Below are 141917 nucleotides of genomic sequence, written 5' to 3' on the forward strand. Positions count from 1 at the left end.
TCTGTGTGTATATGGTGGGGGGGCACTCATATGCAAGCCACAGGTCAGCCTCAGGTGTTCTTCTACCTTCTTGGTTTATTTTTTTATATTTTTACTGTGTCTGTGTACGTGATGGGGCAGGACACTCACATGGAGGTCAGAGTACACCTTTGTGGAGTCAGTTCTCTCCTTCCAGCTTTATTTGAGTTTTGAGAATGGGCCTCAGGTCACCAGACTTGTACAGCCAGAACCCTTAGCCCCTGAGACATCTCACTGGACCCTTCTAACTTGTTTTGTTTTGTTTTTAAACAAAACAGAGTCTCTCCCTAGGATCTGGGATGTACTCATTTGGTTCATCTAGACTGACTGGCCAGTGGGGCCCAGGAGTCCTACTGTGCCTCCCTAGTCCTGAGATTACAAGTGTGCTTAGCCTTTTATTCGGGTGCTGTAGATCAGACTCTAGTTCTGGTGATTACGTGGCAAGAACCTCACAGTCTGAGCCACCTCTCAGCCACAAAAGATACTAAATTGTTAGAAGGAGTCCGATTTGGCATCATACACTAGTACTACCAGCACTGGGAAGCTGAGGCAGGAGAATTGAGGATTTAAAGCTAGTCTTGGCTACAAATCAAGTTCAAGGTCAGCCTGGGCTACATAAGACACTGATAAATCTCAGAAGGGACCTGATTCAAAACTCCTGCTTTTCTTTCTTTCTTAGTCTGTAAACTGACAGCTGCGCAAGAGTGAGAGCCAGAGTGTGGATGCCCAGCGGCCACGTGAGAAAGCTGGGCACTGCGGATGACGACGATCCCAGCCCTGAGGAAGTAGAGACAGAAGTAAGGTGGAAATTGATTGAGACAGATGCCTGACGTGGACCTCTGGCCTTGTACAAACGTGCACACAAGTGTATGTGCGCAGGCACACACACACACACACACACACACACACACACAGACACACACACGAGACATGGAGGCCTGTTTTGTGTCCCTGCCCTCTTCAGTTCAGAACCCCCAGATAATGGAGACAATCTCTTTTCCCTTCATCCACTCTTCCTCAGCCAGACTATGTGCTGCTTTGCCTCACAGCAGTGACCAGGACATTCCCTGGTGTGTGACCGGTGATGCTAGAGAGGCTTACAGCAAAGGCCTATGGCCCTCCTCTCTGGGCCACAAGTGCCTCTGTGACACCAAATCCTCTGTCCCCCACCCCTCACCCACTGGGACACCTGACTCCCTTCTGGAGCTCACTCGGGGCAAAAGCTGCTTCCTGTCTGGGTCTTGGTAACCCCCTTGAAATCCAGGCCTCTGCCTCCCCATCCCTTCCAAATGCTTATTAAGCTGTTTGCAAATCCAGGGCTGAACCTTGGCTGAGTTTAATAAAGCAGGAGACAGATGTCATCCATCATGGGCAGGTGGGCCGGGGCTGGCGGGTGCACACTCTCCTGGCACTCGGTCGACCGGCAGCATACCCACACAGGCACTTGAGCTTTCCCACATTTCTTGTCCAGGGTGCACCCACTGAATGGTCTCTCCTCAGCTGATGTCCCCGTTAGCTCAAGTCTGCACAGGAAGAACAGCTGGGAGTCGTGGACATCGGGTAACAGGCAGGGCCTTGACCCCAGCAAGACACTTCACGGGAGTGGAGGACCATAACTTTAGTCACCAAGATAAATCACATTTTAAACAATAGTTGGTTGTGATGGTGTTTTCCTGGGGTGAGGGAAGATCTCATGGATCCTGGGCTAGCCTCAAAACTCACTATGTAGCTGAGGATGGCCTTTGGCTCCTCCGCTTACGTGCTGAGGTGACAGGCATCCGCTGTCCATGGTTTATGTCACGCCGCATCAAATCCTGGGATCTGGGCACAGTAAGTGAGCACCCTACACACTGAACCACTTCTCGGGTCTTTACAGTCAAAATCACAATCAGTGCCAGCTCCCCCGGCTCACCATTTTCCATATACACAGGTTCCACCTCACCGATTGCCCCAGTGGCCAGAGTCCCTCACTGGAGCTGGTAACCAACCACCTCCCGCTTCCAGTCTGTCCTCCGGCCTGTTCCTTCTACGTCTTTCACTTCACTCTGGAAGTCCAGCCTTCCTGTTACTCAGGCTAAAATGCTAGAACCGTGCTTGACCTCTCTCCTCCCACAACCATACCTGACCCTCAGGAAACCATAGCAACGTTTTTAACGATCAGTCCCCCTCCGCTGGGCCCCAACTTCATGTCCTGTCCCCTGGAGCGAGAATCTCCCTGCATCATTTTATTTATTGTTGGGTAGTCATGCACACCTTTAATCCCAGAAGACAGGGCAGAGGCAGGAGGATATCTGTAAGTTCCAGGCCAACCTGCCCTATGTAGTGACTTCTAGACCAGTCAGAGTTACATAGTGAGACCCTGTCTCAAAAAAAAATTTTTTTTCATTATTGATATGAGGTGGGTGGCCATGCTTGCTGGGGTGCACTGTGGAGAACAGAGGACAACTTTGTGGAATCAGTTCTGTCTTTCCACTTTATGTAGGTCAGTTCATCAGACTTCTGCCACGGCAGCCTGACCTCCTCCCACTGAACCCCTCTCTCTGTCCCCTTCCCCCTTTAAGATAGCCTCATGATGTTCATGATGACCTGGAGCTTGCTAGGTAGGCCAGGCTGGCCTCCAAATTGTGGGGTTCCCTGCCTCTGCTCCCCGGGATCTCTCTCCTATCTTTTAGCTTCTTATTGTTGTTGCTTGAGTTTCTTGGTTTGAGTTTGGAGATTAGGGTCTCATGTAGTCCAGGCTGGCCTTGAACTCCTAATTCTCCTGCCCCTGTCTCCCAAGAGCTAGAACTGTAAGATGTGAGTCACCGTGCTGGCCTCCACATCTCCGCTTCTTAGCTTGCGCTGGTGTCCATGCCGCTGGGGAGAACCTGCTGTTCAGCGCCAGCCTGGGCACTACGATCCCCTCATTTCTCCTGGATGAGGCCGGAAGCTCCAAGGTAAAAAGGGATTTATAGACAGACCCCACTAAGGGGGCCCGTTTGTGTGGTGTGGCCTTGCTGGGCACATAGCAGACATCGTTTTCTAACGCCCAGACTCGCAAATACCACATTGGTCGCTCAGAGTTTCCAGTGGCGGGAATACGGACAGCGTGGAGATGGGCAAATGAGGATTTCCTCCTAGAGAGCCAGCTTTTGGTCATGGACCAGCCCACCGCTGCCCCACCTACCCCCACCAGCCATATACACAGCCTCTCCCCCAAAAGGCTGAGCGTCCCTTCTCAGCTGGGAAGCCGGCACTGCAGAGCTTACAGACAAGGACAGGTCAGTGCAAGAGGCGCTGGTGAGCGAGCCCCAACTGTCTGTTCCAGCCGGAGCTCTAGCGCATGTTGGATAGTCTATGAATAGAAGGGTGCTCTGAAATAAAAGTATACGTGAAAAACACTTTAGAACAGGGCCTCAGACTATAAATAGGTCTCCAGTTCCATGCTCCCAAGCTCCTTACCCTAATGTGAGTTTTGAAACTGTTCTCAAGGGAGATGCTGTGGCTAGTTCCACTTTACAGATGGAAAAGCACGGTGAGATGTATTAGGTCCCCTATCTGAAGTCACGTGGTAGTGAAGTTGGGATTTTCTCCTAACAGGCCAGCTCTCTCGTTATATGGTGTCACTGACATATTTGGGCATAAGGACAAGGGTGGGGACCTTACTTGTGGAAATGGGTGTTATTTTTTTCCACATCCAGCCATAAACAGTAATGAGTCTTTCGCTGTTGTTACTTGTTGCATTTTTAAAATTACTTATTTTTATTTTATGTGCATTGATGTTTTGCCTGTGTGTATGTCTGTGTGAGGGTGTCAGGTGCCCTAGAGCTGGAGTTACAGACAGTCGTGAGCTGCCATGTGGCTCCTGGGAATTGAACCTGGGTCCTCTGGAAGAGCAGTCAGTGCTCTTAACCACTGAGCCACCTCTCCAGTCCCCATTGCTTGTTGGTTTTGAGATGAGTCTCATATACCCCAACCTGGCCGCAAACACTGCATGTAGCTGAGGATGACCTTGAACTTACGATCCTTTGTATTAATTACTTTTCTGTTTCTGTGACTCAGGTAACTTACAGAGGAAGAGTTTGTTTGTCCTGTGGTTAAGAGTCCAACCTGGTGAGGAAGTTGGGCCGAGGCAGCCGGCGTGGTGGCTGGGGCAGGATGCTGAGCGCTCATATTTTGAACAGCAAGCTCGAAGCAGCGGGAACTGACTAGAAAGGGCACAGGCCTTTTGACTCTCAAAGTCCACCCTGAGTGATGCCTTTCTTCCAGCGAGGCCACACCTCCCGAACCTCCACAGACAGTGCCACCATCTGGGAACTAAGTGTTCAGACACCTGAGCCCGTGGGGGCCTTCTCACTCAAATCCCGCCTCCACCTCACAAGGGCGGGGCTTATGAACCACGCCCGGTTTTACGCTGGGAATTGAGCGTCAGGTTTTCCGAATGCTGGGCAATCGCTCTGCCAACTGAGCCACTCCCACACGACCAGATCTTTGTGTGTAACTCCACAGGGCCTTTCGGAGAGCCGGGGCCCCGCATGTCACCACCACCCACCTGCTTGTGTCCAGTGGGCCGTCTCCCCCGAGGAGGCCACTTCGCCAAGTAACGCACAACAAACTCCCCAAGGCCTGTTCTCTTCTGACTTAACTCCAGGGCAGTGCGCCAGTCTGGCCTTGGCTCCCCCTCCCCTCCCCCACCATGGCCTAGGCCCCCCTTACACTCCACTCCCCAAAGCCACACTGTCACCCTTTTCAGACCCCGGGAGGCCAGGGCAGGCCCCGGAGCTTCTGGGTGACATTCCTCCGATCTTTCTTCTGCCTCCGGCTACCTGTCCTGTTGCCTCAGCTGCCTTCTGCCCCTTGGTCCCTTTACTCTGCCTGTGTGTGGATCCCTTCTGTCCCCTCATTGCTGACGGCGGCGTCTGCTTTTGTCTCTTTGGGTCCATCTGTTCAGTGGCAGGGATGAACATTCGTTTTGTTTTCTTTTTTTTTCTTTTCCTCTTTGCTTTGTGATTGTCTGTGTCTCCCTGTATGTTTCTTCTTTCACTTCCCAACATCCTGGTGTGTGCCTGTGTGTGTGTGTGTGTGTGTGTGTGTGTGTGTGCACATATATATGTGTACATATATGTGTGCATGTGGTAATGCATGGGTGTGTGTGTGTGTGTACACATATATATGTGTACATATATGTGTGCATGTGGTAATGCATGGGTGTGTGTGTGTGTGTGTGTGTGTGTGTGTGTGTGTGCGCATGTGGGTATGCATGGGTGTGTGTGTGTGTCTCAGTCTTAGGATCCACCTTGAAGCTCGTTCTGCCTCTGCCTCTGTCTGTCTGTCTGTCTGTCTACCCCGGCCTCGTGTGTCTGTCTGTCTTTAGGGTTCTCTCGGGGTCTCTTCATGGCAGCATTCACTCAGTTCATCATGGCTGCTCTCTGGAGACCCCCACTTACCCCTCCCAAAGTTCACTGCCTTGTCAAACGGAGCTAATCTCCTGCGGGAGGAAAAAGCTTCATTCACACTGGGGGAGGGGGGAGGGCAGAGGAGAAGGGGAGGGCTCAGAGGCTGCAGCCTGAAAACACCCCGGCCTATAATACCGCTTTTGTTCTAGGCTGGTGGGAGGGGGCGTGGGGGAATGAAAGAAGGGGTATAAAGGAGCAGGTGAAAGACTTGTCTTCGGCAGCCATGATAAGCGCTTACCCCTTCTAATCTGACTAAGGCCTATTATCTTCCCGCCAGAGTCATTACTATTAATATTAAACACCCCCAACCCCAGCTTAAAAACAACATGAAAGCATCGACTCCCCCTTCCCAGACACCTCCTGCAGTACCTGACCTCCAAACCAGGCTCTCAGACCCCACGGCCCTTGAACTTCCCCACGACCTTCCTTCCGTCCCCAGAGCCTCCTCCCCTCCCCCAGCCACACTCGTGTGCTTTGAGAATCAACTCTTTCTCCCTCTAGTGGGCCCCCACCTTGGCTTTGTTTCTGGGGGCTTCTCTGTGCCCCAGGCCTCTGCTCTTCCCCAGGAGGAAATGGAAAGTGGGAGGTTTGCTCCCCTGACCGACCATGGGTAAGTGTTCTAATCCTGTGAGCCTCGGTTTCCCATCTCTAAAATGGGAAGAAGATGCAGCCCCACAGCTAAGGGCTGCTTTAAGGATTATGTGAATGAACGGGTAGGTGAATGAGTTCTTATCCCGTCCATGATGCAGTTTTCTTTTAATTTACTTTTATTTTATTGGTGTTTTGCCTGTGTGTATGTCTGTGTGAGGGTGCCGGATTCTGGAGTTACAGACAGTTGTGAGCTGCCATGTGGGTGCTGGGAATTGAACCCGGGTCCCATGAAAGAGCAGTCAGTGCTCTTAACCGCTGAGCCATCTCTCCTGCTCCCCCCATGCGGTTTTATTAATTAATTCATTATATTGATTTTAGTTTAAATTTTTATTTATATGTGTATGAGAGGCAGAGAAAGCACACACTCATGTGCCCTGCTACATGTGTGAAAGTGAGAGAACAACTTTATGCAGTCATCCATCTTTATGTGGGTCCCAGGGAGTAAGCACCTCTACCCACTGAGCCATCCTGCTAACCCTTATTTAGGTTTTGGGGTTTTTTTGTTTTGTTTTGTTTTGTTTTGTTTTTTTTGACAGGATCTCACTCTTTAGCTCTGGTTGTCCTGGAACTCAAAATTTAGACCAGGCTAGCCTTGAACAAACAGAGAACCACCTGCTTCTGCCTCCTGAGGACTGAGATTAAAGGTGTGCACCATTGACTTTGTTTTAGATTTTTAGATTTTGGGGTTTTTTTTAATATAATTTACTTAGTTTTACTTTATTTGCATTGGTGTTTTGCTGCATGTATATAGACTGTGTGAGGGTGTCAGATCTTGGAGTTACAGACAGTTGTGAGCTGCCATGTGGGTGCTGGGACTTGAACCCAGGTCCTCTGGGAGAGCAGTCAGTACCCTTAACCACTGAGCCATCTCTCCAGCTCCTTTGTTTTAGTTTTGAAACAGGATCTTACTAGTTAGTCTAGCCTGGCTTCAAAGTTATAATCCCCCTGCCTGAGATGTCTTAGTATTGGCATTACAGCCACAGGCTGTCATACCCAGCTAATCCTCAGTATTTCACACAGTGTGTGTGTGTGTGTGTGTGTGTGTGTGTGTGTGTGTGTGTGTGTGTGTGTGTGTAAATGTCTGTGTAGTGCCGAGGACCAGACCTAAACTTCACTCGGTCCCAGTGAGCACTGAGCTATTCCCAGCCTTTGCAGCTTACACCCTCTCTAAACTACGGGTATGTGCTTGTGTGAGTTTCTGTGAGCCATGTGCGTGCAGGATCATTTAGCGAAGAACAGGCTGTTTGATCCCCTGAGACCAGAACTGGCTGTGAGCCACGGTGTGGGTGCTGGGACTCCAACCCAGGTCCCCTACAAGTGCAACAAAAACTTTTAACCACTGAGCCATCTCTTCAGCTCCTGTATCTTATATTTTATCTTAGGAGCCTATGAACCTTGAATTTTCAAATAAAATTGTCAGATGTTTTATAAATTGAAAATGTATTATCAGGAAGTGGTAGTTCACATCTTTAATCACACACCTGGTCTACAGAGTGAGTTCCAGGACATCCAAGGCTGCATAAAGAAACCCTGTCTTAGCCGGGCGGTGTCACAAGCCCTTAGTCCCAGCACTTGAGAGGCAGAAGCAGGCAGATCTCGGTGAGTTTGAGGCCAGCCTGGTCCACAAAGAGTTCCAGGACAGCCAGGGCTACACAGAGAAATCTTGTCTCGAAAAACAAACAAACAAACAAAACAAAAAACAAAAACCCTGTCTTGAAAATCAAAACACAAAAGGTAAAAACAAAACAAAAGCCAAAAACACCCTAACCATTTAACTTAAAGAGGAAGTTTATTTTATCTATCATCTATCTATTTATTTTTGAGACAGGGTTTCTCTGTGTAACTTCCCTGGCTGTCCTGGAACTCACTCTGTAGACCAGGCTGGCCTCAAACTCAGAGATCCGCCTGCCTCTGCCTCCCAAATACTGGGATTAAAGGCGTGCGCCACCACCTGGCATAAAAAGGGAAAAGTAAATGTTTAATTTAAAATTTAATTTGTATTTAAAACTTTTAATAAGTAAAAATTTAAATCTCAAAATAAATATAAAATAAAATGTCATTAAGAAATAATCCCTTCCCAAATCTCAGACAAACTTGAAGGGTGGAGCTGGGCACAGTGATATACCTTTTTTATTCGGTTTTCGAGACAGAGTTTCTCTATATAGCCCTGGCTGTCTTGGAACTCACTCTGTAGACCAGGCTGGCCTTGAACCTGCCAATGTGGTGGTATACTCCTAAAAGCCCAGTTCTCAGAAGACAGAGACCAGGAGTTTAAGGTCATTCTCAGCCACACAGCAAGTTTGAAGTCTGAAATGTCTCAGCTGGTAAAGATGTTTGCTGCCAAACCTAAAGCCCTGGGTTCTATTCCCAGAACCTACTTAGTGGAAGAAGAGAACTGACTCCCACGAGTTGTCTTCTGATCACCATATTCATGCCATGGCATGCATGCACATAGACACACACACACACACACACACACACACACACAGCCTATCCTTCCTGATTATTTGACTTCCGGCACCATTACTGCTCATGTTCACCTTCCTTCTCCTTTGAGGTGGGTTTCCATGACTACCCTATGAACATGGTCCCCGGCACACTCACTCCATCGCCGAGTCCCTGGTACACTGGAGACAAGAGAGGGATCAGAAGACCAACAGAATTTGAGGTGTAGGAGATTGAAGTTATCTTGGGTAGATGTCGCCTTCTGCCGTGACCTCTTGAGGACCTCTAGGACACGCTTTGGACTAGAAAGGATCTCAGGCAGACAGGGAGACTGAAGACCTGTCCTAACCGGCTCTCTACCATCTGTAAGAGAAGACGGTCTCAGCTTCTTGCCTTGGAGAGAGAGAGACAGACAGACAGACAGACAGACAGACAAACAGAGAGATAGCGAAACAGAGACAGAGACCGAGAGAATGTGTTTTGAAGGAAGTCTTACACCAGGCTAGCCTGGAATCTACTACATAGCCCAAGCTGGCCTCCAAGCCTCAGCGATCTTCCTGCCACAGTCTGCAAGTACTAGGATAGAAGTCGGGCCTTGCTACATTACCAGCCCTCTTTCTACTTTTTACTCTGAGACAGGGTCTCACTAAATTGCTCAGGCAGGCCTGAATAACTGTGATGACAGGCTCCCCGCCCCCACCGCCCCCATTTCTAAGAGACTGAAAACTGTCCAGCTTTGAGCAGTTTCACTGTGTCCTGTCCTGGGGAAACCGGGGAAGTAGCCCATCCTGTATTTCGCCGCTCACTCAGACACTCAACCGACCGTCTCTCTTCCCTGACCTTCTGCCCCAGTTAGCACAGGCTCAAGCATGCTGTACACTGTGCCCCGAGAGCCCAGGCTGCAGTGAGCAATGCCAGTCCTGACACTGTCACTGGCTCTGAGACTTTGGGCAACGTATTTACCTTCTCTGAACTTCAGTTTCTTCCTCTAGGAAACGGAAACGGTCACAAGAATGAATGAACATGAAGTGCTTGAAACTGGGGTTAGAGAGCCAGCCCCGTGGTTAAGAGCGCACACTCGGAGAAGAGCTGAAGTTGGCTCCCAGCACCCACATCGGGCAGCTCCTGACTGCCTGTAACTCCAGCCCTGAGGATCTCACATATCCTGCCTCTGCATGCCTGCACCCAAACACATGCACATGAAGTGTTTGAAATTATTCCCAACTCATAGTAAGTATTGAATAAAGATGAACTTTTATGATATACTGATGCTGGAGTGTGTGTGTGTGCGCGCGCGCGTGTGTGTGTGTGTGTGTGTGTGTGCGTGCGTGTGTGTGTGTGTTCAAACCCTCCCCCACACTAGGAGGCCTCTACAGGCAGAAACACATCTTGCTCATTTAAAATAAAAAGCACATGTGTGAGTGACTGCATGTATGTATGTATGTGCACCGTGTGTGAGCAGTATCTGCAGAGGCCAGAAGTGGGCATCAGATTCCCCGGCACTGGAGTGACAGGTGGCTGTACATTGCTGTCCAGATGCCCAGAAGTGAACCCGAGTCCTCTGCAGGAGCAGCTAGTGCCCTTAACTGCAGACCCATTTATTCTCTAGTGCCCACATCTTGCTCAGCTTTGAAGGCTGGAGTCTCAAAGTCCTAAGAGATAAAAATGACAAAATACACCAGGCAGTGGTGGCGCACAAGTTAGTCCCAGCACCCAGGAGGCAGAGGCAGGAGGATCTCTCTGAGTTCGAGGCCAGCCAGGCCTACAGAGAGAGTTTTGAGACAGCCAGGGCTACACAGAGAAGCCTTATCTCAAAAAGAAAAAAGAAAGAAAAAGGTCAAAAAAGAACTGAACAAATAAACAGATAAAAGGCGTCCTGACCTGGGTCTCTCCCTCATCCCTCACAAGCAGGCATCAATTTTGTTCACCTCTTACCAGGGTGAAAGACCTGTTGGGTAAAGAGGTCTCAGGACTAAGTGACACAGACGCGAAGTCAGCTGGCTCTGCTGTCCCTGCCCTGCAGGCACCGGGAGCTGGAAAGGGAAGGGTCACCCTGCGCTCTCGTCCCATTGCGCAGAGGTGGACACTGCGGGCAGGGCAGGCAGAGCTGGCTGGTGGCTGGACTGAGGCCGGGACCTTGTCACCTGTTTGGTAAGACACACACACACCAAATGCACCCTCTTTTGCCCCCTCCTGGCTGAACCATTTAGCACCCAGCCCAGCGCCTCAGTCGGTCGTGCTCGGTTTCGGAGCAGAAGGGTCCAGGTCCAGGTGGCTGTCACCTTCCACACAGCCTCTGTGTGCGCGGCGACGACGACGGCACCTTCCATGTGCCTTGCTGTTTGTACAGCCCAGCTGGAGGTGAGGGAGAGCGGAGGAACCCAGCATGCAGGCCTGAAGGTGACTCCGGAGTACAATGGCCTATTGTGGCCCCGGGTCCCCTCCCGCCTCGCCACACCCAGCACACAGCATCCTGTTTACCTGCCCCCAGGAGCTGGCCTCCGCTCAGGTGCCGCCACTCCAACCAGGCCCACGCACGGGCATTGCCAAACTCTGCCCAGGAGGCCCAGGCTGGGAATCTGCAGTTCCTGGAGGACACTCCCACTTGTTTTAGCCCCAGACTCCTCCAACAAGATGCCCAGTAGATTCTCTAGACATGGCTGACAGGGACGCTGGACACACTGGTAATGGTAACAACCTCCAGGCATCGGGGCCTCCAGAAGAGGTTCTGGAAGTTTCTGAAGTGCAGGCAGCATTGTGAAGGAGGTGGTGGCCGAGCATCCGCTGGCTCAGAGAGGGGGCTCCCTTTCTTGTCCCCTTGTCTGAGCCTGGGATGGGGAGCGTGAGAAGATAGAGCCCACTGCTCTCTTGGGACTGAAAACCCATATAAGGCACTCTCTTGGTCCAGCTGGGATGCCATTCTCTCACTGTTCCAGAGGTCAGAGGTCAAAGGTCAGGGCGTCAGGAAGGCCTTTGGAGACAGACCCTCCTCTAAGAAGGCAGATGGAGAGGGCCAGCTCCTCAGGCCCGGGCTGTGCTGGTGGACATGCTGCCGTGTGGTAGAGCAGGGTGCTGTCTGTCCATACAGTCTCCCTCACAAGGAACTGTGGCAGACGAGGACAGGGGTCCTGGCAGAGAAAAGCCAGGGACAGAAGCCAGGGACAGAGGAATCAGGGAAGAACAGAAAACCCTAAAGAGAGATGAGGGGTTCCAGCAGGGATGAGGTGCAGAGGGGGGGTGGGGAGAGGCAGATGTACAGCCCAATGCACAGATGCAGAGCAGGATGTCCAGCCTGCTCATTTTACCTATCGGAGTTCAAGCCCCAGAGGAGGAGCACATCTTGGCCAAAGACACACAGGAGGTTTGGGGTCACAGAATGGTGGCCTTGGGCCAGAAGACATTTCTTAGCTTTGTGTTGAGCTGTAAAAAGGGGGCTTCAGGGGTCCGACCTTGTTTGTCTTGCAGAGATGTAGGAATTAATTAGGACATCCGTCATGCCTGCTCAAGACAGGTATCAGGGGAAGGCCTACCAGCCACATTCACAGCTCCTGGTATCACTTTGACGGACTTTCTATTTTACCCAGTCCCCCATCTCTATCTCTTTTGATTTATGTTTAATTATGTGAACATACATGTGGGTATGTGCATATGAGTGCAGGTGCCCCCAGAGGCCAGAAGAGGGCATCAGACCCCTTGGAGTTACAGGTGGTTGTGATCCACCCAAAATGAGTGCTGGGAGCTGAACTGGGATCCTTTGGAAAGCCAAGAGCAGCTCACATGCACAATGCACAGTGCACAGCAACCCCCCCATAATTAAAAATAAAAATCAATCTTAGAGGCACAGAGCGCCATGCTCCGAAGGGACTGGAGTTCCAAGGTGTGTGGGAGAGTCCCTTTAGGAGTGCGGGCTCTGCTTCGGTGCTCTGCCAGGACAGGCAGGGGCTGGGGTGGGCAGCTGGAGTTGGCACACATCCGTTGACTCCTCTCTCAGCAGGTGCCAGCCGCTCTCCCAGCTCTACGCCCCAGCTGCTGAGGAAGGGCACACCAAAAGGCTTTGTCTTGAGCTCCAAAGTTGAGTCTCTGTACAGGCTGAGGTGGGCTGGGAGAGAGCAGGAAGGACCCGGGAGGCCTCAGGGGAGAGAGGTTACTGAGGAAGGACGGACGGAGGTCCGCCCTGCCCCTGGCACCAGCCCCACTGGGCCAGGGTCCCAGGGAGTCATTGACTAATTCTCAATGATACATACACTCCACTGGTTTATTCTCTCTCCGGCTGGCGCTCTCACAAGTTCCCTTTGTCTCTCTACACCCGGCCCAGGGCAGCCACCTCCAGACCTCCTGCCTCTCATTCACTTCCAGGGAACAGAGGCCCCCACCTCCAGTCACACGACCCTCCCCTGGCCTCTCCCAGCTGGCCCAAGGGTCCAGCTGCCCGGCCAGCAGGCACTGCCAGGTAGGCGGCGGGCAACGCCTGGCTGACCAGGCTGGCTTTAGACAGGAGGCTTCGCCATCGCTCCACCGAGCCTGCGCAGGAGAGGCAGGGGTGTGGCCCGCAAGGAAGTGGGTGTCGGGGTGCTGAGGGATAGGACGGAACAAGGGCAGAGGCCAGGCTTTCACTGACCCGCGTGGGCGGGAGTGCAGAGGATTCCCGAAACGTTGCTCTGTACAGCTCTCTTCCCCCCGCCCCTGCGAAGGCCTGCCGCGGGCGGGAGCTGACACGGTCGGTCGGGGGCAGGGCAGGGCTGGGCGAGCCACAAGTGACACGGAATTCCCAGTCTGGACTGGGCGGGCGCTTGAAAGCAGCTAAATTAGCAAAACAGAAGTCAACCGTCGGTTGCTTCTATGGAGGATTAAGTGTGATAAATGGAGGGTTTGTTCGCTCTCCGGTCCAGATGTTGTGTCTAAGTGAGGGGTTTTTATGTTTTTTTTTTTTTTTTCATTCTTGGCCCAGATCCCATATATATTTTGGATACTGCTGGGAGTATATAATATCACTGGAAAATGATGTGGTCTGGTAACCTTTTAAATAACATTTCCGCCCTCCTCTGTTTTCTAATAGTTTGTTTTTCTTTCCATGTTTGCCTTTTATTGGGGGAAATTTTTTTTGGAAATTAATGAGGCTCAAGTTTGGAGACCAAAATGAGAGAGAGAGAGAGAGAGAGAGAGAGAGAGAGAGAGAGAGAGAGAGAGAGAGAGAGAGAGAGAGAGAGATGGGATGAGTCTGGGATGGAGTAAAGTTGGTGTGTGTGTGTGTGTGTGTGTGTGTGTTTAAGCGAGTCTTCGTCCCCGTCCCCCCCCACCCCTTTAAGTGTTCCCTGCCCTCCCTCGGTTGGGGCTGCGTGGTGGCACGCGCGGGCAGGGCGCCCGGGACTCGTCTTGCCCGGGCCGCGGGCTGCCTGCCTCCTTCCTCCGGGAAGAACCTGCCATTCCCCCCGGCTCAGCCCCGGCCCGGAGTGAGGGGGATGGGGGCGCCTCCTTCCTGAGTGAAACCTACGGAATCCGGCAGGAATTCGGGCCTCCCAGATTTAAGAAAACAAACAAAGGAAAGATTGTCAGAGAGGGGCCTCCGAGAGCCGCCCCGGCCGCCGCACTGCCCTCGCCGCTCGCCCCCGGGGCTGCCAGGGCCTTCGGCGGGGGCGGAACGCCTGGCTGCCGCTCCCACGGGTGGTCCCCAGTGGGCTTCCCTGCCCTGGGCCTCTATGAGCAGGTCGTCCCGGGATGTCGGAACCGGTGGAATACCCCCTCCCCAGCACATAAGAAAGGAGCCGCCAGTGTGGCTGCCTGGGGGGTTGGGGGGACGGTGAGCAGGAGTCATTGGGGACATCCCTCTGCCTCAGAGAAAGAGTCTCATCAGCACAACGTCCAAGGTGAATTGGTGTCTCAAGCTCGTGTTTGGGGGTGAAATCTCCACACATCCGGTTCATGTGGGGACAAGGGTCTTCCCTCACCCATCTAGGGTAGGCCTAGGTCACTGCGCTGGTGGACACACTCCGTCCCAGGCTTTGTCAAGCCCTGAAAAATTTAGAAAGTGAGAATGTGGGAACAGAAGGGAAGGACACGTATGGAGGTCCGCCGCGGACCACCGCCACGCTGCTGCCCATCGGTGGTCTTGGTGTCTCTGTCTCCCCAGCTCCGGGTCTCCCTGTCTTCTGCCTCCGCCTAGGTTTCTGGTCCTCCCTGTCTTTGTAGCTACATCTTTTTTAGAATGTCTCTGAACCTGCCTGTGTCTGCCTCTGTATTCCTGATCTCTAGTCTCCGAGCTCAGAGTGTGTGTGTGTGTGTGAGTGTGTGTGTGTGTGTGTGTGTGTGTCTGTCTGTCTGTCTGCCTGCCTAAGTCTCTCTCCCTCTGTACTACCGTGTGTGTGTGTGTGTCTGTCTGTCTGTCTGTCTGTCTTCTGTCTGCCTGCCTGCCTAAGTCTCCCTCTTTATTTCCCGTGTGTGTGTGTGTGTGTGTGTGTGTCTGTCTGTCTGTCTGTCTGTCTGCCTCTCTCCCTCTGTACTACCGTGTGTGTGTGTGTGTGTGTGTCTGTCTGTCTGTCTGTCTTCTGTCTGCCTGCCTGCCTAAGTCTCTCTCCCTCTATACCCTCCCCCCATTTTACTCAGTCTCCCCACCCCGCCTAGGTAGCCCAGCGGGCCGGCGACGTGCCAAGGCTGCCCCGGGCAGGGCCTTGCTGGCGCTGACAGAGCCTCGCGCCCGCGGCCCAATTAGCGCGCGGCGCGGGCGACGCGGCATCTGGAATTGCGCTGCGCTCACGGCCAAGGCCGATTGTTTAGTCTGCGCGGCGGGGCGGGCGGCCCGCGCGGTGGCCCCACATCTGGAGCCGCGGCCAGACGGGCCTGCTGGCGGCTGGCCGGGGTGCGTGTGCATTTTTAACTCTGGGATTTGCTGACAAGTTAAGAAGTCAGAAAGTCAGTGGCGGCGGCGGCGGGAACTGGCGGGGCATGCAGGGAAGGGAGCGGCTGGAGCAGCTGCCCAGCCGGGGTGACTTTTCCTTCCGGGATTGCGTCCCTCCCTGCCTTTATCTTCTCCTTCCTCTTCATTAATTAAGTGGTTGAATTATCCCCAAATCCCCACACTCCCCAGCTGGCAGGAGCTCTCTGGAGGCCAGCATCTACCGGGGAAAGCCCCGTGCGCTCTGCTCTCCCACGCTCTGGAGAAGCACACAGAAAGACAGAGCGGATCTGCAGTTGGGCGGCAAAGAGGACCAGAGGCCAACTCTCTAACTCCTAACAGGGCTCTTGGCACAGCTCCGTGTCCCCCTTGGGGATGATCCAAACTGGGAAGCCTTTCTCACGTTGTCAGTGAGCCTTCCAATGCTTGCAGACAGGCTTTTGAGTTTCCATTCATTCTCGGAGCAAATATTAGTTACATATTGAGTCGGCCTGGGGGCACAGCTGTAAGCATGATGGGCATATGCTTGTCCAGCACAGTTGACATTTTAGTAAAGATAAAAGATGCGCTGAGGCAGACCGGAAGTCAATAAACTAAAGTTTACAAACTGTTGGCCTGGGAGTGTAGCACGGTTGGTTGAGTGTTTGGCTAGCGTGCTGGAAGCTCTGGGTTCTATTCTTGCACTTAGGGGGAGGCAAGAGGGATCTGGAGCTCCAGGTCACTGTTCTTTAGTAAGTTTCAGGCCAGTCTGGAATACTGAGACCGGGTCTTAAACACAAAACAAAGATACAAAGTATCGAAAAACAAAGAAGCTCATTTCTTATTTGGTAAGTGTTCTGTAATCAGAATGACAGGTCCTTCTGTTTGTATCCACTGGCCAGACTCTCCTAATGTCCTAGTGAGTTATTCTCACATTCACTGAATTCAGCTTTGACTACAAAACCAGAGATCTTTTTTTATGTGTGTCTGGCATGCGTATATGGAGGTCAGAGGGGGCAAAGCCAGTGTTTTCCTCGATGGCTTTTTATTTCGTGAAGATTTACTGATTTATTTTATGGATAAGAGTGTTTTGCCCGCACCTATGTCTGTGTACCACGTTCATTCCTGGTGCCAATGGAGGCTAGAAGAGGGTGTCAGATTCCCTGGAACTAGAGTTACAGATGGTTGTGAGTCACTATGTGGGTGCTGGGAACTGAGCCTGAATCCTTTGCGAAAACAGCCAGTGCTCTTCGCCAGTGACTGACCCATCTCTCCAGCCCTCACCTTACGTGTTTTATATGGAACCTGCCACTCACTGTTTTGGCAACACTGGCTGACCAGCAAGTCCCAGGATCTGCTTGTCTCCACCCTCCCTCAAACCCCAGTTCTAGGATTCCAGGTGTGTCCAGCTGCTGTGTAGGGATCTAAACTTCATACTTGTGCAGCAAGGTTACCCACTGAGCCCTCTCTCTAGTTCCCAATCCCAGTATCAACTGCAAGAGCTTGAAGAATGTCACAGCTGTCTAAAATTGGGTAATTGGCATCCAGCGAGCACACAGTTTCCTCCCAGCAACTAGGCACCAGGCCTCAGGTGCAGTGACTGCTACTGGCATTTCTGTAGGGCTTTTCTTATTTAAACTTTCATTTATTACTATTATTATTGGTGTGTGTGTGTGCGCGCACACACGTGCGTGCGTGCGTGCGTGCGTGCGTGCGTGTGTGTGTGTGTGTGTGTGTATACCATATCAGGTATGTGGAGGTCAGAGAACAACTTTGGGGAGTAGGTTCTTTCCTTCCACCTAATGTGGGTTTCTGGGATTGAACTCAGGTTATCTGGTTTTCCTGGTGAGTCTTTACCCCCTGACCCATCTCACCTGACCATTTTTTTCATATATATGTACGTGTATATACATATATACATATACACACATATACATATATATATGCCTATTTTCACTCTCTTAGTCTTCTCTTTAATCTTCGCCATACCACAACATGATTTTTTTCAACGGCTGAGTCTCATGTAGCCCAGGCTGGCCTTAAACTCTCTATGCAGTTTGCCCGATCTTCCTGCCTCTACTTCCCAAGTGTTGGGATGACAGGCACACACCACTGTGTAGGTTTTATTCAGCACTGGAGGTTAACCCATGGTTTTCTGCATGCTAGGAAGTCACTACCAGCTGAGCTACATCCTCAACCCTATAAAGGTGACTTCTATTTTTATCACATCAGAAAACCAAGTTGCTTCAGGATGCACAAGCTTAATTTGGTTTTGTTGTTTTAAGACAATGTTCTTCTCTGTAGCCCAGGCTGGTCTCGAGCTCGTAGTCCTGAGTCAGCCCCTCAAGTGCTGGAATAGTGGGTGCTGAGACCCCGTTCTTAGCTCAGGTATTAAGGTTCCTGCCTTCTTCCTTGCCAGGTTCCATCTGGCTCCTTCTTTCCTTCTTGTCTGTGTTTGTACTCTATGGAGGTAGACTTCAGGTTCCCGCTCCCTCCCAGGAAACAGTGGCTGTACCTTGCCTTTGGAAAGAAGGAGACTCCATGCCATGCTAAGTCTCCTGGTAAGCCAGCCTGCTTTTATGGTTGTGTAGCTGGGCTGTGGGTTGAGGTAGCAGCTGAGCAGCTGCTACCTCCCTTCTGGACTTCAAAATTCTCTCTTTCTCTCCCCACGCCCCTCTTTGAGACAGGGTCTCACTATGTAGCCCTGGCTGTCCTGGATCTCATTATGTAGACCAGGCTGGCCTCAAACTCACAGAGATCCACCCACATCTGCCTCCTGAATGCTGGGATTAAAGGTGTGAACCACCATACCTGCTCCTCTCATTTTTGGTTGGAGATTAGATATTTGGCAGATCTACATACATTTCTTAGGTTTATAGAGTCCTTCGGATTTTTCTAGAAGCTCTGGGAACAAGTTTGTGTGTGTGCACATATACCTGCTCCATTCGACATGCATTTCCAAAAAATTTAGAAACTTTTAGTATGTGTGTGCTGTATACATGTATGCGCGCACATGGATGCTCCAGATCATGCCTGTGTAAGCAGAGGCCAGAGGAGGAAGTCCTGTGGCCTGCTCTACCACCCTTCGCTTGCTCCATCCTCTCACTAAACCTTGGGCTAGACTGGCAGAACAAGCCCCAGTGGCCCACCTGCCCCTCCTCCCAATAACCTGCCCCCCACCTGCCCCCCTCCCCACCACCTGCCCTCCCCACCACCTGGGGTTACAGGAACATATAGCTACTCTCAGCTCTTTGTAGATGTGCTGAGGATTTGAACTCAGGTCTTCATGCTTACAGGCAAATATTCTTACCCAATTAATCACATCCCTAAGCCCCTAGGATTCCAGGAACTCTGTTGTTGGGTTTTGTTTTGTTGTTTGTTATTGTTTTTCAAGACAGGGTTTCTCTGTGTAGCCCTGGCTGCCCTGGAACTCACTCTGTAGAGCAGGCTGGCCTCGAACTCAGAGACCCACCTGCCTCTGCCTCCCGAGTGCTGGGATTAAAGGCATGCGCCACCACAGAATTTCTGTACCTAAGGCCAGGAGTAATGGAAAGACCTGTAATCCCACCTACATGAGACAGTGAGGCAAGAGGAGCTCAAGGCCAGCCTGGGCTACAAAGCAAGTTGAAGGCTATCCTGAGTTACAAGAGACTCAGTTTAAAACAAAAACAAAAACAAACATAAAATGTAGTCATAGGTGGTATTGCATGCCTTTAATCACAATACTCAGGAGACAGAGGCTAGAGGATCTCTGTGAACTCAAGGCCAGCCTGGTCTACACGGTGAGATCCTGCCTCCAAAACAAAAACAAAATGTTGAGGGTTCCTGAGTTTTAAAATCTCTAGTCCTTCCCAGCTGCCCCTGTGTACACTTGGAAAGACAGCCACTAGGAAACCACTGACACCAAGTGGCAGGAAGGCTACTTGGGATGAAGTGTTCTGGGGCTCACGATGACTCCCTCCTAAACCAGCTGGGAGTGAACTGAGGAGCAGGCCTGTGGCGTGGCAGAACTGGAGGGCCTACTGACGGCCCCGCTGAGCACCCGGCTCAGTGCTGCTCATAAATCAGACACTGTATGGTTTGTGGGCTGAAGAAGGTTTGGATGAAGAACTGAGAAACCGTGGACTCTCCCCACAACTCAGGTTTGGGTTCTTTCTTTTCTTTCTTTCTTTCTTTCTTTCTTTCTTTCTTTCTTTCTTTCTTCCTTCCTTCCTTCCTTCCTTCCTTCCTTTCTTCCTTTCTTTCTTTCTTTCTTCTTTTCTTTCTTTCTTTCTTTCTTTCTTTCTTTCTTTCTTTCTTTTTTTTTTTTTAGATAGAGTCTCAGCCGAGCAATGGTGGCACACACCTTTAATCCCAGCACTCGAGAGGCAGAGCCAGGAGGATCATTGTGAGTTCGAGGCCAGCCTGGTCTACAGAGCAAGATCCAGGAAAGGCACAAAGCTATACAGAGAAACCCTGTCTTGAAAAAAAAAAAGAAGAAGAAGAGATAGAGTCTCACCACATAGCCTAGGCTGGCCTAGAACTTGCTATGTAGCCCAGGTTAGCCTTGAACTCATAGTCCTCTGCCCTAGCCACCTGGGTACTAAGATTACAAGCAGCGGTTACCATGTCCAGATCCTGGTGTTGGACTTTATTTAAACTTGATCCCAGGCAGCACACACTCTTGGCCTCATCTGTTAAGTCAGGACTTTCCATCATCTCTGCTTACGTCATAGTCTTACCGTGAGGGTCACTCACCACAGCTGGCCGTGGCAGGAAGCAGGTTCTCCCAGGGTCGTAGGGTTTCTCTTGCTGTGGTAAGATACCAGCTTGGCAAAGAAAGGGTTTAGGTAGCTTCCATTTCCACAGTTCATCACTGAAGGAAATCCGGGCAGGACTACAGGCACCCAGAGCAGGAGCTGGTGCAGAGGCCGTGAAGAAATGCTGCTCACAGGTTGTTCACCCTATTTTTTTCTAACACAGCCCAGGACCACCTGCCTAGGGGTGGCACCGCCCACAGTGGGCTGGTCCCTCCCACTTCAGTGTTAGTCAAGGCTTGACTACAGGCTGGTTTTACTGAGGCGTTTCCTCAGCTGGTTCCCTCTTTCCAAACTCCAGCTGTGTCTAACTGACAAAAACAGCTGGCACAAACCTGTTCAGACTGACCAGAATAAGAAAAGCCAGTGTCCAGTACGCAGTGGTGATACACGTGTACAACCCAGCCAGCCCTCAGTCTGGAAAGTGCCAAGCTCGAGGCTACCCAGACCATAGGATGAGATTCTATTTAAAGACTAAGAAAGCCGGGTTGTCTCGTCCAACCTTGATATGAGGGTTTGTGCCTACTCTTATTGTAGCTTGTTATGCCGCATTCAGTTAACATCCCTGGGAGGCCTGCTCTTTTCTGAAGGGAAACGGAGGAGGTGTGGATCTCAGGGAGAGGGAAGGCGGGGAGAGACAGGAGGTGGGAGCAGGACTGGGAGAAGTGGAGGGAGGGGAACCTTCAGTCAGGGTGTAACACATGAGAGAAGAGCAAACAAATACATAAACTCTGGGTGTGGTGACACACATGGACACAGCATTGGGATGGCTGAGGCAGGGGGATCTCTGAGTTTGAGACCATCCTGGTCTACACAATGAGTTCCAAACCAGCCAAGGCTATGAAGTGAGACCCTGTCAAAAAACAAAACAATCAAAAAAAAATCTCCACCAAATATGACTGCAGAAAGTGGGTCAGAGGTGAAACGTGGAGGCAGGAGGACCAAAAGGTGTGGCCCCGCCATGGTGGGGTGCCTCGTATCCATTCATATCCCACAGCAACCTCAGAAATAAAGGGTCAAGGCTAGGCTTGGCGGCACACACATTTTTTTTTTTTTTTTTTTTTTTTTTTTTTTTTTTTAAGTTTTTCGAGACAGGGTTTCTCTGTGTAGCTTTGCGCCTTTCCCCTTTGGGGACCAGGCTGACCTCGAACTCACAGAGATTCGCCTGCCTCTGCCTCCCAAGTGCTGGGATTAAAGGTGTGCGCCACCACTGCCCGGCGGCACACACTTTTAATCTTAGCACTTAGAAGGAAGAGGCAGAAGGACCTCTGTGAGTTCAAGGCCAGCCCTGGCTACAACAGTAAAACCCTGCCTCAAAAATCTAAATGAATAAATAGACTTTCTTTCTTTCTTTCCAGCATCCTTCCCTTCCTCCCCCTTTCTTTCTTACGTTTGTTTAATTTTTAACCTCTGTGTGTGTGCACACACACTCACACATCTCTGGAACAGAGAGGGACCTACAGGCGAACACCCTCGAGCAGACCTGGCACACTGGAGCTTGTAGGCTGTGCTCCGTCAACGACATCTTTGCGAGTTTAACATCATCCTTAGCTCCTTGCTAGGCCAGAGGTAGCAGTTTTCTCTTTTTAAAAAAACTGCGTAGAGCTAAAGAGATGGCTCAGTAGTTAAGAGCACTTGCTGCACAATTAATAAATGGGACCTCTCGAAATTGAGAAGCTTTTGCAGGGCAAAAGACACAGTCAATAAGACAAAAAGACAGCCAACAGAATGGGAAAAGATCTTCACCAACCCCACATCTGACAGAGGATTGGTCTTCACAGTATATAAAGAACTCAAGAAACTAGACATCAAAATACTGAACAGTCCAATTAAAAAATGGACTAAAGAGCTAAACAGAGAATTCACAAAACAAGAAACACAAATGACTGAAAGACATTTAAAGAAATGCTCAACATCCTTAATCATCTGAGAAATGCAAATCAAAACGACTCTGCGATACCACCTTACACCTGTCAGAATGGCTACGATCAAAAACACCAATGACAGCCAATGCTGGAGAGGATGTGGAGCAAAGGGAACACTTCTCCACTGTTGGTGGGAATGTAAACTTGTACAACCACTGTGGAAATCAGTATGGCGGTTTCTCAGAAAATTAGGAATCGAACTACCTCAAGACCCAGCCATCCCACTCTTGGGCATATACCCAAGGAATGCTGATTCATACCATAAAGATACATGCTCAGCTATGTTCATAGCAGCACTATTTGTAATAGCCAGAAGCTGGAAACAACCTAGATGCCCATCAACAGAAGAATGGATGAAAAAAATGTGGTACATATACACAATGGAGTACTACTCAGCAGAGAAAAACAATGAAAGCATGAAATTTGCAGGCAAATGGATGGAACTAGAAAAAATCATCCTGAGTGAGGTAACCCAAACCCAGAAAGACAGTTATGGTATGTACTCACTCATAAGTGGATTCTAGATATAAAATAAAGAACAATCAGACCACAGCCCATAGAACAAAAAAAAAAAAAAAAAAAAAAAAAAAAAAAAAAAAAAAAAAAAAAAAAAGAGCACTTGCTGCTCTTCCAGAGGACTTGAGTTCAGTTCTCAGCCCCCACATCAGGCAGTGTACACATACTCATACACAGACACATAAATAATCATATATAATGTGTGCACCCTCACATGCATGTGTTCACATGCACACACATGACAGCTGTGGCACACATGTGAAGGCCAGAGGAAACTTGCACTTATATGGAGTCAGTTTTCTCCTACCATATAGGTCCTGGGACTCATTCAAGGTCTTTACCCCCCAAGCCATTCACTGGCCTACTTGTCCCTTTTGTTACAGAGTAAGGATGTGACATAGACTTACCTGCCTGGGTCTGCATGGTAAGGCCTGTCTGCGCTGCCTGCTGCCCAGAACTTGTTCCCCAATGTCTTGAGTGGGCTCTAAGTGGCTGGTGCTATTGGAAGGGCACCCAGGGAGGCCCGTGAAGACCGGGTGGGGAGACTTCCTGGGGGACCTGGGGTTCAGGAGTGCTTCTGAGGAACTAGTGGAAAAGATGGAAAGTTCTAGGCAGGGTAGGAAATTTTAAAAAGAACAGGAAATGGATCTGCTGGCCAGAAGTGCCTATTTTGGAGCAAGTTGAGGCACACTATGGAGGCTTGACTATCAGCCACCTGGGGTTATCACACTATCAGCAGGGCTAGCATTCTGTCCCTTATATCTGCACCCAGTGGATTATAGAGGGAGAACTTGCCAGAACAGGGACAGAGGAGGCTGGGGACTGGCCTGCTGGGCTGTGCTCAGATAGAGGGGGTGGAGGACTCTCACCTGGCACGCTTCCCATTTCCTGGTTAAGAACCCTGGTCTCAGTCCTTCCCCTGCATCCAAGCAGTAAATAGATGTATAAAGCAACCATTCCATTTAAAGTTCTGCAGGCTGGAGGGAGGAGGCCTGCGGCCAGCTGCGTCCTTGTTTGGCAATGTTTGTGCTTACAACAAACCTGATAGACAGAGATTTATCACCGTTTTCATTAGCCGAGGTCGGTTGGCTTTGCCGCAGGTTTCTACCAGGCTCCCCCGCCACCGCCCCCCACATCCACACGCGCTGTGGAGTTACAGATTTATGGCAGGCAGGAGGGTGGGGGCTTCAGGAAGGGAGGGGCAGAGCAAGGTGTGGGCTTGGAGCAGGGTGGAGAGGAAAGTCAGATGTCTGAAGGGGGTGTGGCCAGGAGTGCACCGAGGAAGTTAATTAGGCTGAGTGTGTGGACATGGGTCTTGGGAAGTGGCTGACGGGTACTTGAAATACCCACCCCACCCACACCCACATATCTCAACACCACCCTTAGGAGCATAGATATTGGGGAGTTACTGATTTTTTTTAAGATTTATTTTAGTTTTAATTATGTTGGGGTGGGAGGAAAATTCTCTTTATGTGAGTGCAGATGCCTGAAGAGGCCGGAAGATGTCAGAACCCTAGAGCTGGAGTTACAGCTTGTGAGCACACATATCACCAACTCCACTCCTGACGGTGCTGGGAATTGAACTCATGTGTCTGCAAGTGCAGTGAGAGCCCTTAACTGCTGAACCACCACTCTAGTTCCCCCTGCTTTAGTTTTTTGAGACAGGGTCTCACTATGTAGCCCTGGCTGTCCTCGAATTTGCTATGTAGACCAGGCTAGCCTTGAATTCAGAGATCTGCCTGCCTCTCCCTCCAGAGTGTTGGCATTAAAGAGGTACACCATCACTCTTGGCTATTTATTTATTTATTTTTGTGGTGCTAAAGACCCAATGTAGTGTTTGGGGCATCCTCAGCAAACACTGTAATGCTAAGCCACATCACCTCTTAGTTTTTTGCTTTGCTTTTGGTTGTTTGAAAGGTCTTATATCATGACGTCATCTTGGTTACTGTTCTACTGCTGTGAAGAGACACCATGACCAAGGCCACTGTGATAAAAGAAAGCATTTCCTTGGAGCTCACTTACAATTTCAGATAGTTGGTCTATTATCATGGTGGGAAGCACACAGGCACAGCATTGGAGCAGTAGCTGAGAGCTTTACATCCTGATCGAAGGCTGAGAGTCACTGGGCCTGGTGTGGACTTTTGAAACCTCAAAGCCAACTCCCAGGGACACACCCCCTCCAACAAGGCCACACCTCCTCCAACAAGGACACACCTCCCAATCCTTCCAGACAGTCTACCAACTGATGATTAAGCATCCAAATACATGAACCTATGGGGCCAATCTCATTCAAATGACCACAGCAAGTTATCCTCAAACTTGCTATGTGGCTAAGGCTGATCTTGAACTTCTGATTCTCTTGACCTCACCTTCTTTTTTTTTTTTTTTAAAAGATTTATTTATTTATTTATTTATTTATTTATTATGTATACAGCATGTATGCCAGAAGAGGGCATCAGGTCTGATTACAGATGGTTGTGAGCCACCATGTGGTGCTGGGAATTGAACTCAGGACCTCTGGAAGAGCAGCCAGTGCTCTTAACCACTGAGCCATCACTCCAGCCCAGTGTTGGGATATAGGTATGCATTATTATGTCTAGTCACATTCCTTGTATTTTGAGATACAGTTCCATGATGTTGCTTGGGCTGGTCTTGAGCTCAGAATCTTCCTGCCACAGCCTCCAAAGTCCTGTGGTTGTTGCCAGACATGGTAGTCAGTGGACATCATCTGTAATCTCAGCACGCAGGAGCCTGAAGCAGGTTTACTGGCCCCTGCCCCGTGTTTAGGAACAGCCTCTGTCAACAAAACAAAACAGGGCCGTCAAGATGAATCATTAGGGAAAAGCACTTTCCCCCAAGACTGGCAACCTGAGTATGATCCCCCCAAGCCCACATGGTAGATGCAGAGAACTAACTCCTTTAAGTTGTCCTCAGACTTCCACGTGTGTACCCATGGCATGTGCAGATGCACACACACACACACACACACACACACACACACACACACACACACTCAAATAAATAAACAGGGCTGCTGTAGTGCTTAGGTTTTTGTCAGCTTGACATAGGCTGGGATCATTTGGGAAGAAGGAACCTCAACTGAGAAAAGGCCCCCATCAGATTAGCTTGCAGGCAAGGCTGTAGGGCATTTTCTTGATTGATGGCTGATGTGGGAGGAGGGTTCAGAGCCCTGTGGGTGATGCCACCCCTGGACAGGTGGTCTTGGGTTCTGTAAGAAAATAAACTGAGGGTCAGATGCCTACAGGCTGACCTAGGTCCTCTGCCTATACATTGTGGCGGAGTCGCTGGTGTTCTTATGGAATTCCTAACAGTGGGTACGGGGGTGGTCACTGGCTCTTTGCCTACTTATGGGACCCTTTTCCTCATACTGGGTTCACCCATCCAGCCTTGATGTGACAGTGTCCAGTCGTATAGTGGCATATTATGCGATGTTTGGTTGATGTCCCTGTAAGACCTCTTTTCTGAGAGATGGAGGGAGGGTGGATCTGGGGGAAAAGGGAAGTGGGGAATAGGGGCTGGGAGGAGGGGAGGGAGGGGAAACTGTGGTCGGGATGTAATATATGAGAGAAGAATAAAAATGACAAAAGAAAAGAAAAAGAAGCTGAGTAAGCCACAGGGAGCAAGCCAGTAAGCGGGGTTCCTCCATGGCCTCTGCTTCTGGTCCTGTCTCCGGGTTCCTGCCCTGACCTCCGGGTTCCTGCCCTGACCTCCCTTCATAATGGACTGTAAACCGCAGCCGAAACAAAGTAGCATGTTACCTTTGGTTCCGGTGTCTACCATAGCAGTAGAAACCCAGTGAGACCACTGGCAAGATGCCCTCGGCCAGTAAAAGTGCTGCGTACAGGCCTAATGACTGAGTTCAATCCTGGAGCCCCAGGAAAGGTGGAGGGGGTGGCCTGACTCTGCAGATTTGTCCTCTGTTCTCCACACATGCACATGCACATGCATGCATGCAACGCACGCACGCACGCACGCGCGTGCACATACACACTAATAATAAATAATAAATACTTTAAAACTCCCAAATAGCCCATCCCGAGCACTGAGATGACAGGGTGTGTGCTGCCCCACTCCGATGCTGAAAGTCGAACCTCCAAGGCATGGCCACAATCTGGGCCAAAGGTCAGGAAGGCTGAAAGCAGAATTTGGGCAACCTTCAGGGCCACTGTGGTCCAGCAGTGTTTAACATCAATCTTGTAGCTTTCCTCGTATACCAGGCATCGATACGGGTCTTCGAATAGACTATTATTTTCACCTTCAAAACTACACTCGGCTGTGCTGGTTCACACATATTATCCCCGTAGTCTGAGGTTCGCCCGGGTGGCTTATGGAAAGCCTTTTCCAAAAGCAAGGGAGCAGGTGCTGCTTGGGAAGAATGCTGGGCATGCCGGAAGCCCTGGGTTTAATTCCGGCATCAAATAAACAGGGTATGGTAGCGCAGGCCGATAGTTTCAGCACTCAGGACGCAGAGGCAGGAGGATCCCCACAAATCCAAGGCTGTGTAGTTTGAGACCAGCTTGAGCTGCATGAAATCTTGTTGCAAAGGTTCCAAAGAGTCAGGAAGAGGTCAGTCGGAGAGGTGACACAGAGGTCCAAAGTACTGAAGGGTCAGCTAGAGGTCGGCTGGGGAAGTGACGCAGAGTCAAAAGCAACTGTTTATCCTCCAGGGGACCTGAATTGGGTTCCCAGCAACCAACTGGCTTACAGCCTCTTGTAACTCCAGCTGCAGGGGTTGCCCTCTTCTGGCCTTGGCACTGTACGGGAGGCGGGGGTGTCGCACACACAAAAATGAGTCAGCAGGGGAGGGTTGTGCCAAGGTCCCTGGAGGTGACTGGATGGAACATAAAGAAACAGGTTGGGGCGCATTACCCAAGACCACAGACAGCCCTGGGACAGTGGGGTTCCACAATTACAATCAGCTCTTCCCACATCCTTATCATGCTAGGAACCATCCCTTAGCTGGACTTACTTTGTCATTTAATTTTATTTAATTTAATTAATTTATTTATTAGTTTTCTTTTCTTTTTTTTTTTTTTTTTTTTTTTTTTTTTTGGTTTTTTGAGACAGGGTTTCTCTGTGTAGCTTTGTGCCTGTCCTGGATCTCACTCTGTAGACCAGGCTGGCCTCGAACTCACAGAAATCCACCTGACTCTGCCTCCCGAGTGCTGGGATTAAAGGCGTGCACCACCACCGCCTGGCTTATTTATTAGTTTTCAAGACAGGGTTTCCATGTGTGGCCCTGGCTGTCCTGGAACTCATTCTGCAGACCAGGCTGGCCCCAAACTCAAAGATCCTCCTGCCTTTGCCTCTGGAGAGCTGGGATTAAAGGTGTGTATCATCATGCCCGGCTCTTGCTTAAATTTTTTTTTTAAATTATTATGTGCAGGGGTGCACCATGGTGGGCACATGATGATCAGAGGACAAACATGTGACATTTTCTCCTTCCGTCTTTACATGGGACCTGGAAATCAAATTCAAATTGTCAGGCTGGTGCAGCAAGGCCTTCCCCTGCGGAGTCATCTCATCGGCCCGGGATCTTTCCGTTCTCAGACAGGGCCTCACGTAGCTCATGCAGCCCACCCTAACCTTGAACTTCTGGTCCTTCTGCCTAAGCCAGGTGTCCTGCAGTCTCCCCCGGCTGCCCCTTCCCTTAGCCTGGATTACAAGTTCCTCCCAGGGCCTTCGAGATGGTTCAGCTAGTAAAGGCATTTACAGCCAAACTCCACAGCCTGAGTTCAATCCCACAGACCCCTATAGGGAAGGAGAGAACCCCATAAATAAACTAAATGTAATTTAAAAATTCAAATGTTCCTTCCAAGGACTATTTTATGAGCTAGCAATAATCAATGCTTTCTAGAAGTCCTCGTATGCCTGCCCTTGGGTCCCCAGCTGACTGAGAGGTAGGGCATGCCAAACCCTGTGTCCCCCAGCTGACTGAGAGGTAGGGCATGCCAAACCCTGTGTCCCCCAGCTGACTGAGAGGTAGGTAGGGTAATGGTGATATACATATTTTCTTGATTGACAAGACACACCAGGAACTGAACAACAGCAAATCTCCCAGAGCTAAGTTGGCCCCCAACCCATGCTATCTGCAAGCCCCTCCTCCTCCTGGCTTGGGGGTCAGCTGCCACCCTGTCCCAGGCCAGGCCACGATTACTAAAGACCTCTGAACAGCCCAGCCCTTCCCGGAGCATACAGAGTGCACATTTGTTACTGCCAGGCTGGGATCTGATTCTCCTTGCAGCCTGATGGAAATTACCCAGGCCCAGGGGCCCAGAGCGGGGTGAACAAGATGGAGAAGACATGATCCCGGCCTTCAGACATTTTCCACTCATCTCTGGATGGGGCAAAAGTACAAATGGGGTTCACGTTCCATATGTCTAAATATTTAAAAGTGATAAATCAAGTTAAGAAACTTAAATAAAACGAGCCCCATTCTGCTAGGCCGGCGAGTATTCCTTCTAAAAGCTGAGAGTTCTCCCCAGGGCTGGACGGGGAGAAGCAGCCCCTGAGCCTCGAGCCCTGCCTTCCATTCTCACCGGCAGCCTTTGTTTTGTTCTGTGGCAAGGTCTTGTGTAGCCCAGGCTGGCCTCCAACTCATAGTATAGCCCAGGATGACCTTGGATCCTTGACTGTCCTACCCGACCTCCTGAGTGCTGGGATTACAAGTGGTCGTCACCTTTGCCTGGCTTCTGCCGTGCTCTGGGTGGGAACACAGGGCTCTGTACACTCGAGGCGTTCACTCTACCATCTGAGTTCCGTTACCAAGACACCAGTCCTCCTACCACAGGAGCTTCGGGTCAAGCCTCCCGCAGCTGCCCCTCAACACCAGCCCACCCACGGATGGACGTGCTGGGGCACATTGGCTGGACCTGGCCACTTCTCCAGACTCTAACCGTCGGTGCCTCTCACCTGGCCGTCACATAGCTTCCCAGTTGCTCTCTCTGCTTCCTCTCCTGTCCCCCCTACCTCCAGGCTTGTCTATACTAGCATCAAAGCCCCTTAAAAAACGTGTTTGCAGGCTGGTGAGAGGGCTCAGTGGGTCAGGGCATTTGCTGCCAAGGCTGATGTTGGATCCCCGGGACCTACATGGTGGACAGAGAGAACTCCTGCAAATTGTCCTCTTGATCTCCACACACACCACATTCACGCCGTGAGTACCCCCCAACACACACACAGGCATGCACACAAATAAATGCATGGAATAATAACAATTTTTTAAGGCATTTGAGAGATGGCTCGGCAGTTAAGGACACACACTGTTCCAGCAGAGCGGCTCACAACTGCCTGTAACTCCAGCTCTAAGGCATCTGACACCTTCTTTTGGCCTCTGAGAACCCCTTTCCTCTCATGCATATACCCCACACAGACACATGCATATAATTAAAAATAGAATAAAATTCCTTAAATTAACATATGTTTCCTGCTGGGCATGGGGAGACACATCTGTAACCAAAGCACTTAGAAGGCAGAGGTAGGAGAATCCCAAGTTCAAGGTCAGCCTGGGTTACAAAGAAAGACCTAGTCTCAGAATATCAAAGGCCAAGGATTCACCTCAGTGGTTTAGCACTTGCCCAGTATGCCCCAGCACATCCTGAATTTAGTTTCCAACACCACAAAACATTTTATATTTATATATACATATGTGTACACACATACATACATACACACATACATACATACACACACACACACACACACACACACACACACACACACACACACATGGCTGAGTTGGTAGAGTGCTTGCCAAGCATGCACATAGACCTGGGTTGATCCCCAGCACCACATACACTGGTGAAATGGTGCAAACACACGCACAAGCAGCAAAGCAAACTCAGACTCGCTAAGTTGTTGCACACCTGTAATCCCACAGGGGGTTGGAGGCCAGCCCAGAATACAGAAACCCTGTCTGCAACAAAACAAAACAACTAACAATAATAAAATGGAATTTAAAAAGCCGGTCATGTCATCCCTGCTCAGTGTTTACCAGGGCCTCCCATTTTACTCCAAAGTCTAGAAATTCCCACCCAAGCCCCAACACCAGATGAAGAGAGTTCCAGATGACAAGCTTCACTCTGGCTTGGCTACTTTGGGGACACATCTGGCCTAACCACCTGAAGGATTCTGGGTTTTCATGAGGAGGGATCTAAGGAAAGGATGGGAGAGCTGGGGAAAGACAGATTTTAGTGACTTCATCCACTTGAGGACCATCCAGCCCCCTTTTAGTAATCCCCCATCCAGCCCCCTTTTGGTATCCCCCAAAAGTCACCCCAGTGCTGATCACTAAGGAAGGTCCGAGGTGTGCAGCAATGTGTCTAGGGCCACCCTCCCTTCCCTGCTCACACAGGGCTTGACTAGGTCAGCTGGATTCTCAAGTGGCTCTTAAGCAATTAGGCTGGGCGCTAAGCACTTGCCGATCTAATTGTATCAACAGCCCTCAAAGTGTCAGAGGCTGTGGAGAGCAAAGGCTGAACTCACCTGATGCTCAAGACAGAAATACATGGTGGGTGCCAGGGCCCAGGCTTCTGGCCCTCTGCCTCCCTTTCCGAATCCATCTGCTTGGTGCTGAGACAGAGACCTGCTAGGGACTGAGGCGACCTTCATCCCCAGGCTCTGAGGGCTCTGTGGCCCTTCCCTGTCTTTAAGTGACTGTCCTACTAAGGTCAGTATAGTATCTCTTCTCCTCCCCAGCAGACCCTCCACCCCTGTGGCAGAGTGTCTGTCTCCTCAACACCCCGGAAAGTCACCCAGCAGCCTTGGAAGTAATTTTGTACTGACTTGAGGGCTGGATGCTTGAGAGTTAGACCTCGGCCTCCATTCGGTCTGCAGGCAAGTGAGGGGGAGGAGCTGAGCCAGCTGAGCACAGAGAGGAAGGACAACAGAGAAAGGCCGCCTGAGTGAGCCCTGAGGAATGGTTCCATGGAGGAAGTGGCCTGAAACGGAGCTGGAAAACAGTGTTGCACTCTGCAGGCCAAGCCCAGAAGTAGGAGACAGTCCTTTGAGTTTATGTGGTGGCATATGGGGACCAGGGGGTTGAGACAAGGTGCCACATAGCCCAGGCTGACCTTGAACTCACTATGACATTGAACTTCTGATCCTCTTGTCTCTACCTCCTACTTTCAAGGATTAAAGGAGTGTACCACCATGCCCAGTTTATAGGGTTCTGTCAATCAAACCCAGGGCCTCATAGATGCTAGACAAGCACTCTATCAACCGAGTCATATCCCCAGTACATTGTTTTATTGTTGTTTTTCATTGTGTGTGTGGTATGCATATATGTATGTAATGGGTATGTTCCAGCTTTGACCTGGAAGCGCTGCCCCAGTGTGTCAGCAGGTAACTGCCACACCCGCCTATGACCTGCCCCTGGGGCGTGGCCGAGACGAGACCCCTTAAGACCCGAGATGCGTACACACTTGCTCTCTTGGCTCTTCATGGACCTGTAGGCTAGATTACAGACCATGTCAGAGTTCTCCAGAGAACTACACCGGACTGCACCCCATCTCTCCCAGATCCTGTAGCTGACCCCTAAGTGGCTGTAAATCACCCCTGAAATAAACCTCTTTTAATTACCAGATAAACTGTGTGGACTTGCCTCACTAATTGCTGTTATATATGTACCCATGCTCCCCCCGACCCCCAATGTATGTGCATGTGTGTGGAGGCTCAATGTTGATATGAGGAATCATTCCCTCATTGGTCTTCCACCTTATTCACTGAGGCAGGGTCTCTCAATCAAACCCAGAGCTCACCGATATGGCTAGTCTTCCTAGCCAGCTTGCTCTGGGAATCAAGTTTCAGCCTTGTGAGGACCAGCGTTCACTTAGGTTTCTGAGGAGTCTTCATGCTTATGCAGTAAGCACCTTAACCACGGAGCTGTCTCCCCAGCCCTCGGGTTCATTTTTCGAGAGAGTGTCTCTCATAGCCGAGCCTGACCTGGAATTTCCTTTGCAGCTAGCTGGATATGACCTTGAACTCCTGATCCTCCTGTTTCCACCTCCTAAGTGCTAGGTTTACACTGAGATCGGGAAGAGAGATCAGGGGAAGAGCTCTCACTGAACCAGGAGCTTACACATTGCTCTAGACTGGCTGGCCCTGAGCTCCAGGGATCCACCTGTCTGTAGCTCCGCCTCCCCAGTTCTGGGATTGCAGCCTTGCGCTGTGGCACCTGGCGGTTAGATGGGTGCTGGGCATCCAAACTCGGTCCTCAGGCTTGTTGACCTTCCAAGGGACGTCTTCGTAGCTGCTCCTTGGCACATTCTTTTATTTGCTCAACAATTTCTTTGGGTGTTCCTGGGGGAGAATCCATCCTCCCATCCTCCATCTCACCCCACCCCACCCCCAACTTCTTGTACGGTCCCTGCTGAGACATCCTCAGACTGTTTGGCTAGCCGTGTCCATGCTTTGGGCTTTGCGGGTAAGGATACCCTGTCTGACTTGCATTTAGGTATGCTGTTAGCTCTGTTTTGTCCCCACTCACAGGCAACAGTTGGAGGACCTTGCCTAGATTGAAAGTGGGGGGTGGCCCAATGAGAGGCCTTCAGGCAGGTACTGTCAGTCTGTTCAGTTTGGGGACTGGCAGGTGCTCATCCAGGACATCAGGCCTTGGGGTGGATTGTCCACCAGGGTCTCTACACAGGATTTTCTCTCTGTGCTGAGCAGAGGAGGGGCCCCTACGAGTTATTAGAAGACACAGGGCTCAGGGATACCAGGGATTGAAGCAATCATCTAGAGGATGCAGCTCAGTTACAGAGTGTTTCTCTCGTACACATGATGTCCCAGGTTCAGTTCTCAACACTGCATTAACCAGGTTTAGTGGGGGCACACTTGTAATCCCAGCACTCAAGAGGCTGCAACAGGAGGATCATGGGTTCAAGGTTAGCCAGGGCTACCTAATGAGTTCAAGTCTAACCTGGGCTGCTTAGTGAGCCTGGGCTACTGCCTTTAAAAACCAAACCAGGGGCTAGATTCAGGGTATCATTACCCCAAAAGCTCAGAGCTTGCACAGTGGCTAGCCCAGCAGTCTGAAGATGTCTCAGCAGGGATTGTATAAGAAGTCAGGGGAGAATGTGGAGGGGGTGGGGGGAAGGATGGATTCTCCCCCAGGAACACCCAAGGAAGTTGTTGAGCAAATAAAAGAATGTGCAAAGGAGCAGCTACGAAGACTTGCCTTGGAAGGGTCAACAAGCCTGAGGACCTGAGTTTGGATCAGGTCCTCGTGCCCCAGCAGGGGCAGTGAGAGGCAGGGATAGAGTCTCCCAGTTGCTGAGTGTATCAAAGAATGCTCCAAGGGGCTGCTGCCAGACTCTTCCCTGGAAAGGGTCGCTTGGGAGATCATCACCAGTCATGTTTACCTTGGTGTGAATCATGTATCTTACAGCAAGAGTTTCTAGGAGGAAGGAAACGTTTTGGAAACCGGAGAGAGGTGGGAGACAACCACTCATACAGCCCTCCCCTAGCCTGGAATGCCCCGCCTCCCCACCTCCCCTCTTTCTGCTCTCAACCTACCCTCTCTCTTCCTTCCGGGGGCAGCCCAGGTGATGAAAGGTGCTTTCTGGAGGGGAAAGGTATTTGGCATGGAGCACAGGGGTGGGGAGGGCAATGTCAGATTGTGCTAACTTGAGGGGTGTGGCCCCAGGCGCGTCCACAGGAGGAGGGCGTGGCTTCCTGCCGGAGCTCGGGCTGCTAACAGTGAAAATTCCTACCTGGCCCTCTGCTCCAGCCCTACCTGCCACGGCAGCAACTTCACAAACAAACAAGGCAGAGGCGGAAGTCAGACACCTGCTCCGGCCCTGCGTCCTTGAGAGGTTCCAGACAAGCTCAGCACCCAGGCGCCCAGGAGCCCACACCACCCAAGGCCTGGCCCAGCCCACTTCCCAGTCTGTGGAAGGCCATCGTGAAGCAGCCAAGTCACTTGACCTTTCTGGATTCCAGAATCTTCTTCAATGGATAAAGGCGAAAAGGAGAGATGTCAGAACTAAATACCCTGCCTCTTACTGTTGTTCAGACCCTGCCTCCACATCACAGTGGATCCTGGAGAGGACATAGTCCAGAGATTCCGGCTTCTCCCCCCCCACACACACACACATCTCTGGTAGCTACAAGTGACCTTGAACTTCTGATCTGTTTCCCACGTGTTGAGATTATAGGTGTGCACCACCAAACCCAGTTCTATGCATTGCTGGGACTCAGACCTGAGGCTTTGCTATGCCAGGCAAGTACTCTGCAGGCTAAGCCACCTCCCCAAGCCTGTCCCTCTTTTCTCGCCTCAGGTGCTCACGTGACTGCCTTGAGGCTTTGGAGGTGAGTTAGGAGATGAAGAGTGAAAAATCACCCAATTATGCTTCACTGTCATAGGAGCCCATTACATAGTCTTCTTCTTTTTATTTTTATGTGTGTGTGTGCCCCTGAGTGTGTGTGGCCCTGAGTGTGTGTATGTGTGCTCCTGAGTGTGTGTGTGCCCCTGAGTGTGTGTATGTGTGCCCCTGAGTGTGTGTATGTGTGCTCCTGAGTGTGTGTATGTGTGTGCCCCTGAGTGTGTGTATGTGTGCTCCTGAGTGTGTGTGTGTGTGCCCCTGAGTATGTGTGTGTGTGCCCCTGAGTGTGTGTATGTGTGCCACTGAGTGTGTGTATGTGTGCCCCTGAGTGTGTGTATGTGTGCCCCTGAGTGTGTGTATGTGTGCCCCTGAGTGTGTGTGTATGTGTGTGCCCCTGAGTGTGTGTATGTGTGCCCCTGAGTGTGTGTATGTGTGCCCCTGAGTGTGTGTATGTGTGCCCCTGAGTGTGTGTATGTGTGCACCTGAGTGTGTGTATGTGCACCACCTGACTGCAGCTGTCCACAGAGGCCAAAGAGGGCACTGAATCCTGGTCCTGGAGTTACAGATGGTTGTGAGCCATAATGTGTGTGCTGGGAACTGAGCCTGAGGTCCTCTGGAAGAGCAGCCAGTGCTCTTGGCTGCTGAGCCAGCTCTCCAGACCTCATCTGTTACTTCTTTCATAAACCTCAGATTGAAGCCCGCCATGGTGGTACATACCTTCAGTCCCAGATCTCTGTGAGTTGGGGGCCAACCTGGTCTACACAGCCAGTTCTAGGAGAGCCATGGCTATATAGAGGAGGCTGTAGAGGAGGCTATCTCAAAACAGACAACAGCAAAAACTCAGATTCTAAGAGTCCTCATTATTTTCCCTAACATGCTTTCAGCAAAGCATGGTGGTACATGCCTATAATCCTGCCATTTAGATCTGATACCTCCGGCCTCCCCCTGCCCCTACACTCACATGCACGCACCCACACACAGAATCACACAAACACACACACACACACACACACACACACACACACACACACACAAAATTAAAATAATGAATTTTTAAAACAAAAAGGTCATCTGAACTACACAAAGAGTTTGGGGCCAGCCTTGGGTACATGAGGTTGTTTCTCCGAAAGAAATAAAATAAAAACAAGCACCCTGGTGTGGTCGATGAACTGGGAGACAGCTTGGAACTGGTTCCGGATCACCAGGAGAGCAAGGGAAACATTGTCACTTTCACAACAGTTCCCCACTCAGGAAGAGTCATTTTCGAATTTGACACCCATACTTCATGCCAAGTGAGCCCAAACCTCTGGGGTGTGGCCCAGGGATCTTCCTGTGCAAAGTCAAGCTCATCATAAATGTACCCCTGGGATCTGTTGTACTGTAGGAATTAAGTCAGTGGTTCTCAACCTTTCTGATGCTGTGGCCCTTTAATACAGTTCCTCGTGTTGTGGTGACCCCCAACCATAACATTATTTTCGTTCTTCTTCATGACTGTAATTTTGCGACTGTTATGAATCGTAATGTAAATATCTGTGTTTTCTGATGATCTTAGGGGACCTCTGTGAAAGGGTCATTCAACTCCAAGGGGTCGTAACCCACAAGTTGAGAACCACTGTGAATTAAGTGAATGATTTTGAAGGAGATCTGCAAGAATACTGAAGGACATGTTAAAAAGCCACGCCGTGGGTGCTTCCAGAATTCAAGTTGACTGAAGGCAGAGGACAAACAGCCAGGAACACGTGACTGCTGTCAGGCTCCACCCCCCTCCCCTACTCCTGCGCAATGCACCTGGGAGAGGCCCACTCTGCCTCTGTAGGGGATGGAAGGCCAGGAGGAGGCTCACCTGCTTTCTGTACAAAGTCCAGGGGGGCCCCACCCACCCTGGCACTGTGCCCACCCCCACAGCAGAGGGGTGGGCACTGCCACGCCCCAACCTGCCACAGCCTCTTGGAGTCTGACAAGAACCAAAGCCTTCCCGGTCGTCCCCCCCCCCTCCCCTTTCCTGCTTTTATTATTTTCTTTTCCATAAAGATTAGTCTCTGCTGCTCCTCTATCAAGGCCCAGAGGATAAACATGTGGTCCCGAGGCTGAGAAACGCCAGGCCTGAAGGCCCCACAACCCCCACCCAGCAGCATAAACCCTGGGCTTTTAAGCAAGGAATGGTTTTCAGCAAATCTCCCTATCAGCAGAAACCTTTGAGAGCGTTTGTTTAAAGGCCAGGGAGATAAACAGCCAGGAGAGTGTTTGTTTAAGAGACATGCTCTGTGTGGCCACTCGGCCAGGCTTTACATCTGTGGGGAGGGGAACCGCTTGGAGGCCAGGGTGGGGGCCTCCCAGGGGCACCCTTGCACTCCTGGGTGTGGACTCCAGCCCAGGTAAGCCAGCCGAGTCCTAGGGGAGGGAAACGAGCCAGGCTGTACCTGTGGGCCCTCCCGGACGAAGGGTAGTAGGAGTCTAAAAGTCGCCCTTCTCAGCCTGCAGCTGTTGGAAGGGAAGGTACCCAGGAGGACCGGCTGGTGGGATGGGGGCAGAAACCCTGCATGCAGGAGCTGAGATGCGGCTCGGTCAGCAGGATGCCCGCACACAAGCAGGGGGACCTGAGTTGAGATGCCCAGAGCCCATGTGAAAGCCTGAGCTGGGGGGTGGGGGGGTGCGGAGACAGGAAGGTCACTGAGGTGTCCTGGCCAGCTGGCCTGGCCCAACGGATGAACTTCAGCTTCCTTGAGAGACTCTGTCTCCAAAGGTAAAGGTGGGGGAGGCCAGCAAGATGGCTCCGGGGGAAAAGGCACTTGCCACCCAGCCTGACCACCTGACCGAGTTCAGTCGCCAGGACTCAAATGGTAGAAGAAGAAACTCTGGGGAAATGTCTCTGACATACATATGCAAGCTGTATACACACACACAATAAATAAATAAAGTATAATTAATAATAATAATAAGAGTGGTCAACAACTGACGAAACATACTTGATGTTGACCTTGGGCTACCACATCTACACTAATATGTACACACATCACACACATATAATACTATACACACACACACAATTAAACCTGAAAAAAGAAGGTTTCCTAGAACTCCATCCCGCCATACTCCAAGTCCAGAACAGAAGTACGGTCTGGGCCCACGCCACCTCTTTTATTCCACAACCCAGGGTACACCGGCATGAACTCGCACAGAACTGGATCTGCTCAGCCTCCGCAACACCGGCAGGCCCGCCTCAGTGTATGCTGACTGTGCCTCCTTCCATTGGCCACACGTACTGAGGACCCGAGATCCACAATGTGGGGGACTTGGGGTAAAACAGAGCAAGTAAAGCTCTGCACACACAGTGAGCATGCGCTGGCTAAGGAGACCCCCACTGAGGGAGGAACTAGGCTCCAGGGCCTGGGAGGGATGGTTGAGGCCCCTGGAAGATGAGTTTGGTGGGTGTATCTGTAAAGGCAGAGGGGCCCAGGTGGGCCCTCCTGCCAGGGCAGAAGACTGGAGGAATGATGAGTGCTCCACAGAGCCTTGGAATAGGTCCCATGGGCAGGAAGAACCGTGGCACCGTCCACGTCCTCGGTGTCCTTGCTGAGGTGGGTATGGCTGGTGAACCCTCGGGCAGGAGTGGGGAGACTCAGACTGGCTCTTCCCTAGAATCCTTTCTCCCTTCCAGGCAGCAGGGACATAGGTCTGAAGAGAGGGAGGCAGGCAGGCAAGTACTGCCACAGTTCCAACATGATGGCACCCACGAGTGTCAATCGGAAGCAGCATAGGTCTTCCAGCAAGTCCTCCAGTGGACTGAGAATCTCTGCTTCCACCCTGGCTCTGCCTTTGCTAACCAGGTGACCTGGGCAACTGATTCGAAGCTTCCTGAGTCTAGTTTTCTTCTCCAGTGAGTGGGAATAACATATCATTTCCTTACCCTGGTGGGTAGACGGAAGGAAGGACAGTGGGTGTGTGGGCAGGAGATACAGTAGATGCTCAGTAAACACTGGGTTTCCCAACCGGGTCCCTTCACTTTCGGCCTTCTCTTCTACCTCCTCTTGGAAGGTTGGGCTAGAAGATGAGGGGTCTGTCCCCCAGGTTCCAGAACTGGAGGAGACTGCTAAGTTGTTTGCAGGCACTGGAAAGACTCTCTCATTGGAGAAAGTCCAGGTTGGCTCTGTGGGGTTCACAAGGAGGGTAGGGATTCCAGAACCCAGAATGGGTTTTCTGTCCCACTCAGGAGGAAATCCAAGAAGTCGGTGCTATCGACCAGTGGAAGGGACGTCGAGGCACAGAGCTCCTGTGCTGGGCAGAGGCAGGGCAGAGATGGAGAGGGAGGGCTGCCCTGGGAGGAGTCTGCACCCATCAGATCTCTGAAGCTGTGGCTACATTAAGATTTGGGGATTTTCCACCACCCCTTGTGGGGGTTCCAAAGTCCATCAAGATTTTCTCCAGTCCTCGAGAAAAGCAGTCCTGTTGTTTGTCCTCAGTGTCTTGGCATGTGAGAGGCCAGCACGCATCGGAGAGATAAGCCCATGCTAAATTTGGACCAGCAGCACATTAACCTGTGAGCATTAACCAGGCCACATAGGTGATGTTTACAGGGCCTTGAATGTGTCCTCACTCAGGTAGAAGGAGAACATTCCAGCACCATGGGAAGGACTGAGGGACAGATGTGTTTGGGAGACTTCAGTATTTTATCAAATAATTCTTTGTGCTTTAAAGCTCAACCTGGAGTAAGATGAACTTCAGCTGGGATCAGGATTGCAGACCACAGCCCAGACATCTATAGGGCTGGATGGCTGCCTCAGCACCCCCCCTCTGGCAGCTGGAGTGCTGGGGACCTCAGGGTCCCTTCTCTTTGCCCTGTCTACGCCTTGCCAAGGAGAACTCTCGTGCCTGCGCCTGGCAGCTGGAAGCCGGCACTTTTCCTTTCAAAGCCTCTGTGTCTCCTTTGCCTCCTCCTCCTTCCTCCCCCCCCCCACCCCCAAAAAAGGGAGGATGCCCCTGTGTTGAGTACACAGCCTGTAATTTTGCTGTCAAACCTCAGCTAGGAGGTCAGTGTTGTGACTGGCTGTGTAAGGATCGCTCCCTTAAGGGTAATTACACTAAATTCCCCTCTGAAGGACAGCTCTCTCTGGATAGAATACAAGAAAACCCCCACATCACATCCCTGTTCATGGAAATGCTTGGGTCTCTATGGCTGTCACTGGCGCTCTGGAGATACTTCGAGGCACTCTGACTCCTCTGAGGAGAGGTTGCAGGGTGACAAGACCCAAGACCACAGGAAAGTAAGACCAAACGGGGGGGGGGGTTGCCGGGGGAGAGCTCCAGAGAGCTCTGTCTGGGGAGCTGGGGTTCTGGGTGGCCCAGAAGCAGCCGGAATGTCTCTGCTTTAGCTGACCAGACCCTGGACCAGGAAATCAAGAAGGTTCCATCTCCTGGCATCCAGAAAGGGAGAGGAGACCCCTCTGTACCGACCCATCTGTTTAACAGGTTGGCCTTGAGCGCCTGCTGCATGTTCTGTACCCCCACCTCCACAATGGGCCAGTGGAACCGGAGAAGGACCTAAGGTGGGGCAGTGGTGCCCTTGAGAAAGAGCTAGAGAACTCTAGAGCATAACAAAGCCCTCCTACGTGAAAGGTGAAATAAAATCGCAGCAGCACACCTGCCCATCACCCACAGCCCTCATCAGCGGACACTATCTTCCCTCCCACGGGTCTTTTCCACCCAGAGGACCCAAAGATGGCAGGAAAAAAAATGGTCATGACCTTCCAGGTCTAGTATCGGAGCTTCCCCTTTCCATCCCAGGGAGACCCCTGCGAGAACTGGGGAGTCACTTCAACCACAACAAACAGTTAAAAGGAAGAAAGCGGGTCTGGCGATATCAATGCACTTTGATAACAATAAACCCTGCTTTTAATTTATGCTAATGTGTAGGGCCGTGGTGACAGTAAGAACTAAATTACAGAGTGGCTTTCGAGCCGGTAATTATCCCTCCATTTTTCGCCGCTCTGGAAGATGGACACACAATTATGCTCTCTTGCTGTATATTAATACAGATTCTTGACATCTTCAGCAGACCCGGAGCTGTCATCCAGCTTTTTGTCTCCTTTAATTGAAAATTAATGGTTACTGGGTTGCCACGGAAACAGAGGCCACGGACGCCAATGGCGCGCACGTCTCACTGAGGGACTGGCGGCATCAGGAGTCCGGAATGACCTTGAAAGTTAAAAGAAAAAAAACTTAAAAAAAAGAAAGGGGAGAGGAGGGGAGAGGAGGACAGGAGGGGGGAGGCTGTGGGTCAGAGCCGAGAGAAGAGAAGGAATGAGCGGGTGAGGAAGGGAGAGCATGGGGAATGAAAAATATTTGAAAATTTCACAGGACTAGGAGCATGAGTGCTGGACAGACAGAAATTAAATCCGTAGATTTAATAGTAGATTTAAACAAAAAAGTGATTGCTTGTTTTTTGTTTGTTTGTTTGTTTGTTTGTTTGTTACTCTGGGTCTCTTCTATCCCAGGCTGCAGGAGGATCTTGAACTTCGGATCCTCCTGCCTCCACCCACCCAGTGGGGGTGCTATAAAGGAATGTGTCATCAGGCCTGGTTTGTGGGTGCTAGGGATTGAACTCAGGGCTCTGTGCTGGGCAAGCACTCTACCCACTGTGCTACATCCTCAGCCCAGTGACCCCCTTCCTCCCCCAAAGGCCATTGGAAATTGGGGAGATGGATCCTGGCTTCCAAAAGCTGTGGTCAGATCTACTTAAGAACTTCAGACCCTGCCCAAAGCTCAGTGGGGAAAAGACCAAGTTTCTTAGGTGCGGTGGAAGGCGGTGGCGGGACCATGCCGTGGGTGAGAGGTGCTGGGGACACACTGCGGGAGCCAGTCGGTAGTACTGTTAGAAACAGGATCCAGAGCGGGAACTGCTGCATGGGGAACCCGGAAGCCACGGCAGGTGGATAAAACAGGCTGGAGGAAAGGGTACCCTCCGCAGGCCCTGCCAAGGTGTGCCACCGAACAGAAGGGCTCTAAACCACAAAAGAACCAGAGAAGAGTTAGGGATGGAGGATTCCCTGGAGCCTAGGCCTGGGAGGCAGGGCTTCGTTTACACAGGAAGATTTAGAGATGGGGTGGACCGCTCAGGGAATCTGGAAAGGGCTAGTAGTTCTGAGGTTAGGGATACTTTTTCTAGGAGAGGTTGTGGGCTCCACACAGGGGCAGGAAGTTCTAACAGGAAAGCTAGGCTGTCGCCATCAGGCAGGGTATCTGCTCCAGGACACTAGTTCCTAAACACCCACGGAGAATAGGGCCAAGCTAAGATTTGGGGTCCTGAGGTCAAATCAATGCTGACCCTTCCCCAGAAAGGACAGAAGTAGAAAGTGGGGGTAGATGAACACATAAACAGATAATTACTGAATAAATAACCCCTCAAACATTTCTCTCTAAAGATGTCCACAGCAGTGCTGTTTATCATAGTAAAAAATAATAACCCAGAAGCAGTCTATATAACCACTGGACTGAAGAGATGAAATTCTCTCTTCCTTTCCTTCTTTCTCTTTTTGAGACAGGGTTTCTCTGTGTAGCCTTGGCTGTCCTGGAATTCAATCTGTAAGCCAGGCTGGCCTGGAGCTCACAGAGTTCTGCCTGCCTCTGCCTCCCGAGTGCTGGGATTAAAGCCGTCTGCCACCGCCGCCGCCGCCAGCTGAAATACTTTCTAAGAAACCAAAGGACAGAGCATTCCTCTTCTGAAAGTTTTTTAAATGTGTATTTGTGTCTGTATGTATGAGTGTGTGTGGTGTGTGTAGTGAGTATCCAGGGAGGTCAGAAGAGAGTGTTGGGTCCCCTGGAGCTAGAGTTACAGGCAGTTGTAAACCACTCCCCACATGGGGAACCAAACTCCCTAAGAGCACCAAGTCATCTCTCCAGCCTCTATTGATCGATCGATTGATCGATCAATCAATTGATGACTGAGGTAGTCTTACTCTGTGTAGCCCAGACTGGCCTAGAAAAAGTTATAGATAAAAGGATGACCTTGAATTTTTTTTTTTTTTTTAGATTTATTACTTTATCTCATGTGTGAGTATTTGCCTGTAGTATGCCTGGTTCCTACGGAAGTCCAAAGAGTCCGATTCCCTGAAACTGGAGTTTCGAGCCACCATGTGGGTGCTAGAAACTGAACCTAGGTCCTCTGTAGGGGCAACAAGCATTCCTAACCACAGAGCCATCTCCCACCTTCCGGGATGTGTGCCACCACACCCAGTGTGTTGGGTGCCAGGAATTGAACCCAGGGCTTTGGACATGCTAGATAAACACTACCAAACTGAACTATATGAGACTCTGTCTCAGAGAAACTATATGTGTGTGTTAAAAGTGAGCATTCTTACTAGGCATGGTGGTGCATGCCTTTGATCCCAGCACTCAGGAAGCGGAGGCAGGCAGATCTCTGTGAGTTCAAGGCCAGCCTAATCTGCAGAGTGAGTTCCAGGACAGCCAGGGCTACTAAAAACCCTGTCATTAAAAAAAAAAAAAAAAAAAAAAAAAAAAAAAAAAAAAAAAAAAAGCATCCTGAAGAAGTCTGTAAACGTGCACATATGTCAAAAGATCTAGTGTATATAGGAAGCGTTACCATGGTTATCTCTGGGCTTTTATGTTACAGATGATCTTTATCTCCTTTTTGTGGGTGCTTTTCTGTATTTCTAAGTTTCCTCTGTGCATGTATCTATGTGTTATTGTTGTTGTTTTGTTTGTTTGTTTGAGACAGGGTCTCCTGTATCCAAGGCTAGCCTTGAACTTGCTCTACAGATGAGGATGACTTTGAACTCTGGATCCTCCTGCGTTCATGCTCTCTTAGTGATTAGATCACAGCTGTTCACCACCATGCCCAGGTATGTTTTCTAAAATTCTGTAACATACATAACTTTGATTATCATAAAATGGTAGAGATTAGCTGATCTAGGATCTAATACCCAAGAGATTAAACTCCCTGCAAGGGAGGGGAGCTCCCCACATACTTATGGTGAGATTTGGCAACTGGCTCCAGGGTTTTACCCTAAAGAAAGACCCCTTCCCAAATGACCACACCCGCCCCCCAATCTGAGCCCTCATCTCATACAAATCCTCTCTTCACTTCAGCTGGATATCCAGAGTATCCAGAGATGGGGAGAGGGGGAGAGGCTGAGAACCTCAGAAGGGCTGCTCAATGGCTAGGTGAGCAGACAGATATGTGTCTTAGCAGCCATAATGACCACTTGGTTCCTGGGTGAACCCTGAAAGTAGCATGGCTAGTTTAAGCCACATGCATGTGGCTCATCAGCTCAGGGACCAGGGGAGGGGCTCGTTCATTAAGATCCAGTACCTGGCTGGATACTGATGGCTGCCAAGCTGATGATCGACTTTGAGCCGCTATTAACTATCTAACATTATAACTCTAAGTTAAATATCATTATTTATGTGTTTTCATGCATGCATGTGCAGGCATTTATGCATGTGCACATTTGTATGTATGTGTGTATGAGAGACAGAGAGAGACAGAGAGAGAGACAGAGAGAGAGACAGAGAAAGAGAGAGAGAGAGGCAGAGAGACAGAGAGAGAGAGAGAGAGAGAGAGAGAGAGAGAGAGAGAGAGAGAGAGAAAGAGACCAGTTTCAGATACTCCTCAGGAGCCATCCGCCTTTTTTATTTTTTATTTTTTTGAGAATGGGTCTCATTGTGTAACTGTTGATGGCCTAGAACTGGCTGTGTAGACCAGGCTGGCCTTGAACTCACAGAGATCCTATTGCCTCTGCACCCCGAGTGCTCAGATTAAAGGTGTTGACCACCACACCTGGGCCTCCTTTTAAAAACTTATTATTTTGGCTCAGCGGTGGTGGTACAGCACTGGAGAGGCAGAGACAGGCGGATCTCTGTGAGTTTGAGGCCAGCCTGGTCTACAGACCAAGTTCCAGGACAGCCAGAGCTGCACAGAGAAACCCTGTTTCAAAAAACAAAACAAACAAAAAACCTTTTACTTAGCGTGTGTATGAATAAGAGCACACACAAGCTCAGTTTAGTGCAGAGATCAGAGAACAGCTCCCAGGAGTTGGTTATCTTCTACAGTGGGCTCCACAGATTGAATGAGGTCACCAGGCCTGCATAGGCAGTGTTCTGACCCACCCACCCACCTCACCAGCCACCCTTACACACCCATCTCACCAGCCACCCTTACACACCCATCTCACCAGCCACCCTTACACACCCATCTCACCAGCCACCCCTTACACACACCATCTCACCAGCCACCCCTTACACACACCATCTCACCAGCCACCCCTTACACACACACCTCACCAGCCGCCCTTACACACACACACCATCTCACCAGCCACTCCTTACACACCCATCTCACCAGCCACCCCTTACACACCCATCTCACCAGCCACCCCTTACACACACACCATCTTACCAGCCACCCCTTACACACCATCTCACCAGCCACCCCTTACACACCCATCTCACCAGCCACCCCTTACACACCCACACCTCACCAGCCACCCTTACACACCCATCTCACCAGCCACCCTTACACACCCACACCTCACCAGCCACCCTTACACACCCATCTCACCAGCCACCCCTTACACACCCACACCTCACCAGCCACCCTTACACACCCATCTCACCAGCCACCCCTTACACATACACATCTCACCAGCCACCCCTTACACACACACACCTCACCATCTCACCAGCCACCCCTTACACACACATCTCACCAGCCACCCCTTACACACCCATCTCACCAGCCACCCCTTACACACACATCTCACCAGCCACCCCTTACACACCCATCTCACCAGCCACCCCTTACACACACATTTTTTTTAAAGACAGGGTCTCCTGTAGCCCAGCCGGTCTTGAATTAGCCACATGGCTAAAGATAACCTTTGGCTCCTGATCCTCCCGACTCTACCTCCCCAGTGCCGGGATCAGACCACACCAGGACAGGCTAGGCTGTTCCTCTTCCTGAAGGTGGCTTTTGCTTCATCCACCTGGAGTGTCTCACAAACTCTGTTTTCACATGTCCTGCAATCCACACCCACCCCTGGGAAGCAAGTGGCCAGGAAGAAGGCTTGGGCCTCACTGTCCACCCGCCTGACTAGCTGACTGGGACATTAAACCGGATGGTCCCTGAGACACACAGAAGCCTGGCCTCCTCTCAGCCCCCGTCTGTCTGTCCCTCTCTCTCCTGCCCTTGCCCCCCTTCTCCAGCCATCCCGCCCACTCCCCTCCCTCCCCTCTTTCCCAGAGCAAGAACAAGAACACAAACAAGTCAAACCCAGAGGCGGCTCTGGTGGCGGCAACAAGGGAGGCAGGGAACGGGCCTTCACTCCCCGGCTTCCCTGATCCCGACCCTTAATCCCTGCTCAGCATCCTGTCAGCCGGCTGTTCTGGGCTGACATTGCTGCAGGCACCTTCTCGGCAGCCCTTCCTCAGATCTGCCGCCTCTGGGGACTTTTAAAGAGGAGCCTGAGGTTTCTCTGTTACAGCCTGCTTCACTCGCTGGCCTCGAGCAAAACCTGGGCTCCCGCGGGGCGTCGGGGAGGAGGGCTGCGGGGGCGGTGCCCGTCTGATGTTCTTGAGGAGGAGTCAGGATGGAGGTGGCCGGACCCTAGGCTTTCAGGGAGTGAGGGTTAGGGCTGGGGCAGGGGCCTCGCCAGTACTGCCTGTCTACCAAGGCAGGAATCAAGTGCTCAGATGTGCCGGCTTGAGAGGCAGAGGAGAAACCGAGGCTAGGGCTCTAAGAATTTGAGGTGGGGAAGGAGCCGGGGTTATGCATAGTTCTGAGCCAGCAGGAAATCAGAACTTGGAGTGAGGTGGCCAAGTTGGCTCAGTGGGTAAAGGTGATAGCAAGCCAGCCTGACAACCAGAGTTTGATCCCAGGAACCTGCAGGGTGGGAGGAGAGAAGAGACCCGCAAGTTGTCCTCTGACCTCTGCATGTGCCCTGCGTGGCAAACGCGTGTGATCGTGCGTGCCCAGGTTGAGCCCTTGAATAAATATAAGAAGAAAAAGTAGTTTTGTCTTAAAGAACTTGAAGATAACTGGGTGTGGAGGCTCACACCTTTCATCCCAACAGAGGCAAGCAGATCTATGATGAGTTCAAGGCCACCCTGGTTTACCTAGTGATTTCCAGACAGCCAGGGCTGAATAGAGACTCTGATTTAAAAAAGAAAAGAAAAAAACCCAAACCAACCAAACCAAAAACCCCATGAACTTGGTGGTGTGGTTTGGAGAAGGGGTCGGCCTGTGCCTGCACCACTCAGAGAAGCATTTACACTTGCCAGGTGCTGCGAGCCATCTGGGAAAGGCAAGGGGCGGGGAGGCTCACCACAATCTCCCCTCTGTCAGGTGGCAGTTGTGTGGCCCTGTTGTTTGGGATTCTGGGCCTCTTTTCTCCCCTCTCTAAGGCTGGGAATGATGGCAGTAACAGCTTCCTTACGGGACCATGGACCGAGGAGTTGCTGTTATCATTCAATCCCCATGAGAATCTGCAGCCTTGTTAGAGTCTTCAAGAATGATACCGGAGCAGGGCATGGAAATGCATGCCTTAAATCTCAGCACTTGGGAGGCAGAGGCAGGAGGATCTCTGTGAGTTGGAGGCCAACCTGGTCTAAATATCGAGATCCTGGAGAGCCAAACTACATACAGAGAGACCCTGTGTAAAAATAAATAAATACAAATCAAAGAGTGGTCTGTATCCAGGATCACTGCAGGAGAGCAAGTGACATGCACGCAAGAACCACATGGTGTCTGGATGCAGCCCTAAGAAGCTGCCGAGTCCCCACACCAGAACTGAACTCAGTCTGCAGCCTCAACTGTCCAGGGCAGCATGTCCGGCCAGCCCAAAATGTCCAGGCAACCAGGCTAAAATGTCCTGTCTTCTCTTGGTCCCCAATAGGAGTTGATAAACCCCCCTTCCTCTTTGCCTTTCTTCAAACCAGTTTTCACCTCCCTGGTTTCCAATTGGATTCCCCTCTGGGGAAATCCCTGCCTAACCTGACCAGGTACTCCAGTCTCTGTCCTTGGGTATGGTGGAGGGGAATGGCGTCAGGGCCCTCAGGGTCTGTCGCTGCAAGTGTTTGGGAAGCCACCAATGTTGTCAAGGAATGAAGGTCCTTCCTTAGCTGGGGTGGAAGCCTCTTCCCCTAGCCAGGGGAGGGCAAGTGCAAATAACTGAGACCTCAGACTAGATTCTGCCCTGGAATCCTAAACTCTCCCCCTACAACCAGAAAAGGTGAGAGCTCCCACTTCTGGCTTCCATGGCGAACCCTATCTCCCCAAGGTCCTTCGGTACCTCTGGGCTTCCTGAGCAGTGGCTTGGGATCCTCCTGGGGCTCCATGCTCAACAAAAGCCTCATCACGCTATCCTGGCATGGGAAAGCAGGCTCGCTCAGGCTCGCCTACGTACTCTGGAGGCTGGTGAGCAGGCAGCTGCCATCCTCCAGAGTCATTCGGTGTGCCCACCTTTGGAAGGGGGCGCTTCTCAGATTTCCCACAGTTCACATTTCTAAACATTGCCACCTGTAATACCCACGGAGAGACGCCCACCAGCTAGCACAGGTGAGGCAGGCCAGCCTCGCTGGGAGAAGGAGACAGTGGGGGAAGGGGGTCTTTTTAGGAGCCTCAGGCCTGAGTCAAGTCCTGGCTGCCATGGGTAGCTGTGCAGACAGAGCAGGTTCTTCCTCATTGTCCCAGCTGGGAAACCCACACTGTCAACCTCTGAGGTCCCCAACACTTGAAGTGAACCAGGGCAGGAATCTCTCCTTCCTACTCTCTTTAAATATTTGTTTTTCATTTTTAATCATGGTGTGTGTGTGCATCTGTATATGGGCGTGTGCATGTGAGTGCAGGTGCCCGTGGAGGCCAGGGGTGGTGGACCCCTGGAGCTGGTTATAGGCAGCTGGGAACAGCCTACATGGGTGCTAGGAACCGAACTCATCCTTCGGAAGCACAAGTGTTCTTAACGACTGAGCCATTTCTCTGGCCCTTCATTCATTCATCCATTTCTCTGGCCCTTCATTCATTCATCCATTTCTCTGGCCCTTCATTCATTCATCCATTCTTTTTTTTTTCCTGTTTTTTGTTTGTGTGCTTGTTTTTGTTTATTTGGAACAGGGTTTCTCTGTGTAGACCTAGCTGTCCTAGAGCTCACGCTATAGACCAGGCTGGCCTTGAACTCAGAGATCTGCCTGCCTCTGTGCTGGGATTAAAAGTGTGCACCACCACCGCCCGGCTGGCCCTTCATTCTTTGGAGTTTGAATTAGTCTGCAAGCTTTCCCCCGTGACAGGTGCAGGCTACCTAAAAAGCCCCTTTTCAACTGGCTCTTTTCACGGAGCCTTAGCTTTTAGCTGTCAGGCTCTTAAAATAATCCCATCTGTTTGAGGGGTTTCAGAGGTGGCCGGGAGGGACCCCAACCAGCCGCTTCCTTCCAAATCATGGCAACGGAAGAGCTCTGCCATCAGGCAGTCCCAAGCCGCCATGTGATTCCAGGGGGGGAGGCAGTACATCGGGGAGTTGTCAGGGAACAAGGCCCCGTAAGAGGATTCTGGAAGCCAGATCCTGAAACTCCCATGGGTGTGAGACCAGAAACCCAAATCCTGGCCCTCTACCCGACCCCTCAAGCCACTGTCCGGAAAAAATAAACTATTTCCTGCGAGCAACTCCGAACCAGAGTCTGCGAGTCCGCGGTGACACATGTTACATAAATAGAAGCCGCAGAGGGGCAAAGCCTGTTTTCTCTTTCATTATTTATCACTCTCTAACCATCTCCAGCTGGGTGAGTAAACAGGCACATTGGCCCATAATGAAGAACAGACTGCTGCCGTGGGCTGCTGGAGGGTCTGTGTGTGTGTGCCTGTGTGTGCGCATATGTGCTTGTGTGAGTGTGCATTGTGTGTGTGCACATATGTGTTTGTGTGTGCGTGTGTGTGCATATGTACTTGTGTGTGTACATATGTGCTTGTATGTGCGCGTGTGCGTGCATGTGTGTGGTGTTACAGAGAGAGAGACAATGTGTCTGCTACTCCTGATTCCAGAAGGGCAGAGGGGTGAGGAAGACTCTATGAGGAGGAAGGCCGGTGTGTAAGGGGTACCTGATTCTAGACGGCAAGGGGACATCCTCTGGTGTGGCATCTAGTGTAGGACAGAGCTGCCAGGTGCGGGTCTGGTGGGAGGGGGATGCTGGAGCACGGGGAGGAGTCAGAAGGAGAATGTGTGTGGGTGGGAGGGGATGTGAGACCAGGAGGCTAGTCTAAGGCCACAAATTCCTAGGGCTCTGAGCGTGACCTCCTCCAGGGTGGCTTCTGAGTGTGGCCATCACTGAGTGTGTGTGGCAGTGGAGCACGGAGCAAGAGGACCTGTGCTGGGCTGTAGGAGGCCATGGAGGAGAGCAGTCTTGGTAGCATATTCCAGTATGTGTGACCTCGGAGTGTGGGTGTGTGGAGATAGATATGTGTGGAGAATAGGATATGCATGTAGAGTTTATGGCCGCAGGTGGTGTTAGAGGCTGAATTGTACTCCTCCCATCCCACCATACATATATATGTGTATGATATATGTATATGATATATATGTATACATATATATATATGACATCCCAACAGCCAACGTCTTGGAATATGACCTAATTTGGGGACCAGATGTTTGTAAATGTAAACAGTAAAGAGGAACTGGATCTGGAGTTGGATGGCCCTAAGGTGTTAGGACTGGGTGTTCAAAATTGTTCATATGAAGGCACCAACATATGGAGAGAATGCCCTGGAAGACCAAAGGGGAGATTGGAGAGATGTGTCTGCTAGCCGAGAAGTACCTGGGGCCCCCAGAAGCTGGAAGAGAAGACCCTCTCCTGCCAGGCTTAGGAGGTGCCTCTCTATGTAGCCCTGGCTGGCCTGCAACTTCCCGTGTGTAAACCAGGCCAGGCTGGCCTCGAACTCACAGAGATCCACCTGCCTGCCTCTGCCTCCCGATTAAAAGGGATTAAAGGCTTGTGCCACTGTGTCTATCTGTGTTTGTTACTTTTGCAGTCCCAGACCACAGCTCTGGGCAGGCACAGGTGGGAGGTGGGGGATGGGGGGTAGGGGCGGATGGGGGTGGGGTTAAGGCGGGAGAGGCAGGGAGGCTCACAGTTTCGGAGAGCCCATCATAGAAAAATACAAGGAGGAACAGCTTAGGTGAAGGTGTCAAGGGTCTGTGGCCAATATCCTTCCTATCAGGGCAGAGAACAAGACGGGAGCCAGGGACCGGGACAGCCATCACAGGCCGCCCTGCCCCTCATGACCTACTTCCTCAGGCCAGGCCCCACATTCTCAAGGTTTCCAGAGCCTTCCAAAATCGTGACACCAGCTAGGGACCAGACATTCAACTCACGAATCTGCGGGGCTATTTTAGATTCAAGCCACATTATCGGTGAAGAGAAATGGCGTGACTGGCCGAGGAAAGAGAGGTGCTCCACCAGCCTGGGGACCTTCGCTTGAAATCTGCGGTTCGCACAGCGGAAAGGGAGAGCAGAACCTGGCAGTGGCGGTGGCGCACAGCCTTGATCCCAGCCGTCGGGAGGCAGAGGCAAGCAAATCTCTGTGAATTCAAGGCCAGTTTGGTTTTTCTAGACCAGCAAAGACGACATATTAAGGTCTCATCTCAAAAAGAGAGAGCCTCCTTCCCCTAAATTCTACTTTTCTCAATGATAGGCCAGTACCACAAAAGAAATGACTAGTTAGTATTGTAATTTCATCGATAAAGTGTTTTGTGAATCCCTACATAACATCTTTAGTTTGGCCTCTTGGGCAGTAAGTCCTAAAATATTTACTCTCTGTCACTGTGTCACTGTGCAAAAAAGTATGCTGGTCTCCGCCTCCACTACTTACCAGTCACTGGCACAGAAGAGCCCAGATGTAAACAGCTGGGTGTGGCCATGTCTCCACACAACCTTCCTTACAGGGACCATGGCTGTTGTGGGGCATTATTCTAAGTAGGCAAAGATGTGTTACATTTGTCGATGCCGCGGAATATGACTTTAACGGCGTAAAGGTGTGTTACTTTTGTTTATGCTGTATTTATCTAATTATGTAAAGATGGGTTGCATTTGTTCTACCTTGCCTGCCTAAGTCACCCGATTGGTCTAATAAAAATATAGCTAGGCAGGGAATGAATAGGCAGGGCTGGCAGGGAGGGAGAATAAACAGGAGGAGAACTCTAGGCCTGAGAAAAGAGAGAAGGAAGAGGAGAGAATGAAGGAGACGCCCGGAGCCAGAAGCCAGGCAGGCGCCGGCCAGCAGACAGGAAAAGCAGTGAAAGGAAGATCTACAGAAGGAAAGAAAGTAAAAAGCCCCGAGGCAAAGGGTAGAGAACGAGAAACAGGTAATTTAAGTTAAAAGAGCTAGCCAGAAATGAGCCTAAGCCAGGCCAAGCATTTATAACTAATAAGAAGTCTCTGTGTCATGATTTGGGAGCTGGTTGGTGGCCCAAAAGAAAAAAGCCCGGTACAGAAGGTGGGCAGGATTCAGCCATTACAGCAGAACTCTGGGAACCCTTAGCCACCCTGATGGCGTGGCAAGCCAAGGAAAGCCTCCATAGGGACCTGACGAGCCAGTGTTGGCTGGAACAATTCACTGGACCAAAGCAGGCCAGGTGAGAGCCTGAAGTCTTCGGGACTTCAGGACCTCTGAGAACAAAGCCCACTCAGAGAAAGGCAGAAGTAAGCAACAGGAGGGCCTAGGGGCGTTGTTTTAAACCCCAGAGCACAGGGTGACAGCAGCAAGCCTCAACACTGAGCTCTGTGGTTCTGGGGAGCACATCTGATCCATTTCCATTGTTATTTAAGCCCCTTAGAGGTGGCTTTTCTGAGGCTCGCACTGGTACAAGCTCATGAAAGAAACGTGTAATCCAGCCTGGGGCATTCAGGGAAGACTTCCAAGAGGAGGTGTCATCCTGATGGGTCTTCGCATCCGCAGTGAAAACAAATGGGATAAAGGATGTTCCAGATGGAGGGCAGGGGCGAGAGGAAGGCCACCTGCACAGCACAAGGGTCCGGTGACAGCTGGGGGTGGACAGGATGGAAGGGGAGGTTTGAGAAAGCACATCCTGCACCCTGTGTGCCTGGCCGGGTGCTGAATTTACTATATATATATATATATATATATATATATATATATAATCTGTGCTCACGGAGTGTGTGGAATGTGGGGTCAGAGGACAGTCTCCAGGAGTCAGTTCTCCCTTTCCACTATGAGTTCTAGGGACCCAGTTCAGACCGTCAGGGTTACATGGCAAGGTCTTTTACTCACTGACCAGCTCACCAACCCTGAACGGGTCTTGGGTGGGGCATGACAAGTTCATCTGGTGCTCTCTTCTGGCCTGCAGGCATGCATGCAGACAGAACACTGTATATATACATAAATAAATAAATCTTTAAAAAAAAAAAAAAAGTTAACATACTTTAAAAAAGTGCCCCCCACCCCCACTAGATTGCACATTTCTTGAACATAAGACTCTTTTTTTCCTTTTTTATACAGGGCCGAATATGTAGCCCAGGCTGGTTTCAAACTCACCAAGACGATCTTGAATTTCTGGTCTTCCAGCCTCCACTGGAGTACTAGGATCACAGGTGTGTATCATAATGCTGGCCACCAAACCCAGAGCTTCACAAGTTAGACAAGCATTCTGCCGACTGGACTCTATTCCCACCTGCTCAGTCCTCACTGCCACCTTTAAGACAAAGTCTCGCTGTGTAGCTCACAGCTCACCTGTGGCTCACCTGCCTCGGCCTCCAGCTTGCCAGGGTTACAGGCGTGGACCACCATGTCTAGCCTAGAGCTTTGGGACCACTGTGGATGATGGATGGATGCATTGGAGGGAGGCTCTTGGAGAGAATCAGATTAGAAGCAAGGGTCCAGTCCGGAAGCTAGAATGTTCTAAGTCATCACCATGAGGGTCCTAGTGGCCAGCAAAGCGTGGGTGGTGAAGGGGGACTGAATGGCTCTGGGATGCTTTGGAAGCTACTTGGCAGGACAAGGTGGCTGACGAGATGTAGAAGAAGAGATAGGAGAACCCAGTGGTTTTCTTATGGGTCAACAGAAGAAGCATGTTTGGATGAAGCAGTGATGCCAGCAGCAGGGATGTGCCTCAGATGGTAGCATGGTCACCTAGCATGCACAAAGTCCAGGGTTTGGTGGTACACACCTGTAATTCAAGCACTCGGGAGGTAGAGGCAGGGGGATCAGAAGTTCAGTGATGATAACTTGGGTTGGAGACATTTTGAGTATGACAACCCTTGAGGTCCACAGGAATAGGTGTAGGATAAAATCCTAAGGCAGGATGGTACAAGAAGCCACCAACATACAGGTGGTAGTTAAATCCAAGAGAGTAAGGGGCTGGAGGGAGGGATAGCTCAGTGGTTAAGAGTACTTGCTGCTCTTCCAGAGGACCAGAGTTCAGTTCCCAGCACCTACATGGTAGCTTACAACCATCTATAATCCAGTTGCAGGAGACCTGGTGCCCTCTACTGACCTCTACAGGCACCAGGTAAGCATGTGGCATAAATACATGCATGTAAGCAATACATCTATGTAGCTAGAGTTTTCCTGCCTTGCCTACAGTCAGGACAAATCTTTGTCACCCACCAGTCCCATAGCCGCTCAGACCCAACCAAGTAAACACAGAGACTTATATTGCTTACAAACTGTATGGCCATGGCAGGCTTCTTGCTAAATGTTCTTTTATCTTAAATTAACCCATTTTTATAAATCTATACCTTGCCACTTCCTCCAAGGCCACACCCACTCCACTACCAGCCACGCCTCCTAATGGTGCCGCTCCTTATGAGATTATGGGTGCCAATTACATTCAAACTACCACACCCCAGTACACAGGATGGGACAGTGGGACAGGGATAGAGCCACCAAAACAACACAAAAAGGGAAAGCTAAGGAGGGCAGAGGGTGGCAGGCACTGGCACACTTTGCTATCTCTAAGATTTTGACTATGAACTTAGAAGGTTCTCTGCCCACACCTGCTCTTTGCCAGGAGGGTTTCTTTCTTTTCTTTTCTTTCTTTCTTTCTTTCTTTCTTTCTTTCTTTCTTTCTTTCTTTCTTTCTTTCTTTCTTTCTTTCCTTCCTTCCTTCCTTCCTTCCTTCCTTCTTTCTTTCTTTCTTTCTTTCTCTCTCTCTCTCTCCCTTCCTTCCTTCCTTCCTTCTTTCTTTCTTTCTCTCTTTCTTTTTTTTTCTTTCTGGTCAAGGAAATACCCACGGCTCCAGCCCAGGCTAACACAGACTTGTGGGAGAGAGAAGAGCTCTGCAAGCAGGCCCGGGGCAGGGCCTGAGGGGCTGGAAGAGAAGGATGCAGGCTCCATCTCCCAGGCCCTCTGCAGTGACTTGCATGCATCCCACATGGCTCCTTGGGTATGGGCTTTTCCTTCATGGCTGCCTTCTCTCCCTCCTTACCACCTCACATCCCACCAGTATTTTCTGAAACGATCTCCTAAACAAACCACTGGAATTCTTATGGCTGCTCTGCCTCTGGAAGGACGTAAGACAGAAGATCCTAGCACATTCTCTCCAGGTGTAACTTAGAAGGCATCAATCAGGTCATCCGGCCTGCAGCGCGCCCATCTCCACACCATATTAATAAAAGAGGCAGACCGTGGGGCTGGAGAGAAGGCTCAGTGGTTAAGAGCACTAGTTACTCTTGCAGAGGACCTGGAGAACTAGATTTGGTTCTCAGCACTTACATGACACCTCACAACTGCCTCTAAGTTCCAGTTCCAGGGATCCCACACCTTCTTCTGACTTCCATGGGCTCTTGTATGTGGTGAGCATGCACAACCACACCCACCCACACACGTAAAATAAATAGATTTTTTTTGTTTGTTTGTTTGTTTTTTGAGACAGGGTTTCTCTGTGTAGCTTTGTGCCTTTCCTGGGACTCACTTGGTAGCCCAGGCTGGCCTCGAACTCACAGAGATCCGCCTGCCTCTGCCTCCCGAGTGCTGGGATTAAAGGCGTGCGCCACCACCGTCCGGCAATAAATAGATCTTTTTTAAAAGAAGCAGACTATCATCTCCTCCAGTCCTAAGGCTCTCAGCAGGGGACACCCAATACATAGGATGAACACACTTCAGCAGTGAGGAATTCTTTCCTGAGTGGGAATGTAGCTCAGTGGCACAACACTCGCCTCGCATGTAAATGGCCCTCAGTTCAGTCCCCAGCACCACAAAACAAGGCCCTTTCTGTCACCTCCACTGTCCTTTTGTAGAGAGTGCTGCGTAAACAAAGGCTTGGGAAGATCCTTGTGTCCAGGCTCGGTCACCTTCTGTGCCCGCCCCACCCCCGGTGACTTTTCTTCTCTTCTCGGTCATGTCTCTAGCCCTCTAAGTGTTTATTCTTTCTCAGCTTTCCCCGACCTACCTGCTCCTCACCTTCTACCCTCAAGATGAGAATGCCAAGGAAGACTGAGAGATGGCTCCGATGTTCAGGGTATCTACCGCTCTTCCAGAGGACTTGAATCCAGTTCCCGGCACCCACACTGGGCACTTCATAACCACGGGTAACTTCAGCTCCAAAGAATCTAACACCCTCTTCTGACTTCCTTGGGCACCTGTACATAAGTGGCATATACTCACGAATAAATAAAATTAAATCTTAAAAAATGTTTTATATTTACTTACATGTATGTGTGTATGTCTCTGTGCTTTTGTGCAGATGCCTTTGGAGGCCAGAAAGAAGGCTTGGGATCCCCTGGAGCTGGAGTTACAGGCAGTAAATCATCCCATATGTGTTCTGGGAACTGAACTCAGGTCCTCTTCAAGAGCAGCAAGTATTCCTAACCACTGAACCACCTCATTATCTCCCCTGACCTCTAAAATAATTTTGTTCTTTGTTTTTTTTGTTTTGTTTTTTGTTTGTCTTGTTTTGTTTTTTTTGAGACAGGGTTTCTCTGTGAAGCCCTAGCCATCCTGGAACTTGCTCTGTAGGCCAGGCTGGGCTCAAACTCAGAGATTCTCCTGCCTCTGCCTCCAGAGTGCTGGGATTAAAGGAATGTGCCATCACTGCCTAGCTTCCAAAATAATTTTTAAAACTTTATTTTATTGTATGTGTATGAGTATTTTACTTGAATGTATGTATATGCCCTACACATGTGTCTGGTGCCCTCAAAGGCCAGAAAAGGGCATCAGATCTCCTGGAACTGGATTACAAACAGGAGCCACGATATGGGTGCTGGGAACCAAACTTGGGCCATTTGCGGGAGCAGTCAGTGCTCTTAACTGCCAAGCTACCCATCTCTCCAGCCACCCCAAACAGAACCTAACATAACAGGGAAATGGCCCTGAACCCAACTCTTTGAGGCAAACCTCAAGTGGGGTGAGATGACCTGCTGTGTTAGGAGCCATGGTTTGAACCCAGGCTGTTCTTCGTAATTATGAGACCGAGTTCCAACTCTACTGCCCTTCTTGTCCTGTATGAAAAGATCATAACAATGCAGCCTGAGTGGGTTATTCCTTTGTAAACATGTGACTTGAAGGAACTCCAGCAGAGGAGTGGGAAAATAAAACATGGGGGGGGGACAGTGAACGATGTGTCATCAAGTCAGCCACTAGTGTGGTCCCAATTCCACCCACAAACCCTGGGTCCGTGTGGAACGACTGCCTGAGAGTTACCTTTGTGCTGTTTGTTTCACTGAGATGGGTCTCACTCTGTAGCCCAGGATAGCCTCAGATTCATGGTAATTCTCCTACCTCAGCCTCCCGAGTGCTTGGATTACAGTGTGAGGCACCACACCCACACTTCTGTCTCCCTCCCTTCCTTCTTGTTCTCTTTTGAAGTGCTGGGAATCCAACTCAAGGCTGTACACACCCAGCAAGCATTCTACTCTCAGCTGCATCCCTGATCTACGCGTGAGTAGATTTTTTTTTTTTTTTTTTTGGAGTGGGATGTTATCCATCAGATCCCATCTGTTATGGTAGAGGGCTGGCTCCCTTAGCACCCCACGCTCATCTTCTTTCTCGCTGTGGCAGAGTGAGCTCCAATGCACAGAGGGAATCCTCAGGAAGGAAAAGCAGGCGCTGGTTATAGGAAGCTGAAGGGTGGACGGGGTCAGGGTGAGGGCCCAAGAAGACAGCAGGCGCACCGTGCCCATGAGCGTGGGAGGGAATGCGGCTCTGTGCAGAATGCTTTGCACCAAGTCTAGGGGGCCCATCTGCTCCGCTGACAACCCGCCTCACCCAAGCCTTCAGCTGCTCAACTCTAGGAATCTCCAGCTACCTGACAACTGAGAGAATCTTAGGGTACGGAGCCCAGAGGTCAAATACTGATGAGACTGGAGGAAAGTGGATCCTAAGTGATGAGTGGAATCAGGAAGGGAGCCTGGGGCTCAGGCCTGGCATTATATGTGGCTGTGGGCAGGGTAAGGACACCTAGGAGACAGATCAGCTCAGATACCACATCCCATAGGGACATATAAAGACTCCTTTTATCTTCTGTCTGCCCTACACCCATTGTCTGTTTGGGATGTAGCCTCGATTTCCATCTCCAGCAGTATACAGGGTAAGGTGTGAGGGTGGCGGTGGCCGGTAATATCACAGTGGGTAGATGGTACAGTGGCATTCACCTGAAGTTCCAGGACTAGAGAGGCTGAGGACCAGCCTCAGCAAAGGCAATCTAGGGAGGTTCATTCTCCACCCTTCTCCCTTCCCCCACTCTCCACAGGGTCTCACTATGTAGACCAGGCTGGCCTCAAACTCACAGAGACCTGCCTGGCCCCTACCCGAGTTCTGGGATTAAAGGTGCACAATGAGATTTCATCTCCCTCAAGACTGGCAGAGTGAAGGCTGGCATGCCAGGACTGCCCTCCTGCTACGGGCATCCTATGTCTGTCTCCCTTTCCCACACAGAAGCCTCTCCATGCCGAGACCTCATTTCGCCCACTGATGCGGCTCTCTAATTAATGAAGACTGCTCACAGCCTGTCATGATATTGTACATTTCCTGGTCTTTAATGAGAGATTTCCAACCAATCAGCCCGAAGTCCCTATGTCCACCACCACAGACAAAATCTGTGTCTGTATTCCTTAATTTCAAGGCTTCTGCAAGCATCTCCCTGGGCCCTGGCAGACAGGTCAATGCCACCTCTCCCAGCCCCATGCGCCTCGCTTCCACGGTGCCAGGGACAGAGCCCCACAGCATGGCCTTCTATTCAGGCCAATATGGTAAAGTGATAAGCCTCCTGCAGGGGCTGGAGCCCCCTCTTAGTGGAAGGGGGAGTCTACAGAGTGCCTGGAAGGATCCTGGTACAGCTCATTAAGATATCAACCCCTAATGAAATATTTCTTTGTTTAAATTGTCATTTATCTTGGGGAACAGAGACCTTGGTGGGAAGGCTGTCCTTGCATCCCTCCCCCACCTCCACTCAGCAGACTCTGGATCTTTCTGAAAGACTGCAAAGGGTAGATGGGGAGAGGAGAGAATTCCAGAGAGGAGGGATAACTCAGCAGAAGGGAAATGGGGGTCACAAAGGAAGGGAAGTACAGTGAGGCCATGATGGGCAAACATCCAAAGAGCCTAACTGTCCGTCAGTGACGGACGGACAGACAGATGGGGAGGTGGTAAAGAAACAGACACATGTGAGGTGGACTGTCACCTGTTGACTGACACGGCCCAGAAACACAAGCGTAAAGCAGGCTAGCCTTGAACTTGTTCTGTGGACTCCGGTAGAGCAGGTGATGTACTACCAGAAAATCAGTTCTCTTCCAAGCAACCACAGCAGGTGGTTCACAACTACTGTAACTCCAGCTTCAGGAATCTGATACCATCTTCTGGCTTCCTCGGGCACCCAACACACTTGTGTATGCTCGCACACATTTTAAAAAAAATCTTTAAAAAAAATAATAATGGGGTCTGGAGAAATGGCTCAGCCTGTAGGGTTACCTGTTGCTCTTGCAGAGGACCTGGGTTCAGTCCCTAGCAGCCACATGGTGGCTCACAACCCCCTGTAACTCCAGTTCAAGGGGATCTGACACCCTCTTCTGGCCTCCTTGGGCACTGCACTCCTGTGATACACATGCAGGCAAAACACTCCCCCACCTCCAACCCCACCCACACACAGATAAAATACATCTAAAAAGATAAATGATTGAAAACTTTTGAGGGGAAAGAAAAAGATGAGCTCCCCAGCAGAGAGATGAACTGAAACAAAATATCTGGATCTAGGTGTGTTCAGAGTCTGGGATTAAATACACTGTTTCTAATCTCACAGCCACCATCATGCCCTTGAGAGATCTCAGGCCTCCTGCAGGAAACAAGCTCTTCTATTGGCTCGCTCATGCCCTTTAGGAAAGCCCATCTGCTTCCCAGCCCAAAGGAGATTTGGTAGCAAGCACTTGCTGGGCTGTCTCCTAGCTCTGTGATCTGAAACAAATGACTGACATCTCTGAACCATCTCTGCATGCAGAATGGGAAAAAGAGGAGCTGCAGGCAGCCTGGCACATGCCAGGCTTGCCTAACTGGCAGCTCTTGTGATTTGGCTAACTCTTGCCTTCTGAGGTCACAGCTCCTGTCTGTCTATCTATCTACCTATCTATCTATCTATCTATCTACCTATCTATCTATCTATCTATCTATCTATCTATCTATCATCTATCTATCTATCTAGTATTTTACATCCTACCCAAAGCTTCCCCTCCCTCCCCTCTTCCCAGTCCCCACCACACACCACCCCATCCACTCCTCCTCTACTGTCCCTCTTCAGATCTAGGCGGGCATCCCAAGGATATCAGCCAGCCATGGTCTATCAAGCTGCAGTGAGACCAGGCACCCCCTCCTCCACCAAGGTTAGATGAGGCAATCCAGCAGGAGGAATGGGTCCCCAAACACAGTCAGAGACATCCCCCGTTCTCACTGCTAGGAATCCTACACAAAGACCAAGTCACACAACTGTAACACATGCAGAGGGCCCAGGTCAGTCCCACGCAGGCTCCCTGGTTGTCAGCTCAGTCTGAGCTCCTCTGAGCCCAGATTAGTTGGTTCTGTGGTTTTTCTTGTGATGTCCTTAACACCACTGGGTCCTACAATCCTTGCTCCCCCTTCTTTCACAGGATTGCCTGAGCTCTGCCTAAGGTCTGGCTGTGGGTCTCTGCATCTGTTTCCATCAGTTGTTGGGTGAAGCCTCTCTGATGGCAGTTGGACTAGGTACCGATCTATGAGGATAGCAGAGTATCAATAGGAATCATTCCATTGACTTTTTTTTTGGCCATTTGTATTTGGTTCTATCCTAGGTCTCTGGGGTATCCCACTTCTGGGACCATTCCTCACTTTTAAGCAAGGAACGTGGGGCTCACAAAAGAAAAGCTAAGTATTTAAGGAAAACACTAGAGGCACAGATCACCAGGCTTTCTTCATGCCCTCCTCCCAACCCCCTTAAGAAGGCATCCTTCTGCCAGGCAGTGGTAGCCTACACCTTTAATCCCAGGACTTGGAGGCAGGTGATCTCCAGGTTTGAGGCTAGCCTGGTCTACAGAGTGAGTTCCAAGACTGCCAGGGTTACACAGAGAAACCCTGTCTTAAAAAAAAAAAGAAAAGAAAGAAAGAAAGAAAAGGAAAAAAGAGGCGTCCTTTCAGTTTTGTGACTGAAGGAAGGGAGGCTGGGACCTACAATCTGTCCAGGTCACACATCTGTAAGTGTCCAGGATGGAGTCCAAACCCGAGGCTGCCCGACTCCAGCCCCGTGGTCCTAACCTTAGCCTCTGGCCACAGTCAGGTCCTCCCACCACCTGAGCACCTGCACCTGCCTTGCAGACTGGGATGGGACAAGGCACAGTGACTCCCCCTAGGGAACTTACAGCTCCTGTGGGGAACCCCTCCAAACTCTCACCCTGGGAGGAAGGCCTGGGGCCTGGCTACTATGACTAACACACTGTTTGTTCTGTTACCTTCTTTCTAGAGGTCTGTTTTCTCCACTGAATTGCCTCGAGTAGGACAAGATGGGGTCTTCTGACTCCCTTGGGCTTTCCACTGTGACTCAGAAGTCACACAGTCCCACTGGGGACTGAGTGGGCCCGAGTAGAGAGGTAAACTGAAATGAAAACAAAAAGTTCTTTTCCCAGTGTGCCCTGTGGGAGGTGGGGGAGGGGCTGATGTAGCCAGGCTGGGGGCAGAGCTTGTGGGCAGCACATACCTCCCTGACACTCCACCTCAGCCTCTGCTGTGGACAGGATGGGCAGGGGGCTGTGGAGCGGGGGTGGGGGGTGGGGTGGGGGTGGAGGGTGGGGGTGGGGTGGAGGGTGGGGGGTGTAGCAGCCAGGCAGCTCCCTGGTTGTCTGCACACCATGATGTCCACCAGGCTGCCTCTCCACAGAAGGTAAAGCCGTCCAGAGTGACCCCTCATCCAAGACAAATGGCTCTGGTTGGAACTGCTCCATCATTCTTTAGCTGTGTACACTTACACATGGTGAGTGCCTTTTGTGCCTCAGTTTCCCCCTCTATAAAATGGAGCCAACAGAACTATCTACCTCATAGGCTAATCATGAAGATTAAAGGAGCCAGCATATCTGGAACGAGGCAGGATTCACATGTCAACTATCATCTAATCCTTGATTTTTATTGTTTCGGATTAAAATGTGTTTTAAAAATAAAGTCTTATCTATTTATTTCGTGTGTGAACATGTGTGTGCATGTGTGTGTGTGGAGGTCAGAGAACAACTTTCAAGCATCAGTTCCCTCCTACTGTGTGGGTTCCAGGGTCCAACTTAGGTCTACAGGCAGGCAATAGGAGGCGTCTCTACCCACTGCACCATCTGGCCATCACTGTTTTGGATTTTTGAAGCAGGGTCTCATGTAACCTCAGCTGGCCTGGGACCCCATCTGTAGCTGAAGATGACCTTGACCGCCTGACCCTTCCGCCTTCACCACCCACGGTCGTTTGATTCTCATTTCTACTGGAAAGGTCACTGTGATGTCCCAATAAATGAGCTGGGTCGGAGTGCGGCAGGATGGGAAAACATGTGTTTAGCATTTACGAGGCCTGATTTGCTCTCCAGCAGCACAGATAACCAATTAAATATGGGGCACAACAGTCCTCCCCAACCTGACACCTACCTGTCTGCAAGACTGGATCAGAGTCTGTGTCTGCCTGTCGTGTCCGGCTGTCCACTTGGGCAAACAGACGCTCTAGACCTGTGTATACTCCTGGCTGTAGCTCCCACAGAAAAAAGGCAGAATAAGTGAGCTGAAACAGCTCAAGTTGAGCGCCACCTCTGAGACCCGTTTTTAAAGAGTTTTCTCCAAAATATGTGTCCCTAGGAAAGTAGGCCCAGTCCTTAACCAGCTCCACTGAGGCATGGTCTGCCTGTCCTTGGCCACCTGCAGGGTAACCTGAGGCCAACAGGGCCTTCCAGGGGCACTGCCTTCTTGCTCTCATCCCACATCAAGGACCAGGGGACCTGGCATCACTGGGCAGGGTGGGGGCAACCACGGAGGGACCCTGGGGCGTCCCTCACTACTTCACACACCCAGACAGGGAAAATGTTTGGGGTAGAAAGTGGGAGGATTTTTTTCAGGTCTCCACCAGTCTGAGCCTGGCGCCTGCTACCCAACTTAGCCCTCCCCCTCAGAACGAGGGCCTTTCCGTGCCCGGACTTCCCCCTCCCAACCCAAACACGCACCACGGTCCCCACCTCCACCCACCCACCCCATCCTCTCAGTCCCCCTGGGCACAAGCGGTATTCAGGGACGCCGAGTTTTGTTTACAATCTAATTTGTTCAGATAATTGCCTCGACTTTGCTCTGCGCTCGGCCCGCGTGGATCCAGCCCGAAGCCTCCTCTTCATTGGTTCTCACAGCACTTTATAGGAAATTCCCCTCTGCAGACCGAGGCAGCGCGTGCGCGGGGCTGGAAGAACGACTGTTCACAAAGCCCAGAAAGAGCCTCCCCAGCCCCAGCCCCCACACAGTGGGGAGTCGGAAGGAGACAAGGCAGGGCCCGCGCCGGACGCCGGCTGCGGACTCGGGGGGCCCCTGACCACTCCCCGCGCCAGGCGCAGCCCGCCCGAAACCAGTGAACCGTGTGCCAGCAGGACTTGGCCGTACCTCCAGGCTCCTGGAAAAGGCCAGAGTTTATAAAGCGTCCCGTAGGATGGGTCCCCAGGCCAGGGTGAACCTCTGCGGCCTATCTACTTTGGCAGATCTGTAGCCCCACGTCCCCATTTTTCCTTCCCCAAAGTTTGGTCCACGTGGTCTTCTTCGGCTCGCCGCTGGCCGCCTCGCGGGGGGAAAAGTGGCTGCACCTGCTTTAGGCGAATTATGGTAGCACTAGAAGTTAGTCTCCCCTCCCTCCGCCTCTCTCTCGTTCGCTCCCTCCTCCCCGTCGCTCCGCGCGCTCCCTCCTTCCCTCCACCCCTCCGGTCCCCCGCCCGGTGCGCCCCGCCCGCGAGCCGCCCGCTCGCAGCCACTCGCAGCCGGGGCTCAGTCGCAGCCCCTCGGAGTCCGGAGCCGGCCGCCCCTGCGGGCCGGACAGTGCCACCGGCGGCCGGGACGGAGCCCCCCAGCACGCGATCAGGGCGCGGCGCAGGCGGCCGCGGCGCGGCGGGGAGGAGCCCGGGCCGGAACCAGGGCTGGGCCGGGGGCGGGGACGCCGGGGTCCCGGAGCCCCGGAGCCGGAGCGAGCTCAGGAGCGTCGCGGGAGCTCGGGGAAGGACGATCGGAAGCCGGAGAGAGCCGAGCCATCCTATAAAGTGCGATGCCCCCGAGGGGCTGAGGCGCGCGGCGATCGGCGCTGGAAAGATCGCCTCGGAGCGGGGCGGCGCGCAGGGGCAGTCCCGGCGGGTGGCGGCGGGCCCGGGCTGCGACCCGAGCGAGCCCCATGCCCCGTGCGGGCTGACGGGCCGGAGCCCGCACTGAGCGGCCGGGCCGGACAGGTAGGTGGCCGATCCAGGGACCCCAGGGACCCGGGTGGGGGCTGGGCTGACGACTCGTCGAACTCCCCAGCTAGCTCACTCTCTCGCCTGCTCCTTGGCTCACTTTGTGTTTGCAAACTGCCGGCCCGAGGCGCGCCGGGCGCCGGGAGGAGCCGGCCCGGGGCCGGAGCACTTTGTTCTAGCCGGGGCCGGCCGCGTCGCACTGACCCCGGGGAGCTACGAAACCCTGCCCCCGGCCCGGGCCCCCAGCCGACTGGAGCTGCCGGGGGAACAGGTGGGGGCTGCGACGCGGGGCTGGGGGGCAGCGGGAAGCCGGCCATGGGGGCGGCTTGGAGAGGCCACTGAGGCCCGCCCTGCCCCAAGAATCTGGGCTCCGCCCCCTTCTGGCCTCGCTGCTGGGAATGGGGTGTTAGGGGGCGCGACCCCCCCCCTCCCGGAGTGAGACAAAGAATACTCCCGGCCCGGACTTTCCTGAGCCGGGAAGGGAAGTGGTGAAGTGGGATCCCCCCAAGTCCAGTCTGCCCGGGACTCCCCAGGACTAGCAGGAGGCAGAAGGACTTGAGTGGGGGGGGGACGAGGGGGGGACGACCAACAGTCTCAAACACCTCGTCGCCTTGGTCGCACTTCGGAAGTGCTGAGAGTAGCCAACCCTCTTTCCCCGCATCCCTTAATCACCTCTGAGATAGCGCGGAAAACTTCTCGGGGACTTGAGAGAGACTGGAAATGGCCCCTGTGGTTTTTGTGTGTTAGAGCTGGTCGGTGGCGGACTGACCTGGTGGATACCCTCCCCATCGGGACAGAGCTCCTGCGGGGTAGTGGGGGGATTAAGTGACTGGAGGGAGGGCCCAGTGCCACCAGGGATGAGGCTGCCGGAGTGACCAAGCTGGACCCCATTCCTCCAGACCGAGGACTGGTGACTCGCTAGACAGTCCTTTCGTCTCCCCAACACCTCTCTGACCCGCGGCCACCCTCGGCGGTGCCCAGCCCTTGCACTCCGCTTCTACGTAAAACTTGTGCTTCTTGGGCTGCGCCGGAGCAGAACCCGGTGGCGCCAGAATTGAGTTGAGTGCCCTTAGAGACCGGGGGCCGCGGCCACCTGTGTGGAGGAACGTGGGATTTCGTGGGACGCGGATTCTGAGGCAGAGGCCCTGACCATCACAGATTGACTCCCCACCCCCCCAACTGAGGCAACCGCGTGAACACCCTCATGTAGCATCCGCCTGCCTACTCTGTAGGTTGGGAGGACAAGGGTATGGGGGGGCTGTCCTTGCTCTCAGACAGTACCCCTCTCCCGTGCACCCTGGGCCTCTTATGCCAACACTACCGCGCGTGTTTCCACGTTCCTTTGCTTGGCACCTGGGATTTCAGATATCTGGAGATAAGCGCGTGTTGGTGCACCCTTGCACGGGTCTGCCCACCCGGTGGACCGGGGCGCTCCGAGCTGGGTAGGCTTGGAGACCAGGAGGAACAAACCTGAGTCTGATGCCACCGTTTGACGGTTCCGGAGCAATCCGAAAAGAGTTTTGGCTAATGCGGGATTTTTACCTTGAACTTAAAGCGTCTTTGCCTGGATTGGCAGTCGACGGCGTTGGGTCTGGAATTCAGGGTCGGGAGAGTGAGCGCTGCTTCCGCGACAGTCATTGTGGTTTGCCCGAGTGTCCCATCTCCCACGAAGAAAGGAGCAGCGGGTGGTCCATGCTGTTCCACCGCGTCCTGGCGAAGCTTAGCCTCCACCCCCCCCCCCACCCCCCGCGAACCTCAATGGGCCGGCCCCTTGGCCTAGGTGCCCTGCGGCACCGGCATTTTAAGCCCCTGGTTGAGATCAACCAAGGAGCCAGGGGGAGGCTCCTGAAGGGGAGCGGTCGGCCTCAGACGACCTCTGCCCGCCCCCGCGGAAAACCGCTGTGGGGAAGTCTGCAGGCTTTTCTTCTTTCTCTTTTTTTTCTCCTTAAACTTGAGAAACTTTTACCTTGCCGGGGTGATTCAGGGACTGTCATCTGGAGGTTGGAGGGGCACTGGGATGGCTTGCTGGCTCTGAGGAACCCTTAGAACAGCGCGTGTAAAGAATGTGCAGCGGACCACCACTCCAGTCTGTTGGACAAGGTAGCCTGGTATCAGGGCCTTTCTGGGACCCCCCTCTTTCTTCCACACTTGCTGCAGACCCCGTGGTTTCCGAACCTCAACTTGCGGGGACCCTTGAGTGCTTGCTTGTGTTTAGTTGTTTTTGTTTTGTTTTGTAAACAGGACCTGATTGTGTTTTGTTGGTTTGGTTTGGTTTTGTTTCCTGGGAGGGTTGGGGAGACTTGAGACTGTCTAGGCCGGCCTCATACTATGCCCTTCTGCCACAGCCTCTGGGATTCTGGGATTATAGGTGCTCCACACACACCTCACTATATTTTACCCTAGCTCCAACCTTGGAAGTTGGAGGAGACGTCTGCAGGCTACAGTCTCTTCCGAGGCTAGGGCTGGGTTGGAGTTGAGGAACCTCTGAGCACGGGCAAGCAGGGCTGGCCAGGCCCAACTTGCTGGAGGCCCTGGCCTGTTCCTTCCTAGACATCCCCACCCCTCCCCTCTACCTTTCTGACAGGAATGTGCATATGCCCTGCTGGGCCCTGACTCCAAGCACACCTTTTCCTAGCAGGGGAGGGCTCCAGGAGGACTGGAAGAGGGTGGCTTTCTTTGATCATTTCCTCAATGTTTGCCGAGCCCCTGCCTTGCCTGGGCAGATCCCAGGCTGGGTCCTAGGGTGCTGATCTCCGGAGCCTCGTGGACCTCAGCTTACTGCAATGGATGACAGATGTGATGGGTGGGCAGGGTGGCGTGGACGGGGTTTGGTTTCAGAGGACTGTGTGAAGGAGGGAAGCGGCATCGCCCCACGAAGCCATCCTTCCTGGCCTACATTTTTAACCCTTCACTGCCCACGGTACTTTTGGAAGATCTCACCCTCTAGAGGCAATGCACTGGAGCCCAAGCTTTTATTATTGCCCAAACAGTGCCAACTTCCTTCCATCCTAGGGGCTCCTCAGTTTCTCTGCTCCCATCCCCTTTCCTGTCCTGTCTCAGCTTCCCCAGGCCCAAGGCAGCCAGGGGCCTATTTTTGCCAGGATTCAGTGCCTCCATTGGCCAGTAATAGCTCCCTCTGAGGTGGTTCGGGAGCCCTAGAACCCGAGGCAGGGTTTCCGTGCCTCCCCAGGGCCGTACGTGTGTCGGAGCGAAAAGGGCTTTAGAACTTGGCGCTTAGATAGGGCTCTAGGGAACTTAATTAAGCTGCTGGAACCTCAATTTTCTTAGGTTGTAAAGTAGGTCAACAATGCCCAGGGTGGAATGGCGGCCGGGGAGTTGAATGGGAGGTAAAGTTTCACACCCGAGCAAGTGTCTGGCCATCACAATGCCTTCCAATGATGGCACTCTTCAGTTTCTTTTCTTTAACTAGCTTACCAGCACTGCCAGGCCACTTACTGGGCCGAATACTGGGAATATTGGAGTATAAACCTTCACTTTATAGGCTGGAAAATTAAGCCAGAGAGAAGTGCTAACTTGTGTGAGGTTTCCACTGCTGCCCGGGCTCAGAGCTGGGACCAGATTGCTGGGCTCCGGAACAGCCAGGGACTGGAGCCTCTGCTTTGGGCAAGGGAGAAGGGCAGGGCTAGAGGACTGACCTCTTCATCAGCCTGGCCCAGCCTCCTCTCCCTGGTTTGCTGGGCTGTAGGTCCTGCTTGCCTCTAGTAGGTCTGCACTCCTTGTCTGCACCTACCCTGGCTTGTGCTTTAGGCCTTCTTAAGGTTGTAGTAGAGACAAGTACACATGAACAGAACTCTCCAGAAGACTGAGGAGAAGAGAAGTACTGGAAGACTAGCATCTCCTCTTTTCAAAAGGGAAGATTCCTAGTGTTTGGGCATGGAGCCTCCTTCCTTACAGGAATCCATCAGGCAGAAAGCCTCAGATTTGGGACTTACCTCTGAACGGTCATCTCAGAGAAGCAAGAACCTTTCCTGCAGGGAGCCTGAAGTTGTTGTCTGTCCTTCCCACCACCATCTGGAATTTTCTATGGAAATGAACACTTTTCCTTACTACTGATCACACCAATCCCGGGTCTCAGTGGGAACCCTGCTTGCTGCCTTTGACCTCTGACTGTGCGTGCTCTCAGAAGTCTTGGGGCACACTGTGTGGGCTGGAAAACAAAAGCACCCCACAAAAGATACCTTCTGCATAGAACCACAGAGTGAGGGGCCACGTAGACTTCTTTGTTGTACCACCCCCCTTAGTTCCAGGACAGATGGATGGACACATACACGCACGCACACACACACACGTGCGCGCGCATGCGCGCGCGCACGCGCGCGCGCTTTCGTTCACTTGCCTGCAATAAAGCCATGCATCATCTCCCCAGCCCCATCAGAAACCTGTGCCTCCAGCCCCAGGTGTCTCCTCCTCTCCTGGGGCTCTTCCTCTGCACCACTGCCTCGGGATGGCTGGGCTGCATGGGTGGTGCCGGAGAGAGGTAAAGGGTGTTTGCTTTCCCACCGGAGTTGGTTCTGATGGCATCTGACCCCAGCCACTACCATGTAAATGGGCAGGGGGAGCAAATGGCAGATTTCCTCATAGTAGGACAGTATGCAGAATTAAGAATGTCATTTGTTTGAAGTAGGGAGGGAGGCAGAAGTGACCCAAATCTGTCTGTCTGTCTGTCTGTCTGTCTGTGTCTATCTATCTATCTGTCTGTCTGTCAGTTGTGGAGCATGGCATGCCTCAGAATTCTGACTGGCAGGAAGGGAGAGAGGGAAAGGTGATGGCTGCCAGACTTGAGGACGGTCAGGATTTGGGGAATAGAGATGAGCGCTCCAGGATGTCCGTCCGTTCCACAAACCCCCGTGCCTGCTGTGTGCAGCAGACACATTGGCAGGACCCAGAGAAGGAAATAAGAGGGGGCTCTCTTGTAACTCAGAAGACACGAAATGCAGTAAGAAAGGGAATGTGGATCTTTGAGGTGGGCGCTGGGCACAAGAGAGGCTGGCGGGGTTCTCACAGGGCATGTGTGCTGAGGCAGCGGGGGGAAATGGAGGCATGGGCAGGTGAGGCGGGCTGAGTTCCGGGTTCCTCAATCCTGCCAAACCAAAGCTGACTCCTGGGACACAATTCTGCCTGGACCTGCATTTCTCGGAGTCCACATTTCTAGTGGCCCCAGGTCTAAAGAAGTCACCCCCAAAGACTGACCCCCTTCTTTTCTGCAGGAACTCCTGTGTGGAGGAAGGAAAATGCCCTGCCGGAGAGAACTTGAGGGAAGTAATGAAACATCCAGATGTGCCCACGGTCTAGTGAGGGCAGCTGCTGGGAGTTGCTAGGGGAGCAGAGGTGGGGGCTGGTGGCCCTCGGAGCAGTAGGCTGTGCTGAGGGTCTTATCTATGGTCCCTTGGGAGACTCTCTCCTGGGTTTCCCCCAGTGGCCACATGCTACCTCCCCTTCTGCCTAGTTGGAGCACAGTGTCTGGGAGCTCCGAATGGCTCCCAGGGCATCTTCCCTGAGTCCCAAGAGCATCAAACATCCTTACCCTTGATGGAAGGTCACAGGCGACTGAGACCTGAGCCTAGGAAAGCAAGCATGAGACCTAACCCACCAGAGCCCAGACTTCCAGCCACCTCTGCCTGGGAGGCTTGAACCAGTTGCGCAGGCTCAGACGTTATGATCTGTGTTTTGCTACAGAGTGTCCCTCTGCCCCCTGTGCTCAGGTATGACTCTCTGGGTCCTCCAGGTACACTGTGGGGTCCCTCTAAGGCACTGCCACCGATGTCCTAACTCACTGTCTGGCCCTGGGAATGCTGTTCTCTGTGAGTGTCAGGTTTCCTAAAGTGCTATCAGTGAATGACCGCTGACTCTTCCTGGCCTCAGATGAGGATGGCCACAGTCTTTGTCCCAACAGCATGTTCCTGGCCTACTGCCTCTGAAGGGGTTTCCTGAAGGGGGTGCTGTGGAACTCAGGGCAAGGGACCCTGTGACTCATGCAAGCCTCCTCTCTGCCAATTAGACAGCCAGAGCCTGATTAAAAGGGGTGCTGCCCACCTCCTCTTGCCTGATCCCCATCGACGAGATTTCCCTTCATCAGAATCTCACATCCTCCAGAAATTAATTTGATGCCTCTTGTTATCAATTAATTGAATCTCGTTGGGAGAGAGAGCTCCGTGAGGCAGGCTGCAGCTTGGCCCTTGTGTGTTTCTGCCCCCCCTCCCCCACTTACCAGGACAGCCTCACCCTTCCCCCAAACTCTTCCTTTCTGCTTTTAATTTCACATATTTTCTAAAATCAAAGTGCTGCTGTGAGCCCCTTTGCCCGGTTTGGCGTGGATGGATGCCTCCAGCTGGGCACTGGCTGGCCTCGCCTTTTCGGGGAGTCTACCTCTCTCTATTTGGTTTCCCCTTAAATAAACAAAACCTCACCCTTCAGGGGTTGTCTCTGCCCCTGACCTGTGTGCTCCAGGGGCTGGAACTTGGGAGGGGTTGGAACCACTACATCTTGAGAGGGAAAGAGAGACACGCAGAAGGATTAAAGTAGGTGTCTCTCACGATTTTTTTTTTAACATTTTGTGTGTGCACACATGAACATGTGCCATGACAAACATGTAGAAGTCCAAGGACAGCTTTTGGGAGTCGGTTCTCTCCTACCGCATGGATTCTGGGAATCAAACTTGGGTCCGTCAGGCTTGGTGGCAAGCGCCTTTGCCTGCTGAGCCGGCTCACTGGCCCCTGCCTCCTGCTGTCCTGCTCTGTGTGGAATATCTGTTTAACTAGGCAAAGATGTGTTGCATGTGTTTATGCTGCATTGGTTTAACTATGTAAAGACGTGTTGCATCTTCATTAATTAAATAAAATCAACCTGGGCTCAGAGAGGCGGAGTTGGCACCTAGTTGACAGGAAGTAGCAGGGAGGGCATAGCGTGGGTTTTAGTTGGGACAGTGTGGAAGAAGAAAGAAGAGACGCCAAGGCCAGACAGACAGACACAGAGGAAGCTGGAACAGGACATACAGAATGAAAGAAAGGTAAGAAGCCCAGAGGCAAAACGTAGATGAAGAGAAACAGGTTAAAATCAGTTATAAGAGCGAGTGGGGAAGCCTAAGCCAAGGCCGAGCATTCATAATTAATAATGTCTCCCTGTCTTTATTTGGGAGCTGGTTGGTGGCCCAAAGAAAATGCCAGCTACACCGTTCCATCATTTTTAGGAGTTATTTAGAAGTTGTCGCCCTTGGCAGATGATTTATCAGTTAGGGCAGAGGGCACAGGTATGGACCCCCGCCCCCCACCGCAGCTTCCGAGAGCCAGGATAAGTGTCTTCAGGAACCAGCTCTTAATGTCATTCAAAAGCATGTGGAAGTCCTGGCTGCATCCCTTGAGTGAGAGATGGCGTGGGGAAGGCTGTATAAGATACCTCCCAGCCAAGAATCACGCAGCAAAGAACAGCAGTTCTCAACCTGTAGGTCGAGACCCCACAGGAGCTGCCTAGCTGATATTTACATTATGATTAATTTAACAGTAGCAAAATTACAGTTATGAAGTAGAAATGAAATAATTTTATGGCCGGGGTCAACACAGCATGTGTCGTTTGTGTTGAAGGGTCCCAGCGACAGGAAGGTTGAGAACCATTGGCTTATAGCTTCATCCTCCCCTACCCCACATCCTGGTGATTCCCAAGGTGTGATTATCACTCCCCTTCGACAAGGACCAGGGGGCCCAGGGCCGAGGTCTGAGATGGAATCACTGTTAGGGAACTTGTCTCTTGAAATGCTTATTTCGGGGGTGGGGGTGACATCACACGTTGACTGGCTTCACCCCTGCTTTTGGGGGTGGGGGTGACATCTCATGTTGACAGGCTTCACCCCTACTTTTCCTTGGCTGCCACACAGTTCAGCCCGTGGTAGATGTCACATAGCTATCCCCACTTGGGCTTCCTTTGAGCAACCAAGCACAGCCCACATTTGTGTGCCGTTGAGGACACACTGAGGCTGGGTGACAGTTCATTCTCCCTGGCCTCTGTAGTGGCCATCGTAGCTACTGAGAGCATATTACCTAGCATCTTTCCTTTCTTTTTCTTTCATGTGTGTGGGTGCTTTGCCTGCATGTATGTCTGTGCACCACATGTGTGCCTGGCTCCCACAGGATGCTCTGGAAGAGAGGCCAGTGCTCTGAACCACCAAGCCATCTCCAACTCCGCATCTTTTCTTTTCTTTTCTTTTCTTTTTTTTTTTTTTTTTTTTTTTTTTTTTTGGTTTTTCGAGACAGGGTTTCTCTATGTAGCTTTGCGCCTTTCCTGGGACTCACTTGGTAGCCCAGGCTGGCCTCAAACTCACAGAGATCCACCTGGCTCTGCCTCCCGAGTGCTGGGATTAAAGGCGTGCGCCGCCGCCGCCGCCGCCGCCGCCGCCGCCGCCGCCGCCGCCACCACCACCACCCAGCCAAGGATCTTTCGCCACCACCACCACCTGGCCAAGGATCTTTCCTTTCCTTATCTTTCTTTCCTTCCTTCCTTCCTTCCTTCCTTCCTTCTCTCCCTCCCTCCCTTCCTTCTCTCCCTCCCATCCTTCCCTCCCTCCTTCCCTTCCTCCCTCTCCCCCCCCTGTCCCCTCCCTCCTTCCCTTCCTTTTGAAACAAGGTCTTACTTTGTAGCTGGGGCTGGCCTTAAGTTCATATATATTCTCCTGACTCTGTCTTAAAATTTCTGGGATTATAGAAATTAAATCCGGTTTACATATTTTCTTTTCACATGGACATTTGCTTGGTCCTAGGTTTGGTTTTTTTTTTGTTTGTTTGTTTTGTTGTTGTTGTTGTTGTTTTGAGACAGGGTTTCTCTGTATAGTCCTGGCTTTCCTGGAGCTCTGAAAACCAGGATGTCTTTGAACTCACAGAGATCTCTGCTGGGGTTAAAGGCGGGCACCACCACTGCCTGACTTGCATGATCCCAGTATTCTTTAAGGAGAATGGGGGTGGGGGGTGGGGGTTGGGGAGAAGCTGCCTCAAAAGACTCCAAAGAGTCTTTCTGGCAATGGCTCCTTGCCCAAATCCAATCCGCATTCCCATGCTGCTAAGAATTGACATTGGTGGGCAGTTCTTGCTGGTTTTGGTGGTTTCTGGGGTTAATAAACCAAATGCCATTTAGCTCCAATCCTAGCAAGTCGGTTCCCCCTTTCCCCCTGAAGTGAATTTTAAGGCCTTATGCTTCCAGAGGCTGTGCAAGTGTCAAGGGGCCCATCCCCGTCCAGGTAGGGCCCTCTGCAGAAGTCGTCACCCCGTTACCTGCTCCCACTCAGAACTTACCTCCTTGTGTACATCTTGTTTCGTCAGAAGCCTGATTAGAGGAATCATTGCCTACCACTTCCCACCCGATCCCCAGCGATGAGATTTCCCTTCATCAGAATCTCACATCCTCAAGAGAATGATTTGATGCCTCCTGTTATCAATTAATTGACAGGGAGGTCCCCTAAGAATGGGATCACAAGCGGGTTCTGGCCCATTGAGGCCTAGAGAGAATGAGGCTCCTTCTGAAACCAACTTGGATACAGGAACAGAGAGGTGCATGAACACTTGCTCAGTCTTAGCCTATTTGCATGTTGTTATGTATTAGATGTCCCTGAATTGGTGCCTAAGATGTCCCTGAATGCCATGCCTAGAAATCTTCTGGGGAGACAGGGGCCAGGCCTGGGTCAAGGGCCATGGAGTGCCAGACCAGGTGGTCTGCCACAAGCCTACAGGAGCCTCTGGTGCCAAGGGCACCACCAGAACCCGGCTCCAGACAGGCTCCAGATGGTCATTTGGGCCCTGAATGGGTAGCCCCTACCCCTGAACCGGCAGGCCCCCCACGTAAGACGTCACTATTTAATTAGCTGTGTCTGATTAACCAAACTTGGCATTAGGCTCCTCTTGCCCTCTTCTTTCCCAGCTCCGAATCAATGGCTTTGATATGCTAATTAGGGAGTAATTTAATTTCAAAAGGCCGCAATTAACAAGGGTGTTGTGGACATGCTGTAGTTAAGCGGAGTAATCTAATTTGCATTAGTAACAAGCAGGGACTAATTAGAAGCTTAATTAGACACTTAGATGGCTCTTATGTTTACTTTCTTAATGAGATGGAGTGGGCTCTGGTTCTCTCTGTCTCTCCCGTCCCTGCCTCTGTTAATCCTTCCTTTTGGTCATGGTGATAGGGAAGAGTGTTGAATGAGGCTCCCTCGCCAGGCCTGGTGGAGACATTGTGACGTCCTGGTCCCCGTAGTAAAAGGGGCAATGGAGAGAGAGTGGCGGTGAAGAGTGTCTCAGGTCCGCGGGTTTGGCACGGCTGGGGTGGGATGCCGGGAAGGGTCTGGGACCAGGTGACCTTGTCAAGCTGTTTGCCATCTTTAAACTGGTTCCTCTTTCAAAGTGAGCCACAGGAGTGTGGAGGAGAGAAGAGGGCCGGCCTATGGTGGAGGCAGTCGGACTCTGCGTGGATTGGCTGTGACTAGGAAGTGTAAGCTGCACTTGAGGCCCGAACCTATAATCCCAGCTGCTCAGGAGGCTGAGGCACATTTAAGGCCTGTTTAGATTACAGAGTGAGTTCAAGGCCAGCCTTGGGTCCCTTAGGGAAACCCTACCTGACGCTTTAGGGGAAAAAAAGGTTTTTTGAAGGGTTAATATCTTAGCTCAGTGGTAAAGCCCTTGCCTGGCATACACGAGGACTTAGGCTCAGTCTCCAGTACCATGAAGAGAGAGAGAGACACACAGAAGGAAACACATTGGCAAATTATGCTTTGGAAGCCTTTTACTGCCTGTGACCGGGTGCAGAAGTCGCCGGCCGCAGGGGGCCTTTCCAGAGTACCACGCCCCCTCTGCAGAGTACCACACCCCCTCTGGGCCTCCAGAGTTCCACGCCCCTCTGGGCCCCCATCCTTCTGTGCCTGACATAACATTTGCAAAGTGGCAGGTGCAGGGGCCGGGCAGTCTCTGCACCCCGGCTGTGTCTGTAGTTCAGAATCCTGGAGAAAGCTGTGTGAGGTGCCATGCATGCACCCCGCCACCCAGAGTCCGATTTAACTGACCAAGAGGAAGAAGTAGGGATGCTTTGTTTTTAAGGCTCCTTCATCAGGAAGATCCTTGGGTGCCTTTGTTTGCCTATCATCCTTTTCACTCCACCAACAGCTAGGGCTGTGTTTTTTCACCTCTGTTTGCCAAGATCCCCACCACATGTACCCAGTACCAGGTGCAGGACAAGGCCCCCCCTGCACCTCTCTACCAGGAGCTCGTGCATGCCGCAGGGGCTCAGTGTTGGCTTCCTCATGCAGAGACTGTCTCGGAGTGGAGGGAAATGGCCCTTGTGAGCCTTCAGGAGGAAAGGTCAAACAGGCACCAATCAGTGGACACCAATGAGATCAAGAGCTTTAAAGATACACAGTCCCAAAGCAGAGCAGTGAAGGCACATACCTGTAGTTTGAGCACTTGGGAGGTGGAAGCAGGAGAGTCAAGAGTTCAAGGTCATCTTCAGCAAAATTGCCAGTTTGAGGTCCATAAGGACCTCAAAAAAAAAAAAAAAAAAAAAAAAAAAAAAAAAAAGTAACTCTAAAGCCTGGCAGTGGCTTTGTGACCCCAGCACCGGGAAAGTCAGGAGGATTGTGGGAGTTCCAGACCATCCTGGTCTACCTGGTAAGATCGTGTCTCAGAAAAAAAAACGAAATCAAAATGAAAAGCAATGAAGATGAAGAAGTAACTGTACCTTCTAAGCAAAATGTGCAGCGTCCTGTTCTCCTAAGTGAAGACAGGTAACAGCCCATGTGTCGGACTCTGAACGTGTTGTGTAGACCAGGCTGACCCAAATTTCCAGTGACCCTCTTGCCTCTGCCTACCAAGTGCTAGGACCAGAGGGTTAGGATGCCAGACCTGGTTGGTGTGGGTTTTTTGGTTTTCAAGACAGGATTTCTCTGTAGCTCAGACTGGCTCTGTCTACATCTACCTCCTGAGTGCTGGGATTAAAGGCGTGTGCCACCACCGCTGGCATGGTTTTTGTTTTTTAAGACATGATCTAGCTATGTAGCTCAGGCTAGCCTGAAACTCTTTCCTCCTAGCTCAGCCTGTTCTGTGATTATAGGCATATACCACCACACCCAGCTATACATCTCCCTCCAGAATATTCTACCAAGATGTCCTTTGCTTTTAGAATTAGAAAATAAAAAATTTTGAAACTTGAGAGAAAACCCCTCCTCCAAAGGTAGCCCAGGACAAATTCCCAGTCAAGGGCTGTGTGGGTCAGGTGACCCTTTGAAATGGGTCCATCCTTGCCCTGCTACTTGCTTAAGCCTCTCTAGCCCTGAAGTTTTGTGCTAAGAGGACTTGCATGGTCCCTAGATTTGGGGGTGGGTAGCTCTTAAGGTGCCACATGCCATTTATGGAGGATCTTTGCCTTGGCACGCAGGCACAGGTGTGTAGGGAAGCTGAGGTGCCAGCCCCTGATCCACAGACAGGACCTTGGGGAGAGGGTGTTGGTTGCCTGGGGTGAAAATCAGGGCCTGGCTCATAGTGGGCCTTGCTCATACCACTGAGCTGGATCCTCAGCCCTTAGAGGCTCTCCAGTTTGTGGGTCCTACCTTAACTTTTCTCAGAAGCTGAACAGAAGGCTGGAAGGGGTCTGGTGAACTTTCAAACTCCAGAGAGGGGCTGCAGCTAGGCCTTTGGGAGCCCCAGGAACTGCCCCTCTCCGGCCACCTCCCTCATGCACTGTGTCTTACTTGATTCCGAAGCATCCTTGGAGGAAAGGATGACTTGTTGGTATCAGCCCCATATTAGAGATCTGGACACCAGGGTTAAGGCTGGTGACCTCACTGTTTCATGTCATGAATCATGCCAGGAGAGGGTTAGCGGTAGGTAGCGAGTGAGTGGCTGCTTGCAGAGCTCTCCCTATTCCCAGCAGCCTGCAGCCAGTGAAGGTCAGAGATGCATTGAGTCCCTGGGTCCTCGACTTGAGAGCTGCACTCAGCTGACTGCAGGACCAAGGTTGATGGCCCTGAAGAGACTTGTCAGCAGGATAGCCAGAAAGAAAGGAATAAGCAAAAAAGTGGGCTCCATACTGTGTTCCACGCATGTTCGTGTTTGTCTTTCTATGTGATCTAGGAAATGTCACGTGTGTGGGGGGGGTTTGGTGGGGAGGGGAGCATTCAGGCTATAGTCTGCCTGCCCGAGCCCACTCATCCTTCACAGCTAACTCATTTTTAGCAAGAGGCCTTCCCCAATCCAGACTCCATTTAAGGTAGAGCCCTGAGTGTGGGGAGGGGCTTCCTATGATCAAAAGACACTGTGTGCATGTATGAAATTCTCAAGAATGAATAAAAAGTACTATATTTTTAAAAATTAGAGTCCCATTTATTCCTTATCCTCACATTGGATAGAATTCATCTCATCTGAGAGGTGCTATTTATATGACTTTTTCATTTGTCTCTCCTCACGGGAAGGCGAGCTCTAGAATGGCATCCGAAGCCTGTTCTCTGCAGACAGGCAGACACACTGGTGCTGCCTAAATGCCTTTTGAAACTATGAATGGTGAAGGATCTTTGCTGGTACAACATACTCCTGACTGGCTAGCTGTGGAGGGAGAGAGAACCCCACAAGTGGCCACCTTTCAGGGACAGATACTCAGAAGAAAATGTGAGTGGAGCCTTCACCTCTACCAATCGCCTTGGGGGAGTCTTTGCATACCTCCTAGAAAGAATTGCCCTTCAGGCTCTGTGGCTAGATCTGTTTTTGGGTTAATTGGACCCCTAAGTGTTTGTTGAGTGAATACGTGGCCTCAGAGATCCATCAACTAACTAACTAGTTTGGACCATGGGAAAGCTAGCTCTTAAACTGAAGCTTTCTGTCATTCCCGGAGCCCTACGGCCTCAGACAAGCAGGTCAGCTGCACCGGGGAACTCTGGGATGGAGCCCCGTACAAGCTAGCTAAGGTTTTGGTTCATCCCTGGGCTCGCTTTTCTCCATGGTGTTGTGCTTTAGGACGTTCTGTCTCTTACTGCAATCGGCTTCCTCGGCTTTCTTTGGAGTTTTAAGTAGACAACATCCACTTATTTGCTCCAAGTCTTTCAGCAAGTTTGTGACCCACCAGTTTTCTAGCCCTAAGTGTCAGACTCGCAACAGGGCCACGTTCTGCTCAGGGGCCACCAGGACTCCGGGTACAGGTGACCCACGGCCACGCCCCCGTCTGTCTCCTCTCCTGCTGCTGCGCCGCTGCTCCCGGGGACGCGGGACGCGCGCGCGCGAGCTCCTCGGTCTCCCCCCAACCCCCTCCCTCGCGGGTAAACTCCGGGCATCCATCAGTCTGTTAATTGCACTAATTAGAGATCGCGGAGGTGTTAATTGGAAAACCCTGGTATTGTGCCTGTTTGGGGGAAGAAAACGTCAATAAAAATTAATTGATGAGTTGGCAGGGCGGGCGGCGCGGGTTCGCGGCGAGGCGCAGGGTGTCGTGGCAAATGTTACAGCTCAGATTAAGCGACTGTTAATTAAAACGCGACGGTAATTAATACTCCCCACGCCATATGGGCCCGCGAAAAGGCACAAAAGGTTTGTCCACGTGTAGGGCTCTGGTGCCTTTCTCCGACTCCCAAAGGCACCCCAGGCCTGGAGGGCCCCTTTGGCCCCTAGCTAGGTGCAGCTCGTCACTTCCGGCAGGGAGGGGACAGGACGGGGCGGACCCTGGCTGGTTCCGAGAAGGCGTTGCTGCCTTCGCTCCCGCTGGGGTGCTGCGTAGAGGCAAAAGCCTCCGGCAAAGTGGGAGCCCTCAGATGGCCACGGAGTTCCCCAAAGCGGAAGAGGTGTCTGTGGGTTTGACCTGCCTTCCTTCCGAGGACGCCTGCTGGAGCCCGGGCCTGGCCATGGCTCCCTAGTGCTCAGACTTCACCAAGGGAATCCGGAGGATGGGAGACTAGGATCTACCCACATGTAGCCCTCCACATCCTGGATCACCCCTCCCCACCACACACACACACACACACACACACACACACACACACACACACCCTGTAAATGGTCCTCCACTACCCACGACATATGGTGGGGGGAGTGGTCTGGGGATGCTGGCTGAGGTGAGAAGCCCTAGTTTTAGCAATTCTTAGGGAAATTTGAAAATGTTTGGTGCCCACTCCTTAGTGGCTTTTGGGGGTAGGGAAAAGCGGGGGCCGCTGGCTGCTAGCCGAGGCTGGCCTTGAAAACCTGACCCCCCTGCCTACCTTTCCTGAGTGCTGAGGAGCACACACCAAGTCTGAAGGGGTTATGAGATGAAGAGCGGCCAGTGACTGGCCCAGGGCCACACAACTGTGACTAAGTGGTCTGGTCTCAGCTGTGTCCTTCCCTGCTGCAGAAATGGGTGACTGTATACAGAGAGGACAGGAATATGTGAAGTCAGTAAGACAGGCGTATAGGAATGAAGGGCTGCCCAGAGCAGCCAGCTGTGATCCATGTTGGGCGGAGCCTTTGGGATAGGGGACTAAGCTGTGACTCTGATGGCCTCCTGGTGGCTCCCAGCAACACCCAAATACTGTGGCTTCACATCCACCAACTAGGCTAGGGTGTCCGCCCCCACCTCCCAGGAGCTCCTGAAACTACTTTCCTATGGAGAGAAGGGAAACTGAGTTCCTGAGATGTAAGAAGGCACAGGGCTCATGGTTTTTTGTGACAGCCGAGGGTGCCATCTCTCCTAGCCAGAGTCAAAAGGCACACCCGTGATTTGCTCCAACCCCCTCCTCCTAGTTACTAGGCACTGATAACGGCGCCCTCCCAACACCCCACCCCACCCAACCTCTAGCTGGCTGAGCCCCAGACATTAGCGCCTGCTCACCCACACTACAGGGAACTCCCCATCTTCATTACAACACTCTTCTGAGAGGTGGGTAGGAGTCAGGAGGCTGGAGGCTCTTGGCTGTTGCTGTGCTCAGTCTTGGAAGGCAGGTGTGCCAGGGCAAAGGTGAGGATTCCTCGAGGGCCTGGAAGTTCCTGCCATGCGGGTTTGAGGGGCTAGTGTTGGTGGGTGGGCGGGAACCTGGAAGGAGGTATATGGGTGTGTGTCAATGGGCCAGGGCCCCAGGAGGGGCCAGAGCACACTCCATAAGGGGATGGCTGCTATTCATACACCCTGCGGAAATGACTTTTCAAATGCGTAGAATCGCAAGCATGCAAATGAGAGGCTTGTTCAATATGAATGATCGGCCCTTGAATAGCTATTATTACATGGCACATTGCCACAATTATGTTGTTCACTTAGTATCGCTGTCCTCCTCCCCCTCCCCCTCCTCCCCGAAAGGATGGGAAAGGAAGGGGCACCCCCATTGGCATCCTCCTTCCTTCCACTCCCCTTCTTCCAAACTTGCTGTCAGAGCCACAACTTGGCTGTGCCCCTGTGACTGTTGGAAGGGGACCACTTTCCCTTCCCTGGGAGAAAGAGCTGCCAGATTCTCCTTGCTTTCTCCTGCGAGCGCGCGCTCACACCCCCGAGGCTCGTCTTTGTCCCCTGGGGCCCAGGAGTTTTCAGATCTCAGAGCAGCTGGTCTGGGATTCTGAGCTGGAAGCTGCTCTCTGCCCAGCAGGGCTGGAATTAGAGGAGAGGGAGAGGGAGAGCCGAGTGGGCAGTGGGCTTCTGCCGTCCTCCCACTTCCTCACCCCCAGCTGAGGCCCAGGCCTGAGTGGGGGAAGTTACTCCTGTAGTTTTCGGGGTGGGTGGCTTCAGGGGAGGGGGCCGGAGCCCTGTGCTGTGGTGGGTGGAGGCCAGAGCCCACCCATCCATCATCCGGCAGCTACTAGCCCTGGGGCTGACATGGCTATTACGGGCTTGGGAACTGAGTGCTCAATCTCTTCCAAACCGTCACCTCCACACTCTACCCCTGCTCCAGCTCCTCTCAGAACTCAGGAGTGGGAGCTACTGACGAGAGCATATTGTGACATTAAGGCTACTTGAGCAGTGTATGGGCTCTTTAGGATCCCTCTCCTCAATCCACTGCAAGAGACAGTCCGGAGTCAAAATCTGAGAAGGCCTCCAGAGTGGTGGTGTGACCCCTCTGCGCACGCCCCCTTCCCTTACACACCTCCCACCCTGCTTCCAGCAGGGATAAAGATTGAACAAGTGGCCCCGGGGAGAGAAGGAAAGACTGAAAAGTAGAGATGGGAGGGGGATGCTGCTGGGAGCCTCACCTGGGAAGAGTAAGTAATTCAGCCACCTCCTACGGTTTCCTTAATCTGTTACCTGAAGGGCCTCATCCTGTTGGCCGAGAAGGACATGTGGTTATCTGACTGGCTTCTCCAGTCCTTCCTGGGTGTTCAAGGGGTTTGATCCCTGTGTGACATCAGACAAATCATTAGCCTCTCTGAACCTTGTCACCTCTCCCCCACGGTTAGGGCGGATGGGAATGAATGGGCTGATGAGGGCTTGCTTGTCTATAAAGGTCTCCAAGAGGCTGGGATGAAATGCTTTTGACAGACAAGGAGACAGAGGTTTAGGGAGTCTGAGACATATGTTAAACAACAGTCTGAGGTGGGTGCCAACTGTTCCCTCTAGGGTGACTGTTCACTGGGTAATATAATCTAGATTTGAGAAGAGCTTTGTGTGTGTGTGTGTGTGTGTGTGTGTGTGTGTGTGTGTGTGTGTGTGTGTCTGCGTGTGCACATGCTAGTGAGTGGCAGGCAGAGTCTTGAACTTGTGATCCCTCTGCTTCAGAGGCCCAGGATTACAGGCATGCGCCTGGGGTCAAAGGCATGCACTACACCTCCTGGTTTCGGAATAGCATTTTATGCTAACCGCCCCCTTCTGAAGTGTGTCGGCTGGTGGGGTGCTCTACACCCTGAGAAGGGAACTCCTCACCCCCTGCTCTCCCTGCTGTTCACTGTCCCAGTCTCTAGAGAGGTTACAGCCGATCCATGTGACCAGGTTTAAGGAGGAGGCATCTGGGCCTTGACCCTCGTGCTTTGGATAAGACTTTGGGGCTGGAGAGATGATGGTTCAGTGGTTAAGAGCACTGGTGGTTCTTCCATAGGACAGAGTCATGGGTTCGATTCCCAGCCACATGGTGGCTACCAGTTGTCTGTAACTCCAGTTCCAGGGGATCTGATGCCTCCTCCTTCGGGATTCTTCATGTTCATGCTGCATAGACATACATGAAGGCAAAATACACACACACATAAAATAAAGAAATGTATTTTTTAAAAAGACTTGATTTTGGTTTTTTTTTTTTTTTCAGATTTACTATGTGTGTGTGTGTGTAGGTGCACACTTGTGTGGGTGTCTGTGGGCGCCAGAAGGGGGTGTCTGATTCCCTGAAGCTGGAGTTGTGAGCACGCCTATTTGGGTGCCAGGAACTAACAGCTAGTGCTCTAACCTGAGCCATCTTTCCATCTTTTTGTTTTTGAGGCAGGTTCTCCGGAAGCTCAGGCTGGCCTGGAACAACTCCTACCACAGCCTCCCAAACAGATTATAGGTGTGACAGTTTTTCTTTCCCTTCTTTCCCGCCTCAGTTTATCTAGTGCTGGGAAACGGAACCCAGGCCTCCCATGCTGAGCACACACTCTAGCCTTGAATTACACTAACTGCCCTATTTGGGGGGTGAGGCTTGGACCTAGGGCCTCCAACTTGCTAAGCCTTTACCTAAGCCTATACTCCCAGCCTCTGTTTTTCCATCAGTGAAATGGGTGTTAAATACAGATCTCACTGTTCGGAGGAGGGCTCTTGGGCTGTGGGTAGTAATAAATAAGAGTTACTTTGGTAGCTGGGCTGAGGAATTAAGAATTGAAGGTGGATAGTGGGCCCAGGATGCCTTCCATAAATGCTAAGGGCTTAGGGCCTTCTGTGTCCTGGGAAGCACCCTCTGCCCTCAGGGAACTCCCGCATCTATATGGAAACAAAGGCAAGGGACCTTGCTGGTGGAGGGGAAGAGATTTGGTAGGTCCCAGCTAAAAGGAGATACCAAAACAGGTTTAGGGCCCCGAGGGGAGAGGGGAGGGCTATCTCCTACCCTCCCCCATCTCCTGTCACTGGAAGAAGGAAATGGGAGGCTGCAGGGTAGGGGCCTCAGCTGCTTTATGCAGCTGCCCCTTAACCCTGAGGAAGGGGTGACATTGAGAGGGTCAGGAGGAGCTTCGGGGAAATTGAGGAAGGGACCACCCCAGGACGGGGTTTGGTGAGGTGGTGGCTGATGGGTGGGGGCAGCTTCCAGTTGTAGTCCCAGGTAGAACCTGCCCTGGCAATCTATCCTTGAGCCTCAGCCCCTCCCCCACGTCTCTTCCCCAGGTCCCGAGAGAGCGACATGATGGTGGAATCTGCATCGGAGACAATCAGGTCGGCTCCGTCGGGTCAGAACGGCGTGGGCAGCCTCTCTGGGCAGGCTGATGGCAGCAGCGGGGCCGGGACGGCCGGCGCGGCTCCGGCTGCGGGCCGGGACGGCTCGGGCAGGGAGGCCGCCGCCGCCGCCGCCGCGGGAGCGGACTGCAATGGCGAGATGACCTCCACCGAGCTGCTGCACTTCCAACAGCAACAGGTAGGAGCCGGCTGATCCCCTCGGGCCTTTGTCCCCCACCCGCTGGGCCACCCGGGTGTCCGTCGCTGCTCTGTCCTGCCCAACACCCTGTCTTTCAGATAGTGAGAAGGGCCAGCCTCCAGGGGCTTCCCTGTGTGTCCGCTGTTCTGGTGGCTAGCCTGAGCTTGGGGAGCTCCAAGTGGTACTGTGGGCCCAAGTTTATGAAGTTTGCAATAGTCCCAGCAAAGCCATAAGGGCCGACAGCCGCCTGGGCAGCAGGCTTTGAAAGCCTGTGTTGAGTCTGTGGGTGTCTTGGCTCTTACAGGCACGGGGCTGGGGAACTGGCTGTATGAACAGGTTTGGGAGTGTGTGCTGTGCACACAGGGGTTTTTATTTGTGCTGTGAACCAAGGCTGCCCAAGTCTCTGAGCTGAGCTGAGAAGAGGTTAAACTTACAGGCCAAAGAGTGTGGAAAGAGGCCCAGGAAGGGAGAAGAAGGGCAATCTCTCTCTCTCTCTCTCTCTCTCTCTCTCTCTCTCTCTCTCTCTCTCTCTCTCTCACACACACACACACACACACACACACACACACGTTTTTTTCAAGATAGGGTTTTTCTATGTAACAGTCGTCCTGGATCTCGCTCTGTAGACCAGGTTGGCCTAGAACTCACAGAGATCCACCTGCCTCTGCCTCCCAGTGCTAGGATTAAAGGCGTGTGCCACCACCTCCCTATCTTATTTTTATATTTTGAATTCTGTGTATATCTGCATTCTGCACACAGTATGTGCTGGTGAGTTCAGGTGCCTGCAAAGGCCCCAAGCGTCAATACTGTGTAGCTGGGATTATAGATGATTATGAGCCACCTGATACAGGTGCTAGGAATCGAACTCAGGTCCTCTGGATGAGCAGCAGATATTCTTAACTGCTGAGCCATCTCTCCAGCCCAGGTTTGTATTTTTTTTTTAAAGAAGATTTATTTATTTATTTATTTATTTATTTATTTATTTATTTATTTATTATGTATGTGTTCTGTCTGGAAGTATGCCTGTATACCAGAAGGCGGCACCAGATCTCATTACAGATGGTTGTGAGCCACCATGTGGTTGCTGGGAATTGAACTCAGGACCTCTGGAAGAGCAGCTGGTGCTCTTAACCTCTGAGCCATCTCTCCAGCCCCCCAGGTTTATATTTTAGGAACCCAGTCTGTGTCCCCTTTCCTCTTTTATGACTATAATCTCACCTCTCTGAAAACCCAAGGGCACTATGTGAAGAACCTAGTTAGCTTATGAGTGAGCAGGTCTCAGCCCCACCTAACCAAGGGTTAGGGTGGAGGAGATAATGCTTGAAGGATTCAGAAGAACCAGCCCAGCCAGCCCTGGCCTTGGGAGTCTTCTTGTTTGACTTTGCCTCTTAAACTGTTGCTGGTGGCCTGGCCCTTAGGGGCTCAGCTGGGAAAGCAGAGCAGGGGGACCCTGGGTGCTCTATACCAGCCTCACCTGTGCGGCCAGGGCCTTCCTGCTCCTCGGGACACTGCTGTCACCCAGGCTCCTCCCCACCCCACACCACCCCCTCTTAACACCTAAGGCTCCAGGCTCGCACCTGAAGCAGCTCACCAAACAGGGACCGAAGGAACCTGTCCTGAGTCTCAGGCGGCACCCTAGCAGCCGCAGGGCACGGCCTTACCACTAACGTACTGATTGTTAGGATGTGAAGCAGCTGGGTGAGACGCTCACACTTGTTCAAGTAGGTGTGAAAAATAGGGGAGTTTCTGTGTGTGTTGTTTGCATGTGTGTGCTCCTGTGTACAGAGGGCAGAGATGGGTTTAGGGGACCTTCTTAGTCACTCTCCATATTTATGGGTTTTTTTGTTTTGTTTGTCTTTGTTTTGTTTTGAGACAGGGTCTCACTATTAGCCATTGCTGGCCTGGAGCTTGCTGTATAGACCAGGCTGCCCTGGAACTCAGAGATCTACCTGCCTTTTTTTTTTTTTTTTTTTTTTTAAAGATTTATTTATTATGTATACAGCATGTATGACTGCAGGCCAGAAGAGGGCATCAGATCTCATTACAGATGGTTGTGAGCCACCATGTGGTTGCTGGGAATTGAACTCAGGACCTCTGGAAGAGCAGTCAGTGCTCTTAACCTCTGAGCCATCTCTCCAGTCCCCTCTTCCTGCCTTTCTATGCTAAGATTAAAGGAGTAAGCCAGCACACCTAGCATCTTATTTTTTATAGTGTGTGTGTGTGTGTGTGTGTGTGTGTGTGTGTGTGTGTGTGTGGTGTTCACATGCCACAGTGCATGTATGGAGCTTTGAAGAGTCAGTTCTCCTATCATGTGGGACCCAGGGATCGAACTCAGATCTTCAGGGATATGATCTTTGGATGTTGGTGGGCAATGTCACATCATCCTTCTTAAGCAGACTCTCTGGGGGAATAGACCCACTGAGTCTGTGCTTTCTGCTGAGACAGAATACTTTTTTTTTTTTTTAATCAAAATATAACTAAACATGGGCTCTTGCAGAGGACTCAGGTTTGATTCACAGCACCCATGTGGCAGCTCAAACATCTGCAATGCCAGTTTGGGGATTCAGTTCCTTCTTCTGGCCTCTGTAGGCACCTGCATTCATGTGCATATATGCACAGACACACACTTACATATACATAATTAAAAATAAATCTTAAAAAATGTACCCCTAGAGCCTTTCCAAGGCCACGCATCTCTTTGCAAAGAGAACTATGCAAAATTTCAAATGTGGCAGAGGGTTGGAGGAGCTGCCTCAAATGGAAACTTAAACAAAAAACAAAAAAACTTGGGGCCAGCAAACTGGCTCAGGGGCTTGCAGCCAAACCTGACAACCTGAGTTCGATCCTTAGGACCCACGAGGTAGAAGGAAAGACCTGACTCCAGGAAGTTGTCTCCTGACCCGCACACATGTCCTGTGGCTTGTGTACACGCACACATACCCACAAAATACATAAACAAAATGTAATTCCCAAAAAGAAAATAGAAAGCTTGCCATGAGGTATAAACACAGGCCTCTGGTTAACTGGGGAGATGTTTGGGCGGGAGAGACGGAACTGTCTGTACTGATCAAATTTCTGGGCCCTGCCCTGTACACGGACCATGACTTACCATCTCAAGTCCACGTTCCAGTCGCTCCTGTTTGTTTTGGGGACCATCCCAAAGTCCTGGAAAATCCTGTATCGGCTTCACAAAATAATCTGGGATGGCCGTTTTATCCATCTGGACTCACCGTGGGCGAAGTGCCCAGGCCCAAGGAAAATATGTGAGATTTAAGAAAAGGTTTCATTGGCTCCAAACCTTGAAAATAACACTACAAAATTAAAATGATAAAATTTTCAATTAAAGTGAAACATAGTCTGTGGGTCATTCTTCCACTTCCAGCAGATGAACTGAGGCTTTGGGAGAGGACATTCAGCAGCTCTTGGTCCCCTAAAAGTAGGTGTTATTATTGGCGGGGGAAGCAAGATCAAGGAAGGGAAGTTATCTGTTGGTTCCACCTGCCTTTCAGCCATAAGCAGGAAGTCTGTAGAAGACAGCCTTTGGATTCACTGTGACATTAAATGTCATCAAATTGCCTCAGCATCCCTGGGGAGAGAGGCCACTTTGCTGATGAGGCAGCCAGAGGCAGCAGTGACAGCCGCCAGGTGCCTCATTCAGGGCTCAGCCCTCTCTCTCTCTCTCTCTCTCTCTCTCTCTCTCTCTCTCTCTCTCTCTCTCTCTCTCCCTCCTTGTCCCTCCCACTACAGCCACAGTGACCTGGGAGATGTGGGAGGAAGAACTTCTCACACACAGTAGGTGCTAAATGCATGTGTGAATACTCAGTGAGTGAGAATACCTCCTGCCTGGCTAAAGGGGTCTCTTAAAACAAGAAAGAAAAGCAGGACCCATGAGACATGGGTCACTGGGTAAAAGCACTTGCTGAACCCATGGTAGAAGAAGAAAACTAAGAGTTGAAAGTTGTCCACACACTTGCACCGTGGCAACAGGGCCCCTGCACAAATGTACACACACACGAATAATAATTTAAGAAAATAGACGGGGGGGGGGGTCAATTTAAAGCCAAGTATAGTAGCACATTCCTATAATCCCAGCACTCAGGAAGCTGAGGCAAGAGGGTCTCAAGTTTAAGAACAGTCTGGGCTCCTTGGTGAGACCCTGTCTCCGACATAAGCAGCCCTGGGGCCCTGGAGATGGCTGAGTGGAGAGGGTGCTTGCTGTAAAGCCTGAGAGCCCGAGTTTGGATCCTTAGCACCCACATCAAAGTTGGGTGTGGTAGAACAAACCTATAATCCCAGCATAGTGTGTTGGGGTGACAGGGAGACAGGAATCCCTGGAGCTGGCTGGCCAGCTAGTCTACTTCAAACTACAAGCCCAGCCGTGTTCAATGAGAAACACTGTGTCTAAAAATAAGATGGGAATGGGGGGCGGGGCTAGGGGTTGACACAATTAGAATACATTGTATACATGTCTGTAATCCTTGAAGAATAGATGAATACACATTTTTAAAGTAATGTGGCAAAGCAATTGAGAACATCCCAAAGTCAACCGCTGGCTCAACACGTGTCCTGCACAGGTGAACACACTGGCGCACACACACGTGTGAACACACACTTGTGTGAACACACAAAGGCATCCTCGCTGAGCGTGGTAGCACTTCAGTACTTAGGTGCAGGAGGAAGGCTGTGGGGAAATTCAAGGTCATCCTCAGATTCACAGAGTAGGAGGCTAGCCTACATGAATCCCTGTGTCAAAACAAAAGGAAGGCTGGGAGGACCAACCATCGCCCCGAGCTTGCTGGAGGCAGTCTGACAGTCTGTCCTGCCCTCCTAGGGTCTCCCAGCCCCAGTCCCTTTGTCTGTGGGTCCCTGTCTCTTTGGTAAACAAGTCCTGGAAATGCAGTCCTGGCCTTTAGGAGTAATGAGTTGAGAGACAGCCAGACAGGGCGAGTCAGAAGGCAGGCGGCTGACAGGACTTGAGGCTGGAGCAAACAGTGCTGGAGAGGCCAGCCACGTCACTTCCAAGAGCTGGTGCTCTGTCTCCATGCAACAGCAGGCTGGGACCTTGTTTAAACAGAGGTGAGGGGGCGACCCAGCTTAGCTGCCAGGCCAGTTCCGGCTGCAGAGTCCCTTGCTGGCTACCCCATTTCAGTATTTCCCAGAGCCGTTAGTACTAACGGAGCCACTGGAGAGCCAGGCTCGGTTTTCTCCCTGGAGCTTTCCCACATCCTCCACAGCCGCGCTCTCTGTGGAGACTATCCTGTAAAGGTGGTGTGGGAGGACCACAGACCTTTCAGGAACTCTAGGCCGTGGTGATGTAGCTCAGTTGGTAGAGTGCTGGCCCTACACATGTAATGCCCTGGGTTCGATCCCCAGCTGCTGTATAAACTGGGCATGACATCACTCACAGGCCTGTAACATCAGTACTTGAAAGATGGAGACCGGAACACCCGAAGTTCAAGGTCATCTTCTGCTACGATATTGAGTTGGAGGTCAGCCTGAGCAAGGCACAGTTGAGGCTCGTTTTGCCTCTGCTACTGAAAATGCTGTGGGGACCCACAAATACCCCGTGGGCTTGAGCCGTGAGAGGTGTGCCCCTGCCCTGATTTTGGAAGGTCTTAGGGACTGGTCTGGTTTGCTGGCAGACAGCTGGACTTGGGGCCAGGAGGGCTGAACTGGCAGAGTGGGGGTAGGCAGAACCAATGGCCACTGAGCTGAAAGGCGTCCTGGGCCCCCAGAGCCAGCGTTCCCATTGTCCTTGGGTTGCAGGGGTGACAGGTCAGAGAGGGTCACCAGAGGGTTGCCTAGCGTCTGGGAACTCCCACTGCAGTTGCCATGGCAACCGGGCCAAATCCCACCCCGTCACATCCTGTGAGGAGATTCAAAAGGGTTGGGGGGCTGAGCCCAGTAATGGGCTTTTAACTCACCCCCTCCAAAGAGATGGGGGTTGGGGAGTCAGGGGGCTGGGGGGAGGGGAGAGGAAGAATGGAAAGAGCTTTTCCTCCATCTGGCCTCTTCTGCCAGGCTCCTTAGGAGGACTGGGTGGAAAGGGAGCTTCCAGAGGGGATGAGCCCCGCCTCGCCGCCCACAGGCTGCCAACAGTTGTCTGAAGCCTTCCTGCTGGTCAGGGCCGTATCTGCAGTACTCCAGCCTCTCGCCCTGGATTCCTCTGTGTCAGCTTTGATCCTTTAACTTCTGGAGATGGAGTCCCTCCCCAGAGGACTGGGGTGTGCGGAGGAAAACCACTCGGGTGGGGAGCGGTTCAGAACTGTACCTCAGCACAGAACAAGTAGATGGGGAGAGGTGGGTGAGAAGGTGGGGGCTGAGGGGTGGGGGCATGGCTGCCCGCCACTTCAGTAAGCCGAAGGCCATCCTGTCTGCCAAGAGGTAGCCCCTTTAGGAGAAAAGAAGGGGCCCAGAGCCTGGGGGAAGGACCCCTGGCTTGCTTTCCGCCAGGAGCGGCATACAGAGCTTCTCTGCGCCGGCTCCCTGCTGTTACCTCCTTTCCACAGAAGCCAGGATTACTCCCCACCCAGGAGAACAGTGGGGGCGGGGTAGTCTGTTTCTCCTGAGGGTTCAAGTGGAGAGGGTTGAATTCCAGTACCCCGTGGGCTCCCCTGGAACCTACAGTGTGAGCTGGGGTTGCTCTAAAATGCCCTCATAGGATCCCTGGGGAAGGTATCTGCCGGGTTCTAATCTAAACCCAGCCCCTGAAGAAGTGGCTGGGGCCAGGCAGTGTGGAGTAGACCCACTTCTGGAGAATTCTACAGCTAAGACAGAGGACCTGACTGTGAGCCATGCCGTCCACCTCTGCACTTCCACTCCTTGTCGACGCCTCGATGCCGTCCCCTCAGACACTGGACCCCAAGCCCTGCCTCTCCCAGAACCATGCCAAGCTGGCTTTGGCTGTCACTGGGAATCAAGCTGCTGAGAGGCCCACCTGCAAGGGCAGGACACGGGAGCTGTCCAGGGACAAAGTCCTTTCTCTGCCACTGGCCCATGGCTGGTCTGCACCTGCTGAAGCCAGCCTCTCAAGAAGCGGGAACCGGCTGCAGTTGGCAGCAGGGGCCCCGAATCTGGACTGTCCTGGGGATGTCTCCCACCTGGGAGGCCTGTCTGTGCCTGTGCTTTCCTGGTTTTCATGTTAATGGTTCTAATTTGAGAATGTGCCGATGTCATTTTTACGAGGTTGGTGTAAAAAAAATTTACAGCCTTTTCCAAAAAGCTTTCTTAAAAAAAAAAAAAAAAAAAAAAAAAAAGATCCAAGGGAAGAAAAGTAGAATCACTTTGGGGGTTTTATAGTCTGCCCCCCTTCTCTGAGTAATTTTATCTTTATGCCTCTTCACTGGAGGAAAAAGCCTTACTGGTCTAGAACCTGTGTCTGCCTAGGCTAGTTTGGTCTATGGTGGTTGCTGCTGACCTCAGGCCTCTGACCCCTTCTCCCTGCCATCCCCTCCTTTGATCTGTCCGAAAGTTTTGAGGGATGGACGAGTATTTAAGGAACATGTATTAGACACCTGCTGTTTACTAGCAGGGGTTGGATAGCACAGAGCAGATGTGGATGTCGCCATCGAGATGGCTCAGTGGTTTAAGAGCACCGACTGTTCTCCTAGCGGACCGGGGTTTGATTCCCAGAACCCTCACGGTGACTCACAACTGTCTGTAATCTGATGCCCTCTTCCGGCCTCTGTGGCACCAGAATGGATGTGGTAATGGGCAAAAACAAACAAACAAGACCAGGACCGTACACATTAAAAGAAAAAAATACTAAAAGACAAAAACAAAACGGAGCAGGGCCGTGACTCAGCCAAGTGAAGTGCTTGGCATGCAAGCATTATTAAGACCCGAGTTCTAGCCCCCAATGCCCATTTAAAAAGCCTAGGCTCTCAGTGCTGGAAAGGCAGAGATGCTGGTTCGGCCAGCTACCTTGGCCAAATTGGCAGACTTAGGAAAAAAAACACCCTTGTCTCAAAAAACAAAGGGAGAGCTATTGAGGAGGATTCCATTGTTGAATCTTTACTGGTATGGTTTCCACATACAGGCGTGTGTGTGTGTGTGTGTGTGTGTGTGTATGTGTGTGTGTGTGTGTGTGTGTATTAGCACACATAGGAACATGTACATACACATATAGAAGAAGCCAAAAAAAAAAAACCCACTGCCTTTATTTACTGAGTTGCTCCGTGTGTGTGTCTGTAGAATTCAGCCTCAGCCTCTGCTATTTGGTTGAGGGGGAAGGAGAGAAATAGAAACAGACACAGAGAGAGTATATCTAGAGAGGTCCTGCTGTGTAGCCCAGGCTGGTCTCAAACTCCTGACCCTCCTATCTCTGCTTCCAGGTGCTGGAATTAGAAGCACGCGCCACCCGGCTGGCCTGTGTGTAGTTTATGATATACCTCATGTTTTGCTTTTTCTACCTCAGGGCCTTTACACCTCTCTTTTTCAGCCTTGAATACTCTCTCTGGGAAGAATTAGCCGCTTCTGCAGTGAAGTCTCCTCAGAGGTCTCCCTTGGCCATGTTTTATGTAGCTTGCTGTCCTCAGCATAAGGCTTAGCTGTGTCAGGTTTGGCCTGTGTGTTTGTCTGGTGGTCATATCAGCCCACTAAACTAGAGAGCTCAGGCAGTAAAGAGTTCCTCCTTGAACTTGGCAGTGGCTCCTGGGACAATAGGTCAGTGACTAAATTGTCCTGGGCCTGAAGCTGACAGCCTTTCCTAAGTTGCTTCTCAGATTTGAGACTGGGGGTGGGGGTGAAGGCCACACTCCTGAACACCTTCTGGGTCCCCCCTTCACCTAAATCCAGCCTGCTCCCAGCACATTAATGATCAAGAAAGGACCAATAAGGTGGCCCGGAGCTAAAGGTACTTGCCCTGCGAACTTAGTGGTCTGAGCTCGTCACGGAAGCTCACGTAAATATCAACAAATGTGGATAGGGCTGAATTCCAGTTTTGCCAGAAGGTTTCCCGAGACAGACGAGAAAGTGTGTTTCCGGAGTAAGACCAAGTCTAGGCCTGACCCTCGGTACTGCATGTGAACACAGCTCACTGATAGGGAGTCTCCCATTACCCGCTGGCTCAGGCTCATTTTTCCTGCCGAGTTCAGCCCTAGGTCTGGTGGACTTCGGCTCAGCTTCTGCCACTCTGCCTCTGGGTGAGCCCAAGACCCTTCTGGATCTCCATGTTCTTTTCTTTTTCTTTTACATGCATTGGTTTTTTGCCTGCATCCGTGTCTGGGTCTGAGCCGTTCATTACCTTGGACCTATTTCCTTGTCTGTGAAGTGAACAGTTACACCTGCCCTGCCTAGCTTAGTGCAAGGATGCTCCTGGACAGTTCCGTTAGCGTCTGCAGAGGTGCGTTGGCTCTGGCACTGTGGACCTCTTGGCCACCCTGACACCGCAGAAGCACCTTGGGTGTTTACTACAAAGCTCTTTACAGGTTTAGCCTTTGAACTTAGGATCACCCCCTGCCAGCCTTCCATACTTAGCCTGAAACAAGATGGACTTTGTGTGCAGGAATTATGCCTACTGTGCGTTGGGGGTGGGAAGCTCACGGATGAATCTGACAACATCCATGCTCTTAAGGGGCTCCTGGTCCAGTCGATTTAGCGGGTAAATAGTTGCTGTGGAACCCTGCTCTCCTGAGTTCGATCCCCAGAACCCATGTAAAGGGGAAAACTGACTCCACAGAGTTATTCTCTGATATCTCCACATATGCACACGCGCGCACACACACACACACACACACACACACGGTGGCTCCAGTTTCGTCAGCATCACTAGAGAAGTTGAGCTGGGCTGTGAGGTCAGGACTGGTTGTTTTCATGTCTCAGAGGCTGTGGGTCCAGGGGTTTATTTAACCCTCAGTGGCAGGGGCAGAAGACATTGGCACTTGGCTGCTTTACACTGATGAATGGAACTAGGAAGCTTCAATGCCTTAGACCTGCCTAGCCCAGTGGGCAGTCTTCAAAAGACAGCCTAGGTTGGGGATGCCCACGGCTCCCAGAGCACCGTCCTTAGCCAGGTGCGTGCACAGCAAAGCTCACGTTATAAAGTAGAGCCCAGGACAGCAGTTACTGCCCACACACCCACACTGCATGGTGTGTGACGTGTCGTGGCCATCTGAGGAGGGGAGCTTAGACCACAGTCCTGGAATCTGTCCACACCCATCACTCGGCACCTTCAGTGTATTCTTGAGGTGGTACTACATTCCAGGTAGGTCAAGGCTGTCTCTAGGCAAGGGTGAGAAAGGAACCTGCTTTGTCCCGGTAGGTGTCTCATCCCTCCAGGAGGCTGTGTGGGAAGAAGGGAAGGAGGCAGTGAGTGAGTGAGGTGCCTGGAGAGCAGGTGATCAGCTTCTGGGGCCCCTGCAGCCGGACTCCAGCCTTTCCTGTTGCCTCCCAGCACAGTCCAACGTTCTGCCTGACCTGGGGACTGTCTCAAGCCCTGTCAGCCCCCACATCTCACGTCAGGTGTGATAGCACACCACAAGAGCACCTCTTCTCCTTGTCCACTTGATGAGCAGACCCTCCAGGACTCCAGGGCCCTAGGGCCGTCACCTCTGGGTGCCCTACAGCATGGGAGTCCTACCACATGAGGGTGACATTGATGGTTCAGCTCCCTACTTTGTCCTCAGTCCTGTAGAGACCCCCTGTTCCCAGCAGCGGAACACCTGGGGGCAGGACCACCTACCGCCTAGCATGGCCTAGCACACAGTAGGCACTTCATACATGCTAATGAAGGAGGGAGAGAAGAAACAGATACCCCTGTGGGGGAATGGAGAGACGGGGGAGGGGGGGTAGACTGCCTCACCTAACTCAGCTGGCCTGAGGGAGAGCTCCCCAAGACAGGGTGGAAGGAGGGGAGCGAAGTCTGTGAGGTGGGGAGTGGAGGGCCTGTTGCCTCCAGGAATGAGATTGCAGGACCCCGTTACACACACCCCTCCCACCCACTCTCTCTCTCTCTCTCTCTCTCTCTCTCTCTCTCTCTCTCTCTCTCTCACACACACACACACACACACACACACATACACACACACCGCCCCTTGTAAATCTTGTAATTTCGTGCTCCAGGGAACCACAAAGAAAGAGAGTTGGTGAGGAATGAATTCAACTCCCCTGGCTACTCTGCAGCCCCAGAGACTGGGCTGGGCTCTCTCCCCAACTTCCCCAGAACCCTGCTGTTGTCCCCCCACATCAGGCTGTGTCCCCTTCCCACTGACTAGTGTCTCCTGAATCGCCTGGGCTAGTCAGCTCTGGGGTCAACCCCCACTCCCACCCCTTACCGCCCGGCTGCCTTCTGTGCCATCTCCACCCTGGAGGACAAGAAGAATTATGTGTATGGTTAGACGTGGAGGCCAATAAGAGCTAGGCGACAGAAGCCCGAATTCCTTCCTGGGGACCCCTGGGCCACCCCCTGCCTCTCCACACCCTTTACCACCCTCTCTTCCTGTAGTTTCTCCGAACCTCTTGACCCAGGAAGGTCCAATTTCTGCTTTCTAAAGAAAAGCCCTCAGGAGAGGCAGCATCCTGACTCCGCCTGGAAGTCTGGGCCATTTGGAGGGCGGAGCTGGGGGTGGTCAGGCAACGGGGGTACACCAGTGAGTATTTAGATAGTGCCCTAAGGTAAACTAGACGGAAGCCCCAGGAAGCCGTGCCGGTCAGCACCGTGAAGGACCACGCAGGCGGATCGTATATACGGTTACACTGGGTACACAGTGCGCACTCAGAGGGTGTTTGCGGAGCTGTGAGCGTCCACCACATATCCCGGCTGGGGCTGGGGCTGGAGGTGTGGCTCAGTGGTAGAGCGCTTGCCTGAGGAGGTGTAGGAGGCCCTGGGCTTGAGCCTCAGCCTCGGGGAAGAGGAGGCAGGGAAAGGAGAGAAAAGAGTTTCACCTTAAAGACGCTGGGGTAGGGGAATGGAATCCACGTGAGGAAGAAACAGGTGTGTGCGCCAGGGTGCGAGCCAGCTACAAGTTGGGCACCTTCATCTAACAAGTGTGGGCCGACAGGAGTGGGTGAGCAGAGAGCCACCTGGGGATTACTGAGAAGAAAAGCAGGCACACTTCCTGAATGCCAACGAGGCGCCAGCCTTGGTCTTTTCATCCCTCCGCATGATTCTGAAGTGGGTAGTGCCCCAGTTTTACGGATAAAGAGACATGACCACTGAGAGATGGGATGACTTACCCAAGGTCACAGCCAGTCAACTACAGAGCTGGGATTGCAGCCCATAGGCGCCTGGTGCCAAAGCCTTGCCTCCAGGGCCTGAATACATCTGCTCTGGCTCTCCAGGAGGCCTTTGAGGAACCTGGAACTGACTGGACAGCTCCCCGCTGCCACCACCTCCACCGCCAGGTCCTGGGGACAAGGTCTTGGCTGGGCCCCAGAGGAGCACATTCCTGGGCTGACCCTTCACTCTCCTACCAGACTGTCACCACCCACCTATTCACAGGCTGTACCCCACCCCCGATCCCACCCCACTCCACACACACATCCCATTCCTAGGATCCCCTTGGCTCAGTCCCTTGTCACTGGCCACCAAGTCCAGGCACTCATGTGACTGATCATTTAGACATAGCCTTCAAATCTGATCAGTTTCCTCGGGGCCCCTGACCCTTCCCCTCCACCCCCCCACCCCCCCACCTGTGTGCCCTAGCTTCATGGCAGTGCCCAAGAAGTAGGTAGCTTCTTGGTGGACACCCTCCTCCCCTCCTCAAACCTCAGGAGCAGGCTTCCAGGGCTGGTCAGTTGATCTTGGGTCAGTTAAGTTACTGACTTAACCTCCTAGAGATTTGGCTGCCTCATCTGGAAGAGAAGGCTACTAAGCCCCAACTCACAGCTTTATAACGGGGGATCAAGAACTTGCCTCCAGCCCTAAATGATGCCCAAGGATCTCTTAAGTTCAAAGTCAGCCTGGTCTTGAACATAGTGAGTTCCAGGGCAGCCATGGCCTGCCTCAAAAACAAACAGATAATAAAAAGAAATTTGTGAAGCACCAGGCACATGGGTTCTCAGTAAAAAGTAACTACTATTCTACCCTGAGTTCACCTTCCTGCCCTTTCACCTGGAGTCCTTTTGACCCTTGACCTTTGCTGTCCCAGTGGAAAATTCTGATCCCTGGGTGAGTCCTAGAAGACTACTGTGATTCTTACCACGACAGTTCCCAGCCTCTCCTACCTCCATCCTCACCCCAAGCCTATATGGACCTGTGACCCTCCCTCATGACCTTTGGGTGTTCCTCCTTACAGCCTGACCCCCCCCACCCCCTTCCGCGTACTCATCCCGGATCCCAGCCACTTCTGAGGGCCTTGCTGGGGCCTCGCACTGACTCAGCCCCTGTCTTACAGGCTCTCCAGGTGGCCCGGCAGTTCCTGTTACAGCAGGCCTCCAGCCTGAACTCCCCCGGGAACAATGACGGTAAACAGGCGGCCTCTGCGGTGCAGGTGAGGGGTGCACCCGCCCGCACCGGGCAGGGTTGGGATGGAGGACAGGGACTTGGGGGGATGCTAGGCCCAGGGAGAGGTCACGGACCCCTCAGAGCAAGCCCGCCTTCCCAGCCCCCCCAGTCCCCCCCCCCCCGAGGAAGTACAGTCATTGCTGGGCGGGGCCGAGGCACTAACACCTCCGTCTCCACCTGAGCGGCCAAGCCTGGGTCTGCCTGGCTTCTTTGTCTGCACCTCTCTCTGGACCTGACTCACCGGGGCTCCTCCTCCCGAGGGCTCTCAGGCTGTCCTCCTTCCTCCCCACGTGCTACCCAGTCCCCAGGCTGGGTCTCGGCCCCTCCCAGATTTCTCAGTTGAAGAATCACTGAGTCTCCCCTCCCCCTGGTCTCTCCCAGTCTCTCCCCATTTCCTGTCTCTTGCCGTCTCTGTCTCTTGTGTTTTCCTTTGCACAGTCTGCCCTTTTTTCCCTTCTCCCCTCCCCCCAGCCTGTCGGCCCATCTGGCTGGCTGGAGGGGGAGGGGGAGCGGCAGGAGGTGGGGAAGCCTGGCCTTCTGTTTACCTTTTGTGTCCCAAAGAACTCGGGAGAATCGCAGTCTGGGTCCCAATGGGTCACTACTCTGGCCGGCCGCTTCCTCCCGGGCGCCCGAGCCCCCTCCCCGCTGGGCCAGAGCGGGTGGCCGGGACAGAGGACTGGATTAAGCCAGGCTCTGAAAGGAAGTTTAAGTAAGGGAATGGGATGAGCACTGTGTAGAGTTGTTCCTGAGCCCTCTGAGGCCCCGAGGGGACCTGGAGAACTTAGGGGACAGGGACATAAAATAGACTCAGGGCACTTGAAGGATACAGCATGGTCCTGGAGAGGGTCCGGTGCTCACAGATAAGTTTTCTATGCTTTCTTCTTTCTTTCTTTTAAGCATATGTTTGGAAAGTGCTTTGAAAAAGTTCAAGGGGCCAGGCAGCTGTGCAGCCATAGCCATCGGTGGCCTCATCAATCTAAGCGACCTGAGGGTTCTTCCGAGTGGGGAGTGGGGAGCTGGCAAACGGTTGTGGCTGGGGCGTGGAGGGGGACAAAGTCTGGAAAGGCAACGGGAGAGGGAGGGAGGGAGATCTCAAGGGGAGACAGTTCTCAGGGGTGTGTGACTAGGTCGCAGAGGATGAGGGAGCTCCCCACGGATGTTCTCTGGGTCTCCAGCAGCCCTCCCCTTGCTGGCCTGGCTTAGCACCTCCTTATAAAGCAGGGAGGGGAGAGCTGTAGTACAGAAAGCCCCCCCCACACACACACACACTCCACAATTGGAAAGCATCAAGTGAACCCAGCGGGACAGGAGGAGGTGGATGGACTTGGAGGAGGACCAGCATCAGGGGACTTTCCAGCTGGGTGCTGGGATGGTTATCTGAAGATCACTTCCTTAGGACGCCTTCCCCTGCCAAAGAGAGCTGCCTCGAACTGGGCTCCAAGAGAGAAAAGGTGGCCCGCGGCTTGCCTTCTCACCTCCCAGAAATCAGCTTCCTCACCTGGGTGCAGATATCACGTGTTCGTGTTTGTGTGCGTATGTGTATGTACATGTGGAGGCCGAGATTACCTCACGTGTCACCCCAAGATAGATTCAGAATCATCTCCACCTCCGCAGACAGTCTCTCAGTGGCCTGGAGCTCAGCAGTCAGGTTACCCTGGCTGGTCCCAGAGGTAGAGGTGGAAGATCAAACTCAGGGTCTTCTCAAGCATTTACCGAAATGAACCACCTCACCCCACCCCACCCCTACCGGCCTGGATGCAGAGTGAGTATCCAAGGCTGGCCCTCTGCAAGTATTGCTGTCCTCATACCCGTGGGAAAGCTGCTATTATTAATCCATTTGCAAATGAGAAAGCCAAGGCTCAGAGAGAGTATCTAACTAGCTAGTCAGAGTTGCTCCATGCCCTAATTCCCGTTGATAAAAGGCCCTGACAAAAATCAGCTTAGGGTTTATTTGGCTCACAAGTCCAAGTTACATTCCATCATCGCAGGGAAGTCGAGGCAGGAACTCAAGGCGGCACATCCCAGAGGCAGAGAGAGTGGATGCGTGTGTGCCTAGTGTCAGCTCGTCTTCTCTCCTCTTCCACAGCCCAGGGATTGGTGCCAACATGCCACTCACTTCCGGGCTAGGCACACCCCCCCCCAATCAATTAATGTAATCAAGACAATCTCCTACAGGCATTCCCGAAAGCCAGCCTGGTCCAGACAATCCCTCATTGAGACTCTTCTCAAGCGATTCTAGGTTGTGTCAAGTTGACAGTTAAAACCGACTGCAACACCCTCCGGATAAGGCCAGAGACTAGCCCGAGCCCAGAGGACCGGCTTCAGGTCCGCTCCATGTGGTACCCCAGTCAGTGACATACCTGTGCCACTCAAGTCCCCGAAGTTCCTGAGCTGCTTCTCCCCAGTCCTGTTTATCCCGGGGTCAGGTCTGCCTCCCCTGCTTCCCACCCCACCCCATCTTCACTGTCTCTGAGGGGGGATCATGGGAGCTCTCTCCTCACATAGGACCCAGGGCTAATGGAGAAATGGGATGCCTAAGGCTGGGCCCCTTAGTAGAAAGGATGTGCTGTGGATTTGGGACTTGAGTGATGTGAGTAATGAAAGGAAGTTGTTGGGGTCCCATGGCCACATTCTGTGCCTGGACAGGTCACTTGTCCCTCACCTCCAACCTCATTTACTGTCTTCCTGCAGCTAGCCTCCGTGAGCTTCAAGGTGGTATTAAGCCCAAGGTGTGGCCCTCGCTGTAACTAGAAATCAGTCACAGAAGGCTGTGAGCAGGCACCCGGGAAGGAGTCCCAAGAGGGAGTCAGGGCCAGCTTGGCTTCTTTCTCAGCCCCACAGTTCTGGAAGTTGTGCCTTTTCTTTGGCTTTGTGTTTTATGGAGGTTTTCTTGGATGTTTGTTTGTTTGTTTGTTTGTTTGTTTGTTTTTGTTTTTGTTTAAGATAGGGTTTCATGTAGCCCAGGCTGGCCTCCAGTTCTCTATGTAGATATAGATGAAGATGACCTTGAACTTCCGATCCTTCTGTCTCCACCTAGGATTACAGGCGTGCACCACCACACCTGGTTTCCGCAGTGCTGGGAGTTAACCCAGGGCTCTGTGCGAGTTGGACAAGTCCCGACCACTAAGCTACATTCCTACCCTCCTTCCTATCCCTGTTTTACTTTGTTCCTTGAAACAGGGTCTCATTCTGTAGTCCCGATTGGCCAGGAATTTACTAAATTGCCCAGGCTGACCTCAGACTTGAGGTAATCCTCCTGCCTCAGACTCCACGTGCTGGGATGACGGGCACTAGACCCCATATTCCTGGCCACCACTGTCTTTCTGAGTCAACTTCAGTACAGAATCAGCCTGAGGATCCTCTGGTCGTTGGCAAGGGGGTAGACCCAAACCACCTGGCGGCCTGTGCCCCATACTACTCCCTCCTACCAGGGACCCCAGAGTCTATCCTTCAGGAGTTGACTTTGGATCCTCCCAACCCTCAGCCCCTAGATAACGTTTCCCCCATGTCAGACACTGTCTCATTCCTCCTAGTCGGGCCGCCTTACCCAGCACTCTGCATTTGAGGTGGGTGGAGAGCTGGGGCCCGAGTAGCGTTGGCCGTCAGCCATCTCCCTGCCATAGTGCTCTTGATCTTTCAGCTCTGAGGCTGGTCTCCAGACAGGGACTCCCAGCTGCTGAGCCTCCCAGCTGACCGGCGTCCATACTGACACGCTCCAGCCCAGCGTGTCTGCAGGGATACCGTGAGAGAGCCTCCACTCGCTTTTCAGAACCCCAAGATGGGCATGGTGATAGCTGGGCCAACCCATCTCACCGAGTCTGTTTTGGCTCCATTTGGCTGGCTACCTGGAGATCAGCACACAGGGTGAAGTTCATCTCCACTGAGGCTTCTGCAGCCAGCTGACAGGAGGCCTGGGGGCCAGAAACACCCTCTCAGGCCATCTCTTCCATTCCCCGCCTCCAAGTCAGAAAGGCCCAAGGAAGGCTAGGCCATGTCCTTGGCTCCTTTCTGCTGTCAGTCATTCCTGTCCTGGTGCCCAGTAGGGTCCTTGGGGTGTGTCTGCCCACCCTCGCTCCTGACTCCTGTTCCGTTCTTACAGTGGTTGGAACAAGTGACCTGGAGTTGTCCTGAGTGACCCCTGGGATGTCCTTTATGCTCCACTCTGCTATTGTCCTTTGGGGATGGGGATGGTAGTTTGACCCCCACTGTCTAAGTGGAGATGGTGTACACTTCTCAGTGGTTGCTCTGGACATTCGGGGAGAGCAGACCTGCTAAAGGGCTTAGCCGCTTGCTTGGCACCTGCTCGGTCAGCAGCGTCGTCATTTTCTCCAGTGTGAGGCTGAGAAGGGATGATGATGTTCAGCTCCCAGGCGAGATGGAGACAATGATGCTTATTAGCCCTTTCAAGGAGCAGTGATGAGGGCTGATGAGGTGGCTCAGTGTGTAAAGTGCCTGTCACAGAAGCCTGGCCACCTGAGTTCGAGCCCCTAGAACCCATGGAAAGAGAATCAGCTCCCAAAAGTCGTCCTTTGTGGAGGGGATACACACACTATTAATAATAATAATAATAATAATAATAATAATAATAATAATAATAATAAACAAGTTTAGATTAATTTTTATAAAGAACAAGCTGGGCGGTGGTGGCACATGCCTTTAAACCCAGTTCTTAGGTGGAGGCAGAGGCAGGCAGATCCCTGAATTCGAGGACAGCCTAGTCTAGCAAGTTCCAGGACAGCCAAGGCTATACAGAGAAACCCTGTCTTGAAAAACCAGATAATAAGGAGGAGGAAGAAACTTGAAAGAAAGAAAGAAAGAAAGAAAGAAAGAAAGAAAGGAAGGAAGGAAGGAAGGAAGGAAGGAAGGAAGGAAGGAAGGAAGGAAGGAAGGAAGGAAGGAAGGAAGGAAGAAAGAAAGAAAGAAAGAAAGAAAGAAAGAAACTTCACCCCAGAAAGGTTCTCTCTAAGGCTGGGCTGCTGAGGTGTCAAGATCCACAGGCTGAGGGACCTAGGGCTGGGCTCAGTGGAAGGCATCCCTGAGCCTGCTGGTGGATGCCCAGAAGCAGGTGGGTGGCAGCCTAGAGAACTCAGGCTGGAAGCACCCCAACATTGAGCCCATGGGGGGCCTTCCCCTCCTCCTCTCATGGGGAGCCCCAGCTGAGAGGCTGACAAGTCTTAGCCCTGAGTTTGAGTTCGGTGACCTCGGTTCCTAGTCCTGGTGGTAACTGTCTCTTTTCTTTTCTTCCTTCTTTCTTTTTGGTTTTTCAAGACAGGGTTTCTCTGTGTAGCTCTGGCTGTCCTGGAAACTTGCTCTGTATGTAGATCAGTCTGGTCTTGAACTTATAGATCTGCCTGCCTCTGCCCCCTGAGTGCTGGGATTAAAGCTACATGCCACCACCGCCCGACTAAGTTTTTTATTATTATTATTATTATTATTATTATTATTATTATTATTATTTTTCTGGTCTGGATTAGGGTCTCATGTAGCTCAAGCTGTCCTCAAACTCAATATATAGTCAAAGTTAACCCTTGACCCTCCTGCATCCACCCTTTTGGTATTTGGCATTACAGGTGTGCACCTGATTTTATACAGTGCTAGGGTTTAACCCCAGGGCTTTTTGAATGTTAGGCAAGTGCTCTACCAACAGAACCACAGCTCCAACCTTGGGGTTAAAGCGTCAAAGATGGTAGTCACCCCGAGATCTCAGCCAATGGCCCTTCAAGTTAGACTAGCCCAGCCCATCTGCCAGCCCCTGGTGGGACACCAACAGAGCACCTGTTTGCCACCGTAGGCCTGTGTAATGGCTTAAACTGCCTTGCTGTGACTGAGGAAGCTCAGGGAAGGTAGGGCTATGGGAAAATATGATGTCATTGTTTCTTCTCTGAACCATTTTTCTGTGGCTGAATCCTCTGCACCCTCTAGAGTGCTAACAGGCTCAGGAGGCAGAAAGCTACTCTGCTTGGGCTTCGGGGTCCTGAATTCATTTCCTGTAGCCCAGTTCCTGTGTTTTGTGTTTGAGGACAGTGATGTCCCAGAGAGGACAGGTGACTGTAAGCCTGCTGGCCTGCTCTGCTTTCTACTCCATGGCAGAAGTGTGTCCACTCACATGCCCGTCTCTAGAACGGTCCCAGCAGTGTGTACTCTCTGGGCCTCTGCCCTGGACCACCGTGTGCGCCAGAAACACAGGTGTTCAGAGTGAGTCCAGGTGGGCTCGTGCCAGAGTGCGATCATGTCAGGTGCGCTGCTTGGGGGAAGACAGGGTCTCACTGTGTAGCTCTGGCTGGCCTAGAATTTGCTGTGTCCACCAGGCTGACCTCAAACTCAGGAGATCTGTCTGTGTGCTGGAATTATAGGCCATCACCACCGTGGCCAGCAGGGGGCATACTTTTGACTTGTCTCCCATCTGCTCCTAAGCAGGCCATTTTGCTGGGGGTCTCAAACATAAGTAAGAGCTGGAAGTAGCCCAGTGGCCTGTTCCGGTCCCGTCTCATCTCCCACACCTGGGACCATGCACTCCTCGCCCCAATCACAGCCGTTTATTATTGGTCATATTATTGGTCAACACTAGCCTCTGGCTACTGTTACTGTTACTTGAAGAGGTTGACACTGTTCAATCATATGTCCAGAGATAAAGCTCTGTGGAGTGCAGTGGCTCATATCTGTGATCACAGCGTTTGGAAGACTGAGACAAGAAGAGTTCGAGGTCAGCCTGGGCTAGAGAGTGAAAATATCTTCAAATAAAACAAATAAAGTATAGAGGCATGGGCCTGGAATCCCAGCACTTGGGAAATAGGAAGATAAGGAGTTCAAGGCCAACCTGGGACATGTGATGAGATCCTGTCTCATCACCACCTGCAAAAAAAAAATAAATATCGTTTCAAACAAAAAGTCAGAAGAGACGCAGCCCCATAGCGGCAGAGCCAGAATATGAACCCAGGCAGGCGCACTGGAGAGCCGCTCTGCTGTGCCCTGGGTACTGACTGACAAAGGGGTGCATCCCACAGGTGCCTGTGTCTGTGGCCATGATGTCGCAGCAGATGCTTACTCCGCAGCAGATGCAGCAGATCCTGTCACCCCCTCAGCTGCAGGCCTTGCTGCAGCAGCAACAGGCTCTCATGCTCCAGCAGGTGAGTCCAGCCCCAGGGCGGCCTCCCCCACGCCCTCCCTGAGCCTCCCTGAGGACCTTTGCTGTGGCAGAAACCAGAGAGACTGCCCCGGCCAGATGGATCTGCATTCCTCCAGGGCTGCCCCCCACCCTTCCTTCCCAGAGCTTCCTTCTGTCTTTAGAAGTCTGGGGGCGCAGGGTGAAGTGGTGGAACACCATGCCCCCATCCCCCAACACACACTCTCAGTGACATGCCCAAGGGCTGAGCTCTCTCTCTGCCTGGCCATGTTCGTGGAACTCTCTCGGGTCCTGCCTGCAGGAGCCTTGGCGAGGTGGGGCTGGGTTTGCACCTAGCAGCTCCTGGAAACCAACCCCTCTTGTTCCCTCAGCTGCAAGAATATTACAAGAAGCAGCAAGAACAGCTCCACCTGCAGCTCCTTACCCAGCAGCAGGCTGGGAAACAGCAGCCCAAAGAGGTGAGTGGCTGTAGAGCCCAGCCCAGATGTCCCCTGAGTCCTCCAGTCCCAACCCAGCCTTCTTCAGTCTGATCAAAAAAAAAAAAAAAAAAAAAAAAAAAAAAAAAAAAAAGCCTTGTGGGGATAGTAGAAACCAGGAGAATGCTGGGAGAGGGTGCAAGAGAGCAGTTAGGATGGACATTCACATGCCTCCAGTTCTTTATCCCTACCCGTTCTCTCTCTCCGTCCCTCAAACTGTACTGTCTCTGCGCATGTGTGTGGAAGTGTGTGCAAGTCATCGGATGTGCCTGGTGGCCTTTGCTTATATCCAGTGGACCCATGCCGTGCCGTCTTGCTGCCCACTTTGTCCCTGGGTCAGCCAGCTGTCCCATCTGGAGGACCCTCAGCGGCGTACCTCCCTGACCTTAGCCGCCCTAGCTCCTGTCCCGTCCCATGATGCCTTGCACAGTCCTCACCAGTGTGCTCTCACAGCTCCCCGGCCCCGCTCTGCCCCACCTCCTGCCACACGCAGTGCCTCCTGAGAGGTGACCTCAGGTCCCTGTGTCCCCAGCATGTCTCCTTCCTGACCAGACTGCGGCCCCACTTCAGGTTGCCCTTCCCAGCATGCTGTTCTGATGGTCCAGCCATTCCCCCGCCCCTTCAGCTCCTCCAGCGCATTTCCAGTTGCTCCAGATCTGGTTTTGAATCTAGGCTGTTTATCCTCTTGCCTCAGTGACTTACACACCGCTCCCCAGGGCAGGCAGGCAGAGATCCTGGCCTCTCAAACATCCAGGACATGTTTGGCTCTCCGGGCTCAGAAAACTTGCTGACATCCTGACTTGTCAGTGCCTGTGTGAAGGACTGAGTGGGGAGGGGTGGGGAACGCACACGCGGGGAACCAGGAGCTTGGTCTGGGCGATGCTGGGGTCACTGTTCCAGGACTCGGCTGAGGCTGTCAGGTCCCATCCACTCCTTAGATACTCCTGTATCTAAAAAGCAAAATAGGATGGGACGGGGGTACAAAGTCTCCACCACCCTAGAAGAAGGGGGGCCTGGGCATGTGGGAAGGGTCTTCTCCAGGTGGGAGTGGTCCCCAGATCTGACAGGCTCATCTATCATTGTGATGAGAGCCACCCACCCACCCAGGCGCACAGCTGCAGCGTTCATAGCTGAAGCTGCCGCCGCCGAGGGGGAGGGGGAGGAGGGAGGGCGTCGTGCTGCGTGTCTGGGTCTGGCTGTGTGTGTTTGCGCGTGTGCGTGCGTGCGTGCATGCGTGTGTTTACTGCGAGAAGGCATGCAGCCCTATGGAAGCTGGGCCGGGAGCAGAGAAGCTGCAGCTGCAGACGCTACCACGACAGCTCCAGGGGCTGACAGGCCCTGGGAGGGGGTGGCGGCGGCGTGGGGGCCAGATGGCACGGCTGAGGCCAACGGCACCCCTCTCTGCCCACCCCCTCGGGCTCCCTCCCAGGCTCTGGGGAACAAACAGCTGGCCTTCCAGCAGCAGCTCCTGCAGATGCAACAGTTGCAGCAACAGCACTTGCTCAACCTGCAGAGGCAGGGGCTGGTCAGCCTGCAGCCTAGCCAAGCCTCAGGGCCCCTCCAGGCCCTCCCGCAAGGTGAGCGACGCCCCGCCCCGCCCCGCCCCGCCCCCAGTCCCGAGCGAGCGAGCGTTCACCCAGCCCTGGGCCAGGCACAGGCTCGGTGTCCTGCTCCCAGCCAACCAGCCTCTCTCTCCTGCAGCAGCCGTGTGCCCGACAGACCTGCCTCAGCTGTGGAAGGGCGAGGGTGCCCCAGGGCAGCCTGCTGAGGACAGCGTCAGGCAGGAGGGGCTGGACCTCGCCAGCACAGCTGCCACCGCTACCTCTTTCGCCAGCCCCCCCAAGGTCTCCCCACCCCTCTCCCACCACCCCTTGCCCAACGGACAGCCCACTGTGCTCACATCTCGGAGAGACAGGTACGGGTGGCCCCAGGGCGGAGCACGTGCTGAGGCCCTGCTCTGGCTTGTACCTGGAACCCCAAGGGTGGCACCATGGTGGGGACTGAGAGGGAGGGAGGGAGGGGCTGGAGCTCGGGACCCAGGAATTCACCACCTCCTCCCTCGGGTATACAGAACCGGAAGCCAGCAGTCAGACAAAAGCGGGACCCCGGCTGCTGAGGAGGTGCTGTGGGGCTCTGACCACTACCCTTTCCTCCACTTCTAGCTCCTCCCATGAGGAGACCCCCAGTTCCCACCCCCTTTATGGACATGGAGAATGCAAGTGGCCAGGCTGTGAGACCCTGTGTGAAGACCTGGGCCAGTTTATCAAGTAGGTGTCACCCAGCCTCTCCCAGAAGGACCCCTCTCTGTCCAGCCTCCTGTCACCTGTGGTCCTAATGTCCCAGCTGAGCTGAGCTGCGGGGTGGCCTATCTCTTCCTCTGCTTTCCCGCCCCCCATCTTCCTGCTGGCAGCTTCCCCCGCCCCCCCCCCAGAACAGGGGTGTCAGTGGAGGAAGCCTATCTCTCCACATCCTGGAGAGTGATGGCCAGCCGAGGACAGGCAGGGTGGGAGGCAGACAGGCGGCTGGCAGCGGGCGGCCAGCCGCCACCACAGTGCCAAGCTCTGTCACTGACTGATTAACTCCGCTGTCTCCCGGACCCTTGCAGCATCAGGGTCAAACAAATTGTTTTCACGCTTCGTCAGAGGTTTACTTAATTAGTTCATTTGCAATTAGATCTCTCTATAGCCCGGTTTTAGCTAAGACATCAAAGGAGGCCGAGGAGAAAGCGTCCTCAATCTCTGCCCCCACCCTTTGTTCCACTCCTTTCTCCTCTTTGTATCTCTTATTCTGTCTGCTTTTCTGGCGAAGGGCTGGCTGACAGAGTTGGGGTTGGAGGATGGGTTGGAGGGGTGAAGTCAGAAAGCCCAGGGCTCACTCTCTTCCCTGACCTCCTCCTCCTCTCTAAGACACCTCAACACAGAACACGCTTTGGATGACCGGAGCACGGCCCAGTGCCGCGTGCAGATGCAGGTGGTCCAACAGCTGGAGATCCAGGTGTGCTCCGAGGGTGTGCGGGGAGGGGCACACAGGGGACCCAGCCTGGCCCAACGGGGCGGGGAGTGTCCTGGGAGGGCCCTGTGCTCAGAGCCAACATCTTAGGCTCTCTAAGTCTTAATTCCCGCAGTGAGAGGCGGACTGATGAGTTGAGGGCGAGCTGAGTGTGAGGCTGTGTGCGCCGCAGTGAGCTGTTCTATGTGCTGTGTGAACACAAGGCTGACGTGAGTGGCTAGCATACAGCCTGCTTTGTGCCATGCTTCTTCAGCCATCCAGGTAGCTCCAGGAATCCTCAGAGAGGATGCCATGCCTGCACTGATACCATCCCCATGTGACTCGGGCACAGAAACTTTCAATTGGCCACTCAGTGACTGGAGGAATTGGGATTAGAGCCAGGTACCCTGGCTCCTGCGTGGAGTTCTCCAGAGAGTCAGTCAGTCATCCGTGTTTATCCATGTCTGGCTCCTAACAAGGCGCCCTGTGGAGAGAGGATAGTTGTAAGATGCATCAAATTTATGAATGGAGGAAGTGAATCATTCATCCATTCCCACATACCTCTCAGTAGTGAACCAGGCAGGCACTGGGGTTGGTCAACCACAGATTCTGCCTTCCGTGGGGAGAAAGGGCACATTGGAAGAGGCCATCCATGTGTAAGGATGGTATAGACTGAGCCGAGGATGCCCACGGGGAAAGGGAGAGAGTGTCACATCCTGGCCCTGAGGGTGTGGAGGTCCAGAAGGCAAAGAATGCCTGAGGCCTTCAGAAAGTTTTCAGACGTAAGGCACAGAGGGAGCAGATGTTTCTGTGTGTGTGAGAGAGAGTATGAGTGTGTGTATGGGTGTGATTGTGTATATGTGTGAGTGTGTGTGTATTTGTCCGTGTGAGTGTGTGTGTGTGTGTGTGTGTGTGTGATTGTGTATATGTGTGAGTGTGTGTGTATTTGTCCATGTGAGTGTGTGTGTGTGTGTGTGTGTGTGTGTGTGTGTGTGTGTATTTGTCTGTGTGTGTGTGTGTGTGTGTGTGTGTGTGTGTGTGTGTGTGTTGGGGCTTTCTGAGGAGTATTCTGGTGGCATGTAGGGATAAGGTCCTATTGTCTTCCCTCACTGTGCCCTCCTTATCTGTGTCTTTTCACAGCTGGCCAAGGAGAGCGAGAGGTTGCAGGCCATGATGGCGCATCTGCATATGCGGCCTTCAGAGCCCAAGCCCTTCAGCCAGCCAGTGAGTACCCCACACCCTGCATGCCCCGGCCCTTCCACGGCACGCCCCGGCCTTCGAGGACAGCTCCTTGGGTGCTTTTCTTAGCACCTTCCCCATGGCTCACAGCTGAACCCAGCCCCTGGCTCCTCCTCATTCTCCAAGGTGACCGTCTCTGCAGACCCATTCCCAGATGGCCTTGTGCACCCCCCAACTTCAGCCGCTGCCCCCGTCACACCCCTGCGACCCCCGGGCCTGGGTTCTGCCTCTTTGCACAGTGGGGGCCCCGCCCGCAGGAGAAGCAGCGACAAATTCTGCTCCCCCATCTCCTCAGGTGAGGCTGCTGTGGGAGGGGTGTTTTCCCCCCCTAGGTGGGTACCCAATCCGGCTGCCTCACCTTCTGCCTGTCTCCCCCAGAGCTGGCCCAGAATCATGAGTTCTACAAGAATGCTGATGTCAGGCCGCCCTTCACCTACGCCTCCCTCATCCGCCAGGTAAGCGTGGGGGGTAGGTAGAGTGGGGAGGCCAGCTGGTTGTCCTCAGGCCTCCTGGGACCTGACCATAAGGTCCCTACCTCCAAGAGGATCCTGGGACCCTGTCCTCCGGCTTCCTGCTGCAGCTTAGTTTGCCTGCAGCTCAGAGTATATTCCCGCTCATTTTCACTGTCGTATCCACAGGGTCACGCTCATTTCTGCATACATACGCTTAGCCTCCTACCTCTCTGTTCCTCCTCCCCGTCCATAATCCTCATGTTCTCAGTGCTCACGTGATATTCATAAACACATGTGTCCATTCTGTGGGACTTCCTACAGGTGTGCATTCTCTCACACACTCAGGGTGCACTTTGCCCAAATAAGGACAAATTCCCAACCGCCTCAAGAATGGTGCTTCTTTGCTTCCTCCAGAGAGGGCCCGTGAAGCCCTGTTTTCCCCTCACCCCCAAGCCCTTGTGCACATGTGCAGCCTCTGGAGGCTGGGCCCCCAATATCCTCAGCCCCCGTTAGCTCATTGGCCTTGCTGGGACACCCAGCCCGCCTCACAGAGCCCTGCATCTACCCATCTGGTCCACATACACACTGCAGTGGGTCTCCTCTCTTACGGGTGAGTCAGGGCCTGCATAGAAGGCTGAAACCCCAGGGCTGTGAGCCCTCCAGGCGTCGGCTGAGGCTGAGGCTCTCTGCTCTTCCCTTGCCTACAGGCCATTCTGGAAACCCCAGATAGGCAGCTGACTCTAAACGAGATCTATAACTGGTTCACCAGGATGTTCGCCTATTTCCGAAGGAATACTGCCACCTGGAAGGTGAGGCCTGCCCTCCATCCCCCCACCGAGACCGAGGCTGCCGTCACACAGTTTGTCCCCTCAACAGTTCTGCAGAAATAGCCCACCAGGGCCACCACCCCCTCCCCCCCCCCACACACTCTTAGCAGGAGGTGCAGAGTGTTCATAACTACCCCTTTGTGAATCAGGGACTGGCCATGTTGTCCAGGCTGGTCTTAAAACCCTGGGTTCAAATGATCACCCTGCTCCCACCTCCCTGAGTGCCAGGGTTACAAGTGTGCGTCACCACACCCTGTTAGGCAGTGCTGGGCACAGAACCCAGCCCTGTGTGTGCTAAGCGTGCACAGGGACTTCCTTTTTATGACCTTGGCCAGCCTTGCGTTGTCTCTTTAATGGGGAGAAATTAATTCTCTCTTCTGTGGCACTTCTAAGGTACAGACAGGGCCTCAGAGGGTGAATTCCTGGTAGCAGGCCCTGGGGTAAATCCATAGGCACTTCATGGGTCTAGATTATGTAACTAAAGGCTCATAGGAAGTCCAGGAAGAGGTCGCAGGTGTAGGCCCAGAAACATGGGTGGACTGAGGCCCATGGACCATTCCTAGGGACACAAGTGGGCACTCACGCGCCAGCCCGCTAACCTGTGTAGCAGGGAGATCATTGTCTCTATCCAATTAGTCATTTACACTTTCAGTCCTAAGCATTTTCCTAGGAGACCGGAGGGAGGGATGCAAGACCCTAGGAAAATGGGCCAGAGGTGTGGGCTGGGGCACTCAACCACTCTGTAGTCGAGATGGGGTGTGCGTGCGCACACTTTGTGTGTCTTGCACTATGCAGCAAGGTGGGAAGGTGATCTCTAAATTGAGGAGGAGGAGGAGTATTGGCCCCTTCAGGAAGTCTAGACACTGGAGGGGGCGTCTCTATCACAGAACTCTACTTGTATCCCTGGCTCTCGGGTCCCCCTGCTGGCCAGTGGAAAAACTGCAGCGAAACAGACCCGCCTCCCTTCTCAGTTCTCACAACACGTGTAAGCCAGGCCCTGGGGCCGGGCACTGCCAAGCACTAGGTGCGGTCTGCGGTTGCCCGGCCTTTTCTACCTTGGTACGTACAAAGGGCTATTAGAAGGACCCACCACATCATCTTCCCTTTCCTATGCCAAGCCCTCAAAGCTTAGAGAGACTATGTGGCTGGGACAGCCGTTCTGATTGGCCACGAGTGATGTCACTTCCTGGCAACCACAGTCCTCCTATCTTTTTGAGCCAACATCAAGTTCTGGGGCCACCTGGTCCCGCCTCCAACCTCCAGGCCAGGTCGGAAGGCAGGCTTTACAAATAATACAGTCACACCACATTACACCTGAAGTTTGGTGAGTGTAGAGCCTGGTTGCGGTGTGGAAGCAGGTTCAGGTGGCTGTCCTGGTTTCTCAGTGGCCGTGTTAAATCAACTCATCTGGTCACTTGGTCTCTGTTCCATCCCCCACACACTGGTCCAGATGCACAATGTGTCTGTGTTGCTGCCTGCCTCACCCAGGGGCCCACACTGACACATCCGGTCAGACTATCTTGGCTTGAGATCTGCGTTGTCCCTGAGAGTTCTCAGCCAGCCAACTCCATTCATGGCATTGATGGAAATGCAGCCGTGGTTTCTTCTCTCTGACTCTGTTCTATCTATTTTGCACATCCTCCGGGTCATCTTCCTCTACTTTATTCCGGCTTCTTAGTCCCCTTCTGGTCTCCATCCATAAGGTGATGTTGTCTACTTTAGACCCAGGGCACCCAGGCTTGGGAGCGGGTGTGGGCCAGGCCAGCTGCCATTTCTTGGGGACAGAGCTACCATCTGCCGTGCTGATGGTCCTCACCAGCCCTCCCATGGCCATCCCCTCCTAGGGCCTGTGTTGTGGGCCCATCCTTTTGTTTACGCAGCCTCCGCCAGACCCCTTAAATTGCCGTTAATGTTTCAGCGTAACGAATTAGTCTCTCATCACGAATCAGGCTTCGAAACGAGGGAAAAAAGCCCCGGCGAGGCCACCCTCGGAAATTGGGGTCATTCTCATTTGCAAAGCGGAGGATCGGAGCCCCGTAATGCGGGCAAATTTATTCCGAGGCAGGAGCCCCGGCGTGATTAGGCCCTTTGTAATTATCGCTCCGTGAGATTCCACTCCAGCCGCCCGCCTCCCTCGTGGATTAGCAAGCGAGTCGGAAAAATACACAGGATTTAATTAGAGGCAAATTAAAATTGGTAATGAAATCGGGCCAGTTGCAAGAGGCAAGAGTTGGATGGGAGAGAGGGAGAGAGGATCTCCAGGGGCGCCCACTGCCCGCCCTGCCCGCTTTCTTCCCCGTTTAGAAATGTAAAGAGGAGACGGGGATGGGGCGAATGGAGGAGGCTGATGGGGACAGGTAATGGGGACAGGGCCGGGGCTGGCGACGAGAGACAGAAAAACAGAGCAGAGAGTTACGGCGGTGGGACCAAGGGACCTGGGGACAGGAGATGGGTAGATCAGGGCCCTCACTCAGGCTTCCAGAGGGAATTAGGCCCAGCAACCCCCACCCATGTGTCCTACCAACCAGGTGACCTCGATTTCCGAAGTCTTCTTGCCAGGAGGAGGTGGTGGTAACAAGGTGACTTATCCTCTCTGTCTTCTTGTCTCACAGCTGTGCATTTAGGCTGTCCTTTCAAGTTAGCCATGCATCTCCACATGTGTGTATGTATTGGCCTCCACTGTATGCCTGTGTTCCCAGGAAGCTGTCTGTTTAGAGCCACGGCTCAAAGCCTCGGGCTCCATAGAGGTTCCGTAAAGGTAGCAAGAAGCACGAGGTGGTTGTGGAAGTTATTTACAAGCCCAGAGTTCCTTGTGTGCCTGAGGTACAGCGTCCCAACTTCTCTAAGCCACCAGGGTCTATGTTCAGTCTTACAATCAGAAGCCAGGGGGCTGGAGAGATGGCTCAGCAGTTAAGAGCACTGGCTGCTCTTCCAAAGGACCTGGGTTCAATTCCCAGCACCCACATGGCAAGTCACAACTGTCTATAACTCCTGTTCCAGGGGATCCAACACGCTAACACAGATATACACACAGACAAAACACCAATGCACATTAAAAAAAAATCCTTCTTTAAAAAATCAGAAATCAGGAGTGACTGCTGTCGGCGTGAGGACGGGGAAAGGAACTTTTCATTTCATGGGCTGCAGCATTTTCTTTTCTTTCTTTTGAAACAGGGCCTCTTTATGTAGTCCTAGCTGGCCTGGAACTCCCTCTGTAGACCAGGTTGGCCTCTGCCTCCCACTTTAAGGAATAAAGGCCTGTGCCACCACACCCTATCCAAGAGAACATTTTCTAAGACGAGGCAGGAGTGGGGAGGGGTTCCCGGCAGCAGGGCCAGCGAAAGCCTTCCCTCTGCCCATCTGGGCTGCGTGGGAGGTTGCTGCTCCCTGGAACATGAGATGTGGGACCCTGGGAGGATGCTCTGCCTGTTCACCGGGGCGGCGGTGAACCTCATTTACTGTATCTCCAGAATGCCGTGCGCCACAACCTCAGCCTGCATAAATGCTTCGTCCGCGTGGAGAACGTCAAGGGGGCTGTGTGGACCGTGGATGAGCGGGAATATCAGAAACGGAGGCCGCCAAAGATGACGGGGTACGTGGGCCCCAGCTGGGCGAGCTGTGCCCGAGCGTGGCCTGAACCAGGCCAGCCCCTGCTTCTCAAAGACACCTGGGCTCCAAACGCCACCCTGAAAGGCGAATGTGGGTGTCGAGGGCGGAGGAGACCCGTGCTTGGCAGGCTGCACGGACACGTGACAGACAGTCCGGAGATGGCATTGATGCCTTCTGTTCTCACTTCTGACTAAGAGGAGGAGTCAAGGGGGGCAGGGTAGCAGAGAGGTGACTCCCACGGGAGTCATGGCCAGAGCTGGGGTGTGGGCTGAGGTGAGAGCTGTCACCCACACTCCTCCCAATCGTAGGAGGGGAACCCTGGGCCCCACCTCTGTTTCACAGAGGAAACGTTGAGTGGAGAGGACAAGGGGCCGGCAGGAAGCCACTCAGCGGGTTGGTGGCAGAGCTGGGTCCAGGGCCAGGTATCACATCAGGATTGTGTGTGATGTTTCACCACACAGTAGGTCAGAACCTTCCCTTCTCACACCCGCGCCTACTCTCTTGTACACACGCCAGAGGCTCCTGCTCAGGGGAGGCCTGCAATAGGCTTAGATACTTTTTTTTTTTTTTAAGCTTTATTTATTATGTGTTTTGAGTGCTGTGTCTGCATGTATGCCTGCAGGCCAGAAGAGGGCACCAGATCCCGTTATAGATGGTTGTGAGCCACCATGTGGTTGCTGGGAATTGAACTCAAGGGACCTGGGAGAGCAGCCAGTGCTCTTAACCTCTTAACCTCTCCATCCCCGGGCTAAGATACCTTTAGTACCTGATGTTTCTTCTGCCCAAGCATAGCCTTGTTGTGCAGAGGCAGGGCAGCAGGTGCAGGGCACGACTGGGAAATGCCCTACTATGTGTCTACATGCTGCCTCCGCCCTTGGTAATGTCATCTCATTCCCAGCCTGGGCCCTGGTGCCCCTCTGCTTCTCCCTGCGGTGTGAGTTCTGAGAGGTTCTGTGGGAGGCGGACAGCCCCGGTCTCGGCTTCCCCAGAGCCTGTGGCTTTTGGAGCAGAAGGGCCCCTCTTGGGGCATGGTGCTCCTGGGAGCAGGTATGAGCACATGGCTCGTCTCTCCTAAGTTCGAGAGTTCCAGAAAGTGGAGTTCATGTACAAGGAGTGATATAAGTTGTAGATCAGGCTTTGTTCGCCAAACGTCAGAAAATAGGCATGGTGGTACAGTGCTGTGTTCCCAGAGCTTAGGAGGTAGAAGCTGGAGGATCAGGAGTTCAAGGCCAGCCTCAGCTACAGGCACTTCAGCACCCAGCCTGGGCTATGAGAGACCCTGTTTCTTTTTCTTTTGTTTTCGTTTGTTTTTTAGACAGGGTTTTTCTGTTTATTCCTGACTTCCCTGGAATTCACTGTGTATAGACCAGGTGGCCTGAAACTCTGTAGACCAGAGGCCTGTCTGCCTCTGCCTCATGAGTGCTTAGGATTAAAGGGATGCCCTTCGGCTAAGACCCGAGAGAGAGAGAGAGAGAGAGAGAGAGAGAGAGAGAGAGAGAGAGAGAGAGAGGAGAGAGAAGAGAGAGAAGAGAGAATGATGAGAGAGAAACTGCGGGCCACACCCTGTAAAGGGGGATTCTGGGAGTACTGCTCCTGCTTTCTAAGGCTGGCAGCCCGCGCCCCCTGCAGGGCTGTGTGCATTAAGAACAGAGCAGAGAGAACAGAGAGGACCCATCTGTAGCCTCCCCTCTAGCAGTGGGAGAGCGAAGTGCATCTCTTCATTCTGGCTGAGAATCGGGACGGTCATGTGTCATGTGTCATGAGGTCATCTTCTCTTCCCTAGGAGCCCCACTCTGGTGAAGAACATGATCTCGGGCCTCAGTTACGGGGCACTTAACGCCAGCTACCAGGTGACTGAGCCCCCCTGCTCCCCTCTGCCCTGCCCTTGGCTTTGCCTACACTTCTCCCCCGGTGGGTGAGGGTGGGTAGGAAGGGGGGTGAAGAGCACTCCCCGTTCTTGGCCTCAACCCTTTGCCGCTCGACCCTACTCCAACTCTGTGCCAGTGCGCGCCTCTGATTTCAAGCCTGCGTTTGGAAAGCGTGGGCATGACGTCTGCAGACTGGGACAGCCAATGGAGTCCCATCCCTCAGCCCATCAGACTAGGGTCCTCTGTCCCCAGGGCGGGGGGGGGGGCTTCCTAGGCCAGAACAGTTTTCCAGGGAAGCTGGCGGTGGGATGAGGACTTCTGGCTGGAGTGTGTTGGGGGGGGGGGTTGGCCAGATAGATCAGTGTGCCATCCATGAGGGCTCTGACAATGGAGAAGGGTCTCCAGCCACTGAGAGCCCCACCCTGTGTGCCCCAGGCTGCCCTGGCAGAGAGCAGCTTCCCCCTACTCAGCAGTCCTGGTATGCTGAACCCTGGCTCGGCCAGCAGCCTTCTGCCCCTCGGCCAGGATGACATGGGTGCCCCTGGGGAGCCACTGCCAAGCAACGGGAGCAGCAGCCCCCCTCGCCTCTCCCCTCCTCAGTACAGGTGAGCTCACACAAGCCCCCCAGATGTGGAAGGAGGCTCATCTGTCCCGCAGCATCTCTATGCAGTGGACAAGTGATCGCTTCCACCTTCATGACCCCCCACAATTCTCTCTACCCCCTCCCTCCCTCCCTCCTTCCCTCCCTCCCTCCCTCCTTCCCTCCCTCCCTCCCTCCCTCCCCCACCCTTCATCTTTCCATACTCATCCTTCTTCCCCATCACCCCTCCCCCAGTTCTGCCTCTCTCTCTTCTCTTCACACAGTGCCTGGGGGAGGTCAGACCTCAGATGATGGGATCCTGGCAGGGTCCTGGGCTTCTGGATGAATCTGTGGGAGGAAGGGGAAGCCCTGGCACCCACATGCTCACATCACCCTTTCCATCAGTCACCAGGTGCAAGTAAAAGAGGAACCCGCTGAGGCAGAGGAAGACAGGCGGCCAGGGCCTCCCCTGGGTGCCCCCAACCCCAGCACTGTGGGGCCTCCGGAAGACAGGGACCTGGAGGAAGACCTGCCAGGAGAGGACATGTCCTAAGGGCTGGGTGGGCAGGCAGGGCAGGCCAAGACCCTGCCGCCCAGTCCGGACCCCAGCCCACCCTCCCCAATCTACAGCCCCTCCAACCTCAAGGCACTTCGGGGACTCAGACGGGGGAGACCTGGGCCAGCAGCTCCCCAAGCCACCTGACTGACAGACGCCTGGGGGCAGGCACACCCCTGCCCCCTGAGAGGACACAGAACCCTTGGCCCGGGACCCATAGAGGACATGGAGGGCCCAGACCCTCTCAGACCCTCCCCTGTATCCCGACCACCACCAGCAGCAGGGCCCCGCCCCCAGCGCTCCCCTCCAGGGCCCCTTAGCGCAGGGGAGACCCGCAGGCGGGGCTGAGCCACCCTCACACCCCTGACCTTCATCTCCTGCCCTGGCTGTGGCAGAGGTTTCTGGCCAGAGGACCCTTCCTGGTTCGTCCTCCCTTTCCCTTTCCCAACTGTGAAGATTACAATGTTCTCCAGCCCCAGCTCCCTGCTCAATGGGGCAAGCAGACTGGGAATACAGCTGCCCCCCAGCCCCTCAAGCTGCTGGGGTGGGGCAAGTTGTGCCCTGCCCTTCCCCCTCCCCGACTTGAGACAGGACCCAGACTAAACAGGCCTCCACCCGACCCTGTTTGCTGGGTGCTCCTGCGGCACCCCAACTCGAAGCACTGAGGGACCCCCCCCCCATGCTGGGCACCTTCAGACCTGTATGCATAGGTGACCTGAGTATCACAGTATGGGAGAGAGCCGGGCAGGAACCATCCTCAGCCCCAGCCTGCGGGCCCCCTGCACTGGGGTCCCCTCACCCCCTCAGCACCTCTTCCTGTCCCCCCAGTTAAACGGATGACCAAAGACCTTTCTTATGCCGGAAGCAAAAACCAAATCTTTTTGTTGGCTTTTTCCTTTGTCGCCTGCCGAGCGCCCCCCCCCCCTCGCCCTGGCCCCGGTCCCTCCGCTTAAGTTATTCTTTAAAACCAAAGTTTACAGTGTCTGTTGGTGGCAAGACCCTCTCCTCCCCTCCCCCCAGGGTCCAGGGGTTCTGCCCAGTTCCCCTCTGCTCTTACCCCCCCTAAGGAGAAGGGAGAGGGCAGAATGGTGCCCCCACCCCTGGGCTGCTTTCTGGGGGCTCTTCAGACCCCTGCATAGGACCAAGTCCCCATCATGCTGGGAGTGTGGATTCTAGCAGAAGAGCTGGAAAATGTTGAGATTCCACAGACCCCCTATGGGGGACCCATACCCCAAGGCCACGGACTGGGTGTCAGGGATGCCCAGAGCACCCTGCCACGGCCCCTTCCCGGAGAAAGACTCCTTGGACATGTCCCAGGAGAACTCCGATCACCACCAACCCCTATCCCACCCCACACAAGCCGCCCTCCTTAGAGGCAAGGGGCCCCGGCCTTCCCCATGTATCCCCACCTGTGTTCCGTTTGACCAGCACAGAAATATTAAAGTCCTCTATTTACCGGGGCCTGTGTGTGTCACCAAGGCGAGGGAGGGGAGGGCCCTTGGAGCCGGAAGACTTGCCGAGGACAGGAGTGGCGGGCAAGCCGGAGCACAGGTCCTCCTGGGTCCCTCTCCCAGCTGGTGCCCTGCGTGAACCAGACTTCTCCCAGCCTCCAGTCCTGAATGCCAGGCCCTGTGGCAGGTCGGTTGCTGACAGGGCATTCTCAGCCAGGGCACCCTGCTCCATCCAGGAGAGTATTACACCTCACGACCGCGGCCTCGGCCACTGTGGCTGTGTGTGCTGCCCCACACATGATGCCCGACTAAGCCGTCATGTCACCTGGCTGGCCACGTCAGGTGTGCGTCCTGACGGCAGGGTTGGTTACTGTTGGCCCTGAGGTGCATGGGTCTTCACTGGCATAGTGCAGGTGCCTCTGGGTTGGGGAAAATGGTCTGGTGCGTTCAGGGGACCTGGATGGGGAGGAGGAAGAGACGGACGAAGTGACTCAGCTCTTAGTCCCAAGGTGAGTTCTGTCCGTGGGTGACATCCCCTTGGAGCACTGCTCCCTGGGCCACCCACTGGGGCCTCGTCTGCAGGTCCTCTCCCAGCCTGGTGTCAGCTAGGGATGCTGGGGAGGCTGGTCAGCGGGCCGGAGGTGGGGGGGGGGCACATAAGGGAAGCAGCGGAGCTGCAGATGCCATCACCCCAGGCCACGCTGCTTCTCAACCTCAGACTCCAAAGACGGCAGCCGTGGGACGGGTGACCTCGCCTGCCCACCCTCTTGTCCTCATCTAACCCCGGCTCACGGCCTCTGTCCCTCACTTCGGTTCCTCTACCTAGTCCTCTGTGCACTCGGCAAGAGTCTGAGGTCTCCTGTGTCTGTCTACACACACACACACACACACACACACACACACACACACGCACGCACACACACACACACCATTGAGAGAGGAACGGCCCCATTGGAGACAGGCAGACATGGACACACATTGCTCGCCCTGACGGGCAGCCCCTCCGGTCGCCTGGCCTGCCACAGCCGGTGTGTGCTTACTCTGGATAGCACCATCTGCAGTCAAACCTGAGGAGACCTTTCCCCTCTCCCGGCCTCAAGGCCCCAGGAGAATCCAGGGGTGTTGGCCGATAGGCACCTAAGTCCCTCACCTACCCCTGCAAAAGCAGGCTGTTCTGAGAGCTCTTCCCAGTGGTGGCCTGCTTACTGCAGACCCTAGGGGGACAAGATGGCATCTTCCCTACCCCCACTTTATACTCCCAGCAGTCTAACCTCAGTTTCTCCTGCTTCAGCTGGAATCCAGGTGGTTTTTTGGTTTGTGTTCCCATTCTCCCGTAGACTGGTGGCACATGTTTATCAGTGTGTCCAGAAGTAAGCTCGAGGTCGACCTCGGTGCTGATGAAGACTGCCCTGCGCTATACATAGCAAGTTTCTAGGACCACTGAGCTTAGAAACTCACTTTACCCTCTTTGCGTTTGAGTCGGGATTTTCCTATATAGCCCTGGCTGTCCTGGAACTTAGTGTAGAAGCCAGGCCGGACTCCCCAGTGCTAAGATTACATTGTGTACCACTGTGTCCAACACAGTAGTCTTAATGCCAGTACTTTGCCTCAGTACAGTATCTCAGTCACTTTTCCATCAGGAAGTCCTCCATGCTGTCTAGCTTTTCTCCTTTTTTTGTTTTTTGTTTTGTTTGTTTGTTTTTGTTTTTGTTTTGTTTTGTTTTGTTTTTTTTTTTTTTTTTTTTTTGAGACAGTTTCTTTGTGTAGCTTTTGGAGCCTGGCCTGGAGCTCGCTCTGTAGACCAGGCTGGCCTCGAACTCACAGAGATCCGCCTGGCTCTGCCTCCCGAGTGCTGGGATTAAAGGCATCTGCCACTGCCTGGCCTCCCCCCACCCCCCGTGAGTCCCTGGTTATGTTATCTACTTTTTAAGGTTATTTTATGTGTATGGATATCTTGCCTGCATGTTTGTTCATTGCATCATCTAAGTGCCTGGTACCTGTGGAGACTAGAAAAGGACATCACCCCAGGAAACGGAGTCAGAGACGGTTATGGGCCCCCATGTGAGTGCTGGGAACCCAACTCCAGCCCTCTGTAGAGCAGCCAGGGCAGCTAACTGACGGTTTCCCCAGCCCACGGCCGTCCCCCGCATTGACTGGGTGTTGGCTGCGGCCGGCAGCTCGTCCTGATCTAGCGTTCCTGCCCTTGTGGAGAAACTTCAGAACCCGACTCAGGGAGGTCTTGTTGCGCACCCAAGGCCGTCCGTGTTGCCGCTACCAGAACCCGCCACCCTGTCCCAGGGCCTGTTGCCTGCGGCCGGCAGAGGGCGCTTCAGACAAAGCGACCCGCTAAGGGGACGCTGCCTGCAGCAGGAGCGCTTACCCCTTGCCTAACCCGGAGCCAAAGAGTTCCTTTGACTGTTTGTTGGGGCTTTCCAGAATCTTCCAACGTGTGGCTTATGAAACAGGAAATCGGAAGGAAGGAAGAATGTGGGGACCCAAAGTCAGAGGTCTCCACGGCCGCTCACTCACCCAAAGGAAGGATGAATTCCAGCAGTAATCCGCACTAACATTTAGCCTGGTGTGGGGACCTGTATCCCAGCAGGTGAGAGGCAAGAGGACCAGGAGGCCAAGGTCATTCTAGTTCATACAGTCCTAGGTCAGCCTGGCCTACATGAAACCCTGTCTCAAAAATAACCCCACCCCCAAAAAACCCTAACATTTAATGAGATTTACTGTGTCCTCCGAGAAGCTCTGTTTCATTCCCCACAACTCTAGGTTAGGTACTGTATCCTCATTTCACAGACGGGGAAGTGGAGGCATGGTCTAATTAGCTAGCAGGTGGTTCAAAAGACACAGTGGCTCATGCCTGTAATCTCAGCATTCAGGAGGCTGAGTGGGAAGACCGCCATTTAGTTCGAGGCTAGCCTGGGCTACATACAGAATGTGAGGAGGAGGTAGGGGCCAAATTTGTCCCCTGGGGAAGGAAGGAGAGATACTTAGTGCCTATTGCTTCTCTGGAGATACTCAGCAGAGAAGTACATAGCCTCAGGGTGAGGTAGGTACCCAGCCTCAGGGTGAGGTAGGTACCCAGCCTCAGGGTGAGGTAGGTACCCAGCCTCAGGGTGAGGTACACAGCCTCAGGGTGAGGTAGGTACCCAGCCTCAGGGTGAGGTAGGTACATAGCCTCAGGGTGAGGTACCCAGCCTCAGGGTGAGGTACACAGCCTCAGGGTGAGGTAGGTACCCAGCCTCAGGGTGAGGTAGGTACACAGCCTCAGGGTGAGGTACCCAGCCTCAGGGTGAGGTACCCAGCCTCAGGGGTGAGGTGCCCAGCCTCAGGGTGAGGTGCCCAGCCTCAGGGTGAGGTAGGTACACAGCCTCAGGGTGAGGTACCCAGCCTCAGGGTGAGGTAGGTACCCAGCCTCAGGGTGAGGTACCCAGCCTCAGGGTGAGGTGCCCAGCCTCAGGGTGAGGTGCACAGCCTCAGGGTGAGGTACCCAGCCTCAGGGTGAGACTTGCACAGTGGCTTTTTGAGCGCCCAGCGGATGTTCTTCTCCAGGCTGAATGAGGTAAAGCCGGGTTTGCAGCAGAGCGAGGCCGAACCGCCCTGAGGAAATAATCACACAAGCCCTTCTGCAGCACCTCGGGCCCGGGAGACAAAGAAAGCCTTGTCTGGAGTGGGAGTCGGCAGCTCTGCCTGTGCGTGCACACCCGTCATTGATTGGTTTACACCCAGGGGCCCTTCCACAGGTTGCAGAGCAGTCCCACCACAGGGACTGGTCCCCTGCCCTGGCCTCAGGATCAAAAGTTTAGGGAAACAGGGCTGGCGAGATGGCTCAGGGGGTAAGGCTGCCGAGCCTGACGACCTGAGTTCGATCCCCAGAGCCCACACGGTGGAAGAGAGAACTGACTGGTCTCTGATCTCACACTTGAGTCCACCTCCCCCACGTAAAATAAATAAATGATGTAAAAAACAAAAGTTTAGAAAGACACCCTGCCCCCTGTGCCTGCCTGCTCTGAAAGGTCCGTTATCCCAGCAGAGGGTATCCAAGCAGGCACGGTGCTGGCCACCCCCAGGTAGCCGAGCCAACTGGCAGGGCCCAGGTGGGATGGGGGTGTCCACCCACCAGGTTCCCCCCCCTCCCTGGGGCCTGGACTGGCCCCAAATTAGAGCAGGCCACTACCTGCTCTGGGGAAGGGGGTGGGCAGGACACTCACAAAGGCATCTGTCAGGATGGAGCTGTTTCTATGGCCCAGAAACAGATGGAGATAGGCAAAGTCCATGCCCTTCAGGGCAACAAGCTGGGTCGTGCTTACGTGTTGGTTCACAAGAGGGGCACAGGTGTGTTACAGTGTAGTGTGCAGAAAAGAGAAGGACTAAGCGAGGTCCCTGCAGCAGGACCAACGTAAGAGAAATAATGAAAAACTAAAAGCGTGTCGAGGAGCGGGGAGACACAGAAAGCTTACGTTTACAGCATGTTTGAAAACATCCATGGCCATGTTCTATCAGGTATATACAGGCAGCAGAGATTTAAGGAATGTATAGGAGCGACAAGAACTCAGGGCCTGGCTGTCTTCCGGGAGAAGGGGATGGATGTAAGCGGGAAGGCCCTCCGTGGGTTTCTGGTAGGCTGCTAATGTCAAGTTTGAGCTGGGCAGAGAGAGCAAGGTGAGGAGTCTCAAAAGACAGACCCAGGAGAGGGCTAGCCCAGGCTAAGGCAGGGGCCTGTAGAGGCGGAGACCAGGGAATGGCACCCGAGGACAGAACAGCCCCAGAAGACAGTCAGCTGGGGAGCGAGCGTAGTGCGGAGAAGTGGAGAGCTGAGGCTGTGTCCCAAAGACGTTAGTCACAAAGGGGAGAGAGCGGACCCTCAGGGGAAGGGGGCCCTGCCTTGGACTCACCCAGGATGACTTCATTCCTTTGTAAAGGACAGGATTCTGAGTCTGCACGGGCCAGGCCTCCCTCTTTTTTGAACCATCTCTTTCCCCCACCCCACCCCCCACTCTCTCCACCCTTCCCCTCCCCCCTCACCCTGCTGCCCCAACACACACACACACACACACACACACACACACACACACACACACACACAGGAAGCTTTGCTCAGAGCTCAGCTCAATACAAAATCCTCAAGAAGAGGGACGGACCCTGGGGTGGTCTGGAAACCATCCCTGGGCGTTTGGAGGGGAGGGAATGGGGAGGGAGTCCCTTCCACAGCAAAGGCCAGAGCCCAATGGGGACCTGGATAAGGCGTGGCAGGGGAGGGGGGGCTCAGCACGTGAGCGTGAGCGAGAGGAAGTTTCCCAAGCCCCCCTCCAGGGACCCGCACCTCTATTCTTCAGCTCTGCCCCATCCCCCCCCCCCAGGGCCAATTTCCTCTCACACACTTATGCTTCTCTTGCTTGGGGTTTCTCTAGAGAAGCCGCTGTCACTGACTGCCTCCAGAAGGCCTCCAAGAGGCCACCTGTTCCCAGCTGCCACAGCTCTGCCACCAACCCAGGCCTGATTTTACACTGTCAGAGAGGACCCCACGCTGGCTCACGTGTCTTTCTCTAGCCCAGAGCATGCAGACAGTTCATGAGCGTTAACTGAGGGTCTGCTTCCCACGCAGGCTCAGTGTTAACCGAGGGGCTGCTTCCCACTCAGGCTCAGTGTTAACCGAGCCTCTGCTTTGCTCCCGGGTTCAGTGTTAACTGAGCCTTCTTCACACCCAGGTTCACTGTTAACTGAGCCTCTGCGTTGAGCCCAGCTGGTTTGGGGGATCACCAATAGACCCAGGCCTGGAGCCTCGAGGGGGTCAGAGAACAGCTGGCAAAACGACCACCACTGTGTAGTGAGGTAACTATTAAGTCAAAAATTAGCACTCAGCAGGGGCTGGGGGGAGGGGGGAAGGCTCAGTCAGTAAGTGCTGGCTGCACCAGCATGAGGACCCGAGTTCGAGCCCCAGGACCCCAGTTAAAAAAAAAAAAGACAGGCAGTGCATACTTGAAATCCCAGCACTGGAGAGGCAGAGGCGTGTGTCCCCCATCGGGGCTCCCTGGGCAGCCAGTGCAGTCTACCCAGGGGGCCCCAGGCTGGAAAGACAACCTAGTCTGTAGAACTAAGTGGACAGCTTCTGAGAACTAACGGCTGACACACATGTGCACACCCACGTGTGCGCACACACACAAAACTTCAAAGACTTGAAAAGAACCTTCTCCGGCTCATCCACATAGTGACATCCTCCTTCCCCGTCCCCACCGAAGAGAAGAGCTTGTCCCAGTCCCCTCTGCTCCAGGCGGCTTTCCGTGGGGAGAGAGTCCTTCTCGACACTTTCAAGCACCTTAATTATTTAAGAGGCCTCCTATAAAGAGTGTTATTAATGTGTGACAGCAAAGGCGGCAGAGAAGAGGCAGATAAATAATGAAATGTAACGGGCCAGTCACTCATACATTCAAAATTTATCGAGACGGTCCTGCTCGCAAGACACTGATGAGGTCTTAAAATACAAAATGGGTTAGACAGTCTCTCTCCTCAGAGAACCAGGGAGCCAGATGACAGGCAGAAGCTGGGGAGGGGCCTGGGAAGGTCCTGTCTGTGTAACTTCTCCGGGATCTGAGCTGAGTGACGGGAGGTGGCTGGGCAGAGGGAAGTGTCTGGAAGGGAGGGTGCTTCGGAATGGCATGCCTGCAAGAGAGGTGGGAGGATTTAGCCTGGACAGGTAGACCGGAGGCCGACCGTGGAAGCTGCTGCTCAACCCAGAGACTTGGGCTTTCGTTCTGAACAACAGCAAATGTGTGACCCAAGGGCTGGAAATGTAGCTCGGTTTATTTGATGGCTGTGACAGCTCTCCTTTACTTTTTTTTTATTGTTGCCGTTGTGTGTGTGATACGTGTGCACCACAGCACACACACATGTGCGGATCAGACACGTCCACTTGTTGAGACGGGGTCTCTCCTGTCTCAGCCTCTGTGCATCGCGTCCTCCAGCGCTCCAAGCTTCTGGCCCTGGAGCTTCCAGACACTGGTCCTGTCTCTGCCTCCCTGTGCAGCCTGAGTGCTGGGCTTCCAGATGTTCGTCCCAGCATCTGGCTTTTTCTGTGTGCCGGGAGTGACTCCTGTCCTCACGCTGGACAGCGAGTGCTCTGCTCATACCTGCTAAGTCTATTGTTTGTCTTATTGTCTTTGTTGTTGTTTGGTTGGTTTTGAAACAGACTCTGGCCAACTTGGCCTCAAGAATACCCTGAAATCCTGGTCCTGCTGCCAAGGGCTGAGATTAGAGGTGTACACCATCACTCTTGGCTCCTCCTCCTCCTCCTCTTTTTGTTTGGGCTTTTTGCTTGTTTTGTTTGGAGACAGGGTCTCAGTATGAAGTCCTGACTGGCCTAGAACTCATTGTGTGGATGGGGCTAGCCTTGAACTCACGAAGATCCACCTGCACCCAACACCCAAGTGCCGGAACTAGAGGCATTTATTACCATGCCCTAGAGGCATTTATTACCATGCCCGTTTTTTTGTTAATGTGTGTGAGTATTTTGCCTATGTGTATGCCTGTACACCATGTGCATACAATGCCTGTGGAGGCCAGAAGAGGGTATGGGATCCCCAAAACCTGGAGCTACAGACAGATGATTATGAGTGGTAGCTCACACTCTGATCACCCCCCAGGGCCTTTCATGTAGGTGCTGGGAATCAAATCCAGGTCTCTGAAAGAGCAGCCAATGTTCTTTTGTTTTGTTTTTAAAGACAGGGTTTCTCTTGTGTAGCTTTGGAACCTTTCCTGGAACTCTGTAGCTCAGGCTGGCCTCAAACTCATAAAGATCCACCTACCTCTGCCTTTCAAGTGCTGGGATTAAAGGCATGCACCACCACTGTCCAGTTGCAGCCAATGTTCTTAACCACTGAGCCATGTCTTCAGCCCCAAAGTCTTTAAAAAAAATTATTTTATTTTTCAATTATGAGTGTGTGTGTGTGTGTGTGTGTGTGTGTGTGTGTGTGTGTGTGTGTGGCAGGGGGGTAGTTGTGTGCTTATGAGTGCAGGTGTTAAGGAAAACAGAAGCCTGAGATCTCCTGGAGCTGGAGCTGGAGTTACAGGCAGCTTAATATGGGTGCTGTGAACTGAACATGGGTCGTTGGAAAGAGCAGTGCATGCTCTTCACCCCCCCATACCCCTAACCCCCCACCTCCCACCCCACAACCCCGAGCCGGCTCTCCAACCCCTTTCTTCTTCTTTTAAACAGACTTGTTAGGGAAGCTGAGGTGGAAGGTGTTGTGAGTTTGAGGCCAACCTGGGCTACATAGCAAGACCCTGTCTGGAAATACAGAACAAGGAAAGCCTAAACCCAAACCAAAGGAAGCAAAACCAGACAGCCATTTTCATTTCGTAGACCAGCTGTGAGGACAAAGCGGGAAGATCGCTGCCCAGGGCCTGCCTCTGCGCCCTGCTGTGAGAAGACAGATCTGGGTGGCCAGTGAAAGAAAGGGAAGTGGGAGGGAGCTGTGAGGAGGGAGGAAAAGGTGACCTTGTTCCACAAATAGGAGGCGAGGAAAACAAAGATACAAAAGGGACCCTATGGTTCTAAAGCTTCGATAGCAGAGGCAGAAACCAGGGGCAGGAGGAAGGATTTGCGGAGCAGCCGCTCATTTTGTGGTGGAAGATGAAAGAGCGGCCCTGAGTCCGGCAGAATTTGAGGAGACAACAGAAAACCCAACTGAGCAACTTCTAATTAAAGATGGACGACCGAGTTCATGCACTTCCCCTCCTGCCTCCTGAAGCCGGAGACGCTACACAGATCTTTTTATTTTAAGGAACGGACTCTGGGAGACGAACACAGCAAGCGGGCAAGGAGCTGGGGGAGCGGCAGGGAGGGCGCCTGAGGTGGCCAAGTCCTCAGCCAGTGAGGACAGCCAAGACACAGGCTTCCCTTCATAATGGACTTACTCAGGTCCCTCAGCTCACTCCCACCTGCCCACACGTGCAGGTACACACACACACACACACACACACACACACACACGAACACGCACACGCACACGCACACGAACACACACATGCACACGCACACACACAAACACAACTCTGAAATAAACTTTTCGTTTTTTGAGACAGAGTTTCTCTGTATACCTCTGGCTGGCCTAGAACTCTCTATGTAGACCAAGCTGGCCTCGAACTCACAGAGATCTGCCTGCTCCTGCCTCCTGAGTGCTGGGATTAAAAGGTGTGCACCACCATGCCTAGCATAAAAGAACCATTTATTCTCAGATATGATGCTATATCCATAAAATAAAAGTCAGATGATACAAAAATGAGCTCCTAGAACAAAATGAAGTCTTAGAAATTAAAAATACAGCAGCAGAAACGGAAACAAAAGCCATGAGGACTAGAAGTTGAAGACAGGGTCTGGCCAGGCATGTGGTAAAAACCTGGAGTCCCAGAACTGAGAAGGCTGAGAAATGAGGCTGCCAAGGACTCCAGGCCAGCCTAGGCTGCATGGCAAGACTGTGTCTTAAAAAAAAAATAGGGCCAGGGATGCAGCTCAGTCAGGAGAGTTTGCCTAGGATGCGCAAGGCCCCAGGCTCAGGGTCTAACCCTGCACAAACCAGGCATAATGACACACAAGTTTCAGTAACCAGGAGGTAGAAGGAGGCAGGAGGATTAGGAGTTCAAGGTCAACTGCCATACAGAGGGTTTGAGGCCTGCCTGGGATATGTGAGACCCTATTTCAAATTAAATAAAATAGAATAGGGGCTAGAAGCCAGGAGGTGGTGGTGCACACCTTTAATCCCATCACTCAGGAGGCAGAGACAGGTGGATCTCTGTGAGTTTGAGGCCAGCCTGGTCTACAGAGTGAGTTCCAGGACATCTGGGACTGTTACACAGAGAAACCCTGTCTCAAAAAAAAGAGGGTGTCAGATCCCCCACAGAACTAGGCCAGAGAGATGATCCAGCATCGAGAGCACACTGCACTCTTCTAGCAAACCTCAGTTAAGGCCACAGTACCCCCATCTCAGCTTGCAACCGTCTGTAACTCCAGTTCTGTGTGGGACTCAACTCCCTCTTCTGGCCTCCAGGAGCATTGCACACATGTAGTGCACATAGATATAAACACTTGTACATACAGAATAAAAATAAACAAATCTTTAAAGATAAGGAAGTATTTTTAAACCAAAGATAAGCTAATAGTTACTCTTTTTTTTTTTTCCATCACAGGCAATTTATTTTGTTCTATTCATTCACAGTTAATACAGAAAATACTTGGAAACATTTCCATATAATGTTTGACACAGAAATCATCAAATAGAAGTATACAATGTTGACAGGAGGCAGTACATTTATAATTTATAACCCCAAATGTATTTATAAATTAGAAATGGAAAGATCTACAAATGAAATTATGAAGGTTCACCAAAGTCATTTAATCTGTCAGTTTCTCATTCATTTTTATGTCTTAATAATATTCTATTGTATGAATAAGCCACATTTTATATCTCTCCAGTATTTGATAGCTATTTGAGTTGTTTTAACTTTTTTACTATTAGCAACACACTGCTGTAAACCTTCATGTGCATGTTTCATCGGTGCACATTTTCAGTAGTTTGAGGATATATTCCTAAGGGTAGAATTGTTGAGTAACAGAGTAACAATGTTTTGCATTTTGACCAACCACCAAACTGTTTTGCCAAAGTGGCACACCATTTTACAATCTCACCAAATCCTTGTTTTTAAGGCTCTGATTTTTGTACAAAAGCATTCAATCATTCTGTCAGACCAAACCAGGAAAAGTAAGCTATAGTTCAGAGCTGTTCTATTCCATTTACTATGCAAAGCCATTCTTGGTGTTTGTAACTCTCAGCCCTTTTGAGTATTCTTGCAGTGTTCACCTTTTCCTCCACCACTTTTTTTTTCTTCTTTTTTTCTGGTTTATTTCTATCTATTACAAATGTATAGAAAATCCTCCATCAACGCTGCTGATAGCAGCAGAACCTTGAGAAATATACCTTTGGTTTGCCTCAGAAAAGGAACACATATTGCACTGTAAAGTTTATAAAATTGGCGCAAAACATTGTGATAATGTTACAATACCAGTTTTAAGAGTTAATAGTTACTCTTTATTGAAGTATTGCAATTAAGAATAAAATAAAGGCCATACTAAAAGTAACCCCCATATACACACGCACACACAAACCATAAAGGAAAACAGAAAAGACACTGTGGTACCTGTAGTACCAGATACTAAGGAGGCAGGAGACATAATTCAACCCAGGAGTCCAGGGCTAGCCCAGGAGGCTAAGGCAGGAGACATACCTCAGCCCAGGAGTCCAGGGCTAGCCCAGGAGGCTAAGGCAGGAGGCATACTTCAGCCCAGGAGTCCAAGGCTAGCCCAGGAGGCTAAGGCAGGAGACATACTTCAGCCCAGGAGTCCAAGGCTAGCCCAGGAGGCTAAGGCAGGAGACATACCTCAGCCCAGGAACCAAGGCTAGCCCAGGAGGCTAAGGAAGGAGGCATACTTCAGCCCAGGAGTCCAAGGCTAGCCCAGGCAATGTTGAAGACCTCTCAAAAAGGACACATGGGGGTTAGTTGGAGAGGGGAAGGAAAAAGAAACAATCCAAGAGTTTTTCAACTTGAATTTCCAAGCTGAGCAGGCCAAAGAGCCGGGAAAATCTTATTCCCCAGGGCACCACCACAGAGTTTCAGAACCCCACAGAAAGAACAGATCTCACAGACTCGCAGAGAGAAAGCAGAGGCACTTCAAAAGGCAGAGACTCAAAGCAACGCTTGATTGTTCAACCGCACCATCAAAAAAGAGCATTGCCTTTGACATTCTGAGGAGAAATTATCCCCAACCTAAAAGCGCGCCCTGCCTGTCTATTAATTAAACAGACGGGGAAACATGTGTAGACACGCAAATTCCCAAACATACTCCTGTTCACCACTCCTCACAGCACGGAGTAGAGGAGCCGCACCTCCTACACACAAGACGAGGAAAGCCTAGGTCAACCTGAGAGAGACAGGCCGGGCGGTGGTGGCGCACACCTTTAATCCCAGCACTCAGGAGGCAGAGGCAGGAGGATCTCCGAGTTTGAAGCTAGCCTGGTCTACAGAGTTCCCGGACAGCTAAGGCTACACAGAGAAACCCTGTCTCAAAAAACCAAGCAACAATAAAAAATTCTGTGAGTCGGGGGATCGAACTCAGGTCGCCAGGCTTGGAAGCAAGTGACTCTGCCCACTGAGCCGTCTCGCCAGCCCCTCCATCTTTTTTTTTTTAAGACACGGTCTCTCACCGAACCTTGAATTTACCAGTTCGGCTGGACTGACTGGCCGGAAGCCCCAGGGACCCTCCAGCCTGTGCCTTCCCAGCACCGGAATCACAGAGGCACGGTGCCTGGCTTTAACAAGGGTGTTGGACATCCATAGTCAGGTCCTCACGGGGTGTGTTGGCAAGTACTTCACCAACCGAGTCACCTCCTCAGCCCACCTGTCTCCTCTGACAGATGGGTCCTAAGGTCAGAAAGTACACTCAACCAACTGGGGATGGACAGGAGGGAGAGCCCAGGAGGAGGGGTCCTGCTTTTCTACCGAGCTTAGGATAAAAAAGCTTCCCTTGCTCCGGCTGTAGGAGAGCACTCAGTGCCTCCCTGTTGGCTCCAGAGGGTCAAGACCACTGACATGGACCAGACGCCATTCACCGGGTTGCGCCAGCACCCGGCCCAGGACCTGTCAGACCGCAGGCCACCAATTACATGATTACAGGGTGAGTCACTGAAGTTCCAGAGGGCAGACAACCTCTGCTTTGCCCTGTCACTGGAGGTGAGGAAACTGGCCGGTGTAGAGATGAGTGGCGGCTCCAGGGCTCTGTGTCACACTCCATCCTCAGCCCAGAGCTCTGCGGCAAGCAGACACACTGCCTGCAAGCTGTGCATCGGAGGCAGTGAGCAGAGGAGAACAGCTGTCCGGGGAGGGCTTTGTTTTTGACTTACCTGCTGCCACACACACACACACACACACACACACACACACACACACACACACACACTTGTATATGTGCATGTGGCACACCCGTGGCATGTGTGGGGGTTAGAACACAATCTGCTGTTCATCCTCATCTCCCCCTTGTTCAAGACGGAGTCTCTTGTTTGTAGGTTTTCTGTTGTGTACACCAGGCTAGCTGACCTGCATCTTCCAAGATTCTCCTGTTTCTGCCTCCTTCCTCTCCATAGGAGCTTTGTGTAGATTCTGGGGATCCAGATCTCCATGCTTGCACCCCAAGCACTTAATCCACTGAGCCATCTCTCCCGACCTGAGGAGGGAGGGGCCTTCCAAAGAGAACAAGGGAATAGGAAGAGGAAAGACATGGCTGGGGTGGAATTAAGTGATAGAGTGGTCTCCTAGCATGCTGTCTATCCTGGGTTCCATCCTCAGCACTGGAGGGGAGAGAGGGGTGGGGAGGTGAGGGAAGAGGAGGGAAATGAAGAGGAAGGGGAAGGAGGGGAAGGAGGAGAAGAAGAACAAGAAGAACAAGAAGAAGAGGAGGAGGAGGGGAAGAGGAGGAGGAGAAGAAGAACAAGAAGAAGGAGGAGGAGGAGGAGAAGGAGCCGCCATTCAGAAGGTTATATGGGAAGAGGCTTTTGTGGTTCCTACGAGAACTGTGTCATGTTGCCCAAGCTGAAAGAATGGAAATTCACTGAAGAGGAGGTGGCAGCAAAGGCCTTCTTGTTCCGAGGCCATACAATAGAAAGAGTCCTAGGACATGGCCAGTGAGGTGGTTCCATGGGTAAAGGTTCTTTCCACCAAGATGATCTGTGAGAACCACATGGTGGAAAGATAGAACCGACTCCTTCAGATTGTCCTCTGACTCTCTCTCTCTCTCTCTCTCTCTCTCTCTCTCTCTCTCTCTCTCTCTCTCACACACACACACACACACACACACACACACAAATAAATAAATAAATAAACAAGCAAACAAATAAATAATAAATGGAATTTTTAATTCCAAAGACATACTCCAGGACGAAATCAGGATCAAGATGCTACACAACAGACCCCAATGTTCATTCAGTAGCTTCCAGAATGTTCTTTCACTTTGCTATTACCTCAGCTGTGACAAAATCTGAGGCCAGCTGACTTTCCCATTCAGGACGGACGGACACACACACACACACACACACACACACACACACACACACACACACCCCTCTTCCCCAGCAATTGCACTGAAGAGTTCCATTCTCCTCCCAGGTTCCCAAAGGAAAGCTGGCTACCTGTCGGGACATCCATGCAATCCTGCAGCGCTTAACCCAGCGGTACCCAGCAGGATCTCCGCACTCACAGTTCAGAGATCTGTGCTCAGAGGTGTATAGTGTCATTACTGGAGGGAGACGAAGGTTTCAGGTTTGGCTTGGTGCCATTAGGATGCCACAGACTGACAGGGAGAAGGAGGGGACAGAGAGTTCATGGAAAAGGACATAGCTGACGTGATTTGGAAAGAGAGCCTCAGGTGATCGCCAGCTCAGGGACTCTCGGTGTACTAAGGGAATGCTCAGTGCAGGTGACCCTGTGACAGTCACTCTGTAGATACACACAGCAAGAGGCTGGTCACAGGGGCAGCAGGCTGGTGAACTGGCCGGACCAGGGGACCTTTGGGCAAATAACACTCAACCAGAACCCTGAGACACCAGGAGCTATTTCATACAAAGTGAGGAGGAGGAAGGGCCAGGGTGCTGTCCCCCAAAGGAGCCCCTGGCCACAAAGAGCCTTTGTTCACCTAGAGGCAACTCCTGGTCAGCACTCCAGCTGACCCTTGTCCATCCCTCACCCGGCTCCTGCTCTAGCCCAGGATGGTCCTATGTAGGGAAGAGGCATGGATAGCATGGCTCCCCTTTTCTGATGTCTGGGGACACAGATCCCCACCCCCGACACCCTCTAGCCAGCCCAACTTCCTTGGAGTCAGACTTAGATGTGCAGCCAGGATACACTACTTCCCAGCTGTGGGAGGGCAGGAGGATGCCACCCTTTGAACTTTGGTTTTCTCACCTGAGAACAGAACTAAAGGTACCACCCTCAAGGATCCCATTAGGATGCAATGACCTAGAGAAGGCTCTCACCAGACCTCCGCATGCCTGTCCATATAAAACCCACCCCAAGGCTGAACACAGCACATGCTTTAATCCTAGCACTCCTAGCACTCCAGAGGCCGAAAGTTCAAGGCCAGCCTCATCTACACAGCAAGTTCCAGGCCAGCCAAGACTACTACATGTTGAGACAGTGTCTAAACAAGAAAAACCACCCCAAAGCTTAAGTGACTTAACACACAAGCACTACTTAAGTGTTACGCTTGTGACTGAGGAGTTAAGCTGGCAATCCTGGTCCTCATCTGGCTACATTCTGCTAGGGTGGTTGCAGTACATGGAGGCTGGCTGGATTTTTCCCCCCAGCAACGTGTCCCAGAGTCCAGGGAATCCAGACTGAAGCAGAAGCAGCTAGACTCCTTTGAAAGACTAGACTGAGGTGTGGGGGATGTGGTACATCCCTATAATCCTACCCTCGGGAGGATGGAGTGATCAAGCTGGCCTGGGCTGTAGCAGGATAAAAGACCCAAGCCTGGGCTGGTGATGGCCCAGTGTCGCTTGTGGAATTTTTGTTTGTTTGTTTTTTGTTTTTTGTTTTTCGAGACAGGGTTTCTCTGTGTAGCTTTGCGCCTTTCCTGGAACTCACTTGGTAGCCCAGGCTGGCCTCAAACTCACAGAGATCCGCCTGCCTCTGCCTCCCGAGTGCTGGGATTAAAGGCGTGCGCCGCCACCGCCCGGCTTTCGCTTGTGGAATTTAATCATCTCTGTCTTTCAGAGTGAGACCGTAACTGACATCTAACAGGGACATGGGACTCAGATGAGAGACTGTCAGGGGTAACCTTGAGGTCAGAGTTGGCGAACAGCAGTGGGCAGAAGCCTCTCTTGGTTTAAGGGTTTAGGGTCTCTGGTAGGAAATCAGGCCATGGGAACACGCCACAAAGACATTAGGAATTACTTGGGGGACCTTGGACACAATGAAAAGTAACTTCACGTTTGATTTTTTTTTATTTTTATTTTTATTTTTTTTTACAGCATGGTCTGCATCCCAGGCTGGCACACACTCAAAGTTCTGATCCTTTCTCATGTACTACCCACTGCTGGGGTAAAAGGAGTGAACCACTCCATTTGGTTTTATGTAGTACTGGTGTTGAACCCAAGGCCTCAGGAATGCTAGGTAAGTACTCTACCATTTGAGCTACACACCTAAGCCTTGAATCCTTTTGTTTCCATCAGATCAAAATTTTTTGGATGCTTAGGCATCTTGTCTTTGTGTGGCCAGTCAAGGTTTCTGCCGTCCTACCCAGTCTCTGGCTCTCACCATCCAGACCTCTGTCTTTGTTTATTTTTAGGACTGCCAAGTGGCGCTGGTTTCTATTCCCAGGCTGACAAGGAGCTGAGTAAAGAAGCCATTGCAAAAGACAGCTCAGAACCACCAACCCACATCCCGGCTGCAAGCGTCTCCTGCTGACGTTCCTTTCAATGAGTCTGTTGTCCCCAGAAGAAGAACATCAAGGCTTCTAGCATGTCTACCATCATCAATCTGTCTTCACTCCCAGGCCGTTGAACAACAGCTCCTCTATGGCATTTCATTCTGTTCTCTATGTTGGTTCTGCAGCAGCTTTATCTATCTATCTATCTATCTATCTATCTATCTATCTATCTATCTATCTATTTTTCATTTTATTTTTGGTTTTTCGAGACAGGGTTTCTCTGTGTAGCTTTGCGCCTTTCCTGGATCTCGCTCTGTAGACCAGGCTGGCCTCGAACTCACAAAGATCCTCTGCAGTATCTTTATAGGCCTCTTCCAGAAACTTCTTCACATTCTGTTCTTCCTAACCCCTCCCCCATTCTCTCTTCCCAGACAGTGCCCAGAGAAGTAGCTGGGTCCTAAGAAGTACCTGGTACCAACTGTCACAGTCACACCCCAGAGCACACCGGCAAAGGAGTCCTCAGGAATCTACATCGTCATAAAAGTTATCACAATCCATTCTGTGAAATACAGTCTCAGCTAGTATGCAAAGTGCATCCTCTGAGGACGGGTGCTGGACACCAGCAGGCTGGCTGTGTCTGCCGTGAAGAACTCCGCAAGCACCGGGCGGTTGTCCTGCCGGTCATTTAGAAACTGGAGAAGTCAAGGCCAGCCCCATCCTCGGCTCTGCTCCCAGCAGGGTGGAGCAGGCACCCGTCACAATGCCGGGTCTGTCTATCGCAAGTTGTAGGTGAATGTGACCTTCAGCCTCCAATCTTCTTCTAGAAGATGAGAAAAATATGTATTCAATTTTATTTTTGTTTTTTGAAAACAGGGTCTCACCATAAGCCCTGGCTGGTCAACTGCTTGCTATGTAGCCCAGAGTGTAAGCCATCACACCTGACTTGAGAAAAACTTATTACTCTCAGTCTCTGTCTCTCTGTCTCTCTCTGTCTCTCTCTGTCTCTGTCTCTCTCTGTCTCTCTCTGTCTCTCTCTCTCTCTCTCTCTCTCTCTCTCTCTCTCTCTCTCTCTCTCTCTGTGTGTGTGTGTGTATGTGTGTGTGTGTGTGTGTGTACAGTCTGATATCTTAGTCCAGGCTGGTCTATAAATCACTATTGTTATATTGTATGAGAGAGGTCCTGGCGGGTAGAGCCGAGGTGCCCCATGGCAGATGAGAGACAGAGATGCCATGCAGACAGTGCTCAGTGAAGAGTTTTATTTGGTGGGGAAGAGGAGAGAGGGGAGAGAGAGACAGAGGGGGGGCAAGGGGTACGTGGGGGGGAAAGCAGAAGAGAGAGAAGAAGGAATGGAGTTTTTCCTTTTACACGCAGGGCAGCACCAAGAGGCAGGATTTCAAGGGGTGGATCAGAATATTAACAACTATTAACACAGAAAGACAGAAACAAAAAAGTTGTTTGTTTTGTTTTGTTTATTTTTGAGACAAGGTCTCACTATATAGCCTAGAATTCTCTGCTTAGATCAGGCTGGCCTTGAACTCACAGAGCTTCCTGCCTTTGCCTTCGAAGTGCTGGAATCAAAGGTGTGCAGCATGATGCCTGTCTGTTTGCTGTTGTTTGTTTGTTTGTTTGTTTGTTTTGTGTGTGGTCTCCTGTAGCTAACACAAAACCCCCGGAGCTGAGGATGACCTTGAACTTCTGATCTCTGTCCTCTGCCTCCCAAGTGCTGGGATTAAGGGTGTGTGCCACCACCACCTCTTCCTCAGCTTCTTTATGCTGAAGAGTCGGGATGCTTGACGCTGGTCTTGTCTCTTACTTAAATCAAAAATTGAGTGGTTTTTAAATGTGAAGGACAACTACAGATGCCTTTTCCATGGTCAGATGAAAATTTATTTTAAAAGTGTGCATATGTCTGTATGTGTATATATGTATATGTGTGTGTGTATATATGTATATATGTGTATGTGTATATATGTATATGTGTGTATATATGTATGTGTGTGTATATATGTATGTGTGTATAGGTATATGTGTGTGTATATATATGTATGTGTGTGTGTATATATGCATATCTATAGTCTTGTTGTTGTTGTTTAGGTTTTGGGTTTTCAAGACAGGGTTTCTCTATGTAGTCCTGGCTGTCCTGGAACTTTCTCAGTAGACCAGGCTAGCCTTGAATTTACAGAGCTCTGCCTGCCTCTGAGATTAAAGGCATGCACCATCACGCATACATCTGTTTTTTAAATGATGAAAGAGAAAAATATACAAAATATACAAATCACTAAATTTAGGTAATATTACATATCTGGGAGATTGTTAAAGGGCTGGCAGCAGTATTTGGTTTAACAGTGAACTAAAAACCAATAATTCATGCACTGTTGAATGTGTATTCTAAAAACCTCTTCTTTATGCTCAAATTTTAGTAAAATCACCAGTCACAGTTTTCTTTTTCAAAAAAATTTTATTTTTATTTGTGTACATGTGTTTATGTGCACATGAGTGGAGGGTTCCCAGAGGCCAGAAGAGGGGGTTGCATCCCCTGAAACTGGGTTTAGAGGTGGTTGTTAGCTATCCAGTGTGGTAGGAACTGAACCCGGGTCCTCTGTAAGAGCAGTACATGTTCTTAACCACTGAGCCATCTCTCTGGCCCCAGTTAGAGTTTTATAATCAAGATTCTCATGCAATCATTTTATTGGTAGCAATGAAATGAAATACTAAAATAAAATGTAATCTGGGTATGATGGTTCACACCCGTAATCCTGGAAGTTAGTTAGTAGGAAGGCTGAGGCAGGAGGATCACAGGTTTGAGGCCAGCCTGAGCTACAGAGTGAGTTTAAGGACACCTGGGCAACTCAGTGACCCCTGTCTGAAAGTAAAAGTGGCCTGGGGATGTAGTTCAGTGGTAGAGAATTTGCCTTGCATAGTAAGGCCCTGAGTTCAGTTCCCAGTAACACATGAGAGGGGTGGGGAGGGAGAGAGGAAGGGAGGGAGAGAGAGGGAAGTCATCCATAGAGCATCTGTGTAACATGTCTAAGGCCCTGGATTCAATCCCTAGCATGAAAAAGTGGTGAGTAGATTAATGAATGAGTTAGTAAATAAAATTTATTTTATTTTATTTTATTTTACAATACCATTCAGTTCTACATATCAGTCACGGGTTCCCCTATTCTCCCCCCTCCCACCTCCTCCCAGTAAATAAAAATTTAAGGGCAGAAAAGATTCCTCAGTGGGTAAGAGCATTTCCTACACATGCCTGAGAACCTGCATTTGAATCCCAGAACTTACATAAAAAGTTGGACATGGCGGTCCTCAAGGTGCCGGCTGGTGGGAAGACAGCCATGGGCCCGCCCAGAGCCAGGTGTGTGGACCTTATTATGATAAGGAAATACGTGGTGGAGAAATGGGAGAAACAGATGAGCAGAATGGTTTATGCATGTGGAAAGACGCAGAGCGGAAGAAATGAAAGCAGTGAGAAACAAGCAGATGTTGGAGGCCTGCTTGCCACCCAGGCCCTCGGTGATGTCCAGGCCAGGCTGCTGGGTGTCTGGGTCCCTGGTTCCGTAGTAGCCATGGCCTATGTTGATGTCCACGGCTCCTGCTGTCGTTGAGTGCCATGCTGATTCCAGTGGGCTGGGCCGCCTCCTGGGGCCGTGTTTGGGCCCAGGGGCCACGCTGATCTGGGTGGCCTTTGCCTCCACCTGGGGCCATGCCGAGGCTGCTGCCAAGGACCATGTCTGGGTCCGTGGTCCACAGCCAAGGTCTAAGTTGATGCTCATGTCCCATGATGCCACCAAAGGCCACATGAAGCCTGGGGTCTGGGCCACAACCTGTGGCCTTGTTGGTGTCCAGGGGCCACGCTGCTGCCAGAGCCATCCTGATCTGAGTGGCCGGGGCTACCACTTGGAGCTAGGATGTCGACCAGGCCGAACTGCTGCGTGGGGTCATGTCTGGGTCCATGGTCCAGCTGCAGCTGGGGTCTGTGTTGAAGCCTGTGGCCCAGGATGCCACTAGGGTTCACACAGAGGCCCAGGATCTGGGCTGGAGCATGCAGCTTGGTTGGAGTCTGGGGGCCACGCCACAGCAGGGGCCATACAGTTATGGGTGGCCTGTGCTACCACCGGGGGCCATGGTGTCATCCGGGCCCAGGCTGCTGCCAGAGGCCATGTCTGGATCCGGATAGACATATGTGGCTCCTGATGCCACCTAGTGCCATGAGGATGCCCAGGGTCAGATCAGCCACCTGAGTCCAGGTTGGTGTCCGAGGGCCAGGATGCATGCAGAGCTGAGTGGCCTGCACTGCTAGTCAATGCCTTGGTGACGCTGGGGCCAGAGCTGGGGACCATGTCAGGGTCTGTGACCCTACTGCAGCCAGGGTCTGTCCTGATGTCCGAGGCTCCTGTTACCATCAAAGGCTGTACAGACACCCAAGATCGAGGGCCATGTTGGTGTCTCAGGGCCATACTGCCACAGGGACAGTGGTGACATCCAGACCCAGTTACTGCCAAGGACCATGTCCAGGTCCACGGTCCTACCACAGCTAGGGTCTGTGCTGAAGTCCGGGTCCTGCATTGCCACCAAAGGTCACATAGAGGCCCAGGATTGGGGCCGCAACCTGAGGCCTTGGTGGTGTCCAGTGACCACATGGCCGCCAGAACCATTCCCAGCTGAGTGGCCATTCCTTCCACCCAGAGCCGGGCCCGGGCCCAAGCTGCCAGCCATGTCTGGATCCGTGGTCCAGCTGCAGCTGGGGTCTGTGCTGATGTCTGTGGCCTGTGTCACCTCAGGAGGCCTTAGGAACCATGGGAGATGAAACCAGAGGGCTGTGCTGAGCTGACCCCACCCTTCGCCGGCCCTGGGAAAGCTGGCCTTGCCTCTCACTGGACACTGCAGCAAGAGAGCTGAACTCGGGAGAGATGGCCCCCACCCCTCACCACAGGCAAGGGGGAACCGACCCTGAGGGCAGGCATGTAGGGGAGCTGACCCCCTCACCTGGGGTGGGTGGCCTAGCTCCTGGTACAGTGAGAGACCCTGTCTCTCAGTCACTTCCGTAAGCGTCATGTCACTGGTGTTCTGTTCATTCTCCAGCTCTCCTTGCCCTATGTGCCTTTAGTTATTTTTTCTTCCATTTTCTTTAACAGTATCAATTCGGCTCCTTCTCTAACCCAGTGTAAGGTCTACTTAAGACACTTTGTTTCATTTCCCAAAAGCACATTTGGGTTGCCCGGGAAAGCCGCCGCCTAGACCGTTAAGTTACCTGTGGTTGCCCGGTGCCTTCCAAGTTTCCCGCCCTCAGGAGGTCACCCCTTCTACCCCTACTACCGCCGGCATTGGTGATGTGTCTGCCACACCCGTGTTCCTGTAAGCTGCCCCATAAACTCAGTCCTTCCCAAGTGAACTTTAGTGGTGTCCTCACTTCGATCTGTTGTCTGTCCCCTACCTGCGATGAGTTTGTTCACGTCTCCACAGGAACAATGTCACACAAAAGTTCACGGGTGAGTTATGCCTGTGTGAGTGCATGTGTACACACACGTGTGTACCCATCCTCCATTGTTCTTTCCACCTTATTCATTGAGGCAGGTCTCCATCAAACCCAAAGCTTGCCAATTTGGCAAGTCTTGCTAGCCAGTTTGCTCTGGGATCTCCAGTCTCCACCTTCCAAGGTTGGAATTACAGGTGGCCTACCACAACCACCTGGCATATATGTGAGTTCTGGGGATCCGAACACTGGTCCTCACACTCACGCTTCAACTTCTGAGCCTCTCCCGATGGAATTAGAGTTCTCCTGGGCTGTTTGCCTTTAGGACTTCCTGGCACAGGTACAGACTAGCTGTCTAAGGCTAATTTAGACTTTCACCAAGGTGACTCCCTTCTGAGGACCATGAGGATTGCACACAATATCTAATATGGATAAGGTCTGAGCATGCACTCTGTGTGAGCTCCAGGCACTGGTCTAGCATGTGGTCTGTGTGAGCTCTAGGCACTGGGCTAGCATGTGCTCTGTGTGAGCTCTGGGCACTGGTCCAGCATGTGCTCTGTGTGAGCTCTAGGCACTGGTCTAGCATGTGCTCTGTGTGAGTTCCGGGCACTGGCCTAGCATGTGCTCTGTGTGAGCTCCGGGCACTGGTCTAGCATGTGCTCTGTGTGAGTTCTGGGCACTGGTCTAGCATGTGCTCTGTGTGAGTTCTGGGCACTGGTCTAGCATGTGCTCTGTGTGAGCTCCGGGCACTGGGCTAGCATGTGCTCTGTGTGAGTTCTGGGCACTGGCCTAGCATGTGCTCTGTGTGAGTTCTGGGCACTGGGCTAGCATGTGCTCTGTGTGAGTTCTGGGCACTGGCCTAGCATGTGCTCTCTGTGAGCTCTGGGCACTGGTCTAGCATGCGCTCTGTGTGAGCTCTAGACTTCAGTCTGTCCTTCGTGCACT

The 141917-nt window shown here is 52.4% G+C and overlaps 1 protein-coding gene across 2 annotated transcripts; it reads left to right on the top strand.

The window, feature by feature from the left end:
* The first annotated feature begins 64443 nt into the window (after nt 1-64443).
* Foxp4 (forkhead box P4) lies at nt 64444-119034 on the top strand. Of its 2 annotated transcripts, none has more exons than XM_028887216.2 (17): nt 64444-64899; nt 84166-84412; nt 97747-97842; nt 104861-104983; nt 105351-105437; nt 106885-107032; nt 107160-107370; nt 107618-107722; nt 108362-108449; nt 109584-109667; nt 109809-109977; nt 110061-110137; nt 110842-110943; nt 114432-114553; nt 116354-116420; nt 116874-117043; nt 117424-119034. In XM_028887216.2, the coding sequence occupies exons 2-17, from the start codon at nt 84182-84184 to the stop codon at nt 117569-117571; spliced, it is 2028 nt and encodes a 675-aa protein (XP_028743049.1). In that variant the 5' UTR covers nt 64444-64899; nt 84166-84181; the 3' UTR covers nt 117572-119034. The 2 variants fall into 2 exon arrangements, with proteins under 2 accessions (XP_028743049.1, XP_028743048.1); XM_028887215.2 differs by having other exon boundaries at nt 64446-64899; nt 107157-107370.
* The last annotated feature ends 22883 nt before the right edge of the window (nt 119035-141917 follow it).

The sequence above is a fragment of the Peromyscus leucopus genome, chromosome 16_21 (assembly GCF_004664715.2).
Source record: "Peromyscus leucopus breed LL Stock chromosome 16_21, UCI_PerLeu_2.1, whole genome shotgun sequence".
In the NCBI taxonomy this organism is placed as follows: Eukaryota; Metazoa; Chordata; class Mammalia; order Rodentia; family Cricetidae; genus Peromyscus; species Peromyscus leucopus.

Bases quoted from the DNA above. Each gene is read 5' to 3' on its own strand.
- Foxp4 (XM_028887215.2), top strand. From the start codon at position 84,182: ATGATGGTGGAATCTGCATCGGAGACAATCAGGTCGGCTCCGTCGGGT. The intron at 105,438-106,884 runs GTGAGTGGCTGT...GCTCCCTCCCAG, and splicing joins GGAAACAGCAGCCCAAAGAG to GCTCTGGGGAACAAACAGCT. The intron at 110,138-110,841 runs GTAAGCGTGGGG...CCTTGCCTACAG, and splicing joins ACGCCTCCCTCATCCGCCAG to GCCATTCTGGAAACCCCAGA.